Source organism: Aquarana catesbeiana, linkage group LG08 (assembly GCF_042186555.1).
Source record: "Aquarana catesbeiana isolate 2022-GZ linkage group LG08, ASM4218655v1, whole genome shotgun sequence".
In the NCBI taxonomy this organism is placed as follows: domain Eukaryota; kingdom Metazoa; phylum Chordata; class Amphibia; order Anura; family Ranidae; genus Aquarana; species Aquarana catesbeiana.
Window position 1 is genome coordinate 262,155,758 of NC_133331.1, and position 118,278 is coordinate 262,274,035.

A 118,278-nucleotide genomic window follows, 5' to 3' on the forward strand; every position below is an offset into this window, starting at 1 on the left:
AAGGGCCAGGTGGAGGGTAGAGGATACTGCATCGTCCGTTGAATGGTTTGGACAGTATACAAACTGATATGGGTCCAGCGTGTATGGAAAACTGAACTTAATGTGATGCATGACTAACCTCTCAAAGCACTTCATCATTATTGGAGTTAGTGCTATGGGACGATAGTCATTCAAACAAGACACAGGTGTCTTCTTTGACACTGGAATTATGGTGGTGAATTTAAGACATGTAGGGACAACCACCTGGCTCAGCAAAATGTTAAAGATATCTTTAAGAACATCTGTCAGCTGTACAGCACAGTCTCACAATACACGTCTCAGTATGTCATCAGGGCCAGCAGCCCTATGGGACAGGAAGTGAATGGAAATCTCTAAAATGGGACACAGATGACAAAAAAATAAATCTAACAGGGGTTATAAAACTTCTTTGCTCTATCCTATAGTTCTACTTTAAGTATAAATCTAGTGTTTCTGGGGCACAGTATCAAATGCTTTTGCAAAATCAAGATAAATCATTGGGGAGATTTTTTTTTCCCATAGTAGCCAATCAATTTCTAGGTTTTAGCGTTAGAAGCTGATTGGTTACTATCCACAGCTGCACCATATTCTGTGTGCACCAGTTTTAGTAAACCTCCTTCTATGTCTGCTGCCCTAAGTTTATCTAGGTTACTGCTCAGTTTCTATTGGAATGTTAACAGGATGAACTGACATTTCATAAATCCACATTGTTATTGTTACTTATAATACCATTTTCTTCAACAAATTCTTCAGTAGAGTCTCCCCATAAAAAATAAAAAAAACACCTTGTGAACTATTGATGTTAGGCTGACTGGTCTTTTTTTCTCTGGAATACATGTAGACCATTTTTTTAATATGGTAAACACATTTGCTCTATGCTAATTAACAATACTATTCTAGTCGGATAAAGAGTCTTTAAAGATTAGGATGAGTGTCTTGGCTATTTTTGAGCTAAGTTTTCTCAGGACTTACAGTACATGTGTAAGCTATCAGGCCCTGGAGACTTCAATATATTTAGCTTTTCTAGTCTGTTTCTGATGCTATTTTCTGTAATGGTGCTAATCTCACATTGGCATTAGAATTACTATTCCTTCTAATAGATTCCTCTGTTTTGTGTGTATAAACTAAAAAAATGTATTTGGCCACAAATAACACAGATAGGATAAACATGGGACTTTAACACATTACTCTTATCAGGGGTCTACTTGTTTAGTCCTTACCTTTTTTTATTGTTGGTATATTTATGGAACTTCTTTGGGTTATTTTCTCTGAATCAATATGTTTTCACTCACTCTGATTAGCCTTTTGCATTCCTTGTAACCTTTAAATGCCAAAACAGTCCTTTCCTTGCCCCCACTGCTCCCAGGCGATGGTCCAAGCCACACCGCACTGCAGAAGGGATGCTTCCTAAACCAGCCCGAGCCTCGGGCCTTTAGGCCCCCCCCCGTGCCCATCCATGCATCAAGTCTCGTGCATAATTTTTCGTGTGATTCAGCCCTTCTACAGATCAGATTTTACGCTTTTCCCAAAACTAAAATCTCCATTGAAAGGGAAGAGATTTCAGACCATTGATAAGATTCAGGAAAATTTGACGAGGCAGCTGATGGTGGTTCCAGCAAAGGATTTTGCAGAGTGCTTTTTACAGTAGAAAAGATGCTGGGAGAACTTTGTAAGGTCCCAAGGTGCCAACTTTGAAGGGGGCCGAGGCATCATTGTCATTTGTGCAATGTTTCCAGTATCATCTTCAATAAATGTCTCTAGTTTTCATATTACATGGTGTTACAGGTTTATTATATTTGAGATTTAATATCTCTCAGAGATGATGTGGGTTAAATGAGAGTTCTTTGACCATGAGTGAAAGCTTTACCACAATAACAAAATGTATTGGTGAGTAGTAGAAAGTCTAATACACAGCAATCTTTCTATAGCCTATACAAGGGAAGAAAATCTTAGGTTAAAATAAAAGAATACAGAGTATATTCCTTAAAACATTAATCTACAAACAGTAGGACATATAACTAAATATGTTTGTCTTATGTCTTTTAAGTACAAGGCAGACATTTCCCATAGTTACCATTCTCACAAAGGTTCCATTCTGGTGGCTGCTCTACCATAGAGTGAGTGCTTCCCTCCCATCTAGTCTGTGTTTATCATTACAGGCTAATGCCTAATTGGTTGGCATGGTGTGGCTCTGATTGGTGGGCCTCCCTATTACTGGTTAAGGATTGGCTACATCTCCAATCCCTATACTTTGCATAAGTCAGCCCCCTTTAATGCAAATCCTTGTCACTATTCTGAGCGGGAGATTTAACTTGACCTTTTTCAGGGAAATTAAGTACCGTATTTATCGGCGTATAACACGCACTTTTTTCCCCTTAAAATCAGGGGGAAATCATGGGTGCGTGTTATACGCTGATCCCCCCGCCAATTGTGAGCTTTTTGGCTGTTCTTGGCATCTTTCGGCCGCTATCGGCCATTCTCGGCAGCTCTCAGCCGCTTTCGGTGGCTCTCGCAGTCCCGCTGCGTCCCAAAGCCACGAGAACGGCCAAGTGTGCCTGAAAGCCCCCGAAAGCCGCCGAGAACGGCGGCGCCATTTTTCAAGCTTGTGTACCTACAAGTTTGCAAATGACACAGGGACACAGGCTACAGATGGACACTGACAAGGCAACACTGACAAGGCTACAGATGGACACTGATAAGACAGCATTGATGGGCATTTAAATGTAAGTTTTTTTTCCTTAAAATTCCCTCCTAAACTTGGGGTGCGTGTTATACGCCGATAAATACGGTATTCATGACGGGCTGGCCACCCTGATTGCATATCTCAACAAGGGATCCTTTGAAGTGAATATTTGTAGAACAAAGAGGTTTGGGTCCCATTGTTTAGATACACAAGCCGACTCGTCTGTATAACAGGGCCTTCTGGGAAGCAATTTTTTACCCCTACATAGATACAAGTCTAAATGAAATGTAAAAAAAATTGTAATTATGAATATAACTATTCATGAAGATTTCACATACTCATAAGGCAACAATGGCTATATACTTTTTGGACAGACCTCGTATGCATCATACATAGACATTGCTGGGAATTAAGATAATGTTATTAATATGGGGAACTTCAATTTTCCAGACATTGATGGGACAGATGGTTCATCACACTCAACTTGTCAGTTTCTGAACACGCTGTCGGATAATTTTATTGGACAAAATAGTAGAAACCCTAACTAGGAAAAATGTCTGCTAGATCTGGTGATTTCCAATGGCATAGAGAGCATGTCTGATGTGCACTTTAGAGACAACTTGGGCAATAGTGACCACGGTAGAAATATACATGCAAGATTCATGATTTTAAAGCGGCAAAATCTTTTCGGAAAAAGTTTTGCACTCTCTACACATATAGAAATTTATATAATAACCTTTCTAGAGGGTCAAACAGGAGGTAAGGGGGTAAAACAAAATGAGTAAAGGAAAAAAACAATGTTACTTTATTCTTTATTCAATTTAATGTGAGCAAAAAGCTGGGCATTTCCACCCGGGACTTTTAGGAACTTTGTGTGATTTTGACTGTTGGCTGATTTTTGACATCTCCTTGGACGAAGTAAGGAATTGGATATTGTGTCAGAGGTGGTGAGGGGTTGACCAAGGCTGAAACTGGAAATATGGCTCCATTGTGTAACAGGAACACCTATAATGAAGATAAAACCAAGTTATTGAACTTTGCACTTTGAACTTCTGTATGATTCTCATTTAATTCATCAGGTGAGGCTCCTAGCTAGGTGGTCCATATAGTGAACTTAGTGTTGAGTTATTCACTTTAAGGTCATCACAGAGGACAAGGGTGCACTCTTTATGTCTGGAGGAAAAGATATTTAATCTCTAAATGTCGAATAGACTCCCTCAAGAGCTGGTTCTCTCCAGCACAGTAGATTGCTTTAAAAAGGCCTGGATTCTTTCCTAAATGTACATACTATACCTGGGTACTAACATTTATAGGTAAAGTTGATCCAAGGAATATCCAATTGCTTCTTGGGGGATCAGGAATGATTTTTCTCCCATGCTGGAGCAAATTGAATCATGCTTTGCTGGTTTTTTTTGCCATCCTCTGGATCAACTGTGAGTATGGGATTGTGTATACTGTAAAGGATTGTCGTTTTTTTCCCTTTTATTTCTTGAACTAGATGGACTTCTTTTTTCAACCAGACTAACTATGTAGAAGCAAAATACGCTATCCATGGCAACCATCTAGAATATATCTCCTGTTTGACTAACAATGCTTTTCTTCTGTAGAAATTAGACATGTGCACACTGAAATATTTCGTTTCGGAATTTCGTTTTCGTCCGAAAAATAAATTTATTTAGTTACTCCCGAAATTCATTTTTATTTATTTTGTTTTTCATTAAAAATTGTATTCATCCGAAAATCCAAATTAAGGTCGAATCTGTCATTGAAGATTTATGGTGTCTGTCGATTGTTCAAAGAAGATTCCACGGAGCAGCTACACTGTACGACGCCGTTTAGTTTACCTGCTCCGTCGAATCTTCTTAGAACTTTCAACAGACACCATAAGCTAAAGTACGTGTGTACTTAGTTCTAGCTATTTTACTGCTCCTCCTCTTTGGTTACAATCAGCCAATAACATTCATCATCATCATCATTATTTTTATTTATCTTTTCTCCCCTACGTCGAATCTTTTCTCTCCTATGTCGAATCTTTTCTCCCCTACGTCGAATCTTTTCTCCCCTACGTCGTATCTTTTCTCCCCTACGTCGAATCTTTTCTCCCCTACGTCGAATCTTTTCTCCCCTACGTCGAATCTTTTCTCCCCTACGTCGAATCTTTTCTCCCCTACGTCGAATCTTTTCTCTCTGTGTCGAATAATCTTGGACTAATAGACTAATTGGACTAATAGAGTTAAGGTTAGGCACATTCGACCACAGGTTTGATGGACACAGATTGTTATTGTCATCATCATGTCAAATCTCCTATCTATATCGATCTGTTGTAGCAACGAAAATAAAGCATTTGTTTATGTCGGATCTTTCGTTTTTCGGATTCTGCACTTTTGTTATCGTTTGTTAAAACGATAACGAAAATACCTGAAATTCGGACGAAAATGCATTTGGACGAAAACGAATGCACATGTCTAGTAGAAATGGAGGTTCATTAAAAATTGAGTGTAAGGGGAGCTAAAAGTAGCTAACAGCATGCACAGGATATAGCTCTCTCTTACCTGTGTAACACTTTGAACATTGCCTAGGGAGAGGCACCCAAAAACACCAAGAAATATGGACACACAGAGGATTAGCAGGTTGTTGACCAGAGTCAGAGCATGCACAACAATGCCACCAGTCTGTCAAATAAATGGACTTGGATTAAAGAAAATCAATAAACAAGGGAATACATGACCTTAATATCACAGTGTACATTTTGATGGCTTCAGTATCATGACTTGGTAAATAGTTTCATTACCTGTTTGCTCCAAAATTTTAACACAGAAGACCCCTTGAAATAATGTCCCAGTCTCAGGGGGTCAGGGGAGAATGACCCCCCTACATAAGTGGTGACTGAGAGAAGGACCTCCCTACATTGGTGGTCAATACAGGCCCCTTTACACTGATGACCATAGGGAAGAATACTCTTTAGTGGACAGTGAGAACAATCTCCACCTCACTGGGGTGGAGACTTCCTTCAAGTGTCACAACCAGGAAGAGAGCTGCTGTGTGATTGGAGATTGACTGGGACTCTGAGGGAGCTGTGCAGGGGCCACATCGTCATTGAGAGGAGCCAGGGCCCCCAGGGCTGCATTGATCCAGGCTGGAGATCGGTACCTGACTATCAGTATAGAGCCCGGGGGTGGCTCCATAGCGTGTTTTGACACAGCTAGTCACTGTGTCACACGCTCTGAGGTGAGCCCAACCACTTTGGGGGGGTCACCGAAGCACATTGGAGCATGTTTTTGCAGCACCTGACATTGAATGAGCATGCTGGATGACACCAAACTTGGACATTATTATATGCACTTTTTGGAAATTTTCCTTCATACCTTATAAGAAATCTACATGACTATTTTATATCTATGCTGATCACTGGGCACTTTTTTTATCTAGATCATGCACTTTGTGATTTGTTGAACTGTACATGCACATCGCACTTTATGTGGGTTTTAAATGAATTTGTCACATATATTTTTTTTATGCACATTGCACTTTCATGTGATTTTTATGAATGTATCACATGTTGGTTTATGAATTTGTTTTATCATTTTTTGATACAATTTTGATTTATACTTATACTCACGTTTAGGTGGTTTATATATTAATTTGATCTACTTCAGCGCAACGCATTTAAGTCTCTATACCTTGGTGGTTAAGGGCCGTAAGATAACCTTATCTGCCAGAACAATGCAAAACGGATGCTTGCAAGATAGGGCTGCCATTTCTGACTGACGTGATGGCTGTAAAAGTTATCTTAGATGTAAGGCCTCATGTACACTGCTGCTGGTAAACAGACATTCAGAAGCAGTTGGATGTTTTTTCCAGCTGCCCCTGAACTCATTCAATGTTATCTTATAAGTACATGTACAAAGGTTCGTTTAATGTAGTTTTTAGGCACTTGAGTTTAGAGGCCTTTTTTGGAAAGCAAAAAAATGAGTTCAGACGCTGAGCTTAGAGGCATTTCAAGCGCCAAACGCTTCTAAATGCAGCAACTTGCTTTTCGTTTACAGGCGTTTTTCATTTTTCGCTATTTGAAAAAAAAAAAAAAAAAATTATTTAATTTATATATTTTTTTTTAAACGCTTCTAAACACAAACGTGGCTAAACGCGGCAACACTGACGTTTTAAATGTGGGTCACTATCTGTCAAGTTAAACCATTCAGGAGAGGTTGTAAAAACGTCCCGTGTACATTAAGCCTTAGAAACCACAAGAGGCATGTCTCTGTAGGGACAAATGGAGGTTGGAGCAGGGCCTTTTAGCACTATGCCCAAGTCCCAGGTTGGGAAGAGATTCTTCCTTGGAGGTTGTATTCTCATTGTCTCCCTGAGGAACTATCTTATTAAGGGCTCTTCCACCCACTTGTGACCTATAAATGCTGATAATGCAGACACGTGTACCTTGATCATATTGTAAGCCAAGCCCGTCTCTAGAGCTGATTGCAAAAAGTCTAGCACACTCTTGATCTCCGGATTTAATGGAGAGAAGCCCCATTCTGTAGCAGAGGATACAAATCTTTCCCAAATTCTGCTATACGTAGTGTTTGTTGAGGTTTTCCTTGCCCTCAATAGTGTAGTAATCACTTCCTCCGAGAGTCCCTGTGACTGTAATCTGGCTGATTCAAGAGCCAAGCCGCTAGTTTCAGCCTCCCTAGATTCAGTTAGGTCCACTATCTCTGTCTCAATAGGTCTCTCTTCAGGGCAGAAATATAGAGTTGCCGCCATCTGTAATAGCAACGGAAAACCCAATCTTCGTCATGGGTCTCCTCCTTTGCAATCTTCAATAACGTCTTCAAGATCTGCGGAACCAGAGGGAAGATGTATACTAGTGGCAATGTCCATGGAATTGAGAATGTATCTTGTGCTATTGCTTTGCTGTATCTGAACCTTGTTACAAATTTCGGCAGCTGTGCATTCTCTGATGTTGCCATTAGATCCATGGAGGGTGTTCCCCATTCAGAGAAAATTGGTTCCAGGTAGCGTCTGTTGACTGGGTAGGGCCTGTAGCTATTGCTGGGGAAAGTCCGACTCAGCTGATCCACAGGATTTTTCTGTCTGCCTGGAATGTAGGCTACTGTCCAGGCTTCTAGATGTATCTCGGTTGTCAATTGTAGTAAAAGCAGGCTCTTGGTTCCTCCCTGTCGGAATATATTGGAGACTGTTGTCTGGTTGTCCAACCTTAGTTGGACTTTGGCCCCACAAATCAGGTCTTCAAAGGCATGTAGGGTCAGGAAGGCTGCCTGCAACTCCAGGAGATTTGAGTGTCTTGCTTCACGAGCCCTTCTAAAGTCGGTCTGTCCTGGGAGGAAGGAAGGTTATTTTTTTCCTGGTGTTCTGCGGTAAGAGTCCCGTCTTGCCTCCAGTAACGTGCCTAATTGCTTCCTTTTAAGGTCTTCCCAAATAGCATCTTGCTAATAAATGGGATATTGCAAAGTACCTGTTTTGATACACTGTCAGCTACCCAATCCTTTAGCCAGAGTGCCCTCTTTGCTGTCACAAAGTGCCCCGTAAGTCTCGCTAGTAAATTTATGAGGTCTATGGATGCCTCTGCAAGAAAAGCCACCGTCGGATTTAATTCTTCCAATGCCATGATGATTTTGTCTCTTTCCACGCCAGACTATGGTGCAGTCTCCACGTTCGAGACCCATACCTTTAGAGGCCAGTGCTATGGTCAGGCAACAGGCAGCCCCTGCCACTGAGTATATCTTCTTAAGATCTGCATCTGCGTGTCTATCCATTGGATCCTTAAAGGTGGTGGAATCTTCTAAAGGAACATATACCTGTCTTGCCAGATGCTGCAAGGCTGCGTCCACCCCCAGCGATGTTTCCCAGAAATTGGCATCCACGGTCCTAAAAGGATATTTTAGAATATATAAATAGTTGGGTTATGTTGCAATTTAATTTTGGGTAGAGTAGGGAAATTTGTTTTTCATACTACATGGGTCATGTTGGCAAGATTTCCCTTCACTATCTGTCCCATAGACCCAGTAGAAACTGAGAGATTGTGAAAGTGAAATCTCTCCACAGTGAGGGAAATTCCTTCTTAGCCGGGCACATGTCGCCTCTATTCTGGTGACACTTTAAAATGTTTTGATTCCCTTACATTCAGTACCCCGCCGTGTCCCAGGCCAGCAGGACAAATTTCAATACAAAACAAATGAAAAGTTTTTTAAGATGCATTTTGAGGGAGTCTGTTTGTTTGCTTTGTACAAGCCAAAGCAGTGGTTCACTTTAAACATGAAATTTCAAAAATACACAAGCAGTAGCCTTTTATAATGTTAAACTTCAAACTTTCTGAATTACTTAATGACTAGGAGATTGAGGACAAAACAGCTCTGCATTCAGCATGATTCTTCCCAACAGGGGACAGGATCTGGTCTTTCTCCGCTGCAGTTTCATTTTCACTTACAGGTCTCCTTCCCACCCCCAACAATTGGCTAGGCAGTAAAAAGAGGATCAGAACCCTAAAAAGTTCATTTCTCTGTCACTCTCACTCCTATCAGCATGTTCCTTGCACTGCAACACAACTGACTTTTTGTGCTGCTCCTCTCCCCTCATAATGCCTGTGTTTGGAACCCAAGGAAGGTCCCAAAAGCTTGCACCAATAATAACCAAAGATAGACAATAAAGGTTATCACGTGAAATTTTCTGTAAAATACACAAGTATCTCTAGTTCTAAATAAACCGTAAGTCTGCTGCTGCTATATTCCTCCCTCCTAAGTTTTGCTTCTCGAAGACAGAAACATTTTAAATGATTACAAAAGATATGCTTACATTATTTGAGCAGTAGAATGAGCTATGTTCTCTACACCTCAGAGATGACAACGTTACTAGATCCAGGCAGGCAAAAATGATGCCAACACCACTCATGACAGCACTTACAACATTCATAGCAGAAGAACCTCTCACCTACAAAGACAAAAAAAAGTAAATTAAAACTTTAGGCTTTCTACTGTTTTGGTGATTGGTCATTTGGTTATTATTCAATAACTTTTAATTAAAAACACTTTACAACCCCAATTCCAAAAAAGTTAGGGTACTGTGTAAAATCTACATAAAAACAGAATGCAATGATTTGCAAATCTCATAAACCCATATTTTATTCACAATAGAGAATAGAAAACATATCAAATGTTTAAATTTAGAAAACGGGTCATTTTAAAGAGGTAGTAAACTCCTTTTTTACACTAGTACCTACAGGTAAGCTTATAATAAGGCTTTCCTGTAGATACAGTGAATATCTTCTAAACTTGCAGTGTTTGGAGATATTCACACTGGATGCAGCCGGTGATGTCACTGGCGCATGCGCTCTGAAGGTCTGTGAAGGTATGTGCTGGGAACCTGGAAGGAAGACCGGGTGAAGATGGAAGCCCTGTTAGCAGGGCTTTGTTCTAAGGTAAATATTTCATAATGTGATAGTATGCACATTTATTTTAAAATATTCAGGGACAGCCAGAAATGTACTTATACTAGCAAAGGCGTGTGTCAGTCTGTGCACAAGAGAAAATTACAATGGATTTTTTTTTTCATAAAGAGGATAGATACTGGTGGAGAAAATGTGTATACAGTGCCTTAAAAAAGAATTCATACCCCTTGAAATGTTTGACAAAATAATATAAACTGGAATTGAGTTTTTTTGTTGAAAATTTACATACCTGACAAATGGATGGCTTAGAGTAAGCTGCAAGGGTTATAATTCCTGTAATGATATACTAAAAAATAATTACATACATGTAATAATAATAACAAAAATTATAACATTGAAAATTAAACCAGTTGACTAAAACTGAAGTGGTACTTACAGCTACTGCTGCCCAAAAGGGGTTTCCACTTATGAGGGAAAGTCTGTAAATAGAGAAGCAGATCATGCCAATTCCCATAATCACATTATATGTAGCTGCACAAATCAGCACCACCTACAGAAAAAAAAGGCATTTCTTGTTTTTAGGTCATTCAGTATACATCAGGCTCCAGTTTACTTTTGTCATATGTCCTAGCTATATTTGTTGTATATACTGTATTTACCCTCATTGATATTACCCATTGCTGTTTACTTTTAATTCACTTCCTAAAATACTGTGTTTATGATTGTGAAGCTTTAGTATCCCATTGTCAGGACCTGGATCACCTGCTGGTGGCACTGTGCTTCTCTGAGAGGAGAGTTATAATTCCAGTGTCCACCAGCAGGTGTTTCCCAGCAGCCAGCAGACCCCAGTAATCAGTTTCCACCTGATGCTGGCTGCTGGGAGGGTATTTACTGTATGTCCTCCCCTACGAAATGCCTTGCACTCCATTGTTTTGCTGCTGCCAGATTCTGTTTGCCTATATCCTGCTCTTGTTTCCTGCCCTGTACCCTGCCTTATACCTCTTGTTCCTGATCCCAGTTTTGTTCCCCTCTTCCTATCTGCTCCTTGCACCTCCAGTTTTTCCCTGCTTTTCAGTTTTCCCCATTTGATATGTATTGTATATAGTTAGTTGTTAAGCTTCTGTTTGTTAGTTATTAGTCAGGTATTCTGTCACTGGGTGTTTGGTTCACTTTTAATTTCATGCTTGCTGTAAGCTTAATTTTGTATGGACTTTGTTTCTCTGTAAATAAATCGGACTTAAAGTGTTACTAAAGTCTATTATTTTTTAAATTAAAATAACAAACATGTTATACTCACCTGCTCTGTGAAGTGGTATTGCACAGAGTGGCCCCTCCTATTACCGGGTCCTCTGGCAGCGCTCCTGGCTCCTTCTCTTTTTTGTGTGTCTGTGTAGCAAGCCGTTTGCTATGGAGGCACACAGTGTCTGTGTGTTCTCGGGCTATGTGTCTATGGAGCCGCGCTCCATAGACCTACACAGCCGGACTTAGCCTCACGCCCCACTTCATCCTCACTACATTTGATTGATTTGATTGCTCGAGTGCTGTGTAAAGAGGAAGAGAGGGGGAAAGAAATGCAGCCGTGCACAGTGCTGGATCTATTCTCCCCTCTCTTCCCCTTCATACAGGGAAAGGGACAGAAAAACTGAAAACATTTTATACCTTAAGCTAAGAACGTTTTTTACCTTAATGCATTCTTGCATTAAGTATCACTTTACAATATACAGTCTGGTCCCAGTTTTCTGAGGGTAGCCAAGCAGATCTGCTCATCTCTATTCTGAATGGGAAAAAAAAACAAGGAGAGAGGCACCTCTGGGTGCAGATGTTTTTAACAAATTTTAATACACATACATTAGTCAAACTCACATTTTCAGCAGAAAGTGATAGGCATAAAAGTATAGACATGGTTATGTCACGGTGGCGATCCTGAGTCCTGGGCCTTGTAGTTCCACTGTCAAAACAGTCTGGCCAGAGAGGTGTCCGCCGTTAAGATGGTTATGCCGGCTCTGGAAGACAAACTCGAGAGGAGGCGTGAGGCGCAGGGAACAGCAGGCTGCAGGGGGTGACGTCACCGGTGGTGGACGCGTTTCTTGAGAGGTCGCGCTACGGTGTACTGGCAAGCCGTAATCCTTTATCAACAGACATAATGTGGATACTATACAAAGCCATATATAAGGGAGGTGAAGGGAACAAATGGGCGGAACCAGGGAGTGTGTATGGTGAAACTGAAAGACGTGGATGGGGAGCGGTTCTGAACAATTGAGGCACCTGAAATACTGGAGGTGAACTGTGTTGAAAAGTAAAAGTCGGGTTGGATTGGGCTGAGAACTGGATGGGACCGTAATGGAAATGAAAATTAGGTGAATGGATATGTATAGTATTGAAATAGTATTTAAACAACCATTCTTAGATAAGTGAATAAGAATCTTTATTATGTTTATATTTTTAAATATCGATACATGCATAAAGTATAGACTATATATAAAAAGGGGATTATATATAAAGAAACAACATCTGCAAGCAAAACCAACAATCTCTCCCCCCTTGAGATCGGAGCTCTCAAATCTCTGATCAAAGCCGATGACATCAAATTGGCAGACAAGGGTGGAGGAATCGTAATACAGAATAAAAGTGATTATGTTGGTGAGGCTAAGACACTGCTTTCTGATGGCACTACATACAAAAAAAATCACTAAAGATCCCACCCCTGATTTTGCTAGGGAAATTGATAATTTGGTATCAACAGCCCTTCATAATAACATCCTTAACAAAATGGAAAAACCTTTTCTTCTTAAAGACTTTTATCAGATCCCCTATTTTTACCATCTCCCAAAGGTCCACAAGAATCTTGAAAATCCTCCTGGCTGACCGATAGCATCACCACAGGGTTAAGCCTGTATATTGACCAATTTCTACAGCCCATTGTACATCAACTGCAGTCATATATCAGAGACGGGACCCATTTGCTAGAACTCCTTTCCCCTTATAAGTGGGAGCCGACATACGTTTGACTCTTACTTGATATCAACTCATTATATACATCCATCCCCCATACTTTTGGCCTACAGGCCCTGGAATACTTCCTGGCACAAGATCCGTTAATAAATTCCTGTCAGGCCTCTTTTATCTTTGATGCCACATCATTTTGTTTGACACACAACTATTTTAATTTTGATGGTGATTTTTATGTACAACTATAGGGCACAGCCATGGGGACTAATTTTGCGCCTTCCTACGCAAATCTAGCCATGGGTTTTTGGGAGAACCGATTTTTAAAAATAACCCCTTTTCATGTAATATTGTATTTTTTGGTCGCTATATCAACGATATTATCATAATTTGGGATGGTTCCATCGATACCATCAACCAATTTGTGGATCATTGTAATAACAATCAAGATGGTTTGTCCTTCACATTTGTTACTGATCCCAATACGCTAGCTTTTCTAGACCTGGAGCTAGGTCACGATGAAGTAACCTCCATCATTTTCTCCAAAAATTACGTTAAACCCACTGTGGGTAATTCTTACTTGCATCATAATAGCTGTAATTTTCCCAAATGGATTGCCAATATCCCAAAAGGCCAGTTCTGTTGATTATGACAGAACTGTACGAAAGACAGCGATTATGACGATCAAAGCCCACTATTGAAGAAGAAGTTCAATGACAAAGCATATCCTGAGACCCTGATTAATCAAGCTTTCCAACATTACCTTAATGGGAAACCTCCCTGAACCAGGAAACCATTCTGTTCGGTTCACTCCCACATTTCACTTCCAATTTAGGAAGATGAAAAAAATATTAGCCAACCACTGGAATATCCTATTACAGGACCCACTTCTTAAATCCATTATTCCGGAATGCCCCAGGGTCACATACCGCAGAACGCCAAACTTGAAAAGTAAAATAGCCCCCAGTAAAATCAAACTTAATTATATTCCCCCCGCAATACCTGTTCTCATACCACTGATAGGGATGTACCAGCGCCGTAAGGCCCTCTGTAAAACTTGTAAGTACGTCAAACACAGCTAAAAATCTTTTAACACCAAAGGTAAAACTTATCTATTGAAAGAGTTTTATAATTGTTTGTCGGATTTTGTTGTATTTTGTTGGGTTTGTTTGTCCATGCGGCCTACTGTATGTGGGCTGCACCATACGAGCCCTAAGGACTAGATTCCGCGAACACAGGAGATTGATAGAAGGGGGGACCGATCCACACAGTGTTCCTAGACATTTCAACGAAGCCCAACAACGCTCCACCAATAGTTTACAAGTCTGGGTGATTGAACAAATATCCAGTTCTCTCCCAGCGGCAGAACGTTTAAAAAACTCTGTGCCAGAGAAACGTTCTGGATTTACAATCTTGATGTCCTTTCGCCAGGTGGTATTAATGAAGGAATCGAAATTTCTACTATTTTATAATATTATAAAAAAATTTATATATATATATATATATATATATATATATATATATATATATATATATATATATATATTTATCTTTTATATATTTTTAACATATTTCATATCAGTATTGTTTTTGCAAATCTACCTACCTATCTTCTTTTTCACCACTTTGGGAGAGGTGATTTCTCTCTTCTCTAAGTTTGATTACAGGTACCTGCATTACAGTATGTGTTTTGTTTTTTGTTTTTACAAAAAAGCATGTTGACATATATGCCATTTCCTTTGTTATGTTCCATATGTATCTATATATATATATATATATATATATATATATATATATATATATATATATATATATATATATATATATATATATATATATAATATATATTATTTTATTTTATTTTTTTATCACTCTGCTCTCTTCTCCTATCAGCATACCCCTTTTTTATGCTTATATTGTTCCATACCACATGCATATTTTAATCATTTAATATACCATTCCTTCATTCAGTCTTAATATTTTACTAATATTTTATCATTACTTATTTTAATAAAAATGTAATAATATTTTCTTACTTAGTGACACCACTATTGCCCCTATTATCCCTATTATCCATCCGCTTACAGATGTTGTTTCTTTATATATAATACCCTTTTTATATATAGTCTAAACTTTATTACTTTTATATTTTTATATATCGATAAATGCATATATATTCTTGCTTATTCACTAATCTATGAATGGCTGTTTAAATACTATTTCAATATTATACATATCCATTCACCTAATTTTCATTACCATTACGTTCCCATCCAGTTCTCGGCCCAATCCAACCCGACTTTTACTTTTCAACACAGTTCACCTCCAGTAATTCAGGTGTCTCAATTGTTCAGAACCACTCCCCGCCCACGTCTTCCAGTTCCACCATACACACTCCCTGGTTCCGCCCATTTGTTCCCTTCACCTCCCTTATATATGGCTTTCTATAGTATCCACATTATGTCTGTTGATAAAGGAGTGCGGCTTGCCAGTACACCGCAGCATGCCTACTCAAGAAACGCGTCCACTACTGGTGACGTCATTCCCTGCAGCCTGCTGTTCCCTGCACCTCACGCCTCGTCTCGAGTTTGTCTTTCGGAGCCGGCATAACCATCTTAACGGCGGACACCTCTCTGACCAGACTGTTTTGACAGAGGAACTACAAGGCCCAGGACTCAGGATCGCCACTGTGACATAACCATGTCTATACTTTTATGCCTATCACTTTCTGCTGAAATGTGAGTTTGACTAATTTATGTGTATTAAAGCTTGTTAAAAACATCTGCACCCAGAGGTGTCTCTCCTTGTTTTTTTTCAGCTCCCTGGAACATGGTTTCTGTTCTAATATGATGGCAGCCCTGCTTGCTCTGGACTTTTAACCCCTTCTCACCATCTGTACATAGACTTAAATATGCTGTGTATATAAAACAAAACGGATTGACCACAGATCTATAATTGATTGTTTTATAGTTTTTTTGCTTGTTCTATTCTGAATGGGTGTTAGGAATCAGCAACAAGGTTTTTAGCTAATTTTTCCTAGAAAAAAATAATGTCTTATAAGATTAGAAGTTAATTCTGACGAAATTTCATGAGTGTGAAGTCAATCATTTCATTGAGGAACTTTTGCAAAATTGGCTGTTTGTTCATAACTGCCATGAGTATTCTGGTCACGGCTAACAAAATCAAGAAAAAGACAGTAGAGGGCAGCAGATCCCTACACCTGTTTTTGTAAATAGCTGTGCTGCGAATCACAGAATTAATTATGTATAGCACTTCCTGTCCCTGGGTTGCTACAGTGGAAACTACAGAAGGAGAAACGCAGAAAGCCTGAGATGACATGACCTGTCCATGGAAGAGCTGCTGCTGAACCCAGACCAGAAGCAGAGATTAGGCAAGTGTATCTATATTAATAGTTTACTATTGCCCATATATTTCTGTCACCAGTCTTTAGATATACATAGATATACACCCAGAGTCTATCGGTTCCCTTGTGATGAACATGCACTCACTATGCCAGATAACAAAGTCTGTGATATGGTTGGTGCACATGTGTAGCTGTCACCTTCCTATGTCTTAGTACATGAACCTGTTTATTACAATAGAGTTTATATGCAGCTCTTGGTATTTTCGTTAACCCTGTCCGTTTTGGTTCTGGATTCTATAGCTAGTTTTAGCTCAGGGCTCAATAACCAGCATAGGCTAGAGCCAGCTTAGGCATTCGATGGCCCACTAGCTAGTTAGAGGTCCGGTTCCATGTTATATTCAAAGCTACTAAGGGCTAAGACACAGAGTAGATAGGATCATGGATTCACAAAGTAGCTGGGTTATAGCATAACCCAGTGAGTTTGTCGCAGAGTAGAGATGCGACAGGAGATTTTGTATGATTCGTGTGTCAGTATTGTTTCCCCGGAGGGCCTGGATTTCTTCTGAAAACACGAATATGTACCATAGCGTCCAAGTTTTGGAGTACTGGTCCCGTCTATGACGGGGCGGTGAGAATGAGGTCCTCCATTTTATTTATGTCTTCAACCTTTCTAAGCCACCAGTCGACTGTCGGTGGATGTGGGGATTTCCAGTAGAGGGGGATATATGCTTTGGCAGCGTCAAGGAGGTGACAGGTTACGGACTTCTTCTACGTGTTTTCCGGGGTCGTGGAAGCATGGAGGAGAAAATAGGCAGGGTTGTCTGGAACAATACGTTCCGTGAATTTCTGTACGATTTGGCGGACATTTCTCCAAAAGTCTACGATCTTGGGGCGTGACCAGAAGATATGTAAGAGAGTTCCTCGGTCCCTCTGGCACCAACAACATAGGTCGGACGTTGTGGGGAAGAAATTATGCAGTAGCGATGGAGTTCTGTACCACCTCGTCATAATTTTGTAGTTTGTTTCTTGGATTTTTGTACACATAGATTCATATGCAAATTCTCTGAGTATACGGCGTCGTTGGCTGGGGTTGAACAGACGATTTATCTCCTGTTCCCACCTGATCAGGCCCAGAGGTTGATAGTCCGCTGGGGGCACAATCAACAGCTTGTAGGTGAGAGAGAGGATATGCGGTAGGGGTAGAGTGTGTGCGTATCTGAGTATACAGTGTCGTTGGCTGGGGTTGAACTGACGATTTAGCTCCCGTTCCCACCTGATCAGACCCGGAGGTTGGTAGTCCGCTGGGGGCACAATCAACAGCTTGTAGGTGAGAGAGATTGTGTGCGGTAGGGCTCCATTCTCTGTACAGTATTCTTCTAAGGTAGTAAGAGGTTGGCTAGGGTCATTGAGAGGCGGGATGGACCGTAGGAAATGGCGGAGCTGAAGTGCTCTTAAAAAATCTAAGCGGAAAGGGCCTGTGGGGTCTGAAAGTTCTGTTATGGTCTTCCAGCGTCCCAAGCCTCAAAAGTGAGAGTTTTGGAATAGGCCTGAGCTACTCAAATTTTGAAATATCACGTCATGAAGTCCCGGTACGAACAGGGGGTTACCCAGTATAGGGAATAAGGGCGAGTTCTGGGGTGAAAGAGAACCTTGGGAGAGAAGATGTGCGGAAACTTGTGTAGTAGGGCCGATAAGAGGTTGTCGTTTAATATTAGTGGGTAGAGATGCATAGCACTAGGGTGTCCTATGGAGGGGAATGACACTTTGGGCTTGCTCCAATTGAGGCTATAGTTTGGTTTCCCGGTGTTGGCACCAGTCTATTAGCCTACTCAGGTGTATGGCATGGTAGTATGTGCGGATGTCCGGCATCGCCAGGCCTCCGTGCTGTTTAGGTAGGGAAAGTATTTTCCTGTTGAGACGTGGTCTTTTGCGGGCCCATATGAATTCTATGAATGTTGATTGTGTTTGTTTGAAGTAACTCGCGGGGATGTGGATAGGTAGGGCCTGAAAGAGATACAGGAATTTAGGGGGAAAACTCATTTTGAGTATATTACATGACTGGAGGCTGGTGTGCCACATGTTAAGGAGGTTCCTATCCGTTTTCAGTTGAGATCGAAAAGTTTTGAGAACCGATGGGGGATGAATGTGCCCAAATATTTCAGGGCGGTGTCTGTACATCTTGATTTAAAGCTCGCTTGGAGGTGTGTAAGATGGGGTTGTGGTAAACCAACCCCCATCGCCTCTGATTTGGAAAAATTAATTTTTAGGTTGGAGAGTGCGCCGTACGTTTTGAATTTGCTTGTTTGTATCCCTTTTTATGCATCTCAAGAATGTTGGCTTATGCAGCTGCAGTTAAACACTGGTTGGTGCCATTAGTTTGCTGTTAACCAGTATTGTTAAGTCTTACTCTGGTTCTGTTTTGCCCTTCCTTTATTTCACTTAATAGGTAAATTCTGGTATCACCCAAATTTAATCCCATATCTCCCTTCCCCCTTAAGAGCATGTTCAAACCCTTTTTTTTCTTCTACCTTGTTCCTGTATTAGGAAACAGATTTTGATTTTCTCTAATCCATTATCGACAGTAGGGATGAGCCGAACTGCCCTGGTATGGGTTCGAGCAGGGTTCGGTAGACTTCACGAAAGTTCAGATGATGAACCTGAAATCAATTGGAGCCGAATCTGTCAAATTAAAATGCCCATTTTTCTGGGCTAATAAGAAAGTGGGAGTCAAAAAAATAGCATGGGGTGGGCAATGACCCGGGGAACAATGCTTAAAGTGAAATATTAAAAATGTCCATTTCCTTTAAATATCATGACTGGGGGTTATTCTAATCCTGCCTTTGAAGAGTCACATTTCTGTGACTGCTGCCGCAGCACTGACATTTACAAAGGAAAAAAAAAAAAAGTAAATTGCCGGAAAATGGCATGTCATTGGCAGCTTTAACAAAAAAAGCACACAGACCTCTCCAATGGTCTTTTATGTATTTTGAAAATCTTTGGTGGAGTCTGTGTTCCTTTGATTTTTTAAGAAGCTGGCAATGAATGGCATTCTCCAGCAATTTACCCTCTTGCCGACCGCCCCACATACATTTACTGCAGGAGGGCGGTGGCTCCTCTGCGCAGAATCACGTACAGGTACGTAATTCTGCACTTTTGGGTCTGGGGCGCTCTACCTGAGACCCACTCCTGGTGTGATTGGACACAGGAGGAGCCAATCAGCGGGTCCGGCGGACTCTATGTCCACCAGCACCCGGCGATTGTGAGAGAGGCAGAACGCCACTCTGTCAGTAGGTAAGGTAGAGATCTTGTGTTTCTGCTAAGCAGGAACATGGATCTCTGCCTTCCCACAGTATAAGCACCTTCCCCACAGTTAGTAAACACTCCCTAGGCACACATTTAACCCTTTGATCGCCCTTGATGGTAACCCGTTCCCTGACAGTGTCATTAGTCCAGTGATAATACATATTTATAGCACTGACCACTGCACTAGTGTCACCAGTCCGCAAAAAGTCTCACTTAGTGTCCGATTTGTCTGCCGCAATATCGCAGTCCTGCTATAAGTCGCTGATCGCTGCCATTACTGATAAAATAAAAATTCCATAAATTTATCCCATAGTTTGTAGATGCTATAACTTTTGCACAAACCAATCAGTATACGCTGATTGGTATTTTTTACCAAAAATATGTAGCAGAATACATATTGGCCTAAATTGATGAAGAAATTCAATTTTTTTACATTTTTTTATGGGATATGTTTTATAGCCAAAAGTTAAAAATATTATTTTGGTTTCAAAATTATCCGTCTTTTTTTTTGTTTATAGAGCAAAAAATAAAAGCTACATTTTTATTATTATTATTTTTTTTACTATTAATGGCGGTGATCTGCAGTTTTTATCGGGACTGCGACATTATGGCGGACAGATCGGACACTTTTGACACTTTTTTTGGGACCTTTGACAGTTATACAGCGATCATTAGTATAAACATGCACTGATTACTGTGTAAATGTCACTGACAGGGAAGGGGTTAACACTAGGGGGCGATCAAGGGGTCAACTGTGTGTTCCCACTGTGTGGGGATAGGAGTGACTACTTAGTAGGAACAAACGATATGGCTCCTCTCTTCTGACAGCACAGAGATTTATGTGTTTACACACACAAATCCCCGTGCTGGCGCTCATACGCGATCGCGCATGACCAGCGGCAATCGTGCCCGCCGGCCACGTGCATCGGTCCCCCGTCGTGCAGCGGGCGTGTGCGCCCTCTGGTGGCCGAAAAAAGGGTAGGACGTACCCGTACGGGGTTTCGCCCAGGAGAGCCATTCTGCCGCAGTATATCTGTGTGAGCCGGTCGGGAACCAGTTAAGCATTTGTACAAAAGACGCAAAAACGGCTCTGGCAGCAAAAGGGATAAAGCATTTAATTTTTTTCTCTCAGAGTGATAAACAGGCATTTTCAAAGCCAGATGGCATGTCAAATGTCTAAAGGAAAAATAATTAATCTTTTTTAACCACTTCAGCTCCAAAAGGTTTACCCCCCCTTCATGACCAGGCCATTTTTTGCGATACGGCGCTGCATTACTTTAACTGACCCAAATAAAATTGATGTTGATGAAAATTTTCTTTCCACAAATAGAGCTTTCTTTTGGTGGTATTTAATCACCTCTGCTGTTTTTATTTTTGCGCTACAAACCCACCATTTTAAAAAAATATATATATTTTTACTTTCTGCTATAAAACATACCCAATAAAAAACGTTTACCTTCTAATTGTTCTACTGGCAGGGTCAATAGGTATTTAAAGAATGTCCCAGGGGTACTGTCTAGCCTTACTGCAATAGGCAGCCTTTATTACATTCAGTTTGCCTATAGTTTCTCATAAAGTCATACTGTATTTTGAATAAGGGCCATTGTCAGATAAAATCTCTCACTACAATTAATAATTCTTCCTAATACACAATCTTTAAATGCAAACAGCAAAGCTGAGTAGAGAATAATAGAAATTGATCTCTTTATGAAGACTTTAGTACTTACACCCAGTGCAAAAGGTTTCCCTTTCAGAAAGGTCTCATAAAAAGTGGTTGGAAGTGAAACTTGTGGCAAAGGAACATTGACATTCCATTGTGGAGCAGCAGTAGACATGATCACTGTCGGAGGACCTTGAGGGACATTATACACACTGGACACTGGTTGGGCGATCTCCATGGGATTTGGATTTGAAGTGCACAGAACGGGTTCTTGAGAAGAGATGTTGGTTGGCACAGCCTCATAACTGAATGCACGGTCAGAAATTGGTGAAGTCATAATGAAGAGGATATTTCTTGACAACTCTGGAAATTTATAAAGGACCACAGTCAGCATAACAATCCAAACACAGTTAAAGCAATCTCTCTAATGTAACACCAATAAGATACTCCTCTATATACGGTACATGGTTGTTGGTAAAAAAGGAACTACTGTAAATTGTTCAGTTGAAATAAACAAAATGGGATATGAACGTTAAAAAACCTGTCCAAGCGCAGAGTAAAAATTTCAAACAGCTATCCAGCTCCAGATGATCCCCCGTTACAGGGGATCAAGTAGCGCGTTTGGCTTACAACCAGCCTGGGTCTTTCTCCCACTGATGGTATTCTCCTAATCCCGGGCACCGCTCATTCACATGGATGGATGGTTTATGTATCAAAAAACAAAGAAGCTCCACATGACATAAAACCTCTTTAAAGTTTATTAAAATAAAAAGCAATGCACTTACATGTTATAAGATGAATAAAAGCCTTAAGTCTGGTGTACCGGTCAGCACACAACCAAAACAAACCTGTCCTTTCCTGGACATGAGGGGATAGGTGACATCAGCGTGTCGCTCCATCAGAAAGAACGGGTTTGTGTTGGTTGTGCGCCAGCCGGCACACCAGACTTAAGGCTTTTATTCATCTTATAACATGTAAGTACATTACTTTTTATTTTAATAAACTTTAAAGAGTTTTTATGCCATGTGGAGCTTCTTTGTTTTTCGATACATAAACCATCCATCCATGTGAATGAGCAGTGCCCCGGGATTAGAAGAATACTATCGGTGGGAGAAAGACCCAGGCTGGTTTTAAGCCAAACGTGCTACTTGATCCTCTGTAACGGGGGATCATCTGGAGCTGGTAAGCAGCAAATCTCACTATTTTGATGGCGGACCCTTCACATGAGGTGATTGATGGCACTTCTATCATCAGGAATCATCAAGGCTTACAGTTGGAACCACTAGTGGACTATTTAGGAACGCTATATATTTTTATATCTGATGGACTGGTTTATAGGATCTCTTTTAGTGAGATTCTAATATTTTTTATAAGAAATAAAAGTTTGCTTTTTAATATTGTGGAGGGTATTGTATTTAAATGGGTCATATTTTTTAGGTGAAATATCGTTTTAAAGGCCAATCTGTGCAAATCTTGTACACCCTATTCCCTGACCCCCACCCTCTTCCACCCATTCAAAACATTTAAAAAACATGACAAACATATTGCAGATACAGCGGCTGACCTGATCTTAAGAAATAAAAATACATTTAAAATGTAATTTTAATCCAATGAAAATAGCAGCCATTTATTATAAAAAACAAGAAATTACAAAAAGTTTACAAAATTACATCCAAAATTATCAAAACAGACCAACAAAAAATATAAAAAGCTGACCTCCTCATAGGTCAAAGGACTTTGAAGGCACATATAATTGAAAATAAAAAGGCTGTATCTGCTACAAACTTCCACTTCAAAGCTGTTAGACTATTATTCCAAATTCATAATTTGGCACTTATAGGTGTTATATTTTGCAAGCTTTCCATGAATATAATATATTTGGATTTATGATTAATCATAATAAATACAGTATGCGTGAATGACCTTATTCAATTGATTTGATATGATTCTTCAGCTAAAGCTGAGTATTGCTAGAAGTTTCTGGTGTAGCTAGTTTGGTAATGACATATAAGGTATCTTGGTATAGAATGTCATGAGAAGTTAAAAATAGACACGTATCTATGTAGTTATGGGAATTATACATATTTGTTTAAATACTGTTAAGTTGTGAGCATAGTCTCAGCCATAATTAATAATGTTAGTATGTATTTACTTAATGAAGTTAAAGCTGGTAATATGTGTTCATTTTAGTAGATGTTTGGTTATATTACATGATCAGCACATTACTACAAGAATAGAGTGTTACATGTGGGCTTGTCAAGCAAACTCCACATATGACTCTCTGAGTTAGTACCTCCTCTTAGATGGACATATTGCTGAAGTTACCAGAAATGAATGCATGCCATACAAGGTTTTGAGCGTTGTGGAGTTATGACATGTACATGGAGCATAAAAAGACAAGACATCCCTATTCAGGGTCAGACATACACCCTCCAGGAGAGCGAGAGACACACACACACACACAGAGAGAAGGCTAACCAATCTTCAGGTAATTCCACATACGGAGGTCTATTCATGTACACTTTGACAAGTGCTAGACAGGTGATTCTCTCTAGGAATAACCTTATACTACGTAACTTCCTCCAGCCATCTTGGAAGACGCAGATGGCATGAAGGAGACAACTTGGAGACATAAAGCTGTATGAAAGCATGTGTGCTTCATGGTTGCTGCCTTCTAACTGTTTATTCTAGTTCATATATTTTTACCTACACTAAACTGAACCATTATATTCTTTTTTTATTGTATTTATGATGCCAACTTTGTGACAGTAAACTTACACTTTGTACCCGGAAGGCTTCGAAACAATTTAAAACCTCAGACACATATCTAAATAAGATGAAAGAAGGAGAAGGGCCATAAGATAGGAATCTAGGGGACCTGAAGAAAAAGCAAACCAGATAGATGGGGGGGGGGGAGTAGGGGATGTGAGAGAAAGAGAGATAGGAAATAGATAGGGTAGTAAGAGTAGATCTAGATCCTGTATACCTCATCCTTTCTTTTTTTTTTTAACTAGAATAAATTAACAATTAAATAATTAATAAAGATACCTTAAATAAGCCACAATGAAGTGAATATGAGATGGGACAAAAGTTAGCTGAAGTGGTAAAAAAAAAAAAAAAAAACGTACACTTTGTTTATAAGTCAGTCCGACTATCAATGCTTTTCATCCAGGAACGCCCTTGAGATACCAGAATATTAGATATTAATATTTATTCTTCAAAGGCCCCCCAGTGGCTCCTACTGCCTTTGGGACAATATACTACCAAGATACCTATCTATTACCACATTAACCACTTGTCGACCGTGTCACGCAGATATACTGCGGCACAATGGCACTCCTGGGTGAAATCCCGTACAGGTACGTCCTACCAGTTTTCAGCTACCAGAAGGCCTGCTGCACGGCGGGGGGACCCGATATGTGTTGCCAGTGGGCACGATTGCCACCGCCCACTTGAAAATGTGTGCACGAGCGCCAGCACAGAGATTTGTGTGTGTAAACACACAAATCAAATCCCTGTGCTGTCAGAGGAGAGGAGCCATATCGTTTCTTCCTACTAAGTAGGAAAAACGATATGTCTCCACTCCTAGTCACTCCCATCCCCACACAGTTAGAACATGCTGAGGGAACACACATTTAACCCCTTGATAGTCCGTTGTGTTAACCCCTTCCCTGCCCGTGACTTTTACACAGTAATCGGTGCATTTTTATAGCACTGATCGCTGTATAAATGCCAATGGTCCCAAAAAAGTGTTAAAAGTCTCCGATCTGTCCGTCGCAATGTTGCAGTACCGCTAAAAATAGCAGATCACCGCCATTACTAGTAAAAAAAATATATAATAAAAATGCCATAAATCTTTCCCATGGTTTGCAGACGCTATAACTTTTGCGCAAACCAAACAATACACACTTATTGCGATTTTTTTTTTTTTTTTGTAACAAAAATAGGTAGAAGAATATATATTGGCCTAAACTGATGAAGAATTTTTTTTTTTTTTTTTTTTTTTAAACTTTTGGGGATATTTATTATAGCAAAAAAAAAAAAATATTGTGTTTTTTTTTTTTCAAAATTGACGCTCTTTTTTGTTTATAGCGCAAAAAATAAAAACTGCAGAGGTGATCAAATACCACCAAAAGAAAGCTCTATTTGTGAGGAAAAAAAGGACGCAAGTTTAGTTTGGGTACAGCGTCAAATGACCATGCAGTTGTCAGTTAAAGCGACGCAGTGCCAAATTGTAAAAAGTGCTCTGATCAGGAAGGGGGTAAAATCTTCCGGGGCTGAAGTGGATATTGACCTACCCTAATTAGGGAGGCATGAGGGATGAGAGACATCTCACCACTAGCTCAAATAGTGGGAGGAATGGGAATGTCATCAGGTTGGAACTCCTAAGCCACACCCCTCTGTTGCATAACAATGTCTGGTGGGTGGGGCAAAATGCTTTAGAAATGCTTTAGAGGGGCTTGGGAGGAGTTTAAGGCTGGGGCCATTCAGATTCTTCTCCACCTGTTGAGTTAGTGGTGTGCAGTACAGCCGGCATCCTTACACTGCTGTGAGGCACCAGATTTTTTTTACCAGCAGAGAGCAACTATAAGTGGATGCAAGGTATTGTGACTAATTAAGAAGGCACACACACAATGGATATGGGCCCAACCCATAATTCTCTAAATGTTTTCATCCATCATGCCTTCAAAGACCCTGAGACCCCTGCCAGCTACTATGACTTTTCCTAGATCATCAAAATCCCTCCTTTAAATTCTGGTGTATTGTAAATAAAACTATTCACATAACAGCCCAACATATCTAAATTGGAGGATGGGGAGAGGAGAGTGAAAGAAGGCAACATCAGTAAATGATCTAGGGGAGGGAAGGTGGAAGAAGCTTGTCGGATGCTGGAACTGTTCCAACTCATCCTGAAGAAGAGCACCTCCCTCCAAACAACCCACCAAGACCACACCCTGCCCCACCCCTCCTCTAATAATATAACACTCTATTGGCCCCAGCCTCTCCTACAAATCCAGTCATGTCAGCCTTCCACTAACGCTGCACATTACAGCTCCTGGCCTAATTCTGGAGATCCACCTGGGGATGCCTGTTCTGGTGACAATTGTCTAAAACAGGATTTCCCTCACTTTGGAGAGATTTACAATATACTGCCTTCCTGTTGCAAGCGAAAGGACAAGAAGAGAAATCTCTCCAATAGGATGTAGATGGCTAAAAATCCTTCCCTACTCAATCCATTGGAAAAAAAATAGTTTTGGCTTAAGATATCTCTTAATTCCATACCTATGGTGCATATAAATATTGATATAAATATGTGTACTCACCCAGCGAAACAACAATAGACACAGCAGCATTGCACCCCTATACTCACCGTTTAACTGTGGATCCTATTGATTGCCGTGCGACTGGAAATAGCAATCATATAAAGAAGGTCTTTCTGATGCTTGGATGCTTCTGTTGACTTTGTTTTATTACTCTGCCCAGTTATATATTACCTGAACTATTTGTAGAATACCGAGCTGGCAGCTGGTTTAGTTGGGAAATAAAATTATGTTGGGCAAAGGCGTCATTCTACTGCGGATGTGACTATCCTCTTGGAGAGTGTTATCCTTGGCACTGCTGTGACTTTAAAGGGAAACTCTGATCAAAAATAAAACTAAATTTGAGGAGGACGTGGCGACTGCTCGGCAAGATGGTCACTTAACTCCGGAGTTCCGCTCTGCTTCTGGGCTAATCCATATCTACAGATCTACAGCCCTGATCTGCAGCCCCTTGGATGGGGCAAGCAGGTGGAATTGGTCTTCCAGATATTGAAGATTCAGACATCGGATTAAAAAAATCACCCGATATGTTATGAGTGGATATAGAGTCTGCCCTTACACGTTCCTGTAGCTTGCACCTCCTTCTATTAGCGGACACCTGGAAGCCTTTAAGCAGGAGCGGCCTGTCCATTAAGGGCGAATGGGTGCCGCCCCCTCTCTCCAGCCACCCCCTCTATGAATAATGGATAGATTCATGCATTGCATGAATCTATCCATGGTCGCCGCCGCCACCCCCTATTCAGGCATCCGGCCCCTTTTTAGATACCGGGCGCCTGAATTACAGCAGTGGAGGTGACTTTTTGAAGCACCTGATTAGAGCTATAGGCTCTATCTAATAGGCTTCAAAAAGGGTGAACTCGGAGCGCAAAGCATTGCACTCGGAGTCCACCCAGGTGTGTTAGAAAAGCGAATGAATATTCACTTTTCTAAAACTGAACTGCCTCTCCACCAATCAGGAAGCGCATCACCTGATTGGCTGAAAGGACAGGCGCTGCTATTGGACGCCTATCAGAAGGAGGGGATGGGACGCATGGGGGACACAGCTCGCTGCTGCAAGGCCTCACAGCTTGCTGCCGTCACCCGCTGCCTGACCGAGATAGGGTAAGTGCCGGTCAGACAGCGAGCAGGCGGGGGGGCACAGTGGCAGCATTTGATGGGGCACAGTGGCTGCAATTGTTGGCACAGTGGCAGCATTTTATGGGCACAGTGGCGTCATTTGATGGCGCATTTGATGCGGCACAGCGGCAGCATTTGATGGGCATAGTGGCTGCATTTGATGGGCACGGTGGTAGCATTTGATGGCACAGTGGCAACATTTTATGGGCACAGTGGCATCATTTGATGGAACAGTGGCTGCAATTGATGGGCACAGTGGCAGCATTTGATGGGCACAGTTTCTGCAATTGATGGCACAGTGGTTGCATTTAATAGGCACAGTGGATGTTATTGATGGCACAGTGGCTGCTATTGATGGCACAGTGGCTGCTATTGATGGGCACAGTGGCTGCCTTTGATGGGCACAGTGGCTGCCTTTGATGGGCACAGTTTCTGCAATTGATGGCACAGTGGTTGCATTTAATAGGCACAGTGGCTGTTATTGATGGCACAGTGGCTGTTATTGATGGCACAGTGGCTGTTATTGATGGCACAGTGGCTGTTATTGATGGGCACAGTGGCTGCATTTGATGGGCACTGTGAGGCTGCAATTTTTTTTTTTCAGTATTTTTCAGTATTTTTCAGAATTTTTCAGTTTGTTTGCGTCTCCCAAAAATTTTAAGCACCAGCCACCACTGCCTTTAAGTCTGAGTGTTCTCTCCCCCTACCCACACATATCTCTGTGTTGGCATTGAGAAAATTGTTGCTTCAACCAACTCAAAGTTCCTGCACGCATATTATCTTTTACCCAATAGAAAGTTTGAAACTCCTTATTACTTATATCTCTCTCAGAAAATGGGCCTACATTGGGTAGATAACCTTTTCTACAATGGCACTTTAAAAACCAAGAAGTCCCTAATGGCAGACTATGGCATATCCAAAACCACTGGTTTCATCCACACACAAATATTTACTTTCTTGACCATATACCATCCCCCACATATAATGCTCTCAGCTGATGTATGTAACTTCTTTACAGCCCAACATACTACATACAAAGATATTTTGTTTTGCAAGGTATGATGAAATGGGAAACAGACTATAATACATCCTACTTCAATACACAATGGTCTGTGGCAATTCATTGCAACTACTCCATGTCGTACTGCTTCTCACATTGGGAACAGACACAAAAACAAATCACTCGCTGGTACCTGAAGCCAAATCAATTATCAAAATTTTCCAAGCCTCACTTGGAAGGTTGGGAACCTCACTTGAGAAGGTTGGAAATCTTGTCCATATTTTCTGGGCCTGTAAAAGCCTCACCAGCTTCTGGAGAAAATGTTTTTCAACTATCTCAGAGATCACAGGCGTAATGACTAGGCCGGATCCTGCTCTGGCAATCCTCCACTTGGGAACTGACCATTTTCACCACACTCTAATGCCCTGTGCACACGGTCGGACATTGATCGGACATTCCGACAACAAAATCCATGGATTTTTTCAGACGGATGTTGGCTCAAACTTGTCTTGCATACACACGGTCACACAAAGTTGTCGGAAAATCTGATCGTTCTGAACGCGGTGACGTAAAACATGTACGTCGGGACTATAAACAAGGCAGTAGCCAATAGCTTTCGTCTCTTAATTTATTCTGAGCATGCGTGGCACTTTGTGCGTCGGATTTGTGTACACACGATCGGAATTTCCGACAACGGATTTTGTTGTCGGAAAATTTTATAGCAAGCTCTCAAACTTTGTGTGTCGGAAATTCCGATGGAAAATGTGTGATGGAGCCTACACACAGTCGGAATTTCCGACAACAAGGTCCTGTCACACATTTTCCATCGGAAAATCTGACCGTGTGTACAGGGCATAAGAATGGTTATAACACATTTTTCTTTTTGCTGCAAAAACTTTAATTGCAGAAGAGGAGAGAAAAATGAAACTTGAGACTGTTAGAGCTTTGATCAATGTAATCAGCTGATTAGGAGAGGAGGAAAGACTGATGGGACTGCTACTACTCACTTTACACCTTTTCTCTGATTTTAACAGCCAGTGCAAGTATTCCTACAGTAAATCTGAGCCGAAATTTCAGCTGGTGCAAGGAATGTGATTGGAATTTAAAATATAAAGAAAAAAATGGCAGATAATTAAAGTTGAATTATACTTTTAGCAAATGGCAATTTTTCAGTAATTATGAAAGTCATTGAACTGTTCAATGCACAATATCTATTTCCCCATTGGCTTCATATTGTGCCCCATTGCATTTAATAAAGAAGAACTGCCACATCTACCAGCTTTGTTTCTGTAATGCTATTCACTTGTAAAACTACAAAGTATATTTGCATACTTTATTTTCCTGAAACAAGGGACAGCATCTGTGGTTGCCCAGCGACTGTGTTAGTGGGGCAGGTATAAAGATAATAAGGCCCAAAATTGATTAGCAAGTGAGCCATCACCCTGGGAATTATCAACACCATATCCATTTTAAAATTTTGTTTGTCTCTTCACTTAACAGACTTCCTGGATTCCTTTACAACAGCCCAGACACATCATGGTGACACACAAACAAAGACCTTCCATTATGCTTGAAAGGAGTAAAACATCAATCAGAGTGTTTACAAGCTTCAAAGGATTTATATTAAACCTCATGACAGGACCATAAATCCTACTTAGCATTTCACAGCTGTGTAGATTCTGGCTAAATTCAAACAGCTAAATGAACGTCGATAAATATATTACTGGGATATCTGGCCAAAAGAGCAGTGGAAACAGGGCTTTAGCTGGTTGTAAAATGATAATGGCATGTATACTGTACCAAAAATTAGTGAAAGCTAAGAAAACACATGATCTTTAAAGCTGTCATAAACATAATCCACCTTTGAGTCTGACACTGTCTGACACATCTAGATCCAGGTTATTACACCCATTAGTCTGACATCTTCCAGGCCAACAGCCTATTAGCAAAGGCTTTACGGCATGTTGCAAATATTTTAGCAAGCAGCAAAAAGCAGGCCATATTCCTGTCTGTTATATCTCCATGCAGAGCCAAAATCCAAGTTCTAACACATTTGTTTCCTTTCAGTGACACCAACAACTCAGGAACATTTTCTCCTACACCGCTGTTGGTCCCATTATTGCGCACCAATTTTGAAAACTGTCCAGCTTCCTGCAGTGTACCACAAATATTGGTACCATTCCATCACATTCCACAAACATTGCATACATTTTCATGCATGCTGCTATTGGGGGTGGGGGTGGGGGGGTTACAGTTTTCCATCTTTACCCAGGGCACTGGATGACCTTGTCCCAGCACTGGTTACTGTTATTAGAAATAATGCACATGGAATCATGGACTTTATGTTATATCTCATAGGATCTCTACTGCTTTAGGGAACCGTAAAGAAAGACTTTCTTTCTCCTGGAACTGTTGTTCACTGACCAGCTGCAGGAGTGGCATCGGCAACAAGGGGACACTTATCCACTGTCTAGTAGCAAGGGGGTACTTGTCCTCTGGCCAGCAATAAGGGGTCAATTGTTCACTCACCAGCATCAAAGGGACACACACCACTAACAAACAGTATGAGGGCAAACACCACAGGTCAACAGTAAGTTATCAAAAACTGCTGCCTGCCGTGAACATTGCTTTGATTACGGAAATTTTTTTTTTAAATGTTGGTTTTGTTGGGGTATATGTGCTCTACTTTTCATGCAGGTTCAAAGCTGAACTCCAGATGTGATCTTGATTGCATACTTACTCTAGCTTGAATATGCATATCTGACAGTGCCTTGAAAAAGTATTGCCTTGAAATTTTCCACATTTTGTCATGTTACAACCAAAAACACAAATGTACTTTATTGGGATTTTATGTGATCGACCAACACAAAGTGGCACATAATTGTGAAGTGGAAGGAACGTAATAAATGGTTTTCCATTTTTTTTTTACAAATAAATATCTGAAAAGTGTGGCGTGCACTTGTATTCAGCCCCCTTTACTCTGATACCCCTAACTAAAATTTAGTGGAACCAATTGCCTTCAGAACTCACCTAATTAGTAAACAGCCAGAGTCCCACCTATGTGTAATTTAATCTCAGTTTAAATACAGCTGTTCTGTGAAGCCCTCAGAGGTTTGTTAGTGAACAAAGAGCATCGTGAAATCCAAGGAACACACCAGACAGGTCAGGGAAAAGTTGTGGAGAAGTTTAAAGCAGGGTTAGGTTATAAAAAAAAATCCCAAGCTTTGAACATCTTATGAAACATTGTTCAATTGTTCAAAATGGAAAGAGTATGGCACAACTGCAAACCTACCACGACATGGTCATCCACCTAAACTGACAGGCCGGGCAAGGAGAGCATTAACCAGAGAAGCAGCCAAGAGGCCCATGGTAACTCTGGAGGAGCAGCAGAGATCCACAGCTCAGGTGGGAGAATCTGTCCACAGGACAACTATTAGTCGTGCACTCCACAAATCTGGCCTTGATGGAAGAGTGGCAAGAAGAAAGCCATTGTTGAAAGAAAGCCATAAGAAGTCCCATTTGCAGTTTGCGAGAATCCATGTGGAGGACACAGCAAACATGTAGAAGAAGGTGTTCTGGGCAGATGAGACCAAAATTTTACTTTTTGGCTTAAAAGCAAAACGCTATGTGTAGCAGAAAACTAACACTGCACATCACCCTGAACACACCGCCCCCACCATGAAACATGGTGGTGGCAACATCATGTTGTGGGGATGCTTTTCTTTAGCAGGGACAGGGAAGCTGGTCAGAGTTTATGGGAATATGGGTGAATCCAAATACAGGGCAATCTTAGAAGAAAACCTGTTCGAGTCTGCAAAAGACTTGAGACTGGGGCGGAGGTTCACCTTCCAGCAGGACAACGACCCTAAACATACAGCCAGAGCTACATGGAATGATTTATATCAAAGCATATTCATGTGTTAGAATGGCCCAGTCAAAGTCCAGACCTAAATCCAATTGAGCATTTGTGGCAAGACTTGAAAATTGCTCTTCACAGACGCTCTCCATCCAATCTGTCCATTCTTCTTTGCAAAATAGCTCAAGCTCTGTCAAAGATCTCACTCTCTACATGTGCAAAGCTAGTAGAGACATCTAGAAAGGTGGTTCTACAAATTATTGACTCAGGGGAGCCAAATACAAAATAAAAGACACGCCTGTTAGAGTCTGCAAAAGACTTGAGACTGGGGCGGAGGCTCACCTTCCAGCAGGACAATGACCCTAAACAGAGCTACAATGGAATGGTTTAGATCAAAGCAAATCCTTGTGTTTAGAACAGCTCAGTCAAAGTCCAGACCTTAATCCAATTGCGAATCTGTGGCAAAACTTGAAAATTGTTGTTCACAGACGCTTTCCATCAAATCTGACAGAGATATTTTGCAAAGAAGAATGGGCAAACATTTCACTCTCTAGATGTGCAAAGCTGGTAGAGACATCCCCAAAACAGCTTGCAGCTGTGACTGCAGAGAAAGGTGGTTCTACAAAGTATTGACTCGGGGCTGAATACGAATGCACGCCACACTTTTCACATATTGATTTGTAAAAAAAATTGAAACCCATTTATCATTTTCCTTTTACTTCACAATTATGTGCCACTTTGTGTTGGTCTATTACATAAAATCTCAATATAATAATTTACATTTTTGGTTGAAACATGGCAAAATGTGGAAAATGTAAAGGGGTATGAATACTTTTGAAGGCACTGTATATCTGAGGGGCCACTGGGGAAGCTGATGGACTGGAGTTGGAGCTAGTACAGTGATAGCTCCAATTTTTCAGGTCCCACACCAAGTGGCTTCACCTCTAAACACTGACCACAGGGATTTGCTAGTTTAGCACTGCCACCATTTAAAGAACGCTTCTATTTTTCTTTTCAATTAATACAATGAATACAAGGCTTTCTGTGATTGGACAAGGTGAAGAATTGTTAGACTAATACACCTTACTAACTGATCCATGACTCCTGCTCCTCTCTGGCAATCCCTTCACTTGCTTCCCCTACCCCACCATATCAAATTCAAAATACTAACCACAACATACAAGGCCATCCACAACATCGCCCCCACCAACCTCATCTTCAGATATCGCCCAAGTCGTCTTCTCCACTCCTCCCAGGACCTCCTGCTCTCTAGCTCCCTTGTCACCTCCTCCCATGCTCGCCTCCAGGACTTCTCCAGAGCCTCTCCCATCCTCTGGAACTCCCTGCCCCAGCATGTTCGGTCAGCTCCTACCCTGTCTGCGATCCCTGAAAACTCACTTATTTATGGAACCCTATCACACCCTGACCTGAGAACTCTACCCGAGTCATCTTCATCAGATCATCCCCGCAGCTATTACCTTTTGTATCACCTCCCCCTCCCTTTAGATTGTAAGCTCCATGAGCAGGGCCCTTCTATTCCTTCTGCATTGAACTGTATTGTAATTGTACTGTCCCCCCTCTACATTACAAAGCGCTGCATAAACTGTTGGCACTATATAAATCCTGTATAATAATAATAATAATTACCTCTTCTCTCCACCCCATCCAAACAGAAAATGCCTTTTAGGTAATACCTCCATTGTAAGCTCTTCTGAGCAAGGCCCTCTTAATCCTCTCATATTTTATTGTATTATAACTGTATTGTCTCTATATTGTAAAGCGCTGTGTAAACTGTTGGCGCTCTATAAATCCTGTATAATAATAATAATCCTGCCCCATATTGGAAACCGTTTGTTATATTAACATTGGCTGGACTTTTCGTAAACAGACCTCGTACTCCTGGCCATTAAATAAAATCACTATTTTGAAAAACTGGATTATTAAAATCCTACAAATGTGCTTCATCACAGGGTTTTAAACACCCAGGATGCAGTGGCGTGGTACATTGATGTCACCGTTGCCACCTCCAGGAAGTGGATGAAACCAGGGTTCAAGGTAAATGTTTTTTTTTTTAAACCTTGCTTTCCTTTTTTTCTAGTTTCGATTTAGTGTTCTTATATGAAAGCTATGTATAGCCAAAAATTGCTTTTAGATTTCAATGTAGTAATGAAGGGTTAAATCCCTTGTCTGTGTGGGCAAATTTCCCTTCACCTTCTGTCCCAGTCATTTATGTTGGTTTGGTCATTCCCCAAGTGGAAGATTTTTCTTTTGCTTCAGTTACAGTGAATACTCCAAATTTTGGGATTTTTTCTTACTATAGTCATGATATCAATAGTCAGAGCTGGAAGATAAAGACTTGTATTATTCATATTTCACTTCTGTTGTGGCATTCTGTGTCCTAGAGCTGCATAGCAATGAATAGTATAAGACTGCCTCTACCAATTCTACCTTCACATGACTGCACAATCTACTCTATGTGCTGTCCTACTCTGATTGAGGTTTGTACCAAGTAGCTCAAATGAATTAAAAAGGTATTGGCCCAGGGGCCAAATGCCAATTTACCCACAACAATAATTTTGATTGAATATTCACTTCAATCATCCAATCATGTCAAAGAAAATTCTTGTTTACTTACTGTATCTCATCTGCACATGATTGGATACTTTACGTGAATATTTACACAATTTATTGTGTGAAGACTTTCAACTGCTTAAGTTTTCTGGCTCAAATGGGCTGATTTACCTACTTTGCTGTACAGAGTGTATGCTGCTTGGGAAAGGGGATTAAAGTTTTTTTTTTTAAAAATAAATAAAAGCCTCCTTTGGCAGTTTATAGCAAATAGGACACAGAAAGATGTTAAAGTAGAATTTTAGGCAAATTTTTTTTTCATTTTGGCTAGAGTAAGGGAGGGTTATAACCCCAGTCCATTTTTTTTTTTTGCCATCTGTGTCCCATTTGGGAGATTTCCCTTCACTTGCCGTCCCATAGAGAAAAACAGGAAGTGAAAGAAAATGCCTGTCCCCAAAGGGGAATCCTTTGGGGACCTCCAGATCACCAGAATGAGTGCCCCATTGGAAGATTTCTCCTCTTTTACTTTTCTGGGGACAACCCAACATTTGAGATTTTCTTTTTCTTTCACTTTCGTTGTAAATGGTAAACAGGACAAACAGAGGGAGTACATATCCCTAACAGTGGCACAGACAGCAATAAAAACCCAATAAGTGTTCTGATCCATTTCCACTCTACCCAGAACTAAGAAAAAGTTTGCCTTTAGTTATACTTTAAATTATGGTACATTGCTTCCCTACTATATTGAATTTTGGAAAACAACATCCAAAGTAAACTAATTCTAAATTATATACCCATGCACTATTGCACAAAGTTAACTCGGTTTGGCTATTATAGCTTTTTTCATACTGTATTACAAATATACTGCGTTAAACATGCAGTAACGCACTGAAATATACTGTGTTAAATGTGCAGTAATGCACTGAAATATACTGTGTTAAACATGCAGTATCACACTGAAATATACTGTGTTAAACGTGCAGTAACGCACTGAAATATACTGCATGAAACCTGCCTTAAAGGATAAACTGACACTAAAGTAAAAATGAATGGTCAAACTACACTCACACTGCACTATCACTAGATTCACAGATGATTGGCTGCATGTCATTACATGGAGCACCTCCTCTCCACATCTTCCAATCAGTGTTGATCAAGTTACCCATTCTGGTCAGTGTTCAGTGGAGCAGCCACTTGAAATAAGATTCAGAGGATAATCACTGTAGTAGCTCAGACTACTACAATGATTGTCAACTTCCACAGCGGTACCTTAGGCATGAAATGTGCATACTTACATTGGTCTGAGCCGGACCAATGTAAGAATGTAATTAAGAACATACCTGGAGTTTAGTTTAAGCATATTACACATTACATGAGGTTTAAGTACTTGGGATTACATATACTTAGGGGTAAAAAGATCTTTTTAGAGCTATTTGATCTTTGAAACATGTACATTTTGTTTGGTGCAAATACAAATATTATTAGGAAATTTTTTTCCCCAGGTCATATGTTCTTCATACAGAATAGAGTGAAAATACCCATAGGCATTCACAGGGGGTGTGTCAGCTGGGCCTGGGCACATGGTAATCCCTCAGATTCCCCCTACTGCCTGGGTTTCCCCCTGTGTTAACCCCCCCTTCAGTGCCACTGGTGTTTCTCCTCTCCCCTTGGCTGCTGCGGGGGATGATCCAGGACGGAGAACGGGGGAAGGGCTAATTAATATGTCATTTACTGGCTCCTTCCTTTTCTAAATGAACACACCCACTATGTTCATTCATAACTGAAGCATAGTAATCTGTGTTTACTATGCTTCAGTTTGTGATGAACAGGAAGTTGCTCAGCACAGAGAACCTCCCATTCATTCACTGTCGAGTGCAGCTGAGGCTGCAGAGAAAGGCATGTGTGATTGAGCTTTGGAGTGCACACCCTAATCTAATAGGCTATGGAAATACCACATTATGGCCACTAGATGATGATCATAAAAAAAGTGAATACTTCTTTATTATGATTGTTACCTCCATCTAGCCATAATACATTATTTTCCACTCTTTTTTCTGTATGAATAAAAACATTCAATGTGGTGAGAAAATAGCTTAATAACAGTAGCTTTTGCCCCCATTCACACAAAACGAATGTACAATGAAGCAATTTTACTTTTTTTTTTTTTTTTTTTTTTTTAATACCATCCCAAACTAGAGATTCACCTTAACTGGAAAGTGATCATATCAAACCAAATCATTGAGTCCTATTCAATCCAGTCACTAGAATAATATAATGAATGACTATTTTCTTTTCTTTATACTTGCTTTTCATGTATTTTATTTCCCTTTCTTTTTTTTCCTTTACATTTTTTTTAATTTTCTGTTTTTAAAATTGTTTTATTAAAGCAGAAACATTTAAAGCTGCAAAACGTTGCACTTTTTACTCTCTGCACATATTTCCATAATAACCTTTATAGAGGTCAAAGAGCAGACAAGAGTGCAAAATAAAATGTGTAAAGGAAAGAACAATGTGCCTTTATTTCATGTTTATGTGAGCAAAAAGCTAGGCAGTTCCACCCAAGACTTTCAAGGACTTTGTGTGATTGTGATTGTTGGCTGATTATTGACATGCCCTTGGACGAAGTTAGGAATCGGATATTGTGTCAGAGGTGGTGATGTGGTGGCTGCGACTGAAACTGGAACCATGGCTCCATTGTGTAACAGGAACACCTATAATGAAGAGAACACCAAGTTACTGAGCTTTGCACTAATAAAATGAACTTCTATATAATTCTCATTTCATTCAGCAGGTGGGGCTCTTGGCTCCTTTTCACATTTTCCAGATTAGTCTTACCTGAGTTGCTGAAAAAGCCTGTTTATAGAGCTCAATAGCTCCAGCAACAAATGATAAGAGTAGTGACTCCTCCCCCTCACCTTCTTCTCTGTTTTATATCCATATAAAGCTTCAATCAGATTAAGGATCTGAAAGCAAGCAGATTAAGCTGTGCTGTCCTTTTGTCAATTTTGTGGTATAATATTAAATGATAATTTAATATACTGTAGATAGTATCTAAATCATTGGATACTGGTCCAAATCATTTGGTGGAGGGGGGATTATAGTGTTTGGTTGTTTTTCAGGGGTTGGGCTTGGCCCCTTAGTTCCAGTGAAGGGAACTCTTAAGGCGTCAGCATAACAAGACATTTTGGACAATTTCATGCTCCCAACTTTGTGGGAACAGTTTGGGGATGGTCCCTTCCTGTTCCAACATGACTGCGCACCAGTGCACAAAGCAAGGTCCATAAAGACTTAGATGAGCGAGTTTGGGGTGGAGGAACTTGACTGGCCTGCACAGAGTCCTGACCTCAACCCGATAGAACACCTTTGGGATAAATTAGAGCGAAGACTGCGAGCCAGGCCTTCTCGTCCACATCAATGCCTGACCTCACAAATGTACTTCTGGAAGAATGGCCAAACATTCCCATAGACACACTCCTAAACCTTGTGGACAGCCTTCCCAGAAGAGTTGAAGCTGTTATTGCTGCAAAGGGTGGGCCAATTCAATATTGAACCCTATGGACTAAGATGTCATTAAAGTTCATGTAAAGGCAGGCATCCCAATACTTTTGGTAATATAGGGTATGTCCAAAGCGTGAGGTTTAAAACGTATGATGAACTGAACTTATGAAAAAAAAAAAGATATTTGATCCAAATCTATATATTGCTTACCCCGCAAAGAGCAACTCAATTAAATCTGTTTAAACTTAACTCCTTTTTAATATCATATTGAATGAGCTTAAAGTGATTGTAAAGTCTCATATTTTTTTTAGTTAAAAATAACAAACATGTTATACTTATCCGCTCTGTGCAGTTGGTTTTGCACAGAGCAGCCCAGATCCTCTTCTTCTCAGGCCCCTCTTTGGTGCTCCTGGCCCCTCCCTCCTGTTGGGTGCCCCCACAGCAAGCAGCTCCCCATGGGGGCACCCGAGCTGAGCCACAGATCCCTGTGTCCATTCTGACACCGATCCGCAACATGGGCCCTGCCCCCTTTCTCTCCTCATTGGCTGATTGACTTTGATTGACATCAGCGGGAGTCAAAGGTTGGACCGCATTGCTGTCTCAGCCAATGAGGAGGGAAGTCCCTGGCAGCTGAGACAGTCCTGCAACATCTCTGGATAGGGATGGGACTCAGGTAAGTATTAGAGGGGCTGAGGGGGGCTGCTGCACACAGAATGCATTGAATGCATTAAGGTAAAAAACCTTCTGCCTTTACAATCACTTTAATGTTGATAAATGTAAAGTTATGGATGCATCTTACATACCAGTACAACTGGGGGAATCTTTGATGGAGAAGAATCTGGGTGTTCTGGTAGATCATAAGCTTAATAATAGCATGCAAGGCCAAACAGTGGTTTCCAATATTTATAGGTAAAGTTGATCCAGGGAATATCCGATTGTCTTTCGGGGGATCAGGAAGGATTCTTTTGCCCCTGTTGGAGCACATTGGATCATGCTTTTCTGGGGTTTTTTGCCGTCCTCTGGATAAACTTTGAGTATGGGATTGTATTTTTTGGGTTTTTTTTTTTGCCTTTTTATTGGTTGAACTAGATCAGGGATTTGCAGGCATATGCACTTAGCAGACCTCCAGCTGTTGCAGAACTACAAGTCCCATCAGGCATAGCAAGACCCTGACAGCCACAAGCATGACACCCAGAGGCAAAGGCATGATGGGACTTTTAGTTTTGCAACAGCTGGAGGTCCGCTAATTGCATATCCCTGAACTAGATGGACTTGTGTCTTTTTTCAACCAGACTAATGCTGGCCATACACTATACGAAAAATCGGCCGAACACATTTTGAAAAAACTAATGTTTGACCATGACCGCAAACGATCGTGCCATCATGTAATGACCGGTAAATCGTTCAGTAAACATAAACAAATAATTTTTTGTTCGTTTTTATTACATATACCTAGTGCAGACAGTTCGGACGGGAAACACATTAACATTGCAATTTATCGTACGAACTTGCCGTTCGTTTTTTTCCACAAAAACGTCACAAACGATTATCGATTTGTGCCCATTAACTTGCCGTAAAACGAACGAAGTGTCTATATGAACGTTTTTTCGGCCGATTTTTCGTATAGTGTATGGCCAGCATAACTATGTAGAAGCAAAGTACACTATCAGTGGCAACCAATCTAGAATATATCTTGGTCTGCCTTCATTAAAATAAACTTTAGCTGGTTATTATGAGTTTTGGCATTTGTGCTTTACTCCTGTTCGACTAACAATGCTTTTCTTCTGTAGAAATGGAGCTTCATTAAAGATTGAGAGCAAGGGTAGCTAAAGGTAACAGATATGCCCCGTACACACAGTCGGACTTTGTTCGGACATTCCGACAACAAAATCCTAGGATTTTTTCAAACGGATGTTGGCTCAAACTTGTCTTGCATACACACGGTCACACAAAGCTGTCGGAAAATCCGATCGTTCTAAACGCGGTGACGTAAAACACGTACATCGGGACTATAAACGGGGCAGTGGCCAATAGCTTTCATCTCTTTATTTATTCTGAGCATGCGTGGCACTTTGTCCGTCGGATTTGTGTACACACGATTGGAATTTCCGACAACGGATTTTGTTGTCGGAAAATTTTATAGCCTGCTCTCAAACTTTGTGTGTCGGAAAATCCGATGGAAAATGTGTGATGGAGCCCACACACGGTCAGAATTTCCGACAACAAGGTCCTATCACACATTTTGCGTCGGAAAATCCGACCGTGTGTACGGGGCATAACTGTAAGCGCACGTACAATATACAATAGTAGGGATATATGGGTTAGCCAGGCATTTAGTCCATGGCTGTAGTACTGGCAGTCCAGGGGTTAAGTAGATATCTGACAGTTCAGAGTATATAAAAAAAAAGCTGGTTTAGTGGTTGATCTGAAAGGCGGTTGCTGTCCTCAGAGAGCTGGCTCTGTGGTAGGCAAGAAGGGGGTAAAGAAGGGAAGCGCCACCTGAGTGCAGTATTAGTATGTACTTTTAATGACACATCATATAGTAACACTTACAGAAATGACATAGATAAAAAGCTCATTTGTTGGTAGGCGGTCCGTGATGGATTCCTCGAGCCCCAATCCAGATGGTGTTACAGCGGTGTAGACCTGCGGATGGAAGCTATTCAGCCAGGGGTTCTTCCTGTGGCCACCAGGGAGAAGCTGGGGCCGGCGTGGAGCGCACAGGGGACGTGCGTGACGTCACGGGTCATCCAACGGCTTCCGGGTACACTCCAGGGCGAGGGCTTCCACCAAGGGAGAGTTCTGGCAGTGAATAAGCAGTGGATAGGCTACGCGCTCGGAGCAGCTGCTCCTTCAATAGGCCTGAGGGGGGAGTGTCAGTGATGTGCTATTTATATGCCGGTGTCTTATCGAATTCAGTCCCCTATCATATAGTGTCCTCCCTGTACTGCGCAGGCGCAGTACGGAGGACAAAAGAGACGCCGAAAGTCTCCGAAGTTCAACAGCTGATCGTCAGCTGTACACGGCGCCTGCGCATTTATTCTTACCCTATGTCCAGGATCATTCCCTACTATCCAAGTGGACATAGAGTTAGAATAAATATTTGCCGAGCGCAGCGAGGCCGTGCCCGAAGCGTGGCGAGCGAAGCGAGCCCGCGAGGGGCCCTCTTACACTGCCATCGCTAACAGGTGCCCGAGCGCCGTGTACAGCTGATGGTCAGCTGATCAACTTCGGGCATTTTCGGCATCTCCTGCTCCTCCGTACTGCGCAGGCGCTGCGCCTGCGCAGTACGAGGCGGACACTATCTGATACGAGGACACTATATGGCAGAACACCGGCGCCGTGGGACAACAATACCCAGTGCCGACCACACAGCACAGCACTGAATGTGAACAGAAACAATAGACTGGAATGCTATAGGCAGGGAAGCAGAAATGGGAGAGAGTCTAAAACAAGAGACTATAGTGTACAGGTGGTAGAAAACTATAGTTCCATCAGTAATAATATTATGACCGCCCTGGAGTAATACAATGAACACTAAAAAAAAAACCCAAAAAACATATGGTAGACTGACATATGGGGAAGAGGCACATAAGGACTGAATAAAATATATAAAAAAATATCTATAAAATATGAAAAAAAAAAAAAATAAAATTATATAAAATTATATACATCATCAAATGCCCATGTGGTTTACTTTATGTGGGAGAAACAACCCAGAAGGTAAAAGATAGAATCGCAAGACACAAGTATTCAATTCGTGATAAACTGGATAAACTTCCATTATCCAGACATTTCACAGAACAGAAACACACAGTATCTCAGTTAAGATATATGGTCATTGATGGTATACCCATGAATAGACGAGGGGGTGATAGAGAACTTATTTTGAAAAAACGTGAAGTTTATTGGATTAACCGTTTAAATACGATACAGCCTAAAGGGTTAAATACCGATTTTGATCTGTATTTATTTGTTTAGATGTTATTGTGAAGAGATAACATTCTGAATCTACTGTTACATTGTCATGTTTTTAAAGAAGTTATAAAGAGAATTTGTCTAGGAAGAATATTTTCTTTATGAAAAAAAAAAAATTGTGATTTTTTTTTTTTGTTTTTTTTTTTTTGGTTTTTGTTTTTTTTTTTTTTTGGTTTTGTTTGGTTTTTGATCTAACAATATTTTTTTTATTTTTTCCTTTTTTTTGGCAAAATAGTGATAGCACCTGTTGACAATTGATTGTTCCAGCCACGTAAAAAGAGGAGAGAGTTAAAAAACCTGTTACCAAATGTGGGTTAATTAATTCCAGCTTATTTAAATATAATTAACAAACTTATGTGTATATATAAACATGTGATGTATGTAACCAGTTGCAGACATACGATTGTGAGAAAGGGCGTTATCTGTGAAAGCCCGAAACGTCGCAGCCAGCTGCATCTGGTATCAGCTCGATGTCTTTGTAATCTGTGTGATTTTTTTTATGGAAATAAATTTCCTGTGCAGCAATCTTGACTCATCGTCTTTATATATATATATATATATATATGGTGTGTAAGGAAATGTTTAGGGATGCTGTGGTGGTCTCGGCCCTTTTCAATGAAGCGCCGATGTTTCCCAAAACGTGTGCATGGAGCAGTTGTAGAATTCTTTAAGGGTGTAACTTTTGCCTTTGACATTGAAAGTTTTTTGACTGGGGCATACAAACTGGCAAGTGAGACAGAGGGGTTTTTTACATTGATACATCCCTCTGGGGGGTATGAGAACAGGTTGCGAAGAGATCGGTTGAAAAACTTGATTTTGCTAGGTGCGATTTTGCTCTTAATGTTCCTAGATCTTCTGTATGTTACTTTTGGTTTGGTACCAACTGTAGTTTTCAAGTGGGGGTCTTCTAGGAAGATAGACCAGTGTGACTCCAATATTTTTTCCATTTTCTTATGTTTATCGTGAAATTGTGTAATGAAACGGGTTGGTTGCTTGACGACAAGTGAGGAGTTATTCCGACTGATGGGAAGCTCACGGTAGTTGTTGAAAGCTGCGTCTATGAGTGGAGCAGGGTATCCTTTTGTCTAGGAATTTTTTAGACAAAAGTTGGCCATGGAATTCATAATCAGAGTCTCTAGTACAGTTCCTCCGAAGACGGCAGAACTGGCTACGGGGGATATTACTAGCCCATCTGAGATGGTGGCAGCTGGTGTAGTGTATAAAAGAATTGCCTGCAGTAGGTTTAATAAAATTCTTGAAGTTTTTCTTGAAGGACGCGGCTTCTGATTTGGAGATGATTCCGTCGGTAAGAGCTTTATTGTCAAGTGTGGTGGCTTCAAGCGAAAACCGGGATGTGGGGTCACTGGGGAGCATGGCATAGGTGCTTGTGTCCGAGAGGAGTCTTCGTGATTCGAGGATGTAGTCTTCTTTTTCCTGAATCACTATGCTGCCCCCTTTGTCTGCAGGTTTGATGACAATGGACTCGTTATGAGTCAGCTGTTCTAAGGCCTTGCGTTCCAGTGGGGAAAGGTTGTATTCAATATGGGTGTGCTTGGAATTACTATTGCACATTTTGATGAGATCTGAATAGACTACCTGATAGAAAGTCTGTAGGTATGGACCCTTGTTGGATGTTGGATGTTGGATCAAAGATAGACTTTGGGCGTAGTGTGGTATGTCTGACTGGGGGTGAGGTAGAACAATGTTGGGTAAGCCATTCAAGGTCAGCATTGTAGTTCTCTGCTTATAACTCCTTAAGTTGTGCAGGTCTGTCTGATTCGTCAAGTGCATCTAGGTCTGTAGTACATGGAATTGGATTGTTGGTATCAGAAGTAGAGGCCTGTTTGGATGATTAAATGTTGAAGTATCTCTGGAATGTAAGGTCTCTAACAAATTTATTGAGATCTTTGAATAATGTGAAGCTATTAGGCTGCATGGTAGGGGCGAAGGTGAGTCCCTTACTGAGAAGGGATATGTCATATGCAGTTAGTAAGGTATGTGATAGGTTGTAAATTGTTACAGTTTCTGCATCTTTCCTGACCTTTCTTCCTCGCCCCCCTTCCATCCTCTTCTACGTGTTTTCTTTTGGTGAGGAGCAGCGGGGGGGGGGGGGTTTAAGTACTAAAAAATCATTCTCTAGGTTGGTGGCTATGTTTATAGGGGATTTGGGCTTATGCAACTGTGAGAGAGGAAGATTCTCTATCCAGGCTAATGGTTGTTGTTCACTGGTTGTTTCAAGGTGGTCATTGGGTATGCTGTGTGAGTCATTAGGGGGATTCTGTTCCTGATTGAGGACAGGTACTTGGGTGTGTAGGGAGACATCTGTGCGATCTATACCTTGGGTAGGGGCAGGTTTCTGTGTATGGTTGTCATTATTGATAGGGAGTGTCTACCCCTGAGTCGGACCTGCAAAAGCTTTCTTAGGTCTGTTCCTGAGGCATTTGGGTTTGGGGTTAAGTGACTTGGGCCCAGTGGGAAACTGCGGGGTTTGCCGGGACACCAGCCCGGGTCTGGACTTGTATTGGGATGGATGTGGCGACATGGGTTTGGGTGCCAGATAGGGTCTGGAGAGGCTCCCATGTGGCTGGATGGACATGAGTGGACGAGGACCCGGGCCTGGGTTGTGGCTTGGATGCTTGTTCTTTTTCCAACTGAATATTTGGTTGGTGTTGTAGTCGACCAGATCCCTTCTAAATTTACCGAGTTTGTTAGCAATGGTCTGGTTTTCATTTTTGATTGTGTTCCTTTTTAGCATGCTGAACCAGGTGAGCGGTAGGTGGGGAATAGTATCACAAATAGTATTACAAAGGCTGACGATTTTATCTTTAAGGGCTATGTATTTTCTTTCTCTCTGTTGGGTGATGATACCCATCCATTTGGCTGTGCAAAACTCGGACATATGTGCCCATTCTGTGTGTAGATCTGGGTCGAGGAAGGCGCACTGTTTGAGGACTCTAATGCCCCGTACACACGGTCGGACTTTGTTCGGACATTCCGACAACAAAATCCTAGGATTTTTTCCGACGGATGTTGGCTCAAACTTGTCTTGCATACAAACGGTCACACAAAGTTGTCGGAAAATCCGATCGTTCTAAACGCGGTGACGTAAAACACGTACGTCGGGACTATAAACGGGGCAGTGGCCAATAGCTTTCATCTCTTTATTTATTCTGAGCATGCGTGGCACTTTGTCCGTCGGATTTGTGTACACACGATCGGAATTTCCGACAACGGATTTCGTTGTCGGAAAATTTTATCTCCTGCGCTCCAACTTTGTGTGTCGGAAAATGTCCGATGGAGCCCACACACGGTCGGAATTTCCGACAACACGCTCCGATCGGACATTTTCCATCGGAAAATCCGACCGTGTGTACGGGGCATAAGTCCTCTGGGGGAAATTACACCTCACATACATAGTTGCAAAAAGAACTTGTCCCACCACTGCTGGTTGGCAGTGGAGATTAAGTCCTCAAGTTTTTTAAAAAGGGTGCATAGTTTGGGAATGGGGATCTTTGAGCCCACGATAGGGCAGTCTTTTTTTTTTTTAAAAAGTGGGTGGGAAAGAGGGCAAGAAATTCCTCCAAGACAATATGTTTGTTGTCTTCAATGGCAATGAGAAGATCCATAGAAGCAGTGATACTACAATAATTTATCAATAGTTGATAATAGATATCAAATGTAGCACAGTAATGCAGCTCAGTTAAAGCAAAAAATAACAGACAGATAAAGGTAATAGTAATGCCGCGTACACATGGGCAGACTTTTCGACTGGACTGGTGCGACAGACATTCCAGCGTACTTTTGACGGACTTTTGACGGACTTCCGACGGACTTTCTAACAAACGGACCTGCCTACACACGATCACACCAAAGTCCGTCGGATTCGTACGTCATGACGTACACCGGACTAAAATAAGGAAGTTGATAGCCAGTAGCCAATAGCTACCCTAGCGTCGGTTTTTGTCCGTCGGACTAGCATACAGACGAGCGGATTTCTGGGTCCGGCGGAGTTACGACGTAAAGATTTGAAGCCAGTTCCAAATCTAAAGTCCGTCAGATTTGCGACTGGAAAAGTCCGCTAAAGGTCCGGTGAAGCCCACGCACGATCGGATTGTCCACCGGCTTTGGTCCGTCGGCGTCCGTCGGACCAGTCCGGTCGAAAAGTCCGACCGTGTGTACGCGGCATAACTGTAGGCGCACATACAAAAATGCATACAATAGTAGGGATATATGGGTTAGCCAGGCATTTAGCCCATGGCTGTAGTACTGGCAGGCCAGGGGTTAAGTAGGTATCTGACAGTTCAGAGTGTATATATACAGCCCTACCTCTTCCCTAATTACCACACTTTTTAATTATTAGTTTTACTATTGGTCTTATTTATCTGTATACGGAATGTACACAGTTTTTAACATATTTTTTTTTATATAGAATATATATATATATATATATATATATATATATATATATATATTTCTTGTACATTTTTTATTCTATATACATATTTTTTTTTTTTTTTTCATATTCTATATTTTATATCTTATATATTTTTTTTATATATTTTATTCAGTCCTTATGTACCTCTACCCCCTATGTCAGTCTACCATATGTTTTTTGTTTTTTTTTTAGTGCTCATTGTATTACTCCAGTGCGGCCATAATATTATTACTGATGGAACTATAGTTTTCTACTTGTTGTCCCACTGCGCCGGCATATAAAAAGCACATCACTGACACTCCTCCCTCAGGCCTATTGAAGGAGCAGCTGCTCCGAGCGCGTAGCCTATCCACTGCTTATTCACTGCCAGAACCCTCCCTTGGTGGAAGCCCTTCCTCTGGAGTGTACCCGGAAGCCGTTGGATGACCCGTGATGTCATGCACGTCCCCCGTGCGCTCCACGCCGGCTCCAGCTTCTCCTTGATGGCCACAGAAAGAACCGCTGGCCGAATAGCTTCCATCCGCAGCTCTACACCGCTGTAACACCATCTGGATTGGGGCTCGAGGAATCCATCACGGACCGCCTACCAACAGATGAGCTTTTTATCTATGTCATTCCTGTAAGTGTTGCTATATGATATGTCATTAAAAGTACATACTAATACTGCACTCAGGTGGCACTTCCCTTCTTTACCCCCTTCTTAGCTAAAAGTAGCTAACAGCATGCACAGGATGTAGCTCAATGACACAGCATGACTTTTGACTCTCTCTTACCTGTTGAATACTTGGAACATCGTCTAGGGAGAGGCACCCATAAACACCAAGAGATATGGACACACAGAAGATTAGCAGGTTGTTGACCAGAGTCAGAGAATGCACAACAATGCTTACCTGTCAAATAAATGGACTTGGATTAAAGAAAATCAATAAACAAGGGACTACTTGACCTTAATATCACAGTTTACATTTTAATGGCTTCAGTATCATGACTTGGTCAATACAGTAAAACTTTGGATTGAGAGTAACTTGGTTTGAGAGCGTTTTGCAAGACAAGCAACATTTTTTTTTTAATAAATCTTGACTTGATATACAAGTAATGTCTTGATATACAAGTAGCGTCACCTCACAACTGAGAATAAAAGAGAAGAGAGGCGCCTCTAAATGTAGCAATATGGTTACATTTAATGAAGGTACAACATTTAGCAACATATTGCTACACTTATGCCCTGTACACACGGGCGGACTTTTCGGCAACAAAGGTCCGACAGTCTTTCTGACGGACTTTCGACGGACTTTTGACGGACTTCCAACGGACTTTTGAACCAACAGACTTGCCTACACATGATCACATCAAAGTCCGACGGATTCGTACGTGATGACGTACGACCGGACTAAAATAAGGAAGTTCATAGCCAGTAGACAATAGCTGCCCTAGCGTTGGTTTTCGTCCGTCGGACTAGCATACAGACAAGTGATTTTCTCGATGGGAACTGGGTCTGGCGGAGTTCCGACGTAAAGATTTGAAACCTGTTCCAAATCTAAAGTCCATCAGATTTTCGACAGAAACAGTCCGCTGAAGGTCCGATGAAGCCCACACACGGTTGGATTTTCCGCAGAATTCGGTCTGTCGGACCAGTCCGGTCGAAAAGTCCGCTCGTGTGTACACGGCATTAGAGGCACCTCTCTTCTCTTTTATACTCTGTAGCTCCTGCTGGATTTTGCTTCCAATCCCCTTGTGGAGCCTTCCATTTGTGGATGGACATTTTATGGTTACAAAACCTGGTCACATTGCTATAATCTTTTTATATGGACTATAAACTGAAGGACCTATGAATAAATGGTTGTGGAACAAATCATTTTAGTTTCCATTATTTCTTATGGGGAAATTTGCTTTGATATACAAGTGCTTTGGATTACAAGCATGTTTCTGGAACGAATTATGCTCGCAATCCAAGGTTTTACTGTAGTTTCATTGCCTGTTTTGTCTGATCAATCCTCTGCAGGATCCTAAAGTATATATTTTGTGAAAATGTTTGCTGTATGGTAACCCCTGTCTGTCTACAGCAGGGCTTTCTCCACCATTTTACCAGAGAAGTTCCGGTCTCAGGGAACCCCTTCTAATTACTATTATCTATCACTCGTGGGAAAATACCATGAACGGTAAGATAAAGATAAAAATATAAATAAAAAATTAGGATTTTAGCATATATCAAACCCAGGGCTGCGCTATGTAACAAATATATCTTCAGACATGCAGACTGGAAACCAGTGCAGCATATCGGTGGCCATCAGTGCAGCCTCATCAGTGCAGCCTCATCAGTGCAGCCTCATCAGTGAAGGAGAAAAATAGACTTTTTTTTCCAGTTTGATTTTGGATAGAGTGGGGAAGTCTGTTTTTCATACCATATGCGCCATGTTGGCAAGATTTCCCTTCACTATCTGTCCCATGGACCCAGCAGAAAGTGAGAGAAAATCTCACCAAAGTGAAGAAAGTCCCTGCTCAGCTTGGCACATGTCCCCTCTATTCTGGTGACAATTAAAAATTTTGGATATTCCCCTACGTTCAACCCCCCCACTGTGTCCCAGGCCAGCAGAACACATTTCAATACAAAACAAACAAAAGGTTTAAGATTGGTTTGCAAAGGAACAGACTTCCATAAATCTAAGTATGGGTTCACTTTTAAACATTTTAAACAAATTTCAAAGAGATACAAGTAGTAGTTTTTTTTAAATTTCATATTTCGAACTTTCTGTATTACTTGATGACTAATGCCTTGTACACACGGCCGGACTTTTCGGCATCAAAGGTCCGACGGTCTTCCCAAAAAGTGTTTCCCTGTGGGAAACCTTTCATCCAAATTCTAAATTGCTGTATTTGTAAATTACAAAGGCCAGTATAAAGGAATAGTAGTGGTGAAAAAGCACTTGTGGATTTAACCATTCTTTTTTTATTTTTTCTCTTTTAAGGGGGTGCAGCAGAGAGTTTGTCCTATGCCTAAATCATTTTGCTAATAGGTGTCCCTCATTCCCATCTCAGAAAGATGAGAGGTATGCTATCAGCACGTTCCTTGTACTACAACACAACTGACTTCTCCTCTCATAATGCCTGTGTTTGGAACCCAAGGAAGGTCCCAAAAGAATACATCTTTAACCACTTCAATACCAGGCACTCCCCCCCCCCCCCTTTACTGCCCAGGACAATTTTCAGCTTTCAGCGCTGTCGCACTTTGAATGACAATTGCAACGTCATGCAACACTGTACTCAAACTAAATTTTTATCATTTTCTTCCAACAAATAGAGCTTTCTTTTGGTGGTATTTGATCACCTCTGGGGTTTTTATTTTTTGCTAAAAAAACTAAAAAAGACCACATTTTTAAAAAAAATAAAGAGGTTTTTTTTTAGTTTCTGTCATAAAATTTTGTTTTCCCCTTCACTGACGGGCACTGATGAGGCGGCACTGATGGGTAGACATGTGCACACTGAAATATTTCGTTTCGGAATTTCGTTTTCGTCCGAAAAATAAATTTATTTAGTTACTCCTGAAATTCGTTTTTAGCTATTTCGTTTTTCGTTAAAAATTGCATTCGTCCGAAAATCCAAATTAAGGTCGAATCTGTCATTGAAGGTTTATGGTGTCTGTCGAATGTTCAAAGAAGATTCGACGGAGCAGCTGAACTGTACGACGCCGTATAGTTTACCTTCTCTGTCGAATCTTCTTAGAACTTTCAACAAACACCATAAGCCAAAGTACGTGTGTACTTAGTTCTAGCTATTTTACTGCTCCTCCTCTTTGGTTACAATCAGCCAATAACATTCATCATCATCATTGTTTTTATTTATCTTTTCTCCCCTAAGTCGAATCTTTTCTCTCTATGTCGAATCTTTTCTCTCTATGTAGAATAATCTTGGACTAATAGAGTTAAGGTTAGGCACATTCGATCACAGGTTTGATGGACACAGATTGTTATTGTCATCATCATGTCGAATCTCCTATCTATATTGAACTGTTGTAGCAATGAAAAGGAAAATAAAGCATTTGTTTATGTCAGATCTTTTTGTTTTTCAGATTCTGCACTTTCGTTATCATTTGTTAAAACGATAACGAAAATACCTGAAATTCGGACATAAATGCATTCGGACGAAAAGGAATGCACATGTCTACTGATGGGCACTGATGAGGTGGCACTGATATGTAGAATTGATGGGCACTGATAGGTGGCAGTGATGGGCACTGATGAGTTGGCACTGATATGCAGCACTGATGGGCACTGATGAGTTGGCACTATTATGTAGAATTGATGGGCACTGATAGGCGGCACTGATATGCATCACTGATAGGCACTGACAGGCAGCACTGATGGGTACTGACAGGCAGCTGTGATGGGCACTGATAGTCGGTACTGATTGGCACTGACAGATGGCACTGATGGGCAGCACTGATGATGAGGTACTAATAAGTACTGACAGATGTTACTGCTTGGCAGTGATTGGCACTGTGGTGGGCAGTGATTGGCACTGTGGTGGGCACTGGCAGAATGTATTGTTTTTACATTAATGGGGACTGGATGGCAGGTGATTTGTACATTTGAGGGGGCTGTGCTATTAATGTGCTGATTATCAGCACAGACCCCCCCCTCTGACAAGGAGAGCCGCCGATTGGCTCTCCCTGTCAGCGCGAACCGAGGAATGCCGTTTACCGGCACTTCCTGGTTCACACGATGATCTGCTGTGATTGGTCACAGCAGATCACGCGGTAAGAAGCCTCTGACAGAGGCTTCTTATCACGATCGGAGATGCGGGGTGTTAGTCTGACACGCCACACTCGCGATTGCCGCCTTGTGCGCCAGCATGTTATCCTGACTGGGCGTCATATGATGTTCAGCAGGCTAACAGAACCACTTCCCGGACGTCCTTCTGCATACGGTGAGCGGGAAGTGGTTAATAACCAAAGTTAGCCAATAAAGGGTATCACGTGAACTCCAAACATTGAAAATGTAAACCGTAAGTCTGCCACCACTATATTCCTCCTTCCTAATTTTTGCTTCTCAAAGACAGAAACATTTTAATTGATTACAAAGATATGCTTACATTTTCTGAGCAGTAGTATGAGCTATATTGTCTGCACCTCGGAAATGACATTGGTACTAGATCCAGGCAGGCGAGAACAATGCCAACACCACTCATGAGAGCACTTACAACATTCATAGCAAGAGAACCTCTCACCTACAAAGGGAAAAAAGTAAATTAAGACATTAGGCTTTTGACTTTATATTATTAAAGGGGTTGTAAACCCTCATGTTTTTTCACCTTAATGCATCCTATGCATTAAGGTGAAAAAACTTCTGGTAGTGACAGGCCCCCCAGCCCCCTTGTTTTACTTACCTGAGCCACGTAATTCCCTTGGCGGAGACGTGCTCTCCCTCTCTGCACTGGGTCCTGGCTCTTGATTGAATAGATTGATAGCAACACAGCAATTGGCTCCCACTGCTGTCAATCAAATCCAATGATGCGGGCGCCGGGGGGGGGGGGGGGGGGGGCGAGTCCCGCATTCATGTCTATGGACGCAAATGCTGGACTCGGGAGCGCTTCTCCTAGCGTGTTATCTGATGTGAAGAGGAGTCGTGAGAGCCGCCGAGGGACCCCAGAAGAGGACGATCAGGGCCACTCTGTGCAAAATGAGCTGCACAGTGGAGGTAAGTATGACATGTTTCTTATTTAAAAAAAAAAAACACAAAGGTTTACAATCAGTTATGGCCATTTGCTGATTATTCGATAACTTTTCATTTAAAACACTTTACAATCCTAGTTCCAAAATAGTTGGGATACAGTGTAAAATCTACAAAAAGCAAAATGCAATGGCTTGCAAATCTCATAAACCCTTATTTTATTCACAATAGAAAATATAAAACATATCAAATGATTAAAATTAGAAAATGGACCATTTTAAAGTGGTAGTTAACTCCTTTTTTGAATTTGTACCTACAGGTAAGCTTATAATAAGGCACAATGAATATCTCCTAAACTTGCAGCGTTTAGGAGATATTCACACTGGTTGCAGCCTCTGACGTCACGGGCGCATGCGCTCTGAAGGTCCATGCTGTGAACCTGGAAGGAAGACCAGGGGAGGATGGGAGCTCTGTCAGAGGTGACAGTGCACCACTGGAGGGCTTCGTTCTAAGGCAAGTATTTCATAATGTGATAGTATGCACGTTTCTTTTACCATAACCAGGGACTATCAGAAAAGTACTTATACTCGCAAAGGTCTGTTGGTGCTCATGAGAAAATGACAATGGATTTTTTTCAGGAAGAGGATAGATACTGTTGGAGAAAATGTGTATATATACAATACTGTGCAAAAGTTTTAACCAAGTTTGAAGAAATGCTGTAAAGTAAAAATGCTTTCACAGATATATATTTTAATTGTTTATTTTTATCAATATAAATTGCAAAGTGAGTGAACAGAAGACAAATCTAAATCAATCAATATTTGGTGTGAATACCCTTTGGCCTCAAACCACAATTCTTACACTTGGACAGAGTCAGGGATTTTGTAAGTAAGATGTATGATTAACCAATTATACCAATTAGGTGCTAATGATCATTAATTTTTTTTATGTAGGTTGAAACACAGTCATTAACTGGAACAGAAACAGTTGTGTAGGAGGCTTAAAACTAGGTGAGGAACAGCCAAACTATGCTACGAAGGTGAGGTTGTACAAGAGTTTCATGTCACAGATCATACACCATGGAAAGAACAGCAAAAAGACACCAGATAGTAATACTGCATCAGCAAGGTCTCTCCCAGGCAAAGATTTCAAAGCAGACCTAGGATTTCAAGATGTGCTGTTTAAGCTCTTTTGAAGAAGCTCAAAGAAATGGGCAATGTTGAGGACTGTAGCTGCAGTGGTCAGCCAAGGTAATTTAATGCAGCAGATGAAAGACATATCATGCTTTCTTCCCTTTGACATCAGAAGATGTCTAGCAGTGCCATCACCACATAACTGGTGGAAACCAGTGGGACCCAGATACACCCATCTACTGTCCAGGAAAGTCTGTCCAGAAGTGGTCTTTATGGAAGAATAGTGGCCAAAAGCCATACATCCGACTTGAAAACAAGGCTAAGCGACTCAGCTATGAATGAAAACATAGGAACTGGTGTGTAGAAAAATGTGTCATGAGAGAGTTTACCCGTTGGTGGGACTATCGGTCTCTTGGATCGCAGTACCAGTGTCCACCAGCGGGTGTCTTCCAACACCTAGGACCTGTAGTATCTTACTCTCCTGCTGGTGGCACTATTGCATCTTTGGGCCGTAGTACCGGTGTCCACCAGCGGGTGCACTCCGGCAGTGTGGAGCAAACAGCACCTTCTGCGCTCAGCTGTAACATGAGGTCAATTACTACAGCCTTATAAATACCCGGCAAGCCCTCACATGCTTGCCTTGGTATCTTTCTCCCTGCGCCCTGACCTTGCTGCCTGTATCCTAACCGTGAACCTGTTTCTGTCCTGATCTGATCCGATCCCTATTCCTAGCCCATCCTGTACTTGTCCCTCCTGATTCCCTTGGATCCCTGCCCTGCAGCCTATCCATCCATCCTCTCCCTGTCCTGCTTGTTTCCCGTCCTTACCCATCTGCTGACCTCCCTGTGTATGACCTTGGCCTGGCTTTGTTTACAATTCCGGTATCATCATTTACTTGTATATACTATTTGTTGTTTGTGGGTCTGTGGTTGGTTTTGCACTGTTTATATTTCTCTTACTTGTCACTTATTTAATGAACACCATTATTTTTTCACTTACATGCGTTTCTGGTTTCCTCTGTGCAGTCCACACAGTCTGGTCTACTAAATCCTCTGACAAAATGGCAGCATGTGGTCTGAACTGATGAGTCAAAATTTTAAATATTAGGCTGTAACAGGAGGCAGTTTGTTTGCAGAAGAGCTGGAGAGCGGTAGAATGAGTGTCATGAGGCAACAGTGAAGCATGGTGGAGGTTCCGTGCAAGTTTGGGGCTGCATTTCTGCAAATGGGTTTGGAGATTTGGTCAAGATCAGTGGTGTCCTCAACGCTGAGAAATACAGGCAAATACTTATCCACCATGCCATACCATCAGGGAGGCATGCTATTGCCTAACAATGTATTCTGCAGCAGTACAAGAACCCCAAACATACAGCCAGTGTTAGTGTTTGCACCCCCCCCCCTTTCCACTGCCACATTTGTCACTTTTTGGGGGAGTGGGTACCTGATTTTGACAGGTTCCGGCTCCTTCTCCTGCAGTCTTTTGGGACACATCACAGGTCCTTGGAGACTACAGGACCATTCACAAGGTGCAGTGCGAATACACAATGCCCATACACAGTAGGAAACCGATTGTGAAGCCGCAATATTAGTGCTGGGGCCTGCACCCAGCGCTGATTAAAGAATTGGCTCAGGTGAAGACATTGAAGGATCCCCGGACAGCTAAGTTTTATTATATTAAAAGTCAGCATCTAGAGTATTTGTAGCTGCTGACTTTTTTTCATTTTTTTTCTAAAGGAGCCTGGAGCTCCTCTTTAAGATCTATATTCAGCGTAAAATAGAACAAGGAGTCCTGGAAGTGATGGTTTGCCCCCCACAGAGCTTTGATCCCAACATCATGGAGCCTGTCTGGGATTGCATGAAGAGAGAGAAGGATTTGAGGCAGCCTACATCCACAGAAGATCTGTGGTTAGTTTTCCAAGATGTTTGAAAAAACCTACCTGCCTGGTTCCTTCAGAAACTGTGTGCAAGTGTACCTAGAAGAACCGATGCTGTTTTGAAGGCAAAGGGTGGTCACACCAAATATTGATTGGATTTGGATTTCTCTTCAGTTCTTTTTATTTATCAATTAACAAAATGGAAAGTTAAACTATTAACACTTATATTTCTATAAGGCTTCTTAACCACTTCAGCCTCGGAGGATTTGGCTGCTCAATGACCAGGCCATTTTTTGCGATACGGCACTGCATCGCTTTAAATGACAATTGCGCGATCGTGTGACGTTGTTCCCAAACAAAATTGACGTCCTTTTTTCCCCACAAATAGAGCTTTCTTTTGGTGGTATTTGATCATCTCTGTGGTTTTTATTTTTTGCGCTATAAACAAAAAAAGAGCGACAATTTTGAAAAAAAACATATTTTGTACATTTTGCTATAATAAATATCCCCAATTTTTTTTTTTTTTAAAAAGAGCACATTGTTTCTTCATTTTAGGCCGATATGCATTCTTCTACATATTTTTGGTAATAAAAATCGCAATAAGTGTATATTGATTGGTTTGCGCCAAAAGTTATAGCGTCTACAAAATAGGGGAAAGATTTATGGCATTTTTATTTTTATTTTTTTCTTTACTAGTAATGGTGTTGATCAGCATTTTTTATCAAGACTGCGACATTACTTTTGACACATTTTTGGAACCATTGACATTTATACAGCGATCAATGCTATAAAAATACACTGATTACTGTGTAAATGTCACTGGCAATGAAGGGGTTACCATTAGGGGGCGATCAAGGCTTTAACTGTGTTCCCTAAGGAGTGATTCTAACTGTTGGGGGAGGGGACTGACTGGGTGAGGAGACTGACTGGGTGAGGAGAGCAATTGTTGTTGATACTTAGTATGAACAACAGATCGCTCTCCTCACCCCTGACAGCACGGAGATCTGTCTGTTTACATTGACAGATCTCTGTTCTGTCTCTGTGTGGAACGATCGCGGTTGCCCAGCAGTCATCGCAACCGCTGGGCACGCGCATCGGCTCTGGCGCGTGCACGCGCCCCCTAGTGGTCAAAAGGCGAACCGACATAGAGCTACGTCGCCAGGAGAGCCAACCTGCTGCAGTACAACTGTGGCGACTGGTTGGGAAGGGGTTAATTTACAGCATTTTTTCACACCTGCCTAAAACGTTTGCACAGTAGCATGTGTGTGTATATATACAGTATATATTGTGGAGAGGCGACCCCAGGTCACGGTATGTATTAGCACCTTCAGCCTGGTTTGTGCAAAGACTGGAATGATGAATGCCCACCTGTAGGTTGGGTTTATATTCCCCTCAGGAAGAGTGCTCAGAGCTCACACTTGGGAACAGCTCCACCCTACAGGCAGGTGGCCTGGTGTAGGAGTAGGGAGGGCTTTCCGGTGGAGACGGCTCCACGAAAGAGAAACAGGCGGTCTCTAGGAGTCTGAGCGTGTATGTCTGCAGGAGGCAGATGTGGCCCGTGACCAAGCAGGACGCAGCTGAGCAAGTAAGCTCCAGGATGGAGTTTGACTAAGTAATAGTGAGTGAGCCAGGAGGCTGAAGTTTTTCTGTTATACAATAATGGTGGAATCCCCTGCGAGGGAAGACTTTCTGTGAAGTTTGTTTTGTTTAAATAAATTTGGGCTGCCACGCCCTTGAAAAATACAGTCTGGACTGACCAGTGTTCCTGAAAGTGCATACACCACTTGAGCATAATCACCCCAGATTGTTACAGTATATATACATATATATATATATATATATATATATATATATATATATATATATATAAAATATACCACATATGGGCTAAAAAACAAGGAGGTTCACAATGTCCTGGGAAGCATTAAAGAAAATAAAAAAAATAATGAATCCAACCTGAAGCAGTGATTTTTTATAAGTGTTTAAAGTATTAAAAATGTCAAATTCCTTCAAATAACATGCCAAGGGGAGCCCTAATCCTGCCTGTGAAAGGGTGAATCTCCGTCATGTACAGAAAGTGCTGCAGCAGTACTGACACTTAAGCCTCATACACACGATAGGACTTTGTACAAACTTTCCCGTGGATTTTTATACAAAGGGCGTTGGCCTTAAACTAATTAAGCATACACACGGCAGGACTTTTTCAACCAACTTTCACCAAATCATGTGGTTTTTCAGCTCTTTTCTCCCACCCTTTGGTCAACTTCTGTATCGGTGAGATTTGACACCTGCGAGCCCCGTCGCGGGAGCCAGCGCCGAGCTGGCTCGCTCATCGGGAAAGGAAAACTGTGTTTTATTTCCTTTCGCGATGAGCGACAAGCATTGCCGACAAGTGTTTGGTATGAATCATGATGGGGAACTCCACGCTAAATTTTAAATAAAAAAACGGCATGGGCTCCCCTCTGGGAGCATACCAGGCCCTTAGGTCTGGTATGGATTTTAAGGGGAACCCCCTACGTCGAAAAAACGGTCTAGTGTGTTTTTTTTATTGACACTTTTTTTTCCCCAGGTGAATGGGTAGGGGTACGATGTACCCCATACTCATTCACATAGGGTGGGGGGCGGGATCTGGGGGCCCCCTTATTAAAGGGGGCTCCCGGATTCCAATAAGCCCTCCACTCACAGACCCCGACAACCAACCACCAGGGTTGTCAGGAAGAGGCCCTTGTCCTCATCAACATGGGGACAAGGTGCTTTGGGGTGGGGGGCTGCAGGGCACCCCCCTGCCCCAAAGCACCCACCCCCCATGTTGAGGGCATGCGGCCTGGTACGGCTCAGGAGGGGGGCGCTCGCTCGTCCTCACCCCCTTTCCTGACCGGCCGGGCTGCGTGCTCGGATAAGGTTCTGGGATGGATTTTGGGGGGACCCCCACACCGTTTTTTCGGCGTAGGGGGTTCCCCTTAAAATCTATACCAGACCTAAGGGTCTCGCTGCAATAGGAAAATATGTTTTTCCTATTGCAGCCAGCGCGAGATGTACAGTACCCTGTCGCCGAGAACCAGTACAATGGGATCGTGCTGGAAACATTCTCACGGGCAGGTACTGTAGTTTGTACAAAAGTCCGATGGCTTTGTGTACACATGATCGGACTTTGCTCCATCGGACTTTTGTTGCCGGAAAGTTTGTCTGTTTGCACAGCCAACAAAAGTCCGATGAAAACCGAAAAAGTTTGTCGGATAGAGCGTACACACGGTCTGATGTTGGCCTAAAACAGCTAATTTGCATGTTTGTTGTCAAAAAGTCTGATCGTGTTTACGGGCCTTTACAAAGAAAATATGCATTAAGTTCCCTAGGAAATCCATACCCAACCCTTTGGATCTGGTGTCCATTTTATGGGGGAACATGCAAAAAAAAATAAAAATATGGGTGAGGGTCCTCTAAAAATCATCACTAGGCCCTTGGAAAATTTGTTAATAAAAATAATAAAATAAATTAGAATTGAGCCTTAAAGGGATCATTTTGAAAATCCTTATTAAAATTGTACATACCCGACAAATGGATATCTTAGAGTAAGCTGAAAGGGTCATGATTCCTGTAATGATATACTACAAAATAAATACATACATGTAAAAATTCTAATTATAACATTTATTCAACTGGTTTAGTGTTTCAAACTGTGATACTTACAGCCACAGCTGCCCAAAAGGGGTTTCCACTTATCAGAGAAAGTCCGTAAACAGAGAAGATCATGCCAATTCCCATGATCACATTAAATGTTCCTGCACAAATCAGCACCACCTACAGAAAAAAAGGCAATTCTTGTTTTTAGGTAATTCAATATACATCAGGTTCCAGTTTACTTTTGTCACTTTTACTCACTTAAATTTACCCTTATTAATACTACCCATTGCTGTTTCCTTATAACTCACTTACATAGTTACATAGTAGGTGAGGTTGAAAAAAGACACAAGTCCATCAAGTCCAACCTATGTGTGTGATTATATGTCAGTATTACATTGTATATCTCTGTATGTTATGGTGATTATCTAATAATATAAAGATGGCCATACACTATACAATCTGATGTGATGTGAATGGGGCCTGAAAGTGAAATTGGTGCGGTAACACAAGAACAATGAGGCTCCCTTCACATCTGTGTGCTTCCTTGCATTTCAGAAATGCGCTGCACCAAAAATCACAGTAAAAAACACACCAAGCTCCGCTCTAAAAAAAATTCTGAAGCTTCTTTGGGGCGATTGCTGCATGTAAGGCAGTCCATTCAGGTGGATGGGCTGCCCTATGTGTGATGAGTGAAAATACTCTCTAACGCCCCCCCTAAGAAAAATTAAAAACACTTTGTAACTTAACTGGTTCACGACCGGCTCACGCAGATATACTGCGGCAGAATGGCTCTCCTGGGCAAAATCCCGTATATATACGGCTTTGCCCAGGAGAGCCACCGGAGGGCGCAGGAGCGCAGCCAGAGTCAGGCCCGCGCGCGCCCGCTGCACAGTGGGGGAACCGATGCTCATGGTCAGCGGGCGAGATTGCCGCCGGCCACGCGCGATCGCATGCACAAGAGTCAGCACAGGGATTTGTGTGTGTATACACACACAAATCCCTGTGCTGTCAGAGGAGAGAAGACAGATCGTGTGTTCTTACAAAGTAGGGACAGCGATCTGACATCTTTCCTAGTTAGTCCCATCCCCACACAGTTAGAACACAGTGCGGGAACACACATTAAACCCCTTGATCGCCCCCTGGTGTTAACCCCTTCCCTGCCAGTGACATTTATACAGTAATCAGTGCATTTTTATAGCACTGATCTCTCTATAAATGTCAGTGTTCCCAAAAATGTGTCAAAAGTCTCCAACCTGTCCGTTGCAGTACTGCTAAAAATCGCAGATCACCGCCTTTACTAGTAAAAAAATAAAAATAAATAAAAACGTCATAAAATGCCATAAATCTTTCCCATAGTTTGTAGACGCTATAACTTTTGCACAAACCAATCAATATATGCTTATTGCAAATTTTTTTTTTTTTTTTTACCAAAAATATGTAGAAGAATACATATTGGCCTAAACTGATAAAGAAATTATTATTATTTTTTTTTTTTTAAATGGGGGATATTTATTATAGCAAAAATTTAAAATATTGTTTTTTTTTTTTTCAAAATTGTCACTTTTTTTTTGTTTATAGTGCAAAAAATAAAAACCGCAGAGGCGATCAAATACCACCAAAAAGAAACAAAAAGGTAACGAAAAGGACGCAAATTTTGTTTGGGTACAGCATTGCATGACCGTGCAATTGTCAGTTAAAATGACGCAGTGCCAAATTGTAAAAAGTGCTCTAGTCAGGAAGGGGGTAAAATCTTCCAGGGCTGAAGTGGTTAAAGAGGCTGTAAACCTCAAAAAAAGGGACAGCCCCTACTTTCAATCAATTCCCTTTGTATCTAATTTCTTCACAATCATCCTTCTGATGAAATAGCATTAGCTATTTTTCATGCTAGTCTTATAGTATTTTTTCACCCTGTATACAGACATAATACTGTATTAGCATCCCATGTTTGTATCCCTTTTTATTCATCTCAAGAATGTTGGCTTATGCAGCTGCAGCTAAACACTGGCTGGTGCCATTAGTTTGCTGTTAACCAGTATTGCTAAGTCTTATGCCCTGTACACACGGTCGGACTTTCCGACGGAATATGTGCGATCGGAGCTTGTTGTCGGAAATTTCGACCGTGTGTAGGCTCCATCGGCCTTTTTTATCATCGGAATTTCCGACACACAAAGTTTGAGAGCATGCTGTCAAATTTTCCGACAACAAAATCCGATCCTTTAAATTCCGATCGTGTGTAGACAAATCCGACGCACAAAGTGCCACGCATGCTCAGAATAAATTAAGAGACGAAAGCTATTGGCTACTGCCCCGTTTCCCCGTTTATAGTCCCGATGTACGTGTTTTACGTCATCGCGTTCAGAACGATCGGATTTTCCGACAACTTTGTGTGACCGTGTGTATGCAAGACAAGTTTGAGCCAACATCCGTCGGAAAAAATCCATGGATTTTGTTCGATCAATGTCCGACCGCGTGTACGGGGCATAACTCTGGTTCTGTTTTGCCCTTCCTTTATTTCACTTAATAGGTAAGTTCTGTTATCACCCAAATGTAATCCCATATCTCCCTCCCCCCTTAAGGGCATGTTCAAAGAAAAAAATTCTTCTACCTTGTTTCTGTTAAAGAAACAGCTTTTAATTTTTTCTAATCCATTATCGGCAGTAGGGATGAGCCAAACTGCCCTGGTGTGGGTTTCGAGCAGGGTTCCCAGACTGCACAGAAGTTCAGATGGTGAACCCGAAATCAATGGGAGCCGAATCTGTCAAATTAAAATACTCATTTTTCTGGGCCAATAGACAAGGGGGGTGTCAAAAAATAGCATAGGGTGGGCACTGACCCGGGGAACATGTACCAGTGCAAAAAAGTTTTTTACAAATTCCGGCAAGAAGCAGTGATTTCTATTTTTTTTTTTTTAAAGCTTAAAGTAAATAATTTTTTAACCCCCCCACCTCCATATATATGCATGTTTGAACGCAAATGTACACGTGGGGGGTGCTTACGTATGAAAACATTGATTGTGATACACATGTTACATATTGCCTCACACGCTGGACTGAGAGCAATATTTCTAGCACCAGACCTCCTCCACAACACTAAAACTGATGACCATGGGGGGGCTTTTAAAGTGCTGCCTATTGCAAATATAGGATACTGATATAAGAATGAAATTAGTCATCTGATGTGTGGGTCGCTTATCAACAACTCAATGAGATTTCTAGCGAGATTTTACCCTTGTATGCTACTAAATGGGCACAGGATATGAACCGAGTGTTTTGATATCAAAGATTGGTCTAGTATCTGGTTAGCCACCAAAACTTCCTCTCCAAACTGCTTTGCTGTAGAAACAAATTATAAGGTTCTAGCACGTTGGTACCTAGTACCAGCTAGAATAGCAAAATTCGTCCCCACATATCCAATAAATTGCTTTAGCGGATGTGACACGCCAGGCACACATTTCCACATATGGTGGCAATGTCTAATTGTCAAAAGAATTCTGGAAGAACATATTTTTAATGGCTTCTAAAGCTTTGGATACCTCAATTCCTCCAGATCCTGCCATGGCACTTCTAAATCTTAAGCCCGCTACACTTACCCACACTCAGTTTCAATTGTTTATTCAACTTAGAACTGCAGCTAAACAAACTATTGCCAAGGCATGAAAGTCCCAAACTCTAATAGTTGCCGAAGCTAAACACAGCCTGAACAGAGCACTCATATACGCTAAGATGACAGCTATTGAAGAGAATAAGTTCATGACACTGTAGGGGTTTAAGCCCAGTCTCCTACTATTTTACCTTACCGCACATTACCCTCCCTCCAAAAACATCATAAACGACTCGAACTAGTTTTGGAGTAAATGGCCTCACGGCCTTAAATTTCTTTATTAAAATATAATTACCATAAATATATAACATAAATAACCGTAACTTTTAATAATACTTTATTGTGAAACTATCAGTAAACAACTGTCACCATGGTCACTGTAAACAATTCTTTTCTTGAACCTACCAGTCGGGAATCCCTGACTCGGCAGTACCCTAACTTCCGGTGACCAAAACCATTTTACCTCCTCCAAGCCCTACATAGCCTGAAAGTACACCACTTCAATCCCCAACCTTCATGGATGGGTACCAGCAAAACTCCCCATCCAATGGATGGGTACCATAACCAACCCCCATCCCCTGGATGGGTACAACATGTTTCATACATGTAACTTGAGAAATCCTATTCAAGGAAACCAAAAAACCGCCACAGCACGAAAGGGGTAACCCCTTACCCTTGAGCGCACCTCCACACCCTCAAGCCTCTCTGAATCTCTTCTTGCACACCTAGAGACCACAGATCAGTCCCCACCTCATTCAAATGTACCCCGTCACTGCGTAGATATCTCCAAGTATCTACCTCTAGCTCTCTATGCCTGATGGCTAAGCCCCCGTTCTTCACAAAGAATCTGCTCACTTCTTTATTCACTTTGATCCTTGCTCTGTCCACCTTCTTTGCTGACCATGCCCAACGCCATGACAACCTGCCCACCATGTCAGACCAGACTAAGACCATATTAGGGTATGCCGCTTTCAAACGTAAAAAATCGCATTTTATGTCTCTAATAAGGTCCCTCATGGATCTGGCTCCCATGTCATTCCCACCTACATGCAGAAGCAATACATCGGGGGCTCTATCCAACCTGGCAAATCTATGTACCTCCCCCAACACCCTATTCCATCTCATACCGGGGACCCCAATCCACCTGACGAGTGCTTCTTGCCTGGGAATCCTTAACTGTCTGCCGTTCGGCCGAACGTCGGCTCTCTTTGCCCCCCAAAAAACGTACGAGTGGCCGAGTATCCATACCAGGCCCACTTCATTACCTGTAAACAAGAAGAACAATACAAAAAACTCCCATGAACATACAGTATCCACCAACATGCCCTTTAACTTAACCAACTATACTTACAACAATTGTGGGCGGACGTACAATTTAAATCTATCCGAATCCCACCTTCCAATACGTCGAATGACGTCTTGGCTCAAACCTGCCCTAGCCGCCTCTGTGGCCGCCTCAATCCTGAAGGAATGGGAAGAAAATTGTCACGGGTCGCACCAACTCCATATCTCCCACCATGAGACCCCCTGGTATTGTCTTAGATGGGCTGACCAACTCGCTGATGCGCAGTGCCCCAAAAAATGCCAAAGCAAAAGCTGCCCAAAATAACTTGTGTTCGTAAACGGATATACATACCATTTCCAAACAACCAAACATCCTTCTCAACATGTCAAACGATACCGGTCGCCTCCCATCCCTGCTTTTGTGTGACTTCCTATACCCCTTGACAGCCTGTCTTACCCAAAATTCCTTGGTATAATCACATAGCCCTAGCCATTTGAAAAGAAAGGCCAAACCTGCCAACTCGCGGTCTATGGCAGCTGCCGAGATACCCTTTTCAAAACCCTGAACGATGAAATACAGAACCGCATGTCCGACTGTCGGATCATCTGCGGCTATTCCCAGCTCGTTTAAACAAGTAAACCAGGCTTTCCATACCTTAGAGTAGGCATTGCACGTAGCCATACTCACGGATTGCCGAATCCACTTTGCTGCGATTCCAAAGCAATGTTCCACATCCAGTAGTGACAGGCGATCTCTTGTCGTTCCGCCTCTGGCGCCAACGTCCGGGACCTGTCCCACTGAAAACGAGACAAAGCGTCAGCCAAAGTGTTGTCAACCCCAGGTAAGTGTACAGCATAAATAAATGCGTTCACTTGTAAACAGCGAAGCACCAAGTGTCTTAACAACCTGACCACTGGAACCGATGCCGCCGTCAGCCGGTTAACCACTTGGACCACTCCCAAATTGTCACAATTGAAGCGTACTTTTAGGTTCCTGAAGGATTCTCCCCACAGTTCCATGGCCACCACAATAGGGAACAGTTCCAATAAAACAAGGTTCTTCAAGAACCCTGCCTCTTGCCATGCCTCCGGCCATCTGGCCGCGCACCAATGACCTTTGCAGAAAGCCCCAAACCCTGTGGAGCCGGCCACATCGGTGAATAGCTCCAGGTCACAGTTGCTAACGGGACCCGACATCCAAAGAGCCCTTCCATTGAAGGACTCTAAGAAAACCTGCCATACACGCAAATCTTCTCTATGTTCCCGAGTAAGACTGACAAAATGTGTTGGCGCCCTGATCCCAGCTGTAGCAGCCGCCAAACGCCTGCAAAAAACTCTGTCCATCGGCATGATTCGGCAAGCAAAGTTCAGCTTTCCCAGTAAAGATTGCAGTTTTCTCAGCTGTATTTTCCTAAGCCCTCTGGTCCCAAGCACTTCCTCCTGTAACTGCATCAGCTTGTCCATCGGAAGCCTGCACTCCATCTTAGTTGAGTCTATCTCAATACCCAAAAACTTTATAGTCACAGTCGGACCTTCCGTTTTTTCAGGAGCTAAGGGAACCCCAAAACGATCCGCCAGGTTGTTGCAGTGTACCCAACAGAACCGCACAAATCTTGGAGCCCGCTGGGCCAACACATAAAAAATCGTCCAAATAATGGATGACTGAGTTGATCCCCGTGACATCCCTAACAGCCCATTCCAGGAAGGAGCTGAATGTCTCAAAAAGGGCGCAAGATATAGAGCATCCCATGGGTAGGCATCTATCCACATAGTAAGCCCCTTCCCATGAACATCCTAGTAACCTAAAACTGTCAGGGTGCACCAGCAATAACCGGAAAGCCGATTCTATATTAGACTTAGCCATTAGGGCACCCTGCCCATATTTCCGTACCCACGCCACCGCCGCGTCGAAGGACGTGTACGTCACCGCACACTCTTCTGGAGCAATGGCATCATTGACTGACCCCCTTTTTGGAAAAGAGAGGTGGTGTATGAGCCTATACTTATTGGACTCCTTTTTGGGAACCACTCCCAAAGGGGAGACCACTAAATCTGGCAGTGGCAAGTCTTTGAACGGGCCCGCCATGCGACCCAAAGCTACCTCCTTCCCCAATTTCTCGGCCACTATCTCTGGACGTTGCATTGCCGACTTCAGATTCTGAGCCTCTGGCGGTGTTGTTGCCAAAGAACACGGAATCCGAAAACCGCTCATAAATCCAGCTTCTAATACAGCAGCCGCTGTACGATCGGGATATCTATTGAGGAAAGGAAGCATCTTTTCCACCCGCACTGGGGTCCTCCCTCTTACCCGAAGCATCTCCAACCTGACCTTTTTTTTTTTTTTAAAACATTTGGACAGCTTATGAGATCCCCCGCAGCCGGAGCACATGTGTTTAAAGTGACAGTTGGATCCGAATCTGCAGGTGCCCTCGTTGAACTGCCAGCAGTAACCCCATCTTTTTTCGGCCGGTTGTCCTGGAGCTGCGGAACCTCCGACCCCTGCCTGAAAAAACTGATTCGGGGCCCTCGCCGCCGTCATCAACCTCATCCATAGGCTTATGTCTTTATGGTCCCAGAGTTGGTCTTACCGCCATCCGCTGACGAAATTGTTCATCATACCGTAGCCAAGCCATGCCGCCATACGTCCTGTGGGCTTCGCTAATGGCTTCCAGATAAACAAATAAAGCCGAGCAGTTCTCTGGTGCCTTTTCACCTACCACACTTGCTAAAATGGCAAACGCCTGCAGCCAATTAGCAAATGTACGCGGAATTAAGCGATATCTCCGCTTTTCCTCATCCTCCTTCTTGCCCTCAACTGGTTTTAACCTATCCAGGTTAAATTTTTCCAACGGCAATAACGTGAAAATTTCCACGTATTCGCCCTTCCATATCTTTTCCTTTATCTCCGTCTTTAAATGGGCTCCCAAAGGTCCCTCAAAACACACGTACACTTCGCTCCTAGCCGCATCTGCCAACTGAATCGTGCCTTTTTTCGCCTGTCTTACCTTGATCCCCCGAAGTCGTAGCCACTACTGTCGGGCTGACATCCCCTACCGGTGTCACAGGCAGAACGCCTGTGACCTGCGTGTCCCCCCCTGTCTGCGGAAGGGTAGGTGCCGTCCATGCACTCGCGGGACTACTACTCGTCCCTGCCTCAACCCGTGTCACTAGCTCCTTCAGCCCGACAAACAGCTCCCTTAATCCCACGTTCCCAGACCCGGGTACCCCCACTGTTGGTGTAGCTATGGTAGGCCCAGTTACCCCGTCCCTGTTGCCCCCCCCCCTGTATGTTGTAGTCCCCCCTGTTTTCCTTGACCCAATAAAGCATGTAGTAAAGATGTAAAAGAATTCGAAGAATCGCACTCACCGGGCTGCCCTGGACTGGGCCCAACAGCCGCCACTCCTGGAACCACCGCCGCAGGAAGTCATTCATCTTCTCCTCCATCCGACCCAGACACTTCCCCTTCAGATTGGTCATCACTGGGTTCATTCCTGACGATCGCCTGTTGCACCCCAGGCGCGACTGCTCTGGGTGCCGAGGGTCTGCGGTGCTGTGGACAGCCTTCTCTTTCAGAAGTACCGCCAGACCCGTTAGATGCCCCCCTAGCTGAACCTCTGCGACTTCCGTGTTGTGGGGTACTTAACACCTGGCTGCTGGCTGCACTGGAGCCCGACCCTGCATTCCTCGCTGACCCACTCCTATGCTGCCGAGTGTTGCTAGCCGACCCAGCCATCTGTGCTGTCTCCTGGCAGGCTGATCCCCTCTCTCTGGTGTCATTCCTCCTCTCCATCCCTGCTGCTCCATCCCTCAGTGCCATGCACCTGCGATGCGCTGGGGGGGAAGAGCCACGTGGTCTGCTGGGCATCCTGGCACTTGTCCCTCTGCGACTGGCCCCCCTTGCTTCCCCTGCTCTGGTCACAGGGGGCCAATCACTAACAATACTCTGGGGATCCCTGTTGTCCTCCGGTCCTGAAGCTGGGCTGTACCTCTCAGGAGGCCGGGACCCCCGCTCGCCGCTGCTCTCACCCCAGCTATCTGTGCAAGCTGCTGCTGCAGCCAGTCCGCGCCGTGAGTGGCGACCGCCGCTCTCAGGTCATCTAGAAATCCCTCCATCGCCGCCATCCTTACAATTGAGTACTTACAGGAGGGGAAAAAGGCCTGGTTTGAAGAGCGGTGAGGAGCTGTGATCAATCTTCTTCCTCCGCCGCTCTTCGAATGACATCACTTCCCCCCTCCTGTTCTACTTCCCCTCACTGCTCCCTCAGCCCCTCCCTTATCCTTAAAGGTCCAGAATCTCTCTTCCCATAATAACTGTGCCATCCCCAGCACTGTCATGCCGGCCCTGCACCGATCGTTTCACTTAGCTCCGGGCCTCTCTATAAATTCTGCAAGATTTGGCAACCATGGGTTAACACTACTTCTCCACTGATTTTGACAAATCTTTGATGCTACCACACTAGGTTACATAGATTATTTACCAATCAAATGTGTATATTTACCATGAGCAAGAACACCACCTCAGGAAATTCCTTCCTTCTATCTTTTCCTCTTCCCTTTCTTTGTTATTTTCTTTTGATTTTTAAGCTTTTCTTTCATTAGGCTGGTATATTACAATGTGATATGCCAGGAATTTATCCCTTTTTTTCTATGCAATATATAATATAGGGATACTCCTTTTTTCTTTTTTTCTCTCCTTTTCATGTTACATATCTTACAACTGGACAATGATATTTAGTTTGATTATTTGATCATTATCTTTTTCTTACGTCTTTAATTTACAGTTGTATATACAGTAAACACAGTTGTAAGATAGTTCTAAATTTACTATTATATTGTAAAATATTCTGAATGTATGCTATGTATCCAAGCATTATATTCTTTATTTTCTCTTGTGAAAACTCATTAAAAACATTTAACAAGAAAATATAGAATACAAGTTTGTTGCTATTTCATGGGCACATGCAAATTTAAGGTTTGACATGTTGGGTATGTATTTACTTGGTGCAACCTCATCTTTTATATTTAACCAAAAATTGGGTAACTTATTAAGTTTGTGTGCCCTAAAATTAACTTTAGTTTATTTTTTACTGAAATTTTGCATTTCTTTAACCTTTGCTGTAATATCGTGTGACTTAAAAAATTAAACCTACCTCTAGACAGGGATACTCTCATAAAACCCTTTATATCCATAACGCTTGGTGGAGTCTGAGGAGGCGATACCCTTGGACCCTCCTTCTTTCCCTCTTTTCTTCTTTTTGTCCCCCCCCTGACATCTCTCCCATCTTGCTTCCACCCCCCTTCCCACCCAGAAGACGACGACCCACCTACTTATCCCGTTGACTACTTTAGCCCAGGTGACTGATCACTCCCCTTACTCCCCACACCAAACAAGACAGATGAGACCGCCCCCCCCCCCCCCCCAAACAGCCTCACTCCACCTTAAAAGTTCCACACCTCAATACCTACTTAGGTATAAACAGGTAGATATATACATATAAGCTTAATGCCCCTCCACAGCTGGCCCTATACGCCAGGCGATATGTTCAAAATGGCTATTCTGCTTTACCTTGTTATAGATCTCAGAGCATGGTGGAGATTTCTAGCTTTATGATTAGCCCATCTGCCCAGCTAAGTTCTTGAGAGTGAGATCATATCAAATATGTAAATATTCTTGTTATTCAATCACCTACTGTTTGTATAAAAAACTATGTACTGACACCTTTTTCACAATAAAACTTTTATGGAAAAAAAAAAAAATAAACCTACCACTATTTTATTTTCTAGAGTGTCTGCTTTCATAAAATATATGATATTTTGAGGGTTTTAGGTAATCTTCAGGGCTAAAATTATTTTTTAAGCATCTACGCAAAAACGGCTCTGGCAGCAAAAAGGTTTAAAGCCTTGACTTTTTTCCTCTCAGAGTGATAAACAGGCATTGTCAAGGCAAAAGATGGCATTATCAAATGTCTAAAAGAAATAAAATTAACCTTTTAAAAAAAAACAAATGCAGCACGGAAGCTGGATTTCGCCTGCACTTTTTTTAGGCAGTGCTGGAGGTGATGGAAGGGAGTAAAGCTTTTAAACTTCACTAAGCTTCTGCAAATAGAGAGCAGTGCTGTTAACCTAAAGGGCTGTGGGCAAATCTAGGAATGCTATCACTGCTGCCAACATCTAAGCAGCTTCAGGAACAACAAGGGTGACAACCCTGCAATGATTTCACAGCAGAAGGAAAAGAGTTTCACCCTATCAATTGTTCTACTGGCAGGCTCAATAGGTATTTACAGAATGTTGCGGGGTTATTGAGAAAAAGAAAGTTTACTATGATAGGCAGCCTTTATTACATTCAGTATGCAAATTTATAGTTGTATTTTGAATGAGGGCCATTGTCAGATAAAATCTCAACCTACAATCATTAATTCATCCTTATACACAATCTTTAACTGCAAACAGCAAAGTAGAGTAGAGAATAATAGAAGTTGGTCTCTTTATGAAGACTTTAGTACTTACACCCAGTGCAAAAGGCTTCCCTTTCAGAAAGGTCTGATGAAAAGTGGTTGAAAGTGGAACTTGTGGCAAAGGAACATTGACATTCCATTGTGGAGTGGCGGCAAACATATTCACTGTGGGAGGACCTTGAGGGACATTATACACACTAGACACTGGTTGGGCGATCTCCATGGGATTTGGATTTGAATAGCTCAGAACGGGTTCTTGAGATGAGATGGTTGGCACGGCCTCATAACTGAATGCACTGTCTGAAATTGATGAAGTCATAATGAAGGAGAAATTTCTTGACAACTCTGGAAATGTATAAAGGACCACAGTCAGCCTAACAATCCAAATACAGCTAAAGCAATCTCTCTAATGTGAAAAGAAGGAAAGGCTGCACACCACCAAAAATGATTCAGCGTAATTTGTTCAAGAAAAAAGTCAAATGGCAGCCACCAAGATAAAGACACAGGGCCCAGGAGAGGTGACGCGGTTCACACCATCAAAAGTGCTTCTTCAAAACCCATAACAATGTGGAGTGTGTTGGATTTACATGGGTAATAGTTTTAAGTAAAACGTCTGCTTTAAAAGGCAATCTGTGCAATGATTGTGCCCCCTTTTCCCTGACCCCCACCTTCTTCCACCCATTCAAAACATTTAAAAAACGACTGAGGTATTGCAGATGCAGCGGCTGACCTGACCTTAAAAAAAATATATAAAGGTAAAATTGTATTAAAATTCAATGTCAATAGCAGCCTTTCATTATAAATAAGAAATTACAAAAGGTTTAAAAATTAAATTCAACATTATCAAAACAGAACAACAAAAATGTAAATAACTGACCACCTTATAGGTCAAAGGACTTTGAAGGCACATATAATTAAAAAAAAGGCTGTATCTGTTACAAACTTCCACATCAATGCCCAAACCTCCAGCGGCTCCTACACTGTCTTCGGGACAATTTACTACTAAGATACCTAACCATTACCACATTAATGACCTAACCTAATTAGGGAGGGATGATAGATAACGTACCACTAGCTCAATAAGTGGAGAGGAATGTGAACGTCATCAGGTTGGAACTCCTAAGCACACACCCCTTTGTTGGATGACTAAGCCCCGGGTGGGTGGGGCAAAATACTTTAGCTGTACGTGGCTTGGGAGGACGTCAAGTCTGAGGCAGTTTACATTCTTATCCACCTGTTGAGTGGATGCAAGGTATTGTGACTAATTAGGAAGGCACACACACACCTGAGATGGGCCTAAACTATAATTCTCCAAGTTTTTTCAACCTCATGCCTTCAAAGACCCTGAGACCCCTGCCAGCTGCCACGACTTATCCTGGATATCATCATCAAAATCCCTCCTTTAAACTCTGGTGTACTGTAAATCAAACTATTCACATAACAGCACAACGTATCTAAATTGGAGGATGGGGAGAGGTGAGTGAAAGAAGGCAACGTCAGTACATGATCTAGAATGATCTAGGGGAGGGAAGGTAGAAGAAGCTTTTCTGGAGGGAGGTGCTTTTCTTCAGGATCAGTAGGAATAGGTCCAGCATCAAACAACCCACCAAGACCACACCCTATCCCACCCCTCCTCTAATAATTTAACATTCTATTGGCTCCAGCCTCTCATGCAAATCCAGTCATGTCAGCCTTCCACTAACGCTGCACATTACAGCTCCTGGCCTAATTCTGGAGATCCACCTGGAAACACCTGTTTTGGTGACAATTGTCTAAAACAGGATTTCCCTCACTTTGGAGAAATTTACAGTATACTGCCTTCCTGTTGCAAGCGAAAGGACAAGAAGCGAGATCTTTCCAATAGGATGTAGATGGCTAAAAATCCTTCCCTACTCAATCTATTCTCAATCCATTGGAAAAAAATAGATTTGGCTTTAGGTATCTCTTAATTTCATACCTATGGTGCATATAAATATTGATATAAATATGTGTACTCACCCAGTAGAATAACAATAGACATAGCAGCATTGCACCCCTATACTCACCGTTTAACTGTGGATCCTATTGATTGCTGAGCGACTGGAAATGTCTTCTTTATATGATTGCTGTTTCTGATGCTTCTGTTTCCTTTGTTTTATTACTCTGCCTAGTTATATATTACCTGAACTATATTGTAGAATACCGAGCTGGCAGCTGGTTTAATTGGGAAATAAAATGATGTTGCGCAAAGGCATCTTTCTACTGCGGATGTGACTATCCTCTAGGAGAGTGTTATCCTTGGCACTGCTGTGGCTTTAAAGGGAGACTCTGATCAAAAATAAAACTAAATTGAGGGGGGCGTGGCGACTGCTCGGCAAATGATCGCTTAAAGCGGACCTTCAGTCATTTTTTTCAACTTTCCATCTGTTAAATCTTCTGCCCTTGTTGTTTTAACTTTAGATAGTAAAACATTTTTTTTCTGCCAGTAAATACCTTGTCTGGTAAAAAGCCTAGGCGTATGACATCATGCACAGCTCTCTCTCTAACTCTCTTGAGAGTTTGCCAGGAAGTGAGTCATAAGAGGGCCAATGAGAGCTGCAGGGCTGCAGAGCTGGGGATGTGCCTCTGTGTGTCTGTGTAAATCCAGGAAGTCAACAGGCAGCAGCTTCAGCTGCCCACAGTTAAAACGGTTGTAGCCAGACTCAGTGGAGGGAGATTTCTGCAGCATATTTGGCAAGTACAGAATCACAGTACAGTATATATAAAATAAGTGGTTGGAGGGAAGCTTCAGAATGGCAAAGATGTTTTTATTACAAATTATGTGAATAGACTGCAGTTCCTCTTTAACTCCGGAGCTCTGCTCTGCTCCTGGGCTAATCCACATCCACAGCTTTCTTTAGGCACTCTACAGCCCTGATCTGCAGCCACTTGGATAGCTGAACTCCCTCTCTTCCTTGCAGTATGCAGCACCACCAACGAGACCCTGCATCGCTGAAGAAACTCTCCAGCTTTTTCCCCACCATGCGCCCCAAACCTCAACCAAATTGTGGTAGAGACCGCCCGGCATGAGCCGGTCCTGAACTTTTAGCGGATGCTCCAGCGTCATAGCCAGCAGACTGCAAGCCAGACGTGTCCTTCAAGAGACATGCAGTCTGGACAATCCACTCCATCTACTCGCAGCCCGGTCAAATTGCAATCCCAAAGGGATCCTGACGATGACTCGGATGTTGATCCATTGATGGAGGTGAGCAATTCTCAGCACAAAATACACTCTGACACCATGTGGCCTGATTCCATAGCCCCATTCCCCACTACAGGGCAGCCAGTGTCTGACTGCCCCTTTGACAGATATTTTGCTGTCCCTCCGCGCTTCCCTACAATCTGATCTTATGTCATATCTCCACAGGTGTAATGCTGATATACTGGGATTGGGGGGCGGAGTGGGACATATAGAGGATAAAATGTGTGATCTTACTTCCTCCTTCAATGTGTTAGTGGACTCCCATGCATCCCATCAGGATGAATTGTCCAAACTGAAAGCCAAAATCGTGGACAGATCTCATTGCAACAACTTAAAGAGCACAGGAATACCAGCATCCATTCACATACAACAATTGCAACACTTTGTCCGAGACCTATTTCGGGCAGTGATACCTAACCTCACATCTACTGATCTAACTATTGACAGGGTTCACCGAATCCCAAAACCATCCTTCCTCCCTTCGAAGATACCACAAGATATCTTCTTACGTGTGCATTTTTTTCAGGTTAAAGAGAAGCTCTTGGAGGCCTCCCGCTGAATGGATCAACTACCCACACAGGCTGCTAATTTACAAATCCTTCCAGACCTTTCTCAATACACTCTGCAACTCAGACGAAATTTGAATTCCATCACTAAGACGCTACGGAATCATAAAATCGCATACCAATGAAAATATCCAGCCAAACTGAGTGTCACCTGCGGGGGGAAGTCACTCCTCATTACATCTATGGAAAAGGACTCAAGATCCTTTGAAACTGGGACATCATACCTGATGTTCAGAAACCCACTGGCCCCTCTCCACTCCAGATGCCCAACCATGTGGCTTCAGATTGGCAAGTGTTTTCCAGGAACTTCCGCAGCAAGAAATGCCTAGAGGCCACACTCCTACAGCTCAGCCCAGCTTCTGAATTGGAATTTTGGAGTCAGAAGAAGTACTTACTCCAGTACCCTGAACCCTGTACAGTTTTGCAGTGGATACTGCACAAGTTGGTTTTATAAGGACCTCTTTTTATATTCTTACCAGTTGCTGTTGGCTGCTTTGAATATTTTCTCCTTCACACTATTGTTTCTGTTACAGAAGCTCACCTTATCCCACTTTGCTGCTTTTAGTCCTCCAGGGACTACTTTGAGTTTGAGTTCTTAGTCTTTTATTAATTCATTATTTATGTATATATATTTGTGATAACGATTCGTAGTTCGAAATCGTTCTCATTCAGCTCTCAGGCCAGTTCTCTGCCAGTAATCCAACCTCCAGCACAAAATGAATCAGCTGATTGGACTGTAAGATTTACTTCTGCAACAAATGCACTATTTTGAAAATCTGGATTATTAAAATCCTACAAACGTGCTTCATCACAGGGTTTTAAATACACAGGATGCAATGGTGTGGTACATCGATGTCAGTTTCGATTTAGTGTTCTTATATGAAAGCTATGTATAGCCAAAAATTGCTTTTAGATTTCAATGGAGTAGTGAAGGGTTAAACCCCTTCTCTGTGTGGGCAAATTTCCTTTCACTTTCTGTCCTAGTCATTTGGTGTTCCCCAAGTGGAAGATTTTTCTTTTGCTTCTGTTACAGTGAATATTCAACAATTGGGATTTTTTCTTACTATAGTCCTGATATCAATAGTCAGAGCTGGAAGATAAAGACTTGTATTATTCATATTTCACTTCTGTTGTGGCATTCTGTGTCCTAGAGCTGCATAGCAATGAATAGTATAAGACTGCCTCTACCAACTCTACCTTCACATGACTGCACAATCTACTCTATGTGCTGTCCTACTCTGATTGAGGTTTGTACCAAGTAGCTCAAAAGAATTGAAAATGTATTGGCCCAGGGGCCAAATGCCACTTTACCCACCACAATAATTTTGATTGAATATTCACTTCAATCATCCAATCATGTCAAAGAAAATTCTTGTTTACTTTATCTCATCTGCACATGATTGGATACTTGACATGAATATTTACACAATTTATTGTGTGAAGACTTTCAACTGCTTAAGTTTTCTGGCTCAATTGGGCTGATTTACTTACTTTGCTGTACAGAGTGTATGCTGCTTGGGAAAGGGGATTAAAGTTTTTTTTTTTTTTTAAAATTAAAAGCCTCCTTTGGCAGTTTATAGCAAATAGGACACAGAAAGATGTTAAAGTAGAATTTTAGGCAAAACTTTTTTTTTTTCATTTTGGCTAGAGTAAGGGAGGGTTATAACCCCTGTCCATTTTTTTTTTTTTTTTGCCATCTGTGTCCCATTTGGGAGATTTCCCTTCACTTCACATCCCATAGAGATAAACAGGAAGTGAAAGAAAATGCCTGTCCCCAAAGGGGAATCCTTTGGGGACCTCCAGAACACCAGAATGAGTGCCTCATTGGAAGATTTTTCCTCTTTTACTTTTCTGGGGACAACCTAACATTTGAGATTTTCTTTTTCTTTCACTTTCGTTGTAAATGGTAAACAGGACAAACAGAAGGAGTACATATCCCTAACAGTGGCACAGACAGCAATAAAAACCCAATAAGTGTTCTGATCCATTTCCACTCTACCCATAACTAAAAAAGTTTGCCTTTAGTTATACTTTAAATTATGGTACATTGCTTCCCTACTATATTGAATTTTGGAAAACAACATCCAAAGTAAACTAATTCTAAATTATATACCCATGCACTATTGCACAAAGTTAACTTGGTTTGGCTATTATAGCTTTTTTCATACTGTATTACAAATATACTGCGTTAAACATGCAGTAATGCACTCAAATATACTGTGTTAAACGTGCAGTAACACACTGAAATATACTGCATGAAACCTGCCCTAAAAAAATAAACTGACACTAAAGTAAAAATGAATGGTCAAACTACACTCACACTGCACTATCACTAGATTCACAGATGATTGGCTGCATGTCATTGCATGGAGCACCTCCTCTCCACATCTTCCAATCAGTGTTGATCAAGTTACCCATTCTGGTCAGTGTTCAGTAGAGCAGCCACTTGAAATAAGATTCAGAGGATAATCACTGTAGTAGCTCAGACTACTACAATGATTGTCAACTTCCACAGCGGTACCTTAGGCATGAAATGTGCATACTTACATTGGTCTGAGCCGGACCAATGTAAGAATGTAATTAAGAACATACCTGGAGTTTAGTTTAAGCATATTATACATTACATGAGGTTTAAGTGCTTGGGATTACATATACTTAGGGGTAAAAAGATCTTTTTAGAGCTATTTGACCTTTGAAACATGTACATTTGTTTTGTGCAAATACAAATTTTATTAGGCAATTTTTTTCTCCAGGTCAAATGTTCTTCATACAGAATAGAGTGAAAATACCCATAGGCATTCACAGGGGGTGTGTCAGCTGGGCCTGGGCACATGGTAATCCCTCTGATTCCCCCTACTGCCTTGGCTACCCCCTGTGTTAACCACCCCCCCCCCCTTGAGTGCCGCTGGTGTCTCTCCTCTCCCCTTGGCTGCTGAGGGGGATGATCCAGGATGGAGAACAGGGGAAGGGCTAATCAATATGTCATTTACTGGCTCCTTCCTTTTCTAAATGAACACACTCACTATGTTCATTCATAACTGAAGCATAGTAATCTGTGTTTACTATGCTTCAGTTTGCGATGAACAGGAAGTTGCTCAGCACAGAGAACTTCCCATTTATTCACTGTCCAGTGCAGCTGAGGCTGCAGAGAAAGGCATGTGTGATTGAGCTTTGGGGTGCACACCCTGATCTAATAGGCTATGGAAATACCACATTATGGCCACTAGATGATGATCATAAAAAATAGTGAATACTTCTTTATTATGATTGTTACCTCCATCTAGCAGCCATAATACATTATTTTCCACTCTTTTCTGTATGACTAAAAACATTCAATGCGGTGAGAAAATAGCTTAATAACAGTAGCTTTTGCCCCCATTCACACAAAACGAATGTACAATGAAGCAATTTTACTTTTTTTTTTTTTTTTTTTTTTTTTTTATACCATCCCTTACCTGGAAAGTGATCATATGATCATATCAAACCAAATCATTGAGTCCTATTCAATCCAGTCACTAGAATAATGAATGACTATTTTCTTTTCTTTATACTTGCTTTTCATGTATTTTATTTCCCTTTCTTTTCTTTTTTTTCTTTTTTTTGTTTTCTTTACATTTTTTTTAATTTTCTGTTTTTAAAATTGTTTTATTAAAGAAATATACAAGTAAGGTTCATGTTTTTTTGAAGCAGAAACATTTAAAGCTGCAAAACGCTGCACTTTTTACTCTCTGCACATATTTCCATAATAACCTTTTATAGAGGTCAAAGAGCAGACAAGAGTGCAAAATAAAATGTGTAAAGGAAAGAACAATGTTCCTTTATTTCATGTTTATGTGAGCAAAAAGCTAGGCAGTTCCACCCAGGACTTTCAAGGACTTTGTGTGATTGTTGGCTGATTATTGACATGCCCTTGGACGAAGTTAGGAATCGGATATTGTGTCAGAGGTGGTGATGTGGTGGCTGCGACTGAAACTGGAACCATGGCGCCATTGTGTAACAGGAACACCTATAATGAAGAGAACACCAAGTTACTGAGCTTTGCACTAATAAAATGAACTTCTATATAATTCTCATTTCATTCAGCAGGTGGGGCTCTTGGCTCCTTTTCACATTTTCCAGATTAGTCTTGCCTGAGTTGCTGAAACAGCCTGTTTATAGAGCTCAATAGCTCCAGCAACAAATGATAAGAGTAGTGACTCCTCCCCCTCACTTTCTTCTCTGTTTATATTCATATAAAGCTTCAATCAGATTAAGGATCTGAAAGCAAGCAGATTTAGCTTCGCTGTCCTTTTGTCAATTTTGTGTTATATTAAATGATAATTTAATATACTGTAGATAGTATCTAAATCATTGGATACTGGTCCAAATCATTTGGTGGAGGGGGGATTATGGTGTGGGGTTGTTTTTCAGGGGTTGGGCTTGGCCCCTTGGTTCCAGTGAAGGGAACTCTTAAGGCGTCAGCATAACAAGACATTTTGGGCAATTTCATGCTCCCAACTTTGTGGGAACAGTTTGGGGATGGCCCCTTCCTGTTCCAACATGACTGCGCACCAGTGCACAAATCCATAAAGACTTAGATGAGCGAGTTTGGGGTGGAGGAACTTGACTGGCCTGCACAGAGTCCTGACCTCAACCCGATAGAACACCTTTGGGATAAATTAGAGCGAAGACTGCGAGCCAGGCCTTCTCGTCCACATCAATGCCTGACCTCACAAATGCACTTCTGGAAGAATGGTCAAACATTCCCATAGACACACTCCTAAACCTTGTGGACAGCCTTCCCAGAAGAGTTGAAGCTGTTATTGCTGCAAAGGGTGGGCCAATTCAATATTGAACCCTACGGACTAATGCCCCGTAAACACGGTCGGACTTTGTTCGGACTTTCCGACAACAAAATCCTAGGATTTTTTCCGACGGATGTTGGCTCAAACTTGTTTTGCCTACACATGGTCGCACAAAGTTGTCGGAATTTCCGATCGACAACCACGCGGTCACGTACACCACGTACGACGAGACTAGAAAAGGCCGGTTCAGAACCAAGCGCGGCACCCTTTGGGCTCCTTTTGCTAATCTCGTGTTAGTAAAAGTTTGGTGAGAGACGATTCGCGCTTTTTCAGACTCGTGGTTTTCAGATCGTTTTCTGCCGTTCAGTTTGTGCTTGTGGGTTTGTATCTGCTCTGCAGTGCGTGCAGCAAGTTCCGCGTGACTTTAGGTAGTCATTGTATTCTTGTTCGTTCGTTACTGGTTTTCAGGTCGCTCTTCACAGGCCTTGCTGTTCTTCAGTGCGTTCTGTTACTTCGTTCTGAGCAGCCGACCATTTTCTAGCCATGTTTTGTATGCGTACTCCTCGTAGAGTTCGTGCTGTGCGGGGGCTTGGTGTTGGGGTCCTGACCTTGACACAAGTCCAGTCCATGAACAGGGTGGGGAGGAGTTCATGGACTAAGAATTGGTTGCTTCAGCGTGAGCAGTTCTCTCATATGCCTTTGCTCCGTGAGATCCGTGAGAATAATCCTGATGATTTCAGGAACTTTCTCAGGATGACGGACCCCGTGTTTCACCGTCTGTTGGCTTCGCTGACCCCCTATATCAGCAGGCAGGATACCTGCATGAGGCAAGCCATCACTCCGGAGCAGAGGTTGGTCGCTACCTTGCGGTATTTGGCCACAGGGAGAAGTCTGCAGGACTTAAAGTTCTCGACAGGCATCTCCCCCCAGGCTCTGGGTAACATTATCCCAGAGACCTGTTCTGCCATCATACAGGTCCTGCAGAAGGAGTATATGAAGGTAAGATTTTTATTCTTTTATATCACATTTTATTGTATTGAATGTTTGTTAATATATTGTATTTCTTTCCTCATTCCCTAATTACCATGATTGTAATATGCTGTGAATGTCCCCTTTGTCCTCATGCATGCTGGATTTTTATGTAATTATTATTTTATGTCCTTCATACATATTTGCCCTTCAATAACCTCCCCAGCATGGTGTCTCCTGCCCTATATTCACCTCATGTAGTCACTTAACAATGTATTTTATCAGCTCCATAGTAGTGCTTTACCCCAAACACCCCCTAAAATGTTTGGTAATGTTATTTTTGTTTTAAATTCAGGCAGAGTGCCAGAGGCTTTTTTTTGTGGTGTCCCCAAAAAATTTTTAGTAACCCTCCCTCCCCCAACTGCTAAGTCAGCTGATCCCAATTCTCTATCCTCAATCATCTATCTGCTGACTTTGCCAAACCCATACACACTATACCCACCTCTTTACTGGTCAGATGTATGGATGAATTCCCCAAAGCATGTAGTGCAAGGGCCTGCCTGTATACTTTCCAATGGTACTGTTTAAAGTTTTTGTATCCTATTATTATCTTGATAGGTAATAGCAGAATGTTCAAATGTGCTCAAATGTGTACAGTGTGTATTTATATCTTTGTATTATGACACTTCTTACCTGTCCAGTGGTCTGCCAATAGTGTAACTAAGGAGGGGCTGTTCCAAGTAACACCCATTATTTAGGCATTCATCTCTCAATGAAGTGAAGAGGGTTACCTGTCCAAGAGTTCCCCCCCCCCTATAATGTTAGAAATGGCCCATGAGAGGGGGGGAGGGGGAATATGATAGGTGTACCTTATAATTTGTTGTTGTTAAATTCCCCTTAATAAATGCTATCTGGAGGTTGCCCCATAATGTTTGTGTCTAATCTGCTTGCCATGTTTCTGTGAAAAAATAGTAATGTTTATTGTTTTTTCCTCAACAGTTTCCTTCAACGCCACAGGAATGGCAGACTGTGGCCTCCCACTTTGCCCAGCGGTGGGACTTTCCTAACTGCGGAGGGGCAATTGATGGGAAACACGTCCACATAGTCCCACCACCCAACTCGGGGTCGTACTATTATAATTACAAGGGGTTTAATAGTATAGTGATGTTGGCGATGGTGTCGGCTAATTACGAGTTCCTGTATGTGGACGTGGGGAAGAATGGCCGGATGTCTGATGGTGGAGTCATCGCCCAGACGGAGTTCTACAGGCGTCTCCAGAATGGCAGTTTGGACTTGCCACCTCCAGAGGACAATGTTGAAGGTCTCCCATTTGTGTTCGTTGCTGATGAAGCGTTTGTGCTGGGGGACCACCTGATGCGGCCATTTCCGATGAGGACCCTCACCCCGGAACAGAGGGTTTTTAATTACCGGCTGGCCAGAGCCCGAAGAGTGGTGGAGAACACATTTGGAATCCTGGCCAGCCGGTTCCGATTATTTCTGATACCCATCCATATGGCGGAGTATAAACTGAACCATATAATACTTGCCTGCTGTGTTCTCCATAATTTTTTAAGAAAACATTCAGCCAACTATGCTGGCTCAGTTGGGCCTGAGGCCGGAATCCCAAATCCATCAACACTGACGGCGCTTGAAAGTGGCCGTCCTGGCTTGCCCTCCCTGAGTGTTGTGATGTTCGGTTACGATACCTGGAGTTCTTTGCGGGTAGGGGGGCTATCAATATGCCAGACAATCTGTGAAACCTTTTTCAAATAAAAAACAACCAAAATAAATTCTTTGTGGACATTTACTGCTTGTGTTTGTTTTAGCTGACCCTGACAGAAATGTGTTGAGTGCAGAAAATGTCAGGATTGGGTAACCTTATAAAAAACAGTGTTGGCTGGTACTTCCTAAATGCAAAAACACATTTCACTACAAGTGCACTTGCAACTGCACTGAACCTGAACCTGCACTTGTAGTGCAAAGTGTATTTGCCCTTAGGAAATAACCCCCATTTTTGCATAAAACAGCAATTACATCACCCCAAAAGTGTTGTAGTGTTGAGACAATAATCCACACATTCTTGAGTAAGCCACTTTTTTATACCTGCACAATCACATGTGCATTTACCAAAGGTTTTTAAAACAAACCAACATGTTTGTTGTATAACAATTTTTGCAGTAGCATTATCAAAACTCGAAATATCCATTTCAGATAAAACAGGCCTGTGTAAAACCAACAAGAAAGCCAAAAAACTTGAACTTACAAAGTTCACATTAGGTAAAACCTGAAGGCTATATCAGACATCAGTATTTAGGAACTGGGTTTGATATAGCGTTCAGATGGGGAGAAATCACCCCTGGAAAAGCCAAATTTGGAAGATGCACACCAATTTACGAATGTCAACATGTGCTATCTGCCATCAGGGGGGATCAAGGGACGTGTTTTGGGGGAGCAAGCCCTTCCTCACCGCGACTTTATAATTGAGGAAGGGGTTGCACGTCCATTGATCTCCCGTGATGGCAGATAGCACATGTTGGCACACTGTGTGCATCCTCCAAATTTGGCTTTTCAAAACATTGAAAAAAATTTTAGAAGATTGGACCACAATAAAACCAGTGATTTTGTGGGGTTTAAATTTGCCCCAAAACATCAATGATGTTATTATTTTTTTTAATAACATCACTGATTTGTTGCTGTATGTTGTGCAATTCGAGATTACACCCCATGATCTCCCCGATCAGGATCTGGGCACTTTCAGAAGTAAAGCGTTCTCTATCCCTCACATCACGATCACCTAAAAAGAGATAAAGAACAAAAAAAAAGGTCTCAAAAATCTGCCACTATCCATCTCTTTTACCTGAGCCTGTGGTCGCAGACACTCACCTGTTGTGGTGCCAATCTCCACCACATCTTCTTCTTCCTCCTGCTCTTCTTCTTGTGTTGGTGGTATTTCACCTTCTTCCATAGGTGGGGGGTCTGTGTTCTCCTGGGATGAGGGGTGTCCTCCGAGTCTTTTCTCCCCTATATAAAACAAAAATGGTATAATTAGCACACAGATATTTGATGGCAGAACTATAAATAGGAAACATTGCTTGGAAGTGGGGTACAATTGTCTATTTTAGCCGAGTTCCAAGATGTATTTTTTTTATTGCCCTTTGTCAAGCTGCAATACTTTACCTGTTTAGTACAAGCTTCACAGATGTAGCCCCCCCCTATAGTATACACTGGAGCACCTGTGTGCCCCCCCTAATAAAAATGGTGTTCTGGGGTCCCACACTAGTGCTCCAGTATCCAGATGTGAAAATAGCTGCTCAGTGTCCTCTCCTTACACACAATCTAGTTTGCATTTCATTCTAGTAACAAACCCATCTACACAAACAAATATTTGGCATCCAAGTAGGCCCCAAAAAATGTGTGAAAATGCATATGGCCTAAACAATGGTGTTCTAGAGGCCGAAAGAAAAATGTTTGATACGAACGAATAATGGGCCCATGAACATTAAAGTTGCCCTTTTAAACGTTACAATTAATAAAAGCATATGGAGCAGAACGAACGGAATAAAGACAGAAAGAATAGGAACACAGCACAACTACTTACTTTTTTGCAGCACTCTCCGGATCTTTCGGTACTGCTCTGGCTCTCTCAACTTCAGGTCCGACCACCGCTTCCTGAGCTGATCTTTAGATCTTCGTACCCCGAAATTCCTGTGTAGGCTTTTGATCACTTTAGCAATGATTTTTGCCTTTCGGATGTTGGGGTGTGGGTAAGGCCCATATTTTCCGTCATAGTCGGACTTCCTCATGATGTCGACCATCTCCAACATCTCCCCAAAGGACATATTTGTGGCCTTAAAACGTCTCCTTCTGGATCGGGACGTGCCTGGATCCGGGTTTTCCTCCTCCTCCTCCTCGTTGCTAGAATTAGCATGCACCTGCTGTAACTCCGCCATGTGCTTTTCACCCACTGCGCCGAACGAAAAGGGGCGGGGAATAGACTAGAAAGAACGTCAGGGGCGGGCGGAGTTACACGCATGCGCAGTGTGTATAAAGCGTAACACGCGTGCGTATTACGTACGATCTGTGAGCAGAGGAAGGAGCATTGGACGCGCCGATCGTAAGAACGAAGGTAAGAGACAAACTTGTGCCTATACTGCTTCTAGATTGAGGCCTATATTGTAACAAGATTAGGAGAGTTTTGTCTGACATTAAGCTTTGTCTTGTGTTGTGTCTTGCAGTGAACATGGATATCTTAGTAAAAGATAATGACTTCATGTCAGTATTCGTAGAGATGCTAAGGGAGCTGCCCTGTCTGTAGGAGATTACCCACCCCCATTTCAAGAACCAAGCAAAGAGGAAGGCAGCACTGGAGCAATTGTGTGAAATTGTGAAGCAGGTGATCCCCATGGCAGACATCACCTATTTAAAGATTTTCATTGGTGGTCTGAGGAGTACATATCTAAGGGAGCGCAAGAAAGTCCTGGATTCACAGAGATCCGGAGCAGCAGATGACATCTATGTCCCCAGGATGTTGTACTACGACAGGCTGCATTTTCTGGCAGGCCAGACTGAACCCAGGCCATCCCTCTCTAGTCTTCCTTCCACGCTTCCTTCCCCCCCGGCTGAGGCTTCTGACGCCCAACCTGGGCCTTCCAGGCCACATGTGGAGGAGCCCAGATTGAGCCAGGTATAGCATTCCTCTAAATATTTCTGCTTGTCCAATCAATGATGTTAACTAGATGTTAGTTGGGAGTACTAATTTAGGATTGTGATTGATGAAGCAAAAACTAAAACCATGTCCCCTTTTCATACACAGGGAAGTCTCAGCCAGGAGGTGGCCGGGCCGAGCCGGCTGGCTGATCTGCAGGTCCCTCCACCCCCCCTGAAAACAGAAAGTGGCAGTAGGAGGAGTACCCTAGAGGAGGCTGCTATAGGATTCTTTTGGAGGGCTACAGAGGTCCTGGGAGCACCACACACCATGGAGGAGAACATTGCTGCCTTCATAGCATATAAAATGCAGAGGATGGAGGAGGGCCAAAAAGTCATGTGTGAGGCCCTCATATCGGAGGCTCTGGAGAAAGGTATGAGGGGCCAAATTACACCTCAGACACACCTTCGCGTTGGTCCTCCTCCTCCTCCTGCAGGTCCTCCTCCTCGTCCTCCCTCTCCTCCAGGTCCTCCCAGTCCTCCTCCAGGTCCCCCCATTCCTCCTCCAGGTCCTCCCAGTCCTCCTCCTCCTGCCACATCTCCAACTGCACAGCCACAGCCCGGAAGGAAGCGTGGAAGGAAGACCAGACAGTGATTGCCCTGGATCCAGTCTGGTCGGCCAAAAAATGCAGCCTCTTGTGGTACCACAGCCTGGGGACACAGATGTCATCTGCTGCTATCCGGATCTCTGCGAATTCTGGACCAGACTGCCCTCCCTTACATATGGACTCCTCAGGCCACCAATTTTGATGCTATCCGGATCTCTGCGAATTCTGGACCAGACTGCCCTCCCTTACATATGGACTCCTCAGGCCACCAATTTTGATGTTGAAGAATTGATGTCTGCCGTGGGGGTCCCAGGCTTCGCTAATTTCTCCTGTTGATCCAGTGTTGCCTTCCTCTTTGTTTGGTTCTGATCCCTTAATAAAGGATTTTTGTTTTGAATTATACTCTCCTATGTGTTTTACTTCAAAAATGACAGTTGGTTTGTGAGGATTCAGGTACATTTCAAATATACAATGTGAAATGAACAAGGGACACCAACAACAAACAATCTCCTGGAGATTAAATAATAAAAGATATCAATGGTGTTGGGGTAACTTGACACACAAAACACACACAAAAATATTCTGGAGTAAAAATAAAAATAACATTGAACAAAGATCAGCCTTGGAAAAAATCCAAACATTAAAGAAAAAAAAAGGCTTAAAATCCAAAAAAAAAAAAAAAAAAAGAATATAAAACTGTCAGATGTGACAACTAATAACAATATATTTAGGGAATCCCACTAAAAAAACACAAATAAAAGTTTGTGAGAAGTGTGTGTGAATATGAGCAGCAAAACAACTTAATTCTTGTCACATTATAAAGAAGAAGAGAGTGCGCTGTATTAAACCATTTTGAACATTGCAGCGTGACGAAAGTGCTGTATCCATTGCGAACGCTAAGTTTACCAGAACGAGCTGTCCCGTGTCGGAATTTCTTCTGAGCATGCGTGGCACTTTGTGCGTCGGAACAGGCCACACACAGTCGGAATTGACGCGATCGGATTTTGTTGTCGGAAAATTTTATCTCCTGCTCTCCAACTTTGTGTGTCGGAAAATCCGATGGAAAATGTCCGATGGAGCCCACACACGGTCGGAATTTCCGGCAACACGCTCCGATCGGACATTGTCCATTGGAAAATCCGACCGTGTGTACGGGGCATAAGATGTCATTAAAGTTCATGTAAAGGCAGGCGTCCCAGTACTTTTGGTAATATAGGGTATGTCCAAAGCGTGAGGTTTAAACCGTATGATGAACTGAACTTATGAAAAAAAAAAAAGATATTTGATCCAAATCTATATATTGTTTACCCTGCAAAGAGCAACTCAATTAAATCTGTTTAAACTTAACTCCTTTTAATATCATATTGAATGAGCTTAAAGTGATTGTAAAGTCTCATTTTTTTTTTAGTTAAAAATAACAAACATGTTATACTTATCCGCTCTGTGCAGTTGGTTTTGCACAGAGCAGCCCAGATCCTCCTCTTCTCGGGTCCCTCTTTGGTGCTCCTGGCCCCTCCCTCCTGTTGGGTGCCCCCACAGCAAGCAGCTCCCTATGGGGGCACCCGAGCTGAGCCACAGATCCCTGTGTCCATTCTGACACAGATCCGCAGCATGGGCCCTGCCCCCTTTCTCTCCTCATTGGCTGACTGACTTTGACATCAGCGGGAGTCAATGGTTGGACCGCACTGCTGTCTCAGCCAATGAGGAGGGAAGTCCCTGGCAGCTGAGACAGTCCTGCAACATCTTTGGATAGGGATGGGACTCAGGTAAGTATTAGAGGGGCTGAGGGGGGCTGCTGCACACAGAATGCGTTGAATGCATTAAGATAAAAAAAACCTTCTGCCTTTACAATCACTTTAATGTTGATAAATGTAAAGTTATGGATGCATCTTACATACCAGTACAACTGGGGGAATCAATGATGGAGAAGAATCTGGGTGTTCTGGTAGATCATAAGCTTAATAATAGCATGCAATGCCAAACAGTGGTTTCCAATATTTATAGGTAAAGTTGATCCAGGGAATATCCGATTGTCTTTCGGGGGATCAGGAAGGATTCTTTTGCCCCTGTTGGAGCAAATTGGATCATGCTTTTCTGGCGTTTTTTGCCGTCCTCTGGATAATGGGAGTATGGGATTGTATTTTTTGGGGGTTTTTTGCCTTTTTATTGGTTGAACTAGATCAGGGATATGCAGGCATATGCACTTAGCAGACCTCCAGCTGTTGCAGAACTACAAGTCCCATGAGGCATAGCAAGACTCTGACAGCCACAAGCATGACACCCAGAGGCAGAGGCATGATGGGACTTTTAGTTTTGCAACAGCTGGAGGTCCGCTAATTGCATATCCCTGAACTAGATGGACTTGTGTCTTTTTTTCAACCAGACTAATGCTGGCCATACACTATACAAAAAATCGGCCGAACACATTTTCAAAAAACTAACGTTCGACCGTGACTGCAAATGATCGTGCCATCATGTAATGACCGATAAATCGTTCAGTGGACATAAATAAATAATTTTTTGTTTGTTTTTTTTACATATACCTAGTGCAGACAGTTCGGATGGGAAACACATTAACCTTGCAATTTATCGCACGTTCGGCAGAAATTTTCCAAACTTGCCGTTCCTTTTCTTTCCACAAAAACGTCACAAACGATTATCGATTTGTGCCCATTAACTTGCCGAAAAACGAACGAAGTGTCTATATGAACTTTTTTGGGCCGATTTTTCGTATAGTGTATGGCCAGCATAACTATGTAGAAAGCAAAGTACACTATCAGTGGCAACCAATCTAGAATTATATCTTGGTCTGCCTTCATTAAAATAAAACGTTAGCTGGTTATTATGAGTTTTGGCATTTGTGCTTTACTCCTGTTCGACTAACAATGCTTTTCTTCTGTAGAAATGGAGCTTCATTAAAGATTGAGAGCAAGGGTAGCTAAAAGTAGCTAAAGGTAACAGTAACTGTAAGTGCACGTACAAAAATGCATAGAATAGTAGGGATATATGGGTTAGCCAGGCATTTAGTCCATGGCTGTAGTACTGGCAGTCCAGTCCCCCGTGCGCTCCACGCCGGCTCCAGCTTCTCCTTGATGGCCACAGGAAGAACCCCTGGCCGAATAGCTTCCATCCGCAGCTCTACTCCGCTGTAACACCATCTGGATTGGGGCTTGAGGAATCCATCGCGGACCGCCTACCCACAGATGAGCTTTTTATCTATGTCATTCCTGTAAGTGTTACTATATGATGTGTCATTAAAAGTACATACTAATACTGCACTCAGGTGGCGCTTCCCTTCTTTACCCCCTTCTTAGCTAAAAGTAGCTAACAGCATGCACAGGATGTAGCTCAATGACACAGCATGACTTTTGACTCTCTCTTACCTGTTGAATACTTGGAACATCGCCTAGGGAGAGGCACCCATAAACACCAAGAGATATGGACACACAGAGGATTAGCAGGTTGTTGACCAGAGTCAGAGAATGCACAACAATGCCACCAACCTGTCAAATAAATGGACTTGGATTAAAGAAAATCAATAAACAAGGGACTACTTGACCTTAATATCACAGTTTACATTTTAATCGCTTCAGTATCATGACTTGGTCAATACAGTAAAACCTTGGATTGAGAGTAACTTGGTTTAAGAGCGTTTTGCAAGACAAGCAACATTTTTTTTTTAATAAATCTTGACTTGATATACAAGCAATGTCTTGATATACAAGTAGCGTCACGTCACAACTGAGAATAAAAGAGAAGAGAGGCGCCTCTAAATGTAGCAATATGGTTACATTTAATGAAGGTACAACATTTAGCAACATATTGCTACATATTGTACACACGGGCGGACTTTTCGGCAACAAAGGTCCGACAGTCTTTCTGACGGACTTTCGACGGACTTTTGACGGACTTCCGACGGACTTTCGAACGAACAGACTTGCCTACACACGATCACACCAAAGTCCGACAGATTCGTACGTGATGATGTACGACCGGACTAAAATAAGGAAGTTCATAGCCAGTAGCCAATAGCTGCCCTAGAGTTGGTTTTCGTATGTTGGACTAGCATACAGACAAGCGATTTTCTCAATGGGAACTGGGTCCGGCGGAGTTCCAACGTAAAGATTTGAAACATGTTCCAAATCTAAAGTCCGTCAGATTTTTGACAGAAACAGTCCGCTGAAGGTCCGATGAAGCCCACACATGGTCGGATTGTCCGCCGGATTCGGTCCGTCGGGCCAGTCCGGCCGAAAAGTCCGCTCGTGTGTACACGGCATTAGAGGCGCCTCTCTTCTCTTTTATACTCTGTAGCTCCTGCTGGGTTTTGCTTCCAATCCCCTTGTGGAGGCTTCCATTTGTGGATGGACATTTTGTGGTTACACAACCTGGTCACATTGCTATAATCTTTTTATATGGACTATAAACTGAAGGACCTATGAATAAATGGTTGTGGAACGAATCATTTCAGTTTCCATTATTTCTTATGGGGAAATTTGCTTTGATATACAAGTGCTTTGGATTACAAGCATGTTTCTGGAACGAATTATGCTCGCAATCCAAGGTTTTACTGTAGTTTTATTGCCTGTTTTGTCTGATCAATCCTCTGCAGGATCCTAAAGTGTATATATTTTGTGAAAATGTTTGCTGTATGGTAACCCTGATGTCTGTCTACAGCAGGGCTTTCTCAACCATTTTACCAGAGAAGACCCCTTGAAATAGTTCCGGTCTCAGGGAACCCCTTCTAATTACTATTATCTATCACTCGTGGGAAAATACCATGAACGGTAAGTTAAAGATAAAAGTATAAATAAAAAATTAGGATTTTAGCATATATCAAACCCAGGACTGCGCTATGTAACAAATATTAGGCATGTGCAATTCGTTTCGTTCTGAATTAGTTTTTTAACGAATTTCGACAAATTTGTTAATTCGGAAATATCCGAATGAATGAAAACCCGTTTAACGAATATTCGTAAATTCGAAAAAAAATTGTACATTCGTAAATTCGTACATTCATACATTAGTAAATTAGTGAATTCGTAAATTTGTAAAATTCGTAAATTCGTAAATCTGAAATAATAATTGACTAATAATAACTTAACTATTACTAGTAACTATTAAATTATAGGTATTGTAATTTCCTTTCAAATTTGGCTGTTAGTGAACATAACACATACAAATTTATCCGAAGTTATGAATGATCCGAAATAACGAATGCCGCATCCAAACGAATGGAACGTAATGAATTAATAATAAATAACAATAATAATAATAATAAAAACGTTTTATTATTATTATTTGTTATTAATTTGTTCTGTTCCATTAGTTTAGATGCAGCATTCGTTTTGGATAATTCGTAACTTCGGATAAATTCGTATTTCTTACGTTCATTGACAGTCAAATTTGAAAGGAAATTACAATGCCTATAATTTAATAGTTAGTTACTATTTCAGATTTTCGAATTTTCGGGTTTTTGGATTTTCAAATTTCGAATTTACAAATTTCCGAACTTTTTAATTTACAATGTACGATTTTACGAATGTACGAATTCACAAATGAACGAATTTACGAATTGCGATCATAACGAATGACCTGAAAAACGATAAAATAAAATAAAGTAATGAAACGAAAACGAAAATGAACGAATTTTTTGGCTGTGCACATGTCTAACAAATATATTTTCAGACATGCAGACTGAAAACCAGTGCAGCATATCAGTGCCTCAGTGCAGCCTCATCAGTGCACATCAGTGAAGGAGAAAAATAGACTTCCCCACTCTATCCAAAATCAAACTGGAAAAAAAAGTCTGTTTTTCATACCATATGTGCCATGTTGGCAAGTTTTCCCTTCACTATCTGTCCCATGGACCCAGCAGAAAGTGAGAGAAAATCTCACCAAAGTGAAGAAAGTCCCTGCTCAGCTTGGCACACGTCCCCTCTATCCTGGTGACAATTAAAAATTTTGGATATTCCCCTACGTTCAAACCCCCCCCCCCCTGCTGTGTCGCAGGCCAACAGAACACATTTCAATACAAAACAAACAAAAGGTTTAAGATAGATTTGAGGAAGTCGGTTCCTTTGCAAACCAAAGCATGGGTTCACTTTTAAACATTTTAAACAAATTTCAATGATATATAAGTAGTAGTTTTTTGTTTTTTTTTTTAATTTCATACTTCGAACTTTCTGTATTACTTGATGACTAATGCCTTGTACACACGGCCGGACTTTTCGGCATCAAAGGTCCGACGGTCTTCCCGACTGACTTTCGAATGAACGGACTTGCCTACACACGATCACACCAAAGTCCGACGGATTCATACATGATGACGTGCGACCGGACTAAAATAAGGAAGTTGATAGCCAGTAGCCAATAGCTGTCCTAGCGTCGGTTTTCCTCCGTCGGACTAGCATACAGACGAGCGGATTTTTCGACCGGACTCAAATCCCTTGGAAAGATTTGAAACATGTTTCAACTCTAAAGTCCATCTGATTTTTGATCGAAAATGTCCGTCACACACGGTTGGATTGTCCGACGGATTCGTTCCGGTGGACGAGTTCGGTCGAAAAGTCCGGTCATGTGTACAAGGTATTAGAGATTGAATAATTTAAAGAGTATCCTATTCCATCCAATTATGAGATTTACACAGCTCTACATTCAGCATAATTCTTCTTATCAGGGGAGGAGATCTGGACTTTCTCCGCTGCGGTTTTATTTTCACTTACAGGTTTCCTTCCAACCCCCAACAACTGGCTAGGCATTAAATGGAGGAGCAGAACCCTAATGAGTTCAGCTCTCTGTCACTCTGCTCTCTCCTATCACATAGCTCCCAATTGTCCCTGATTTCAAGGGACTGTCCCTCATTTGAAGAAAAGTCCCTCTGTCCTCCTCATATGTCCCTCATTTTGGTCTGATTTACATAGTTGTATATAAAATGCACTATTTATCTTTCAAAAAATGTTTCCCAGTGCGAAACCTTTCATCCAAATTCTAAATTGCTGTATTTGTAAATTAAAAAGGCCAGTATAAAGGAATAGTAGTGGTGAAAAAGCACTTGTGGATTTAACCATTCTTTTTTTATTTTTGTACAATTCTCTTTTAAGGGGGTGCAGCAGAGAGTTTGTCCTATGCCTAAATCATTTTGCTAATAGGTGTCCCTCATTCCCATCTCAGAAAGATGAGAGGTATGCTATCAGCACGTTCCTTGTACTACAACACAACTGACTTCTCCTCTCATAATGCCTGTGTTTGGAACCCAAGGTCCCAAAAGAATATATCTTTAACCACTTCAATACCAGGCACTCCCCCCCTTCCTGCCCAGGACAATTTTCAGCTTTCAGCGCTGTAGCACTTTGAATGACAATTGCACCGTCATGCTACACTGTACTCAAACTAAATTTTTTATCATTTTCTTCCAACAAATAGAGCTTTCTTTTGGTGGTATTTGATCACTTCTGGGGTTTTTATTTTTTGCTAAAAAAAAAATAAAAAAGACCACTTTTTTTAAAAATAAAGAGTTTTTTTTTAGTTTCTGTCATAAAATTTTGTTTTCCCCTTCACTGACGGGCACTGATGAGGCGGCACTGATGGGCACTGATGAGGTGGCACTGATATGTAGAATTGATGGGCACTGATAGGCAGCACTGACGGGCAGTGATGGGCACTGATGAGTTGGCACTGATATGTAGAATTGATGGGCACTGATAGGCGGCACTGACAGGTGGCACTGATGGGCAGTGATGGGCACTGATGAGTTGGCACTGATATGTAGAATTGATGGGCACTGATAGGCAGCACTGATATGCAGCACTGATGGGCACTGACAGGCAGCACTGATGGGCACCGACAGGCAGCACTGATTGGCACTGACAGGTGGCACTGATGGGCAGTGATGGGCACTGATGAGTTGGCACTGATATGTAGAATTGATGGGCACTGATAGGCAGCACTGATATGCAGCACTGATGGGCACTGACAGGCAGCACTGATGGGCACCGACAGGCAGCACTGATTGGCACTGACAGGTGGCACTGATGGGCAGCACTGATGACGAGGTACTGATAAGTACTGACAGATGTTACTGCTTGGCAGTGATTGGCACTGTGGTGGGCACTGGCAGAATTTATTGTTTTTACATTGCTGGGCACTGGATGGCAGGTGATTTGTACATTTGAGGGGGCTGTGCTGATAATGTGCTGATTATCAGCACAGACCCCCCTCTGACAGGGAGAGCCGCCGATTGGCTCTCCCTGTCAGCGCGAACCGAGGAATGCCGCTTACCGGCACTTCCTGGTTCATGCGATGATCAGCTGTGATTGGTCACAGCAGATCACGTAGTAAGAAGCCTCTGAGAGAGGCTTCTTATCACGATCGGAGATGCGGGGTGTCAGTCTGACACGCTACACTCGCGATCGGTGCCTTGCACGCCAGCATGTTATCCTGACTGGGCGTCATATGATGTTCAGCAGGCTAACAGAACCACTTCCCGGACGTCCGTCTGCATACGGCGGGCGGGAACTGGTTAATAACCAAAGTTAGCCAATAAAGGGTATCACGTGAACTCCAAACATTGCAAATGTAAACCGTAAGTCTGCCACCACTATATTCTGCTTTCCTAATTCTGCTTCACAAAGACAGAAACATTTTAATTGATTACAAAGATATGCTTACAATTATTGAGCAGTGGTATGAGTTATCTTCTCTGCACCTCAGAAATGACATTTTTACTAGATCCAGGCAGGCGAGAATAATGCCAACACCACTCATGAGAGCACTTACAACATTCATAGCAAGAGAACCTCTCACCTACAAAGGGAAAAAAGTAAATTAAGACATTAGGCTTTTGACTTTATATTATTAAAGGGGTTGTAAACCCTCATGTTTTTTCACCTTAATGCATCCTATGCATTAAGGTGAAAAAACTTCTGGCAGTGACAGGCCCCCCAGCCCCCTTGTTTTACTTACCGTAATTCCCTTGGCGGAGACGTGCTCTCCCTCTCTGCACTGGGTCCTGGCTCTTGATTGAATAGATTGATAGCAACGCAGCAATTGGCTCCCACTGCTGGCAATCAAATCCAATGATGCGGGCGCCGGGGGGTGAGGGGGCGAGTCCCGCATTCATGTCTATGGACGCAAATGCTGGACTCGGGAGCGCTTCTCCTAGGGGGTTATCTGATGTGAGGAGGAGCTGCGAGAGCCGCAGAGGGACCCCAGAAGAGGACGATCGGGGCCACTCTGTGCAAAATGAGCTGCACAGTGGAGGTAAGTATGACATGTTTCTTATTTAAAAAAAAAAACACAAAGGTTTACAATCAGTTATGGCCATTTGCTGATTATTCGATAACTTTTCATTTAAAACACTTTACAATCCTAGTTCCAAAAAAGTTGGGATACAGTGTAAAATCTACAAAAAAACAAAATGCAATGGCTTGCAAATCTCATAAACCCTTATTTTATTCACAATAGAAAATATAAAACATATCAAATGATTAAAATTAGAAAATGGACCATTTTAAAGTGGTAGTTAACTCCTTTTTTGAATTTGTACCTACAGGTAAGCTTATAATAAGGCACAATGAATATCTCCTAAACTTGCAGCGTTTAGGAGATATTCACACTGGTTGCAGCCGGTGACGTCACGGGCGCATGCACTCTGAAGGTCCGTGAAGGTCCATGCCGTGAACCTGGAAGGAAGACCAGGGGAAGATGGAAGCTCTGTCAGAGGTGACAGCGCACCACTGGAGGGCTTCGTTCTAAGGCAAGTATTTCATAATGTGATAGTATGCACGTTTCTTTTACCATAACCAGGGACTATCAGAAAAGTACTTATACTCGCAAAGGTCTGTTGGTGCTCATGAGAAAATGACAATGGATTTTTTTCAGGAAGAGGATAGATACTGTTGGAGAAAATGTGTATATATACAATACTGTGCAAAGGTTTTAGGCAAGTTTGAAGAAATGCTGTAAAGTAAAAATGCTTTCACAGATATATATTTTAATTGTTTATTTTTATCAATATAAATTGCAAAGTGAGTGAACAGAAGAAAAATCTAAATCAATCAATATTTGGTGTGAATACCCTTTGGCCTCAAACCAGCATCAATTCTTACACTTGCACAGAGTCAGGGATTTTGTAAGTCAGATGTATGATTAACCAATTATACCAATTAGGTGCTAATGATCATTAATTTTTTTTTTTATGTAGGTTGAAACACAGTCATTAACTGGAACAGAAACCGTTGTGTAGGAGGCTTAAAACTAGGTGAGGAACAGCCAAACTATGCTACGAAGGTGAGGTTGTACAAGAGTTTCATGTCACAGATCATACACCATGGCAAGACTGAGAACAGCAAAAAGACACAAGATAGTAATACTGCATCAGCAAGGCAAAGATTTCAAAGCAGACAAGGATTTCAAGCGCCCACCCCCCATGTTGAGGGCATGCGGCCTGGTACAGCTCAGGAGGGGGGGCGCTAGCTCGTCCCCACCCCCTTTCCTGACCGGCCGGGCTGCGTGCTCTAATAAGGGTCTGGGATGGATTTTGGGGGGCCCACACCGTTTTTTCGGCGTAGGGGGTTCCCCTTAAAATCTATACCAGACCTAAGGGTCTCGCTGCAATAGGAAAATGTGTTTTTCCTATTGCAGCCAGCGCGAGATGTACAGTACCCTGTCGCCGAGAACCAGCGCAATGGGATCGCGCTGGAAACATTCTCGCAGGTAGGTACTGTAGTTTGTACAAAAGTCTGATGGCTTTGTGTACACACGATCGGACTTTGCTCCATCTGACTTTTGTTGCCGGAAAGTTTGTCCATTTGCACAGCCAACAAAAGGCCGATGAAAACCGAAAAAGTTTGTCCGATAGAGCGTACACACGGTCGGATGTTGCCCTAAAACAGCTAATTTGCATGTTTGTTGTCAAAAAGTCCGATCGTGTTTACGGGCCTTTACAAAGAAAATATGCATTAAGTTTCATAGGGAATCCATACCCAACCCTTTGGATCTGGTGTGCATTTTATGGGGGACCATGCAAAAAAAAAATATGGGTGAGGGTCCTCTAAAAATCATCACTAGGGCCTTGGAAAATTTGTTAATAAAAATAATAAAAATAAATTAGAATTGAGCCCTAAAGGGATCATTTTGAAAATCCTTATTAAAATTGTACATACCCGACAAATGGATATCTTAGAGTAAGCTGAAAGGGTCATGATTCCTGTAATGATATACTACAAAATAAATGCATACATGTAAAAATTCTAATTATAACAATGAAACACTAAATCAGTTGAATAAAACTGAAGTGATACTTACAGCTACAGCTGCCCAAAAGGGGTTTCCACTTATCAGAGAAAATCTGTAAACAGAGAAGATCATGCCAATTCCCATGATCACATTAAATGTGCCTGCACAAATCAGCACCACCTACAGAAAAAAAAGGCAATTCTTGTTTTTAGATAATTCAATATACATCAGGCTCCAGTTTACTTTTGTCACTTTTATGTGCTTATATTTACCCTTATTAATACTACCCATTGCTGTTTCCTTTTAACTCACTTACATAGTTACATAGTAGGTGAAGTTGAAAAAAGACACAAGTTCATCAAGTCCATCCTATGTGTGCGATTATATGTCAGCATTACATTGTATATCCCTGTATGTTGAGGTCGTTCAGGTGCTTATCTAATAATATATAAAGATGGCCATACACTATACAATCTGATGTGATGTGAATGGGGCCTGAAAGTGAAATTGGTGCGGTAACACAAGAACAATGAGGCTCCCTTCACATCTGTGTGCTTCCTTGCATTTCAGAAATGCGCTGCACCAAAAATCACAGTAAAAAACGCATCAAGCTCCGCTCTAAAAAATTCTGAAGCTTCTTTGGGGCGATTGCTGCATGTAAGGCAGTCCATTCAGGTGGATGGGCTGCCCTATGTATGATAAGTGAAAATGCTCTCAAACGCCCCCCCTAAGAAAAATTAAAAACACTTTGTACCTTAACTGGTTCACGACCGGCTCACGCAGATATACTGCGGCAGAGTGGCTCTCCTGGGCGAAATCTCGTGTATATATACGGCTTTGCCCAGGAGAGCCACCGGAGGGCGCACAAGCGCAGCCGGAGTCACGCCCCGCGCACGCCCGATGCGCATGGTCGGCGGGCGAGATTGCCGCTGGCCACGCGCGATCGCATGCACAAGAGTCAGCACAGGGATTTGTGTGTGTACACACACAAATCCCTGTGCTGTCAGAGGAGAGAAGACAGATCGTGTGTTCTTACAAAGTAGGGACAGCGATCTGACATCTCTCCTAGTTAGTCCCATCCCCACACAGTTAGAACACAGTGAGGGAACACACATTTAACCCCTTGATCGGCCCCTGGTGTTAACCCCTTCCCTGCCAGTGACATTTATACAGTAATCAGTGCATTTCTATAGCACTGATCACTCTATAAATGTCAATGGTCCCAAAAATGTGTCAAAAGTCTCCAAACTGTCCGTTGCAATGTTGCAGTACTGCTAAAAATCGCAGATCACCACCATTACTAGTAAAAAAATAAAAATAGATAAAAACGTCATAAAATGCCATAAATCTTTCCCATAGTTTGTAAACGCTATAACTTTTGCACAAACCAATCAATATACTGTACGCTTATTGCAAATTTTTTTTTTTTTTTACCAAAAATATGTAGAAGAATACATATTGGCCTAAACTGATAAAGAAACTTAAAAAAAAAAAAATTGGGGGATATTTATCATAGCAAAAATTTAAAATATTGTTTTTTTTTCAAAATTGTCAGTCTTTTTTTTGTTTATAGTGCAAAAAATAAAAACCGCAGAGGCGATCAAATACCACCAAAAAGAAAGCTTTATTTGTGGTAAAAAAAGGACGCAAATTTTGTTTGGGTACAGCATTGCATGACCGCGCAATTGTCAGTTAAAATGACGCAGTGCCAAATTGTAAAAAGTGCTCTGGTCAGGAAGGGGGTCAAATCTTCCGGGGCTGAAGTGGTTAAAGAGGCTGTAAACCTCAAAAAAAGGGACAGCCCCTACTTTCAATCAATTCCCTTTGGTATCTAATTTCTTCACAATCATCCTTCTGATGATAATGATAAGGCATATGCCTTATCATTATAAGGCGCACGTGAGTGGATTGAAGTTTGCCTGTGTACCTTGGTATCAAAACTATTGCACAATGATCGGTTTTTCTCTTATCTGCTCTGTCAATGAGATTTGGTTGTGATTGGCACATCTGATGTGAACAGGAGCAAAAGAAACATTTGTTGCCATAAGTATCAATGAGCACCTTAATCAAGCAAGTGTGTGTTTTTTCTAAACAGCTTTGCTAGTGGAACCTGATCAAACGGATTATACATTTTACATATTGTACCTTTTGAATACATTCCTATTTATTCTTTATGTGGATTTTTTATACATTTGGTGTCACTAATTCTTTATAATTTTACACATTTTTATTGCTGGACTTTCTTTTAGGAATTCTTACTCACTGCTGGATTTATTTAAGCATTTATATTTATTCATCTTTTTTTCACATTGTGAAGCGCTTCAAAGATCATAGTTTATTCTTTTTTAAGTGGTTCTGAAAACACTCTGTTTTGATAGCAGCCTCACTTGTTTTTTATGTGTAATTATTAGTTATTTAGCATCACAGCGCTTTGTGTTTTATCTATCCTTTTTCAAATGTCAAATTAAAATGCTCATTTTTCTGGGCTAATAGACAAGGGGGTGTCAAAAAATAGCATAGGGTGGGCACTGACCCGGGGAACATGTGCCAGTGCAAAAAAGTTTTTTACAAATTCCGGCAAGAAGCAGTGATTTCTATTTTTTTTTTTTAAAAGCTTAAAGTAAATAACTTTTTAACCCCCCCCCCACCCCCATATATATGCATGCTTGAACGCAAATGTACACATGGGGGGTGCTTACGTATGAAACATTGATTGTGATACACATGTTACATATTGCCTCACACGCTGGACTGAGAGCAATATTTCTAGCACCAGACCTCCTCCGCAACACTAAAACTGATGACCATGGGGGGGCTTTTAAAGTGTTGCCTATTGCAAATATAGGATACTGATATAAGAATGAAATGAGTCATCTGATGTGTGGGTCGCTTAACAACTCAATGAGATTTCTAGCGAGATTTTACCCTTGTATGCTACTAAATGGGCACAGGATATGAACTGAGTGTTTGATATCAAAGATTGGTCTAGTACAGGGGGTCCCCAGGTTACAAACAAGATAGGGACTTTAGGTTTGTTCTTAAGTTGAATCTGTTTGTAAGTCGGAACAGTTACATTTTTTAACACTAGGTCTAGCCAAAAAATCTATTTTTAAGTTTTTTAGATAGCCTAGGGAAGGGTTATCACCCCTGTAACATTTGTTTTGCTGTCTGTGCCCCTGTTCAGAAGATTTCACCTCACTTTCTGTCCCAATGACAGTTGGATTTTGAAAATTTGGGGTTATTAGGGAAATAAGGATTGGTGATAAAGCATCAGTGGAGACACCTTTTTCCCATATTAACTCTTACAGGAGTGAATTTCCCTTCCTAGGGGGTAGATTTCCTCTCACTTCCTGTTGTCTCTTTCCGTTTGTAAGTAGGAGTCGTTTGTAAGTCGGATGTTTGTAAGTAGGGGACCCCCTGTATCTGGTTAGCCACCAAAACTTCCTCTCCAAACTGCTTTTGCTGTAGAAACAAATTATAAGGTTCTAGCACGTTGGTACCTAGTACCAGCTAGAATAGCAAAATTCGTCCTTACATATCCAATGAATTGCTTTAGTGGATGTGACACGCCAGGCACACATTTCCACATATGGTGGCAATGTCTAATTGTCAAAGAATTCTGGAAGAACATATTTTTAATGGCTTCTAAAGCTTTGGATACCTCAATTCCTCCAAATCCTGCCATGGCACTTCTAAATCTTATGCCTGCTACACTTACCCACACTCAATTTCAATTGTTTATTCAACTTAGAACTGCAGCTAAACAAACTATTGCCAAGGCATGGAAGTCCCAAACTCTAATGCCGCGTACACACGGTCGGACTTTTCGTCTACAAAAGTCCGACGGACGCCGACAGACCAAAGCCGGCTGACAATCCGATCATGTGTGGGCTTCCCCGGACTTTCAGCGGACTTTTCCAGCTGCAAATCTGACGGACTTTAGATTTGAAACATGCTTCAAATCTTTACGTCGTAACTACGCCGGACCCAGAAATCCGCTCGTCTGTGTGCTAGTCCGATGGACAAAAACCCACGCTAGGGCAGCTATTGGCTACTGGCTATCAACTTCCTTATTTTAGTCCAGTGTACGTCATCCCGTACGAATCCGTTGGAATTTTGTGTGATCGTATGTAGGCAAGTCCATTCGTTAGAAAGTCTGCCGCAAGTCCGTCGAAAGTCTGTCGGACTTTTGTAGCCGAAAAGTCCGACCGTGTGTACGTGGCATAATAGTTGACGAAGCTAAACACAGAATGAACAGAGCACTCATATACACTAAGATGACAGCTATTTAAGAGAATAAGTTCAATAAATTCTGCAAGATTTGGCAACCATGGGTTAACACTACTTCTCCACTGATTTTGACCAATCTTTGATGCTACACTAGGTTACATAGATTATTTACCAATCAAATGTGTATATCTACCATGAGCCAGAACACCACCTCGGGAAATTCCTTCCTTCTATCTTTTCCTTTTCTCTTTCTTTGTTATTTTCTTTTGATTTTTAAGCTTTTCTTTCATTAGGCTGGTATATTACAATGTGATATGCCAGGAATTTATCCCTTTTTTTTATGCAATATAATATAGGGATACTCCTTTTTTCTTTTTTCTTTTTTCTCTCCTTTTTATGTTACATATCTTACAACTGGACAATGATATTTAGTCTGACTGTTTGATCATTATCTCTTTTCTTACATCTTTAATTTACAGTTGTATATACAGTAAACACAGTTGTAAGATAGTTCTAAATTTACTATTATATTGTAAAATATTCTGAATGTATGCTATGTATCCAAGCATTATATTCTTTATTTTCTCTTGTGAAAACCCAATAAAAACATTTAACAAGAAAATATAGAATACAAGTTTGTTGCTATTTCATGGGCACATGCAAATTTAAAGTGGAGTTCCAGCCAAAAATGGAACTTCCACTTTTTGGATTCCTCCCCCCCTCCGGTGTCACATTTGGCACCTTTCAGGGGGGAGGAGGGAGCAGATACCTGTCTAATACAGGTATTTGCTCCCACTTCCTGGCATAGATCACCGCGGTGATTGCGGTGACCTACGCCACTTCCGCCGCCTACCCCATCCTCCCTCGCTGTATTCTGTGAGACACAGAATACAGCAGGTACCTGAGAGGACGCGCAGCGCGACTCGTGCATGCGCAGTAGGGAAAGAGGAAGTGAAGCCGCACAGCTTCACTTCCTTATTCCATTACCGAGGATGGTGGCGGCAGCAGCCGAGAGCCGAAGGACGGATCGGCTTCGGCTACCGACACCGCGGGCTCCCTGGACAGGTAAGTGTCCATATACTAAAAGTCAGCAGCTGCAGTATTTGTAGCTGCGTGCTTTTAATATATTTTTTTTCAGCACACCTCCGCTTTAAGGTTTGACATGTTGGGTATGTATTTACTTGGTGCAACCTCATCTTTTATATTTTACCCAAAAATTGGGTAACTTATTAAGTTTGTGTGCCCTAAAATTAACTTTAGTGTATTTTTTACTGAAATTTTGCATTTCTTTGACCTTTGCTGTAATATTGTGTGACTTAAAAAATTAAACCCACCTCTAGACAGGGATACTCTCATGAGACCCTTTATATCCATAACGCTTGGTGGAGTCTGAGGAGGCAATTCCCTTGGACCCTCCTTCTTTCCCTTCTCCTCTTTTCTTCTTTTTGTCCCATGCCCCCCCCCCCCCCCCTTGACATCTCTCCCATCTTGCTTCCACCCCCCTTCCCATCCAGAAGATGACGACCCACCTACTTATCCCATTGACCAGTTTAGCCCAGGTGACTGATCACTCCACTTACTCCCCACACCAAACAAGACAGATGAGACCGCCCCCCCCCCCAAATAGCCTCACTCCACTTTAAAGGTTCCACACCCCAATACCTACTTAGGTATAAACAGGCAGATATATACATATAAGCTTAATGCCTCTCCACAGCTGGCCCTATACACCAGGCGATATGTTCAAAATGGCTATTCTGCTTTACCTTGTTATAGATCTCAGAGCATGGTGGAGATTTCTAGCTTTATGATTAGCCCATCTGCCCAGCTAAGTTCTTGAGAGTAAGATCATATCAAATATGTAAATATTCTTGTTATTCAATCACCTACTGTTTGTATAAAAACTATGTACAGACACCTTTTTCACAATAAAACTTTTATGGGAAGAAGGTTTAAAGCCTTGACTTTTTTCCTCTCTGAGTGATAAACAGGCATTTTCAAGGCAAAAGATGGCATTATCAAATGTCTAAAAGAAATATAATTAACCTTTTAAAAAAAAAACAAATGCAGCATGGAAGCTGGATTTCGCCTGTACCTTTTTTTAGGCAGTGCTGGAGGTGATAGGAGGCATTAAAGCTTTGACATAACTCCACTAAGCTTCTGCAAATAGAGAGCAGTGCTGTTAACCTAAAGGGCTGTGGGCAAATCTAGGAATGCTATCACTGCTGCCAACATCTAAGCAGCTTCAGGAACAACAAGGGTGACAACCCTGCAATGATTTCACAGCAGAAGGAAAAGAGTTTCACCTTATCAATTGTTCTACTGGCAGGGTCAATAGGTATTTACAGAATGTTGCAGGGTTATTGAGAAAAAGAAAGTCTAGTTACTATGATAGGCAGCCTTTATTACATTCAGTATGTACATTTATAGTTTGCCCATTGTATTTTGAATGAGGGCCATTGTCAGATAAAATCTCAACCTACAATTATTAATTCATCCTTATTCCCAATCTTTAACTGCAAACAGCAAAGTAGAGTAGAGAATAATAGAAGTTGGTCTCTTTATGAAGACTTTAGTACTTACACCCAGTGCAAAAGGCTTCCCTTTCAGAAAGGTCTGATGAAAAGTGGTTGAAAGTGGAACTTGTGGCAAAGGAACATTGGCATTCCATTGTGGAGCAGCGGCAAACATATTCACTGTGGGAGGACCTTGAGGGACGTTATAGACACTGGACACTGGTTGGGCGATCTCCATAGGATTTGGATTTGAAGTGCTCAGAACGGGTTCTTGAGATGAGATGGTTGGCACGGCCTCATAACTGAATGCACTGTCTGAAATTGGTGAAGTCATAATGAAGGAGAAATTTCTTGACAACTCTGGAAATGTATAAAGGACCACAGTCAGCCTAACAATCCAAATACAGCTAAAGCAATCTCTCTAATGTGAAAAGAAGGAAAGGCTGCACACCACCAAAAATGATTCAGCGTAATTTGTGCAAGAAAAAAGTCAAATGGCAGCCACCAAGATAAAGACACAGGACCCAGGAGAGGTGACGCGGTTCACACCGTCAAAAGTGCTTCTTCAAAACCCATAACAATCTAAACACAGCTAAAGCAATCTCTCTAATCTAACACCAATAAGGTAATCCTTATATACAGTACTTAGTTGTTGGTAAAAAGGAACTACTGTAAATTGTTCATACTCCATTTTGTCTATTTTAACTGAACAGATTAGCTTGACATTAATAAAAACTGTTCAAGCACAGAGTAAACATTTCAGCAGCTATCATACAGATTTGCATTCTTGGTTCTTAACAATCATGCAACATATATCTTTGGTCTAAAAGCTGACCCTGCACCACTTGTGCAAAAAAAAAAAAAAAAAACCCTAAAGTGATAAATGTCTCCCTAAATTAAAAAGAATAAATATACTTACAAGGCCATCAAATCCAGCATTGCCCCTTTATATCGTACTTCTCATTCCTCTCTACAATTATTTTCACCATTATGGGGAACCGCTGTTTCTTCTACATACTTGCAGTCAGCCCCCTGATGACACGGTGCAAGATCTTGCACATGTGCAGTCTCTTTTTATTATTTCTCCTAGCTGAGAGAGATATCAAGTAAATCTTCTGTTTGTGAACCTGTTGCCTCCTGGGATGTGTGACATGAGTATCCCAGGAAGCTCCAGGAGGAGGCTGACATGTCATATTTACTTGGGTGAAAGTCGCAGAAGGGGGCGGGTGAAAACAAAGGGGGTAAATAGAGGTAAGAAATAAAAGTTGGCTTTTTGATATTGTGGAGTGTGTTGGATTTACATGGGTAATAGTTTTAAGTAAAACGTCTGCTTTAAAAGGCAATCTGTGCAATGATTGTGCCCCCTTTTCCTTGACCCCCACCTTCTTCCACCCATTCAAAACATTTAAAAAACGACTGAGGTATTGCAGATGCAGCAGCTGACCTGACCTTAAAAAAAATATATAAAGGTAAAATTGTATTAAAATTCAATGTCAATAGCAGTCTTTCATTATAAATAACAAGAAATTACAAAAGGTTTAAAAATTACATTCAACATTATCAAAACAGAACAACAAAAATGTAAATAACTGACCACCTTATAGGTCAAAGGACTTTGTAACAGATACAGCCTTTTTTTTAATTATATGTGCCTTCAAACTTCCACATCAATGCCCAAACCTCCAGCGGCTCCTACACTGCCTTCGGGACAATTTACTACTAAGATACCTAACCATTACCACATTAATGACCTAACCTAATTAGGGAGGCATGAGGGATGATAGACTAGCACCACTAGCTCAATAAGTGGAGAGGAATGTGAACGTCATCAGGTTGGAACTCCTAAGCACACACCCCTTTGTTGGATGACTAAGCCCCGGGTGGGTGGGGCAAAATACTTTAGCTGTACGTGGCTTGGGAGGACGTCAAGTCTGAGGCAGTTTTACATTCTTCTCCACCTGTTGAGTGGATGCAAGGTATTGTGACTAATTAGGAAGGCACACACACACCTGAGATGGGCCTAAACCATAATTCTCCAAGTTTTTTCAACCTCATGCCTTCAAAGACCCTGAGACCCCTGCCAGCTGCTACGACTTATCCTGGATATCATCATCAAAATCCCTCCTTTAAATTCTGGTGTACTGTAAATCAAACTATTCACATAACAGCACAACGTATCTAAATTGGAGGATGGGGAGAGGTGAGTGAAAGAAGGCAACGTCAGTACATGATCTAGAATGATCTAGGGGAGGGAAGGTAGAAGAAGCTTTTCTGGAGGGAGGTGCTTTTCTTCAGGATCAGTAGGAATAGGTCCAGCATCAAACAACCCACCAAGACCACACCCTATCCCACCCCTCCTCTAATAATTTAACATTCTATTGGCTCCAGCCTCTCATGCAAATCCAGTCATGTCAGCCTTCCACTAACGCTGCACATTACCACCTGGAAACACCTGTTTTGGTGACAATTGTCTAAAACAGGATTTTCCTCACTTTGGAGAAATGTACAATATACTGCCTTCCTGTTGCAAGCAAAAAGGACAAGAAGAGAAATCTTTCCAATAGGATGTAGATGGCTAAAAATCCTTCCCTACTCAATCCATTGGAAAAAAATAGATTTGGCTTTAGGTATCTCTTAATTTCATACCTATGGTGCATATAAATATTGATATAAATATGTGTACTCACCCAGTAGAATAACAATAGACATAGCAGCATTGCACCCCTATACTCACCGTTTAACTGTGGATCCTATTGATTGCTGTGCGACTGGAAATGTCTATTTTATATGATTGCTGTTTCTGATGCTTCTGTTTCCTTTGTTTTATTACTCTGCCCAGTTATATATTACCTGAACTATTTGTAGAAAACCGAGCTGGCAGCTGGTTTAATTGGGAAATAAAATGATGTTGCGCAAAGGCATCTTTCTACTGCGGATGTGACTATCCTCTAGGAGAGTGTTATCCTTGGCACTGCTGTGCCTTTAAAGGGAGACTCTTATCAAAAATAAAACTAAATTGAGGGGGGCGTGGCGACTGCTCGGCAAATGGTCGCTTAAAGCGGACCTTCAGTCATTTTTTTCAACTTTCCATCTATTAAATCTTCTGCCCTTGTTGTTTTAACTTTGGATAGTAAAACATTTTTTTTCTGCCAGTAAATACCTTATACAGCCCACTTCCTGTTTCTTGTCTGGTAAAAAGCCTAGGCGTATGACATCATGCACAGCTCTCTCTCTAACTCTCTTGAGAGTTTGCCAGGAAGTGAGTCATAAGAGGGCCATTGAGAGCTGCAGGGCTGGGGGTATGTCTCTGTGTGTCTGTGTAAATCCAGGAAGTGAACAGGCAGCAGCTTCAGCTGCCCACAGTTAAAACGGTTGTAGCCAGACTCAGTGGAGGGAGATTTCTGCAGCATATTTGGCAAGTACAGATTCACAGTACAGTATATATATAATAAGTGGTTGGAGGGAAGCTTCAGAACGGCAAAGATGTTTTTATTACAAATTATGTGAATAGACTGCAGTTCCTCTTTAACTCCGGAGCTCTGCTCTGCTCCTGGGCTAATCCACATCCACAGCTTTCTTTAGGCACTCTACAGCCCTGATCTGCAACCACTTGGATAGCTGAACTCCCTCTCTTCCTTGCAGTATGCAGCACCACCAATGAGACCCTGCATCGCTGAAGAAACTCTCCAGCTTTTTCCCCACCATGCGCCCCAAACCTCAACCAAATTGTGGTAGAGACCGCCCGGCATGAGCCGGTCCTGAACTTTTATCGGATGCTCCAGCATCATAGCCAGCAGACTGCAAGCCAGACATGTGTCCTTCAAGAGACATCATGCAGTCCGGACAATTGACTCCATCTACTCACAGCCCAGTCAAATTGCAATCCCGGAGGGATCCTGACGATGACTCGGATGTTGATCCATTGATGGAGGTGAGCAATTCTCAGCACAAAATACACCCTGACACCATGTGGCCTGATTCCATAGCGCCATTCCCCACTACAGGGCAGCCAGTGTCTGACTGCCCCTTTGACAGATATGTTGCTGTCCCTCCGCGCTTCCCTACAATCTGATCTTATGTCATATCTCCACAGGTGTAATGCTGATATACTGGGATTGGGGGGTGGAGTGGGACATATAGAGGATAAAATGTGTGATCTTACTTCCTCCTTCAATGTGTTAGTGGACTCCCATGCATCCCATCAGGATGAATTGTCCAAACTGAAAGCCAAAATCGTGGACAGATCTCATTGCAACAACTTAAAGAGCACAGGAATACCAGCGTCCATTCACATACAACAATTGCCCCACTTTGTCCAAGACCTATTTCGGGCAGTGATACCTAACCTCACATCTACTGATCTAACTATTGACAGGGTTCACCGAATCCCAAAACCATCCTTCCTCCCTTCGAAGATACCACAAGATATCTTCTTACGTGTGCATTTTTTTCAGGTTAAAGAGAAGCTCTTGGAGGCCTCCCGCTGCATGGATCAACTACCCACACAGGCTGCTAATCTACAAATCCTTCCAGACCTTTCTCAATACACTCTGCAACTCAGACGAAATTTGAATTCCATCACTAAGACGCTACGGAATCATAAAATCTCATACCAATGAAAATATCCAGTCAAACTGAGTGTCACCTGCGGGGGGAAGTCACTCCTCATTACATCTATGGAAAAGGGACTCAAGATCCTTTGAAACTGGGACATCATACCTGATGTTCAGAAACCCACTGGCCCCTCTCCACTCCAGATGCCCAACCATGTGGCTTCAGATTGGCACGTGTTTTCCAGGAACTTCCGCAGCAAGAAATGCCTAGAGGCCACACTCCTACAGCTCAGCCCAGCTTCTGAATTGGAATTTTGGAGTCAGAAGAAGTACTTACTCCAGTACCCTGAACCCTGTACAGTTTTGCAGTGGATACTGCACAAGTTGGTTTTATAAGGACCTCTTTTTATATTCTTACCAGTAGCTGTTGGCTGCTTTGAATATATTCTCCTTCACACTATTGTTTCTGTTACAGAAGCTCACCTTATCCCGCTAGTCCACTTTGCTGCTTTTAGTCCTCCAGGGACTACTTTGAGTTTGAGTTCTTAGTCTTTTATTAATTCATTATTTATGTATGTATGTATGTATGTATGTATATATATTTATGATAACGATTCGTAGTTTGAAATCCTTCTCATTCAGTTCTCAGGCCAGTTCTCTGCCAGTAATCCAACCTCCAGCACAAAATGAATCAGCTGATTGGACTGTAAGATTTACTTCGCGTTGACGTTTTTTTCATTAGACCTTTAACACATTAACGAATCATGCCAAATTCATTCATTATTTTCATTATAATTTCTTTCGTATTAGTTGAAATTCGTAATTTTTTTCTTCGTACATTCGGATGCAATTCGAATTTTGATTTGTAACTAAATTATTTGCACATGTCTAGTAGATAAGCTCTGCCACAATGGCACTTTAAAATCCAGGAAGTCCCTAATAGCAGAATATGGCATATCCAAAACCACTGGTTTCATCCACACACTCACGCTCTTGACCAAATACCCTCCCCCACATATAATGCTCTCAGTGGACGTATGGAACTTCTTTACATCCCAACATAATACACACAAAGGTATTTCCTTGCTTTACAATACCTTGCAAAACAAAACAACAGTCCTGAAGACACCTCCCATGTTGAAATGGGAAATCAAAATAAATCCTACTCCAATACACAATCGTCCATGGCAAGTTATTGTAACTACTCCATATCACACTGCGTTTCACATTGGAAACAAACATAAAAATGAATCACTCACTGGTACCTGACACCATATCAATTATCAACATTTTTCCCCCTCTGCTGTGGAGGGGATGTGGACAGGTTTGGAACCTTGTCCACATCTTCTGGGTCTGTAAAAGCCTCACCAGCTTCTGGAGAAAATTAAATATCTCAGAGATCACAGGCTTACTGACTAGGCTGGATCCTACTCTTGCAATCCTCCACTTGGAAATTGACCATTTCCACCACACTCTAATGCCCCGTACACACGGTCGGACATTGATCGGACATTCCGACAACAAAATCCATGGATTTTTTCCGACGGATGTTGGCTCAAACTTGTCTTGGATACACACGGTCACACAAAGTTGTCGGAAAATCCGATCGTTCTAAACGCGGTGACGTAAAACCACGTACGTCGGGACTATAAATGGGGCAGTAGCCAATAGCTTTCGTCTCTTAATTTATTCTGAGCATGCGTGGCAATTTGTGCGTCGGATTTGTGTACACACGATCGGAATTTCCGACAACGGATTTTGTTGTCGGAAAATTTTATAGCCTGCTCCCAAACTTTGTGTGTCGTAAATTCCGATGGAAAATGTGTGATGGAGCCCACACACAGTCGGAATTTCCGACAACAAGGTCCTATCACACATTTTCCATCGGAAAATCCGACCGTGTGTACAGGGCATAAGAATGGTTATAATACACATGCAAAAGAGGAGAAAAAATAAAACTTGAGACTGTCAGAGCTTTGATCAATGTAACCAGCCCACTAGGAGAGAAGGAAAGACTGATGGGATTGCTCCTACTCGCTTTTCACCTTTTCTCTGATTTCAGCAGCCAGTGCAAGTATCCCTACAGTAAATATCACAAACTGATGGTCACCTAGTTCAACCCGCCCACACTTGGATTTACCACCACTGTGCCTCAGAAGCACAAAAGCTTAAATTAATAGAGCTGCCACTTTAAATAATATAAAATATGACCAGTATTTCAACCCTAATCAAATTAGAGAAGTGAGAAAAAATAGTGGCACTTAAATCACACTGCTGTGATCATACATAAAGATTCAGTTCAACAAATTTAAATGTGTCAACAATAATAAACATTATTGTGACAGACCTAGCCGGGAGAGAGACTTTTGGAGGGGACTGTATGCCTCTTGCCGATCGATCGGGGGCCCTTGCATTTGGGGGAACGGTGCTCTTTGTGATCTGTATGCCTGGGGACTCCTGAGGTGATATTACTGTGGATTCGGGTCCTGGTCCCCCAGGACACACAGACTCGGGGACCCTGGATTTGCCATATTGGAATAGTGGCTGATTCATAATGCTGGGACAGATACTGTTAGGAGATGCTGATGTAAATTCCAGCACCTGTCTGTCTGTTGTCTGATAAAATGTGTATTATAAATAAGTCTATAGTATGGGATCTAAGAGTCATTAGATTCCCATTGTTGTTTGTGTTAATTAACTCTGCTATTGTGTGAAGAGTCTATGTTGATTGTGATAATGTTGATTGGATTTTCTGAACTACAAGACGGCCATTCTGGCCTGAAAGTCATGTCTGAGTCATCTAGGCTGTCTAAAGGGATTAGTTAAAGCGGGGGTCCACCTATCTATCGTTTTTTTTTTTTTTTAGTTCATTCACAAACTTTTCTTCTCAGCATTACATACTCACATATTCTGTGTAATATGTCCGCCTGTGTCAGATTTCGTCGGAAAGAATAACTTATATTATTCACTGCAGGCAGTTTCCATCTTCATTGTGGGCATTTTAAGCCCACAAGCATTTATTTCCTGGATGTGGTGAATGCTGTGCTCCCAGCATTGCCTGAGACTAGCTCCAAGGAGTCTGGGAGAGGCTAGAAACACGCCTACTCCCATGGGAGGAGAACCAGGAAGTGCAAAGAAGAATAGAAAAATAAAAGGTAATTACGACGATTTAAATTTTTTTAAACGGCATGTCAGCATCTAGGCAAGGAAGAGAATACATACAGATATTGTTCAAAATTTGGGTGGAACTCCGCTTTAATTAGCTCATGTTAATTAGGTTACAGCTGTATTGTTAGAGTAATATGAGCAGGAGGTCTGCACCTCCACTTTTAGGGTATAAAAGCCTGTATTTTGCAATAAAGTGAGATTCCTGGTTGAACTTACATACAGCCTGCCTGGTGTTTGTTCTGAGCTATCACAACTGGACTAGAACGGCACTAGACATGTGCAGGATGAAAAAATTCTTTTAGTTTAGTTTCGTTTCGATCCGTTATTTAACTAAATTCGTTTAGTTAAATTCGTTGCATTCATTACATTCGTTTTCGGAATTCGTTTCGTTTCGTATTCGAATTCGAAAAAAATTCCACCGCATTCGAAAAAATTCGACCGTATTCGAAAAAAAAACTATCAAATTCGAAAAAATTCTAACACATTCGAAAAAAGCTGTCAAATTCGAAAAAATTCTACCACATTCGAAAAAACTGTCAAATTCGAAAAAATTCTACCACATTCGAAAAAAACCTATCAAATTTGAAAAAATTCTACCACATTCGAAAAAAACTATCAAATTCGAAAAAATTCTACCACATTCGAAAAAAACTATCAAATTCGAAAAAATTCTACCACATTCGAAAAAACTGTCAAATTCGAAAAAATTCTACCACATTCGAAAAAAACTATCAAATTCAAAAAAATTTTACTACATTCGAAAAAAATATCAAATTCGAAAAAATTCTACCACATTCGAAAAAAACTGTCAAATTCGAAAAATTTCTACCACATTCGAAAAAAACTATAAAATTCGAAAAAATTCTACCGCATTCGAAAAAAACAATAACTGAATTTGAAAAAGTAAACTATATATAACCATTTTGCGAAATTTGAAATTCATATAGAATGAAATCGAATTCCAATAGAAAAGATTAGGATAGAATAGAAAGTATAAAAGAATAGCATAGAAAAACAATAGAACAGAATAGAAAAAAATATAATATATTATATTCTAATCTTTTCTATTTGAATTCGAATTCATTCTGTACCAAATTCCAATTTTGGAAGATGGTTAAATATATATATTATATTTTTTTTCTATTCTGTTCCATTGTTTTTCTATGCTATTCTTTTCTATTCTATTCTCTTGTCAAAAGAAGTTTATTGAGTATACAATGTTATAAAGATACATAAAGTAAGTTTACAAGGATCTATAAAGTAAGCTCATTGTTTTACAGTAGGGTTTATATAGGTAAATATCATGAAATTTCAAATATTAAACATTGGGTTCACGTAAACCTAAATTAAAGATATATATCATTTCCTTAGTTACTTTTGTAGGTATTTAAATGATTTATACCTACTATACATATTGTTTACAAGTAGAGTGTATATAGGTCAAATAAATTCTGATAATGAGCTTTAATCGTAAGGTGGAGAAAAGGAAAGAGAAAGAAGAAAAAGGGTTGAAAGGTAGAGGTATGGTCCACAAGGTTGTCCCGCTCGTCAGTTTATTATTCTTTTTAGTTCTCTTTGAAGCCTTAGAATGGGTGTCTCTGTAAGTCATTTAATCTGTTACCATGGCAACAGGACAGCGTCATTGAAGTTTGACAGGAACTGTTGTTTTATCCAAGGATGCCAAAGTTTTTCAAATTTTGGAATTTGATTTTGATCGATGGCTACCATCTTAGCATGGGACATTGTATTATTCATTCTGTGAATTGTTTCTGCTAGTACCAATGTAGGAGATTTCCATGCCTTGGCCACTGTTTGTTTTGCAGCCGTTATTAGTTGGATCATAAGTTTGAATTGAGAGAGTGTTAACCATTCCGGTTTTAGATTAAGTAAAGTTAAATATAGATCTGGTTGTATTATTTTTTTAAATATTTTAGATGCAATCACGAAGACTTCCTTCCAGAAGGTTTGGATTACTGGGCACGTCCACCATATGTGTAAATATGTGCCTATTTCTGGACATCCTCGAAAACAAAGAGCTGAGGTATTAGGTGAATATTTTGCCACTCTAGCGGGTACAAGGTACCAGCGAGTTAGGACTTTATAATTTGTCTCCAGTGCTAAGATGTTGGGTGAAGATGACTTAGATGTGAGCCATATGTTAGACCAGTCCGTGTCTTCTAAAGTTCGTCCCAGGTCCTCCTCCCACCTCTGAACGTAAGAGGGTCTATTAAGATTTGCTACTCCATATAATTGATTATAAAGTGATGAAATTGTACCTTTAGCAAATGGATCTTTTGTACAGATTGACTCAAAAATGGATAATTGGGATAATGGTGTATCCCCCTTTAGGAATGGTGTATAGAAATTTTTGATTTGGAGATATCTAAATATCTCAGAGTTTGGTAGATCATATTTTTCTCTAAGCGATGGGAATGAAAGGAATGATTTAGATGCTATGAAGTCATTTAGTGTCTGAATGCCTGATGTTGTCCAAGCTTTAAAAGAATTTGGGTAGATCCATGCCGGATAAAAGGCCGGATTTCTGATAAAAGAAAGGAGAGGATTGTGTGGAGATTGTAACTGATATTTGGTTTTTAGTTTATCCCAGAGAGATAAGAAGTGTTTAGTTATGGGATTATGAATTTTAAAGCGGTCTTTAGGATCAAGCCATAATAAATTTGATATTAATAGAGGGTCATTTTCTGAAGCCTCTATAAATACCCATAATGGGATTTCCTGTTTTGCATGGTATTTGGACAGACTGGCCAAATGTGCTGCTCTGTAGTAGTTAGTAAAATTAGGGTATCCCAGGCCTCCTTTATTTTTGGGAAGATGTAGTGTGTGTATAGGTATACGTGGTTTAGAAGAGCCCCATATAAACGAAGTTGCTCTTTTTTGTACTATTCTCAAAAAATAGGAAGGAATTGGAATAGGGAGGACTCTGAATAGATAAAGCAATTTGGGTAGAATAGTCATTTTGATTGCATTAATCTTCCCTATCCAGGATAAAGGAAGTTGCGACCATTGTTTTATTAGATTTGTGATCTGTCTTAATACAGGAGGATAATTGGTTGAGAATAAGTCAGAATGAGATGCTGTTAAATGAATTCCAAGATATGGGATTGATTTTTCTGCCCATGTGAATGGGAGTGCAGCCCTAGCCGGGATCAATTCCATGTTTGTGAGTGAAATATTAAGCACTAGGCATTTCTTAGGATTAATCATAAGGCCAGATAGGGCTGCAAACCCATCAAGAGCTGGTATTAAGTTAGGACCAGAGACCTGTGGTGATGATAGAAAAAGTAATATATCGTCTGCAAATATACATAATTTGTGTGTAATACCTCCTACTTCAATGCCAGTTATAGTTTGGTTTGTTCTGATGTATTGGGCCATGGGTTCGAGTATAAGGGCAAATAATAAGGGAGATAATGGGCAACCCTGTCGGGTACCTCTTTCGATATTAAAGGCTTCAGATTTGTATCCAGCATATTTTATATAGGCTTTGGGTTTATTATATAATGCTTTGATCCATGTTAAAAAGTGGGGTCCAAAACCCCATTTTTGTAATGAATATTGCATATATTGCCAGGATACTGTGTCAAATGCCCTCTTAATATCGAGAGATAGAAAACATAAAGGGATTTTCCGTTTTTTAGCAATATGTGCCAATAACACTGCCCTGCGTATATTATCGCCTGCCTGTCTATTTGGCATGAAGCCTACTTGATCTCTATGTATTAATTTTCCTATAATGCTATTGAGGCGTTTTGCTATTATTTTTGCTAATAATTTAATATCGAGGTTTAACAGAGAGATAGGCCGATAATTCACACAGGAAGTATCATCAGAAAGGGGTTTTGGGATCATACAAACAATTGCCATTAGTGTTTCTTGCCGAAAAGAATGTCCATCTAGAAGTTTGTTAAAAGTTTCAGTGAGAATGGGAGAGAGTATTTCTGAGAATGTTTTATAGTATAAAGCCGAGTAGCCGTCTGGGCCTGGTCTTTTGTTAAGTTTTAGGTCTTTTATGGCGTTAGCAACTTCATCTATAGTTATAGGCTCATCCAAACTGCTTTTTTGATTCTGAGATAACTCAGGTAAGGTTATTTTTGAGAAGAAGGATTCAGCCTCTGTAGGATTAAATTCATTGTTTGTCTTGTATAAAGTTGCGAGATGTGAGTGAAATTTATGGACTATTTTAACTGGATTACAAGTGTAAACATTTTTTGATAATTTCAAACGTATTGGTTTGAAAGATTTGTTTGTTGAATTTAATGCCCGAGCCAAATATGTACCTGGTTTGTTTGTATTCATGTAGAAATTGTGTTTGGAGCGTTTGAGGGATTTATCAACTGACTCAGTGAGAAATAGATCGTATTCCAATCTAGATTTTTCAAGATGAGATTTTGTACTCTGAGATGGATTATCTTGAAATGATATGTAGGCTGCATTAAAATTGAGTTCTAGTTTTTTTGCTAGATTTTTGCGTTCCCGTTTAAATAGTGCCATTTGTCTTTGTATTGTACCACGCAAGACAGGCTTATGAGCTTCCCACAGTGTTATTGGGGAGATGTCTGTTGTATTATTAATTGATATGTATTCCTTTAAAGCTTGTTCAATGGCCATCTGATGTAGTGGGTGTTTGAGCATTATGTCCGGTAAGTACCACGTTGGGTCATGCACTTTTGGTATGGCTGAGGCTATAGTAGTGTATACTGCATTATGGTCAGACCACGGAATCGGAATTATATCTGATGCAATAATTTCTGGTATCATTCCTATTGTTAGAAAAATATGATCTATTCTGGTGAAGGTTTGATGAGGGTGCGAGAAATAAGTGAATTTCTTTTTCATTGGGTTACTTTCTCTCCATGAATCTACCAGATTGTATTTGGAAAGAAGTTGAGAAAAAGGTAATCTAGAGGTTATTTTGGATGGTGTAAAAGGTGATTTATCTAGAAATGGGAGGAGGACCTGGTTCGAATCCCCACACATTATCACTGTTCCTATTTTGTGTGTATTAATCACTTGTAATATATGTGAGAGGAATGGTGTAGGTTGTTTGTTAGGAGCGTAGTAGGAAATCACCGTGATTGCTGTATCCATTATATAACCCATGAGTATCAGGTATCTACCTTCTGGGTCTTTAATTTCTGATGATAAGGTGAATGGTGTGGATCGGTGAAATGCAATTAGAGTTCCCCTTTGCTTGGTACAGGCAGAAGCCGTGTAAATTTGTTGATAAAAAGGAGAAATATATTTTGGAGTAGAATCTTTGGTGAAGTGTGTTTCTTGGAGGCATACTATGTGAGCCTTCTTGTTATGGAAAGTACGGAAGGCTTTGGTCCTTTTTTGAGGGACATTTATTCCCTGAACATTCAGGGAAAGTATATTCAGTGGTGCCATGGCAATAGATCAAATAGTTTTGACTTACTTTTTGTTATGCAGAGCTGACTGCGCAGATCAACCTGTGTGGACTGAAGAGATGAATAGATAGAAAAGAAACCAGTGAATTCTGGAGTAAAGAGTAAACAAAAAACATATGAGATTAGATGATACATTGTATAAATTATTTTTTGCAAGTAATCACAATTTACCCGTGAAAGAGAATAAATATCTCTCTCAGGGGAATAAGTGCCTTCGTCACACTCCCACATAATATGGTTGGGAGAATGAGGAGGGTTAATGGGGGTACATGGATCTTCCGCTTACAGGAGAGAAGTGCTATGTCAAAAGACATCAAAATGATGTTTCATTAATTGGAGTGCAGAATATAGTTTTTGTTGAAATTATTTATTCCAGGGTGGTTGTATATGGTTAGTCTTGCCCTAGGCTAAATAATTCAGTTAGAAAGGTACTGTTAATAACATTGGTATTGATGAAGATAGTTTGAATTATTTTGGGATTTTAACCCTTTTAGAGTAAACAATTACATATTTTATTCATATGTAACTGTTTAGATATGTTAACTCATAAAATTGAGGTTGTATTGCTTCAGATTAGAATAAACAAAAACATAATTCTAGGAACTAGTTAGGTAATAATATATTTGTTTTAAGAAAAGAAAGAAAAAGCTTCCATTACTTCTGGATTATTGAACATATTTGTCCTAAAAAGTAATAAATCTATTGTTATTACCTGATAATATATAACTGAACAAGAATTTCCTTTTTTCACTTATATATTCTAAGGCCATATGAATCAGAAGTAATAAGAAATATAACTGGAATGTAACATGATCCCACACAGTGTGTGACTATCAGAATGTAGTTACACTCAGTTATAAATATAGTTTTTTTTTTTTATAGAGAACCATCTCTTAGTATAATAAATGAAGAGATATCAGGAATTAGGATGTCAGTCCATTGAATCTTCTTGGTCCATGGATGATGTGGCATAACGGCCTCTTTTGTGAGAATGATGATTCCCATTTTGTTCTGAAATTTTCTGGGTGCTGCCTGAAGGTAAAGATGACGCCATTCTTCTGCGTGTGGGAGTGTTGCTGCTTGTGGGTTCTGTCAGATTTAATTTTAAAAGGGTTTGTTGTAGTTCATCTGCTGATCTGCTTCTGTAAATTGTACCTTGGTAGTTAAATCTGACTGAAAAGGGGAAGCCCCATTGATACATAATGTTGTGGCGTTGCAGTTCCATTAGTTGGGGTTTCATGGATCGTCTTTTAGTAATAGTAAGTTGGGATAGGTCAGCAAAAATTTGATAATTGTGTCCTTGAAAATTAAGTTCCTTTTTTTCTCTTGCAGCAATTAGTATTTGTTCTTTCGTTCTGTAATAATGAAATTTTGTGATTATATCACGTGGGGGTCCATCTTTCTTTTTGGCTGTGAGGGCTCTGTGTACTCTGTCCAGTTCTAAACGTTCAATAGGGATATCTGGCTTTAGTTCTTGTAATAGAGCAGTAATAGTAGATTGCAGGTCTGTCACAGTTTCAGGTATTCCCCTTATGCGCAAGTTTGAACGTCTGGCTCTATTTTCGTAATCTTCGAGCT

The 118,278-nt window shown here is 41.5% G+C and overlaps 3 protein-coding genes across 10 annotated transcripts; all 3 read right to left on the reverse strand.

The window, feature by feature from the left end:
* Window positions 1-3,494: 3,494 nt before the first annotated feature.
* On the reverse strand, window positions 3,495-26,870 carry LOC141105372 (membrane-spanning 4-domains subfamily A member 4D-like). Of its 4 annotated transcripts, none has more exons than XM_073595239.1 (7): window positions 26,745-26,869; window positions 21,441-21,736; window positions 10,537-10,650; window positions 10,390-10,446; window positions 9,509-9,643; window positions 5,254-5,373; window positions 3,495-3,706 (listed from the first exon to the last, which is right to left on the reverse strand). In XM_073595239.1, the coding sequence occupies exons 2-7, from the start codon at window positions 21,708-21,710 to the stop codon at window positions 3,563-3,565; spliced, it is 840 nt and encodes a 279-aa protein (XP_073451340.1). In that variant the 5' UTR covers window positions 21,711-21,736; window positions 26,745-26,869; the 3' UTR covers window positions 3,495-3,562. The 4 variants fall into 4 exon arrangements, 3 of the variants coding, with proteins under 3 accessions (XP_073451340.1, XP_073451341.1, XP_073451342.1); XM_073595240.1 differs by having other exon boundaries at window positions 26,698-26,812; XR_012235582.1 differs by lacking the exon at window positions 3,495-3,706 and adding an exon at window positions 7,136-8,584 and having other exon boundaries at window positions 5,293-5,373; window positions 26,745-26,870.
* Window positions 26,871-37,720: 10,850 nt separating this feature from the next.
* On the reverse strand, window positions 37,721-72,959 carry LOC141106390 (membrane-spanning 4-domains subfamily A member 4D-like). Of its 5 annotated transcripts, none has more exons than XM_073597140.1 (7): window positions 72,824-72,959; window positions 70,831-71,078; window positions 59,505-59,615; window positions 59,366-59,422; window positions 52,234-52,368; window positions 47,919-48,035; window positions 37,721-37,945 (listed from the first exon to the last, which is right to left on the reverse strand). In XM_073597140.1, exons 2-7 carry the CDS (start codon window positions 70,999-71,001, stop codon window positions 37,802-37,804), a joined length of 735 nt encoding a protein of 244 aa, XP_073453241.1. In that variant the 5' UTR covers window positions 71,002-71,078; window positions 72,824-72,959; the 3' UTR covers window positions 37,721-37,801. The 5 variants fall into 5 exon arrangements, with proteins under 5 accessions (XP_073453241.1, XP_073453236.1, XP_073453237.1 ...); XM_073597135.1 differs by having other exon boundaries at window positions 70,831-71,123; window positions 72,824-72,951; XM_073597136.1 differs by lacking the exon at window positions 72,824-72,959 and adding an exon at window positions 71,656-71,773 and having other exon boundaries at window positions 70,831-71,123.
* A 5,392-nt stretch (window positions 72,960-78,351) lies between these two features.
* Window positions 78,352-106,430, reverse strand: LOC141106391 (membrane-spanning 4-domains subfamily A member 4D-like). Its single transcript, XM_073597141.1, has 7 exons — window positions 106,285-106,430; window positions 103,618-103,910; window positions 96,874-96,984; window positions 96,732-96,788; window positions 94,237-94,371; window positions 88,953-89,072; window positions 78,352-78,570 (listed from the first exon to the last, which is right to left on the reverse strand). The coding sequence occupies exons 2-7, from the start codon at window positions 103,882-103,884 to the stop codon at window positions 78,433-78,435; spliced, it is 828 nt and encodes a 275-aa protein (XP_073453242.1). The 5' UTR covers window positions 103,885-103,910; window positions 106,285-106,430; the 3' UTR covers window positions 78,352-78,432.
* Between the last annotated feature and the right edge of the window lie 11,848 nt (window positions 106,431-118,278).

Bases quoted from the DNA above. Each gene is read 5' to 3' on its own strand.
- LOC141105372 (XM_073595239.1), bottom strand. From the start codon at position 21,710: ATGACTTCACCAATTTCTGACCGTGCATTCAGTTATGAGGCTGTGCCA. The intron at 5,374-9,508 runs GTAAGCATATCT...TTTATTTGACAG, and splicing joins CATTCTACTGCTCAAATAAT to ACTGGTGGCATTGTTGTGCA. The intron at 3,707-5,253 runs GTAAGAGAGAGC...TCTTCATTATAG, and splicing joins ATGTTCAAAGTGTTACACAG to GTGTTCCTGTTACACAATGG.
- LOC141106390 (XM_073597135.1), bottom strand. From the start codon at position 71,097: ATGACTTCATCAATTTCAGACAGTGCATTCAGTTATGAGGCCGTGCCA. The intron at 59,616-70,830 runs GTAAGTACTAAA...TTTTTTCTGTAG, and splicing joins GGAAGCCTTTTGCACTGGGT to GTGGTGCTGATTTGTGCAGG. The intron at 48,036-52,233 runs GTAAGCATATCT...TTTATTTGACAG, and splicing joins CATACTACTGCTCAGAAAAT to GTAAGCATTGTTGTGCATTC.
- LOC141106391 (XM_073597141.1), bottom strand. From the start codon at position 103,884: ATGACTTCACCAATTTCAGACAGTGCATTCAGTTATGAGGCCGTGCCA. The intron at 96,789-96,873 runs GTAAGTATCACT...TTTATTTTGTAG, and splicing joins CCTTTTGGGCAGCTGTAGCT to TATATCATTACAGGAATCAT. The intron at 78,571-88,952 runs GTAAGAGAGAGT...TCTTCATTATAG, and splicing joins ATGTTCCAAGTATTCAACAG to GTGTTCCTGTTACACAATGG.